The 111,383-nt window shown below is 47.1% G+C and overlaps 6 protein-coding genes, 1 long non-coding RNA gene and 1 other non-coding gene across 11 annotated transcripts in view; 4 read left to right on the forward strand and 4 right to left on the reverse strand.

Annotated features, from left to right (window-relative positions):
* The window catches only part of LOC144325898 (uncharacterized), a 14,229-nt gene extending 12,662 nt beyond the window's left edge, over positions 1-1,567 (forward strand). Inside the window, exon 2 of the long non-coding RNA XR_013391056.1 lies at positions 670-1,567. This is a non-coding gene — a long non-coding RNA (uncharacterized LOC144325898). The remainder of the gene's footprint in view (positions 1-669) is intronic.
* Positions 1,568-18,023: 16,456 nt separating this feature from the next.
* Positions 18,024-25,571, reverse strand: POLR2G (RNA polymerase II subunit G). 2 transcript variants are annotated; one of them, XM_028710523.2, is made up of 8 exons: positions 25,415-25,571; positions 22,735-22,844; positions 20,832-20,991; positions 19,675-19,725; positions 19,438-19,503; positions 19,148-19,219; positions 18,663-18,696; positions 18,024-18,206 (listed from the first exon to the last, which is right to left on the reverse strand). In XM_028710523.2, the coding sequence occupies exons 1-8, from the start codon at positions 25,424-25,426 to the stop codon at positions 18,193-18,195; spliced, it is 519 nt and encodes a 172-aa protein (XP_028566356.1). In that variant the 5' UTR covers positions 25,427-25,571; the 3' UTR covers positions 18,024-18,192. The 2 variants fall into 2 exon arrangements, with proteins under 2 accessions (XP_028566356.1, XP_028566355.1); XM_028710522.2 differs by lacking the exon at positions 25,415-25,571 and adding an exon at positions 25,279-25,308.
* A 2,848-nt stretch (positions 25,572-28,419) lies between these two features.
* Positions 28,420-56,285, reverse strand: LOC114586363 (5'-3' exonuclease PLD3-like). 2 transcript variants are annotated; one of them, XM_028709717.2, is made up of 15 exons: positions 56,178-56,285; positions 55,510-55,767; positions 52,674-53,026; positions 46,956-47,159; positions 45,578-45,655; positions 44,563-44,829; positions 42,812-42,996; positions 41,649-41,832; positions 39,622-39,736; positions 37,159-37,286; positions 35,831-36,031; positions 34,798-34,937; positions 33,713-33,878; positions 32,678-32,777; positions 28,420-31,274 (listed from the first exon to the last, which is right to left on the reverse strand). In XM_028709717.2, the coding sequence occupies exons 3-15, from the start codon at positions 52,761-52,763 to the stop codon at positions 31,084-31,086; spliced, it is 2,049 nt and encodes a 682-aa protein (XP_028565550.2). In that variant the 5' UTR covers positions 52,764-53,026; positions 55,510-55,767; positions 56,178-56,285; the 3' UTR covers positions 28,420-31,083. The 2 variants fall into 2 exon arrangements, with proteins under 2 accessions (XP_028565550.2, XP_028565551.2); XM_028709718.2 differs by lacking the exon at positions 45,578-45,655 and having other exon boundaries at positions 56,178-56,283.
* On the forward strand, positions 40,536-40,726 carry LOC114587245 (U2 spliceosomal RNA). Its single transcript, XR_003704252.2, has one exon. It is a non-coding gene; the product is annotated as a U2 spliceosomal RNA (small nuclear RNA).
* A 281-nt stretch (positions 56,286-56,566) lies between the features above and the next one.
* ZBTB3 (zinc finger and BTB domain containing 3) lies at positions 56,567-61,853 on the forward strand. 2 transcript variants are annotated; one of them, XM_028709721.2, is made up of 2 exons: positions 56,567-56,720; positions 58,998-61,853. In XM_028709721.2, exon 2 carries the CDS (start codon positions 59,051-59,053, stop codon positions 60,419-60,421), a length of 1,371 nt encoding a protein of 456 aa, XP_028565554.2. In that variant the 5' UTR covers positions 56,567-56,720; positions 58,998-59,050; the 3' UTR covers positions 60,422-61,853. The 2 variants fall into 2 exon arrangements, with proteins under 2 accessions (XP_028565554.2, XP_028565555.2); XM_028709722.2 differs by having other exon boundaries at positions 56,567-56,716.
* Positions 61,854-62,789: 936 nt separating this feature from the next.
* On the reverse strand, positions 62,790-68,384 carry LOC114586927 (microtubule-associated protein 1 light chain 3 gamma-like). The gene is made up of 4 exons (XM_028710791.2): positions 67,799-68,384; positions 67,475-67,530; positions 64,337-64,443; positions 62,790-63,867 (listed from the first exon to the last, which is right to left on the reverse strand). The coding sequence occupies exons 1-4, from the start codon at positions 67,836-67,838 to the stop codon at positions 63,705-63,707; spliced, it is 366 nt and encodes a 121-aa protein (XP_028566624.2). The 5' UTR covers positions 67,839-68,384; the 3' UTR covers positions 62,790-63,704.
* A 7,454-nt stretch (positions 68,385-75,838) lies between these two features.
* On the forward strand, positions 75,839-97,622 carry LOC114586402 (uncharacterized). The gene is made up of 4 exons (XM_028709806.2): positions 75,839-76,359; positions 89,102-89,387; positions 90,596-90,838; positions 93,858-97,622. The coding sequence occupies exons 1-4, from the start codon at positions 76,180-76,182 to the stop codon at positions 95,309-95,311; spliced, it is 2,163 nt and encodes a 720-aa protein (XP_028565639.2). The 5' UTR covers positions 75,839-76,179; the 3' UTR covers positions 95,312-97,622.
* An 8,988-nt stretch (positions 97,623-106,610) lies between these two features.
* On the reverse strand, positions 106,611-110,748 carry TTC9C (tetratricopeptide repeat domain 9C). Its single transcript, XM_028710606.2, has 4 exons — positions 110,610-110,748; positions 108,674-108,929; positions 108,160-108,342; positions 106,611-107,061 (listed from the first exon to the last, which is right to left on the reverse strand). The coding sequence occupies exons 1-4, from the start codon at positions 110,628-110,630 to the stop codon at positions 106,967-106,969; spliced, it is 555 nt and encodes a 184-aa protein (XP_028566439.2). The 5' UTR covers positions 110,631-110,748; the 3' UTR covers positions 106,611-106,966.
* Between the last annotated feature and the right edge of the window lie 635 nt (positions 110,749-111,383).

The following is a 111,383-nucleotide window of genomic DNA, read 5'->3' on the forward strand; positions in this document are numbered from 1 at the left end:
TAGTGCTAAATACGTGGCTTCTGGTAAATGAGCTGCCATAGCTGCTAGACGGTCGAGGAAATTGTGTCCCAGGCTTTTTAGACAAATATACCCGTGTACTGGGGTGCGGGTGGCACTGTGGTCTAAACCACAGAGCCTAGGACTTGCCGATCAGAAGGTTGGCGGTTCGAATCCAAAAGCACGTCAAAGTGCAAGTAGATAAATAGGTACCGCTCCGGCGGGAAGGTAAACGGCGTTTGCCAGATGTTCATCCCCCCCCAGCGCAGCTCCCCCCCCCCACTTGGGAGCTTGTGATGTGGGCAGATAGTATGCCGAACTCATGACCTTTCCACCCCCCACATCGGCCTGGGGTTGCAGGGTCTCCAGGAATGGCGCTGCTTTGTCCTCTGGGGGGAAATATTGCTGGCACCAAAAGACAGATGGAATAATAATAATAATAATAATAATAATAATAATAATAATAATAATAAATTTTATTTATATCCCGCCCTCCCCAGCCGAAGCCGGGCTCAGGGCGGCTAACAACAATAAAACAGTACAAAAGTACAGCATAAACAACACCTAAAGAAGCATAAAGAAGCACCTAAAACCGTTGGGAAGTCCCAGAAAACGTCCCTCCCCAACCACAGACCCGCTTAACTAAATGTGATCTTTTCTCTCTCCTTTCAGCATTGCAGGAACCTGGCGCTGCTCCCCTTCGTCTCGCAGGAGCCCTCGCACGGCCAAGGAGGCGGCAGGAATCCAGTTCAGTCCCCTTTCAGCTGAGTTTCTCAAATGCGCACCTTCCAAAACAATTCAAAACAGCTGCTGTTGAAAACTCGAAACGGAAGCTGGGTATCCGGTAAGTCAGCCACGACTGGATTCGTTAGAACAACAGCTTTTAAAAAGTGAAAACTGAAGGATTTCTTCAACGAAGACCGTACTCGATAGAAAAGCCGCGTTTACAGAGAAAACCGAAGGATTTATTCGAGATGCAGACAGTAACACTAGATTGTGCCTCCGTCATTTTGGTCAGCAGCTCTTGTACTTGTCTCTGATCCATCCTCTTTGACCCGCAATGTTATTGTTTTATGTTGCTCTGATGTTCTCTCTTATCATAATAATATCTTATACTGCACATAACGGGAGACCAGCAGAACCTTGCAAGGGGAGGTCGGAGGGTGCCTGGCTGCTAGGAACAAGGGGAGGCCAGGTCTCCCCCCCCCCAGATGCCAGCACCCCAACCCAAACCCCAAACCCCACCCTAAATTTAGCCCTAGCCCTAACTGAAATCCTAACTTTGAAGTTAAACTTGAATCTAACTCTAAACCTCAACCTTATTTTTTAAAAAAATATTATTAAACAATTTCAACATACCAAATTATCAATCCATTTAATCACATACATTATTTCTCTCCCATTTTTCCCCACCCCCCTTCAATCCCTCCCCCCCCCCCCGGACTTCCCTCAGCTCCTCTCTCTGATTTCTCCGCACATGTTATTCTCTACATGTTAAAAATTGTACATATCATTGGCTTATCTGTCATATCTTCTACTAATAAATTTGTGGATGTTTATTCAAAACCTGTCAAGGAGTCCAATTCATTTTGTTTTTTGTTTTTTAGTTTGTAAAAAGTTTCCATTCTTCCTTGAAGTAACAGTTGTCCTTATCATGAAGTTTGTACGTCAATTTAGCCAAATCTGCATAGCGCATCCATTTTTCTTGCCACTGGTCTTTCGTTGGGGTTTTCTCATTCTTCCATCCTTCAGCAAATCTCTATATCTAGACCAATTCCCCTTTTTGCCAAGCGGTTTGAGTAACAAAGCGTCAATTGGAGATAACCACCAGGGTGTTTTTTCTTCTATTAGATCCTTCTATCTCTCCCACACTCTCATTAGTGATCTCCTGCGTATATGATTGTAAAATCCTTTGTGCACTTCCCCTTTCCTATAGCGTAAGTATGCATGCCATCCAAATCTGGTATCGTGACCGTCCAAATCTAATGCTTCTTCCTTTTCCAGTTTTATCCAGTCCCTAATCCACACTAATCTAACTCTAACCGTAAACCTAGCCCTAAACCTACACGCATCCTAAGGCAAGGAAATCCTAATGGCAGACTTCAGCATTCCCTTTGAGAACAGAAAAACAGCCCAAGGAAGCCGAGAAGGTAAGCTCTGCAGGTTTGGGACGCAATTAAACAAGCAAAGATAGGAAAATCACCAGGACCCCGTGGCCTAACAGCAGAATATTATAAAAATTAAAGGAGTTTGAAGAAGTTAGAGAAAAGGTTACAGACTGGTTTCAATATTTTCAGCTAGATGAAACTTTTAAAAGTGACAAAATGAAAGGATTTAGTCATGAAGCATCAAGATTTCAAAGAGTGATAGGAGAAGATAATACTAAATTATTGTCAAAAATGTATAATCAGCTCTTGGAATGGGACACCAAAGAGGAACAGGCCAAATTTGTTATGATAAAATGGGCAAAAGATGTGGGACACAATATCAGCCTGCCGGGGCCCGGTCTGAAACTCAGGTGCAAGTGGGGGCACAGAAACAATCTCTCCCTCCCACAACCCCCTTACAAATGATAGACTGGAAAGGAATTGGAAGACAGATCTGAAATCTATAGCATGTACTTTATTGAAATAAAATTACATCAAAAGGATGTGCCGGTGGTACTTACTTAAATAAAATAAGATAAAATAAAATGAATAATAAAATAAAATAAATAATATGAATATAATAAAACGTTAGTTGATGAATTTATTGCTAAAAGCTTTAAGGCTGAAGGAAAACATGAAAAACAGCAGCTGTTGTTTTTAAAGGGCTTGTTTCACCCTTAAAACACACATTTACAATCTTCTAAAACAAGTTATGCATAATTCTATGAAACAGGTCATTTTAGTTTATTTTTTGGAGGGAGGCAGAGGAATTGGCACACGATGTCAGGCTTTGTAAAACAACAAGAACCCTCGGACCCTTGTCGGCATAAAAGAGTCCGCGAGAAAAGTCTCCTTGCAGAGTCCTTTCTGCTTTTCTTCTTCAAAGCCTTTCTGCAAAAGCCACTGACCAACTCTACACACATCCACACTACCAGCTCTCACTAACCAACCAACCAACCCAACACCAAACTAACATTTCTCACTCTGTATATACTACCCGGTTCAGGCGGCTTTTTAAGCATTAAAGAAAGAGCGGCCAACTTTTAGCCATGACACACGAAGCCACAGAAATTGAGACCAGCGCCTCCTCTTCTAAACTGCATTTCTTAGGTTTCCTGGTTTTCATGTAAATGCCAGAACAAGGAGTGTTTTCTGAAGCAGCGCTAGAGTGCCACCCAGTGGCCACTTGGGGTTATTCCACGCGGACCATTTACAAGAACAAGGACCATTTTCAAGAAACAGCGACATGAGAAAAGTTGAAAACTCAAAACGGAAGCTGGCTTTCCGGTGAGTCAACGACGATGTACTCGTTACAACAACAGCCTTTGAAAAGTGAAAAGTGAAGGATTTATTCAACGGGGTGGAAACTGAACGATTTCTTCAACGGAGACCATAAATATTAAAAAAACCACAGTTAAAGTGAAAACTGAACGATTTCTTCAACGGAGACCATAAATATTAAAAAAACCACAGTTAAAGTGAAAACTGAACGATTTCTTCAACGGAGACCATAAATATTAAAAAAACCACAGTTAAAGTGAAAACTGAACGATTTCTTCAACGGAGACCATAAATATTAAAAAAACCACAGTTAAAGTGAAAACTGAACGATTTCTTCAACGGAGACCATAAATATTAAAAAAACCACAGTTAAAGTGAAAACTGAACGATTTCTTCAACGGAGACCATAAATATTAAAAAAACCACAGTTAAAGTGAAAACTGAACGATTTCTTCAACGGAGACCATAAATATTAAAAAAACCACAGTTAAAGTGAAAACTGAACGATTTCTTCAACGGAGACCATAAATATTAAAAAAACCACAGTTAAAGTGAAAACTGAACGATTTCTTCAACGGAGACCATAAATATTAAAAAAACCACAGTTAAAGTGAAAACTGAACGATTTCTTCAACGGAGACCATAAATATTAAAAAAACCACAGTTAAAGTGAAAACTGAACGATTTCTTCAACGGAGACCATAAATATTAAAAAAACCACAGTTAAAGTGAAAACTGAACGATTTCTTCAACGGAGACCATAAATATTTAAAAAACCACAGTTAAAGTGAAAACTGAACGATTTCTTCAACGGAGACCATAAATATTAAAAAAACCACAGTTAAAGTGAAAACTGAACGATTTCTTCAACGGAGACCGTAGTCGATAGAAAAGCCGTGTTTACAGTGAAAACCGAAGAATTTAGTCGAGACGCAGACAGCAACACCATATTGTGCCTCCGCCATTTTGGTCAGCGGCTCTTGTACTTGTCTCTGATCCATCCTCTTTGACCTGCAATGTTACTGTTTTATGTTGCTCTGTTGTTCTCTCTTATTATACTATCTGATACACCACATATTGGGATGCCTGCAGAACCTTGCAAGGGGAAGTCGGAGGATGCCTGGCTGCTAGGAACAAGGGGAGGCAACGTCTCGCTTCCAGATGCCAGAACGCCAACCCCAACCCTCACACCAACCGCCATCCTAACCCTAAACTTAGTTCTATACCTAGCCCGAGCCTTAGCCCGAGCCTTAACCCGAGCCTTAGCTCAAGCCTTAGCCCAAGCCCAAGCCCCAACACTAACCCTATCCCGAACCCTAACTCTATCCCCAACCCCAACCCTAACCCTAACCCTTACGCCAACCGTCACTCTCACCCTAAACCCCGCCCTAACCCTAAAGTTAGCCCTAGCCCTAGCCCTATCCCCAACACTAACACTAACCCTATCAGTAACCCTAACCCTTACCACAACCCCCACTCTCACCCTAAACCCCACAATAACTCTAGATTTAGCCCTAGAACAAACTGTACTCCTCAGAATAAAGTTTATCTAACGCAATACCTAACCCTAACCCTAAACCTACACGCATCCTAACGCAAGGAAATCCTAATGGCAGACTTCAGCATTCCCTTTGAGAACAGAAAAACAGCCCAAGGAAGCCAAGAAGATAAGCTCTGCAGGTTTTGGACGCAATTAAAAAAGCAAATATAAGAAAATCACCAGGACCCCGTGGCCTAACAGCAGAATATTATAAAAATTAAAGGAGTTTGAAGGATTTAGAGAAAAGGTTGTAGACTGGTTACAATATTTTCAACTAAATGAAACTTTTAAAAGTGACAAAAAGAAAGGATTTAGTCATAAAGCATCAAGATTTCAAAGAGAGATATGAGAAGACAATACTAAATTATTGTCAAAAATGTATACTCTGCCAAAGAAGACTGGCAGACCAAGTTAATGGACGATCCTGAAATGGCATAATCAACGCAGAAGCTCAGAAGTCAAGATGACAAGATATTTGAAGCAGAATGGAAAATGTTCATTATGTATTTACAAAAGTATTGTAAGCAGATTGAAACATTGGCAGGATTTTAAGAACACTTGTATTTTTAGAGATTGTATAAATAATTTAGGAAAAGAAATTTTGGAGAAGTAATGATATGCAGCTGAAAATTGATGGGACCCAGGGAGGCTGTGGAGGGAAGTCCGGGCATCAGAGAATCCCATTTTACAGATTTGATATTGTTTTTGTGTAAATCCTTTTTCTTTTTTGCTTTCGCTTTATCATTTATCTTATGTTTGTTGAAAACCAAATAAAAATATATTATAAAAAAAGACGACCAGCTCTGCAAAAGTCCTTTGCCAGCAAATGCACTCAGGGAAAGAGGCTGAGTCCTGACTGCGATGTCCACAATGCCGACATGCTGCCCTTTCCACTATAGATGGCCATGTGCCCAACTGAGGAAGTGACTCCTGCTCCGTTCTCAACTGTTCTTTGGCAATAAAGATACTTCTCTGCTAAGCATCCCTTTTTGGCCTGGCTTCTTCTCTGAAATAACCACACCCTAAGAAAGAGTGCTGAATATAATGCCAGGGGATTTCACGTCTGGCAACCAATGCACCCCTTTGGTTTCAGATAGTACATGCGCAGGCAAGTCTAAGAAACTTGGGACGCCCATTTCCACAGCCCTCTAGCAGCTACAGTGGCTCTTTTACCAGAAGGAATGTATTTCACATTAACTCTGGAAGTGGAGACTCAATTGTGACCAAACTAAGCCTCCTAAAGCGAAATGTCTACATCAGGCTGAGTTGGGTCAGAATCAAGTCTACACTTCCAGAGTTAGTGCTAAATACATGACTTCTGGTAAATGAGCTGCCATAGCTGCTAGACGGTCGAGGAAATTGTGTCCCAGGCTTTTTAGACAAATATACCCGTGTACTGGGACGCGGGTGGCACTGTGGTCTAAACCACAGAGCCTAGGACTTGCCGATCAGAAGGTTGGCGGTTCGAATCCAAAAGCACGTCAAAGTGCAAGTAGATAAATAGGTACCGCTCTAATAAAATTGTGGATGTTTATTCAAAACCTGTCAAGGAGTCCAATTCATTTTGTGGGGGTTTTTTTAGTTTGTAAAAGTTCCCATTTTTTGGAAGTAACAGTTGTCCTTATCATGCAGTTTGTACGTCAATTTATGCCAACTCTGCATAGCTCATCCATTTTTCTTGCCACTGTTCTTTCATTGGGATTTCCTCATTCTTCCATCCTTCAGCAAATCTCTGTATGTAGGCCACTTCCACTTTTTGCCAAGCGGTTTGAGTAGCGAAGCTTCAGTTGGAGATAACCACAGGGTGTTTTTTCTTCTGTTAGATCCTTCTATCTCTCCCACACTCTCATTAGTGATCTCCTGCGTATATGATTGCAAAATCCTTTGTGCACTTCCCCTTTCCCGTACCATAAGTATGCATGCCATCCAAATCTGGTATTGTGACCGTCCAAATCTAATGCTTCTTCCTTTTCCAGTTTTACCCAGTCCCTAATCCACACTAATCTAACTCTAACCCTAAACCTACACGCATTCTAAGGCAAGGAAATCCTAATGGCAGACTTCAGCATTCCCTTTGAGAACAGAAAAACAGCCCAAGGAAGCCAAGAAGATAAGCTCTGCAGGTTTCAGACGCAATTAAACAAGCAAAGATAGGAAAATCACCAGGACCCCGTGGCCTAACAGCAGAATATTATAAAAATTAAAGGAGTTTGAAGAAGTTAGAGAAAAGCTTAAAGACTGGTTACAATATTTTCAGCTAAATGAAATTTTTAAGAATGACAAAAAGAAAGGATTTAGCCATGAAGCATCAAGATTTCAAAGAGAGATCTTAAAAGATAATACTAAAGTATTGTCAAAAACGTATAATCAGCTCTTGGAATGGGACACCAAAGAGGAACAGGCCAAATCTGTTATGATAAAATGGGCAAAAGATGTGGGACACAATATCAGCCTGCCGGGGCCCGGTCTGAAACTCAGGTGAAAGTGGGGGCACAAAAAAATCTCTCCCTCCCACAACCACCTGGCAAACCCCATTACAAATGATAGACTGGAAAGGAATTGGAAGACAGATCTGAAATTTACAGCATGTACTTTATTGAAATAAAATTGCATGAAAAGGATGTGCCGGTGGTACTTACTTAAATAAAATAAGATAAAATAAAATGAATAATAAAATAAAATAAATAATATGAATATAATAAAACGTTAGTTGATGAATTTATTGCTAAAAGCTTAAAGGCTGAAGGAAAACATGAAAAACAGCAGCTGTTGTTTTTAAAGGGCTTGTTTCACCCTTAAAACACACACTTACAATCTTCTAAAACAAGTTATGCATAATTCTATGAAACAAGTCATTTTAGTTTATTTTTTGGAGGGAGGCAGAGGAATTGGCACACGATGTCAGGCTTTGTAAAACAACAACAAGAAAGGTTCTGACCTCCCTTTGTCGCCTCAGCCTGGTCCTCGGACCCTTGTTGGCATCAAAGAGTCCGCGAGAAAAGTCTCCTTGCAGAGTCCTTCCTGCTTTTCTTCTTCAAAGCCTTTCTGCAAAAGCCACTGACCAACTCTACACACATCCACACTACCAGCTCTCACTAACCAACCAACCAACCCAACACCAAACTAACATTTCTCACTCTGTATATACTACCCGCTCCAGGCGGCTTTTTAAGCATTAAAGAAAGAGCGGCCAACTTTTAGCCATGACACACGAAGCCACAGAAATTGAGACCAGCGCCTCCTCTTCTAAACAGCATTTCTTAGGTTTCCTGGTTTTCATGTAAATGCCAGAACAAGGAGTGTTTTCTGAAGCAGCGCTAGAGTGCCACCCAGTGGCCACTTGGGGTTATTCCACGCGGACCATTTACAAGAACAAGGAGCATTTACAAGAAAGAGCGACATGAGAAAAGTTGAAAACTCAAAACAGAAACTGGTTTTCCGGTGAGTCAACGACGATGTACTCGTTACAACAACAGCCTTTAAAAATTGAAAACTGAAGGATTTCTTCAACAGAGACCGTACTCGATAGAAAAGCCACGTTTACAGTGAAAACCGAAGGATTTATTCGAGACGCAGACAGTAACACTAGATTGTGCCTCCGTCATTGTGGTCAGCAGCTCTTGTACTTGTCTCTGATCCATCCTCTTTGACCTGCAATGTTATTGTTTTATGTTGCTCTGATCTTCTCTCTTATAATAATAATAATATCTGATACAGCACATAATGGGATCCCAGCAGAATCTTGCAAGGGAGGTCGGAGGGTGCCTGGCTGCTAAGAACAAGGGGAGGCAAGGTCTCCCCCCCAGATGCCAGCACCCCAACCCCCACCCCACCCTCTCACCCCACCCCACCCTCTCACCCCAACACCAACCCCCATCCTAATCCTAACCCTCACCCTCTCCCTAAATTTAGCCCTAGCCCTAACTGTAATCCTAACTTTAAAGTTAAACTTGAATCTAACTCTAAACCTAAACTTTTTTCAAAAAAATATTTTTATTAAACAATTCCAACATACCAAATTATCAATCCATTTAATCACATACATTATTTCTCTCCCATTTCCCCCCCCTTCAATCCCCCCCCCCGGACTTCCCTCAGCTCCTCTCTCTGATTTCTCTGCGCATGTTATTCTCTGCATGTTAAAAATTTAACATATCATTGGCTTATCTGTCATATCTTCTACTAATAAAATTGTGGATGTTTATTCAAAACCTGTCAAGGAGTCCAATTCATTTTGTGGGGGTTTTTTTAGTTTGTAAAAAGTTCCCATTTTTTTGAAGTAACAGTTGTCCTTATCATGCAGTTTGTACGTCAATTTATGCCAACTCTGCATAGCTCATCCATTTTTCTTGCCACTGGTCTTTCGTTGTGATTACCTCATTCTTCCATCCTTCAGCAAATCTCTGTATGTAGGCCACTTCCACTTTTTGCCAAGCGGTTTGAGTAACGAAGCTTCAGTTGGAGATAACCACCAGGGTGTTTTTTCTTCTATTAGATCCTTCTATTACTCCCACACTCCAATTATTAATGATCTCCTGCGTATATGATTGCAAATATAAGAAAATCACCAGGACCCCGTGGCCTAACAGCAGAATATTATAAAAATTAAAGGAGTTTGAAGAAGTTAGAGAAAAGGTTACAGACTGGTTTCAATATTTTCAGCTAAATGAAACTTTTAGAATTGACAAAATGAAAGGATTTAGTCATGAAGCATCAAGATTTCAAAGAGTGATAGGAGAAGATAATACTAAATTATTGTCAAAAATGTATAATCTGCTCCTGGAATGGGACACCAAAGAGGAACAGGCCAAATTTGTTATGATAAAATGCGCAAAAGATGTGGGACACAATATCAGCCTGCCGGGGCCCGGTCTGAAACTCAGGTGAAAGTGGGGGCACAGAAAAAATCTCTCCCTCCCACAACCCCCTTACAAATGATAGACTGGAAAGGAATTGGAAGACAGATCTGAAATTTACAGCATGTACTTTATTGAAATAAAATTGCATGAAAAGGATGTGCCGGTGGTACTTACTTAAATAAAATAAGATAAAATAAAATGAATAATAAAATAAAATAAAATAAATGATATGAATATAATAAAACGTTAGTTGATGAATTTATTGCTAAAAGCTTAAAGGCTGAAGGAAAACATGAAAAACAGCAGCTGTTGTTTTTAAAGGGCTTGTTTCACCCTTAAAACACACATTTACAATCTTCTAAAACAAGTTATACATTATTCTATGAAACAGGTCATTTTAGTTTATTCTTTGGAGGGAGGCAGAGGAATTGGCACACGATGTCAGGCTTTGTAAAACAACAACAAGAAAGGTTCTGACCTCCCTTTGTCGCCTCAGCCTGGTCCTCGGACCCTTGTTGGCATAAAAGAGTCCGCGAGAAAAGTCTCCTTGCAGAGTCCTTCCTGCTTTTCTTCTTCAAAGCCTTTCTGCAAAAGCCACTGACCAACTCTACACACATCCACACTACCAGCTCTCACTAACCAACCAACCAACCCAACACCAAACTAACATTTCTCACTCTGTATATACTACCCGCTTCAGGCGGCTTTTTAAGCATTAAAGAAAGAGCGGCCAACTTTTAGCCACGACACACGAAGCCACAGAAATTGAGACCAGCGCCTCCTCTTCTAAACAGCATTTCTTAGGTTTACTGGTTTTCATGTAAATGCCAGAACAAGGAGTGTTTCCTGAAGCAGCGCTAGAGTGCCACCCAGTGGCCACTTGGGGTTATTCCACGCGGACCATTTACAAGAACAAGGAGCATTTACAAGAAACAGCGATATGAGAAAAGTTGAAAAATCAAAACAGAAACTGGGTTTCCGGTGAGTCAACGACGACAGTACTCGATGTACTCCTTATAACAACAGCCTTTAAAAATTGAAAACTGAAAGATTTCTTCACGCTCCCCTTCTAAACAGCCAATCATCCATTCCCACATCCCTTCTGAGTAATACCCGGCTCCATCCTCTCACTATATATAGAAGGGTCTGGTGACTTTTGTTTCAGTGTATCTGAAGAAGTGTGCGTGCACAAGAAAGCTTATACCATTAGCAAACTTAGTTGGTGGAAACTGAAAAAATTCTTGAACATTGTAAATATTACAAAAACCACATTTTAAAAGTTTTTTTAAACCAAATTTTTAAAGTGAAAACCGAAGGATTTCTTCAACATAGACCATAAATATTAAAATAAAAAAAATTTTAAAGTGAAAACTGAAGGATTTCTTCAACATAGACAGTAAATATTAAAATATCCACATTTTTAAAGTGAAAACCGAAGGATTTCTTCAACGGAGACCGTAGTCGATAGAAAAGCCGCGTTTACAGTGAAAACCGAAGAATTTAGTCGAGACGCAGACAGCAACACCATATTGTGCCTCCGCCATTTTGGTCAGCGGCTCTTGTACTTGTCTCTGATCCATCCACTTTGACCCGCAATGTTATTGTTTTATGTTGCTCTGTTGTTCTCTCTTATTATACTATCTGATACACCACAAATTGGGATGCCAGCAGAACCTTGCAATGGGAAGTCGGAGGATGCCTGGCTGCTAGGAACAAGGGGAGGCAACGTCTCCCTTCCAGATGCCAGCACCCCAACCCCAATCCTCACACTAACCACCATCCTAACCCTAAACTTAGACCTAGCCCTAGACCTAGCCCAAGCCTTAGCCAGAGCCCCAACCCTATCCCGAACCCTAACTCTATCCCGAACCCTAACTCTATCCCCAACACTAACACTAACACCAACACTAACCCTTATCCCAACCTTAACACTTACCCCAACCCCCACTCTCACCCTAAACCCCACAATAACTCTAGACTTAGCCCAAGAACAAACTGTACTCCTCAGAATAAAGTTTATCTAACGCTATACCTAAACCCATACCTAGCCCTAAACCTACACACATTCTAATACAAGGAAATCCTAATGGCAGATTTCAGCATTCCCTTTGAGAACAGAAAGACAGCCCAAGTCATGAAGCATCAAGATTTCAGAGAGAGATATTAGAAGATAATACTAAATTATTCTCAAAAATGTATAATCTGCTCCTGGAATGGGACACCAAAGAGGAACAGGTCAAATTTGTTATGATAAAATGGGCAAAAGATGTGGGACACAATATCAGCCTGCCGGGGCCCAGTCTGAAACTCAGGTCAAAGTGGGGGCACAAAAAAATCTCTCCCTCCCACAACCACCTGACAAACCCCCTTACAAATGATAGACTGGAAAGGAATTGGAAGACAGATGTGAAATTTACAGCATGTACTTTATTGAAATAATATTTCATGAAAATGATGTGTTGTGGTACTTAACCCCGGTTAAATTAGCAAAAATGTACAGAACAAGAACTAATAATTGTTGGAAATGTAAAGAAACAGAAGGTACTTTTTATCGTATGTGGCCGTCCTCCGGGTGCTGCGAGGCCTCTTTGTAACGCATGGGTGTCCTGATGTCCTCGTCTCCGCCAACAGACTGCAGTTCACCTCAGGCACTTTTGAGCAATACCTATTCGGACTGGGCATCCGCCATGCCCTCACGGCACCATTTCATCCATCCAGCAATGGGCAAGCGGAGAGAATGGTGCACTCGGCAAAAGAGGCACTGGCGCGCCTGGACCAGTTAGACTGGCATGAGCGGATTGCTGAATACTTGTTCGTGCAACACATCACCCCTCATGCGGCCACAGGGCGAAGTCCTGCCGAACTGCTTACGGGCCGCCGCCTCAGGTCTCCGCTTGACTGGCTGCACCCGGACTTTGCCGTGGCCGAACCCCCAGGCTGTGCCAACGTCATTTGTTCCAGGAAACCAGGTCTTTGCCCAGAACTTTGTAGGGGACATTCCTTGGGTACCCGCCACAGTAGTGGGAGTCACTGGACCTCTCTCATACCAGGTGGCACTCGAAGACGGATGTTTGTGGCGCCGGCACATAGACCAGCTTAGGCGCAGGGTTGGGGACTTGGACACTACCGCAGTGCCCCCAACTGCGCTCATGGCTCCGGAACAGACGCTTACAGATGACGAGGCTCCACCTACACCTCTCTCACAAACTGCAGGCGTGGAGCTGAACCAAGCCGCTTCAGAGGGTCTGCCGGACTTCCCACAGAATCAGGCCACTGCCATGCCTGACATTCCGCCAACTCCACTTGCGGATGTTCCACCCACAGCTGCGGATCCAGGGGACTTGGTTTCAACGCCACCTAGGGTCGCGCCACAGCCTCAGCAAGAATCGGGCAGCCCGCCGGACCTGGGTACCACTCCCCGGCAGTCTGGCAGTTTCCAAGCACCCAACTTATTTAAAGGACTATGTTGTTGGACTTAATTTTTTTTTTTTTATTTGATATCCCGCCTTTCACTCCCTTTAAGGAGTCTCAAAGCGGCTAACAATCTCCTTTCCCTTCCTCCCCCACAACAAACACTCTGTGAGGTGAGTGGGGCTGAGAGACTTCAGAGAAGTGTGACTGGCCCAAGGTCACCCAGCAGCTGCAGGTGGAGGAGCGGAGACACGAACCCGGTTCCCCAGATTACGAGACTACCGCTCTTAACCACTACACCACACTGGCTCTCATGTAATACTGCCATGTAATACTGTTGGTCCAATGGAAGCATGTGAAATGTAACCAATATGCTTTTGTGCCTAATTGAACCATTATGTGTAGTGCTGTATATAAGGAAACCATTACGATTGTAACTATCCCCTTATCTCAGTGGGGAGGGGTGTTATGTACTGAAGTTCTCACCCTGCGGCAGCAGGGGGATACTGTAGGTAGTTATGCAAATAAGGGATCGAAAGTGACATTCAGTGATTGGATAGTTTTAGAAAGTTGTTACAATTATGTGTACTGGAGCTCTATATAAGCAGGCTGGCTGAACCCTTCAGTTCAGTTCTGTTCTGGCCTGTGAATAAACAAGAGCTGTTTGAAGAATCGCTGTGTCGTCTGATGTGTTCACCCACAACTTAACAGAATGTATTTCACATTAACTCTGGAAGTGGAGACTCAGTTGTGACCAAACTAAGCCCCCTATAGCAAAATGTGTACATCAGGCTGAGTTGGGTTAGAATCATGCCTACACTGCCAGAGTGACTTCTGGAAAATGAGCTGCCATAGGTGCTACAGGGTGGAGGAAATTGTGTCCCAGACTTTTAGACAAATATACCCGTGTACTATCTGCAACCAAAGAGGTGCATGAATTGCCAGCTGTTCATTCCACACACCCCAGCTTGTGGTGTGGGCACATAGTCTGCCCAACTCATGACCTTTCCACCCCACACATCGGCCTGGGGTTGCAGGGTCTCCAGGAATGGCGCTGCTTTTTCCTCTGGGGGGAAATATTGCTGGCACCAAAAGACAGATAGAAGCACCTGAAACCTGCCACCAAGTGAGGTTTAGAGGCCATGGTGTTGGGAAGTCCCAGAAAACGTCCCTCCCCAGCCACAGACACGCTTCACTAAAATGTGATGTTTTCTCTCTCCGTTCAGCACTGCAGGAACCTGCCGCTGCTCCCCTTCGTCTTGCAGGAGCCCTCACATGGCGAAGGACTCGCCACCAAGGAGGCGGGAGGAATCCAGTTCAGTCCCCTTTCAAGCTGCGTTTCTCAACTGTGCACCTTCCAAAACAATTCAAAACACAGCCGCTCTAACAAATTCTCACTGGTCCGAAATGGGCCATGCAGTTTCTCCAACCAGCCAGTGATTGTGCATTTGAGGGGAAAGCGTGAGTGGAAGTGAACATAGTGGTGAAAATGAGAAACAAAAGTGCATTGTGTTAGGATAAAATTCTGGCCAAACTGCATACAAAAAGGGGTTTCTTAGGAGCGGCTGGCAATAAAGTGCTGGTGAATGTTCTTCCTATGGTAAAAATAACAGTGACACCCAGTGGCCTCTTGGGGCTAATCCACGCGGACCGTTTACAAGAACAGGGAGGCAGAGGAATTGGCACACGAAGCCACAGAAATTAGGACCAGCACCTCCGCTTCGAAACAGCATTTATTTTGACCAAATTTTGCTATTGCTTTTCATGTAAATGCCAAAACAAGGATTGTTTTCTGAAGCAGCGCTAAAGTGACACCCAGTGGCCACTTGGGGTTATTCCACGCGGACCATTTACAAGAACAAGGAGCATTTACAAGAAACAGCGACATGAGAAAAGTTGAAAACTCAAAACGGAAGCTGGGTTTCCGGTGAGTCAACGACGACAGTACTCGATGTACTCCTTAGAACATTGAAATTGAAAACTGAAAGATTTCTTCAACGGAGACCGATGTCGATAGAAAAGCCACGTTTACAGTGAAAACCGAAGGATTTATTTGAGACGCAGACAGTAACACCATACTGTGCCTCCGTCATTTTGGTCAGCAGCTCTTGTACATGTTTCTGATATATCCTCTTTGACCTGCAATGTTATTGTTTTATGTTGCTCTGATCTTCTCTCTAATAATAATAATAATAATAATAATAATAATAATAATAATAATAATATCATCTGATACAGCACATAATGGGAGGCCAGCAGAATCTTGCAATGGGAAGTCGGAGGGTGCCTGGCTGCGAAGAACAAGGGGAGGCAAGGTCTCCCCCCCCCCCAGATGCCAGCACCCCAACCCCACCTCACCCCCACCCCAACCCCCACTCTAACCCTAGCCCTAAACCTACACGCATCCTAAGGCAAGGAAATCCAAATGGCAGACTTCAGCATTCCCTTTGAGAACAGAAAAACAGCCCAAGGAAGCCAAGAAGATAAGCTCTGCAGGTTTTGGACGCACTTAAAGAAGCAAAGATAGGAAAATCACCAGGACCCCGTGGCCTAACAGCAGAATATTATAAAAATTAAAGGAGTTTGAAGAAGTTAGAGAAAAGGTTACAGACTGGGTTACAATATTTTCAATTAAACTGAACTTTAAAAAATGACAAAAAGAAAGGATGAAGCATCAAGATTTCAAAGTGTGATAGGAGAAGATAATACTAAATTCTTGTCAAAAATGTATAATCAGCTCTTGGAATGGGACACCAAAGAGGAACAAGTCAAATCTGTTATGATAAAATGGGCAAAAGATGTGGGACACAATATCAGCCTGCCGGGGCCTGGTCTGAAACTCAGGTGAAAGTGGGGGCACAAAAAAATCTCTCCCTCCCACAACCACCTGGCAAACCCCATTACAAATGATAGACTGGAAAGGAATTGGAAGACAGATCTGAAATCTATAGCATGTACTTTATTGAAATAAAATTACATGAAAAGGATGTGCCGGTGGTACTTACTTAAATAAAATAAAATAAGATAAAATAAAATGAATAATAAAATAAAATAAATAATATGAATATAATAAAACGTTAGTTGATTAATCTACTGCTAAAAGCTTAAAGGCTTAAAGAAAACATGAAAAACAGCTGCTGTTGTTTTTAAAGGTTTTGTTTCACCCTTAAAACACACTCTTACAATTTTGTAAAACAAGTTATACATTATTCTATGAAACAGGTCATTTAGTTTATTTTTGGGGGGGAGGCAGAGGAATTGGCCCAGGAAGCCACAGAAATTAGGACCAGCACCTCCCCTTCTAAACAGCATTTCTTTTGTCCAAATAATTTTATTGGTTTTCATGTAAATACCAGAACAACAAGGATTGTTTTCTGAAGCAGCGCTACAGTGACCCCCGGTGGCCACTTGGGGTTTTTCCATACGTACCATTTACAAGAACAGCGACATGGGAAAACTGGAAAACTCAAAACGGAAGCTGGGTTTCCAGTGAGTCAACCACGACCGGACTCGTTACAACAACCACCTTTAAAAATTGAAAACTGAATGATTTCTTCAATGGGGTGGAAACGGAAGGATTTTTTCAACGGAGACCGTACTCAATAGAAAAGCCGCGTTTACAGTGAAAACCGAAGGATTTCGTCCACCTGGCAAGCCCCATTACAAATGATAGACTGGAAAGGCTTTGGAAGATAGATCTGAAATTTCCAGCATGTACTTTATTGAAATAAAATTACATGGAAATGATGTACCGGGGGTACTTAACCCCTCTTTAATTCGCAAAAATGTACAGAACAAGAACAAAAAATTGTTGGAAATGTAAAGAAACAGAAGGTACTTTTTATCGTATGTGGTGGAAATGTAAGGTGGTAAAAAAGCTTTTGGGAAATGATTTACAATGAAATGGGGGAAAAAATGTTTAAAGCTACTTTTACTAAAAATCAGAAGCTTTTTTACTAGGAATTGTAGGTAAAGAGATATCAAAAGATCAGAGAAATTTGTTTACGTATGCTGCGTCGGCTGCCCAGATATTGTTAGCCCAAAGATGGAATGAAGAAACAGTCCCAACCAAAGAAGAATGGCAGACCAAGTTAATGGACTATCCTGAAATGGCATAATCAACTGGGAAGCTCAGAAGTCCAGATGACAAGACGTTTAAAGCAGAATGGGAAATGTTCATTATGTATTTACAAAAGTATTGTGAGCAGATTCAAACATTGGCAGGATTTTAAGAACTCTCGTAGTTTTAGAGATTGTACAAATAACTTAGGAAACGAAATTTTGGAGTAGTAATGATGGTAAACAAAAATAAACAAATGGAGTAAATATACTAGGAAAATAGACAGGAAAAGTTGTAAAACAAACTGCGATAAAATTAAGACAATAGGAAAAGTGCAATGAGAATAAGTGGAAGTTTCTTTCAGAAGACTTTATTAGAAAAGACAGGATGTTATAGTCAATGCTCATCTCTTATTGTTAACTCTTCTTTGCTTTTTATCCTTATTTACAGTATTTCTGTCGTTTATATTTTTGTGTTATTTGTAAGGTATATGTAAGATGATATTTTAAATCAATAAAGGTGAATTAAAAAATAAAAAGGGAAAGACTCCCTGCTTGAAACCCTAGAGACCGGCTGCCGGTCAGTGTAGGCCGTATGGAGCTAGGTCTGGCTCAGGGTGAAGCAGTTTCCTGTGTTCCTATCCTGCCCCATGTGGAAAGGGTGGGAGCAAAAGGAGGTTGGAGGGGATGGGCAGGGAAGAGGAAGGAAAAAACACAGAAGAGGCAGACTTGAACACAGAACAAGAAACTTTTAATGAGAAGGGAGGGGGTCATATCCATCCAGCCTTCGTCACCCAGCTGCCGGCAGTCCTGGATAAATGGCGTTCGTGTGTTATAAATACAACTCCTAGAAGCCACAGGCCAGGATCTTCCTCACAGAGCCGAGGGACGGGTTACTTCAGCTAACAAGGCCTGTGGGGAAAAGCAGGAGGGGGAGACATGAGCCCACCGACCCCAAAGTGCAACTGCAGTGAACTCCCATTGTGGTTTAAACCTACATGATGTCCAAAAAAAGCACAAGTCACCCAAGGGTGCGGGTGGGCATGCGCTCAGAAACTAGCCTGCCATAAAGTGAAATTCACACCCATTGCTCCACCCATTTTCGCCTCCCACCCCACCTGCCGCAGGCAATGCAGCCCCCAGAAAATTACCCAGAGGGAATGTGGCCCCCCAAGCTGAAATAGCCCCCCCCCCACCTCTGTAGTGGTAAGATAATCCCACCCCACGGCCTGGCTATACTTTAACCCTTAGTGATTGTTCAAGCTCCCCCTTCCCCTTTTAAAGTCCGCCCCCCCCCGCAAATAATTCAATTATTTTTAAAACAGCAGCTTTTGCAATCCACCATGCTGGGAAAAGACGGAAACTTACCAAGGTAATCATCCATGAGGGACCCAATAGCAAACTGCGAAATAATTTTTTAAAAAATTATTCTTCATTTACTTATAACTCACACTTTCATAAAAATATACCAAGGCGGTATAGAACACATAAGAATAAAATCAACAAAGAGTATCTGTTAAAAATATCAATCAAAATGGAATACCCTCTTTCCCTCCTCTTCATGCTCTCCTCACAACAGCCCTGAGAGGTAGGCGAGGTTAGGCTGAGAGGCAGTGACTGGCCCAAGGGAAGCTCCATGGCCCAGTGAGAATTTGAACCCTGGTCCCCCAGGTCCCAGTCCAGCACTCTAACCGCTACTCCACACTGCCTCTGAGCCAGGAGGGTGGTGGGTGTCTGTGTGTGAACTGCTGTTTTTGTTTTGTATTATTGTTTTGTATTGTTACCTGTAAGCTGCTTTCAAAAATCATTTGGTTGAAAAAGTCAGGGTGCAAATAAATACTCTTACAACTCACAATATCGTTTTTGTCCACACGGGTACCCACAATCTTCAGCCTGATCTCATCGTCTTGCTGGATGACAATATCCTGCGTTGGGGGGGGAAAGAGACAGCGAAGGGCTGTGCTCAATGGCTGGCTGGTGCCCACTGGGGAATGGTAGGGCAGAGGGCAGGGAGCCAGTCAGTAGGTGGCGCCAGAGCCAACAAATGTGAGTTTTGTCCCCATCCTCAACAGAGAGACTGTGGAGGAGGAAGATGATAGGCAAAGCCACTCTCTGAACTGGTTCGAAGGACAGGATGACTTACCTCATCTACAGTTTTGTAGCACGGAGGATTGGAGTTGGGGTCAAACTCCATTTCAGAGGGAATGGACTGCAAAGAGAATTAAGAGGGGATATGAGCAGCTGAAGGGGAGGCGAAAGGGAAGGTGGGCTGATGGTTCTGTGGTAGAGGATGGACAGCCTTCTCTGACACCCTCACAGCCCTTCTGGAAGCCGCTGAGACATTGCCCCTCATCCCCCCCGCCAAGCCCAGGGCACTTACATGTCGCGAGATGAAGCAAGACATGGGCCCAATTTCAGTGAAGAGTCCGACCTGGTGAGAGAACAACAAAGGACATCATTTTCAGGCAACCCCCATCTTGAAAGTATGTCGGCATTCGCACAAGGAACGGCAGGCCAGGACTTTGGGACAGACGTTGGCAAAGCGAGTCAGAGGGACCCACCAGTGCAAAAGGACTTCTTCTTAACCGGCATGGCTTCCCCCCAAAGAATCCTGGGAGTTGTGGTTTGTCAAGGGTGCAGAGAGTTGTTAGGCGGCCATTTTCCCCTCACAGATACAGTTCCCAGAATTCTCTGGGAATGAGGATTGAGAATAATAATAATAATGTGATGGCCTGGGATTCGGACTCAGATGCTGAACCTGAGGAATCCCAGCCTGCACAGGAGTCCCCGCCTCCAGAACCAGCTGAGCCGGGGCTGGGGATTGAGCCTGTAGGGTCCTCACCTGTGCTGGATCCTCAGGTGCAGGCACCAGCTGAATCTGCTCTGGCTCCTGAGGTGATGGAGGACCCATTGCCTGCAGGTGCTCCACTCTCAGCCCTGTCAGAGGAAGCTGAGGTTGCCTCTGGGTCCGGTAACCCTCCAGCCTCTCCTGAGCTGCAGAGGCTCAGGGCAGAGAGGCAGAGGGAAATAAGTTCCCGCAGGAGGAGTGCTCGCCTCCAGGCCAGGAGAGGCGAGTCACCTGTGGACCGGAGCCGCCCTGTGCCTCGGGGCAGATAAAAGCCAGCCAGCCCCAGTCCCAGGTTGCAGGAGCAACATTGTTGGTAGCCTGTTCCTGCTTGAACCCTGTCCTGTTCTTCTGCCAGAGTTCCTGACCTCACCCGGCTCCCTGTCTTGGACGCAGCTTCAGCTTTGAAGGACAGCCTCCATACCACACCATCGACCTCGGACTGGACTCGGACCTCGCCGCACGGTTAACCCTCGGGACCAGCACAAATTATTATTATTATTATCAATGATTGTTAAACTACTCTGGGAACTCTGTGAGGATAATAAAGACCTCCTAAAAACTCTCAGCTCTCAGCACCTTTAACAAATTCCATTTCCCAGGAATCTGTGGGGAAAGCCACGACTGTATAAAGTGGTGCTATAGCGCTTTAAATGTATGGTGCGGATGTGGCCCAAGACATTTCACCTCACCTTGTTCACCTGAGTCACAACAGCATCCACCACTTCGCCCTTGAAAGGCCGGAAGACGATGGCCTTGTATTTGACCGGGTAAAGGACAAAGCCGCGCCCAGGCTGGATCACACCCGCCCCAATGTTGTCAATGGTAGTGACAGCGATTACAAAACCATATCTGGGAAGGAGGAGAAATAATTAACAATCGTTTTATTATTTATATGCCACCCACCTGACTGGGCTTCCCCAGCCACTCTGGGCGGCTCCCAACAGAATATTAGGTAAAGGTAAAGGTAAAGGTACCCCTGCCCGTACGGGCCAGTCTTGACAGACTCTAGGGTTGTGCGCCCATCTCACTCAAGAGGCCGGGGGCCAGCGCTGTCCGGAGACACTTCCGGGTCACGTGGCCAGCGTGACAAAGCTGCTCTGGTGAGCCAGAGCCGCACATGGAAACGCCATTTACCTTCCCGCTAGTAAGCGGTCCCTGTTTATCTACTTGTACCCGGGAGTGCTTTCGAACTGCTAGGTTGGCAGGCGCTGGGACCGAGCAACGGGAGCGCACCCCGCCACGGGGATTCGAACCGCCGACCTTTCGATCGGCAAGCCCTAGGCGCTGAGGCTTTTACCCACAGCGCCACCCGTGTCCCTTAACAGAATATTAAAAATATGATAAAACAGTAAAAACTTCCCAATACAGGGCTGCCTTCAGATGTCCTCTAAAAGTCAGATAGTTGTTTATTTCCTTGACATCTGATGGGAGGGCATTCCACAGGGCAGGTGCCACTACCAAGAAGGCCCTCTGCCTGCTTCCCTGTAACTTCCGCTTCTTGCAGTGAAGAAACTGCCAGAAGGCCCTCAGAGCTGGACCTCAGTGACTAAGCGATGGGGGTGGAGTAAGTAAGCTAACTTTTTTCCATCCCTTTGCTTTTAGGCATCTGATTTATTTATTTTTAAGCTGTTGGTCACAGTTGCACAAGTTAAACCTGGCTCAGGCTGCAATTATTATTATTATTATTATTATTATTATTATTATTATTATTATTAACAACAACAACAACAATAATAACAATAATAATATTTATACCCCACCCAACAGAATATTAAAAACACTTATAAAAGGTCAAACATTAAAACCTTCCCTAAACGGGGTTGCCTTCAGATGTCCTCTAAAACTCAGATAGTTGTTTATTTCCTTGACATCTGATGAGAGGGTGTTCCACAGGGCGGGCGCCATTACCGAGAAGGCCCTCTCCCTGGTTCCCTGTAACATCACTTCTTGCAATGAGGGAACCACCAGAAGGCCCTCAGCGCTGGGCCTCAGTGTCCGGGCAGAACAGTGGGGGTGGAGATGCTCCTTCAGGTATACTGGACCGAGGCCATTTAGGGTTTTAAAGGTGAGCACCAACACTTTGAATTGTGCTTGGAAAAGCACTGGGAGCCTATGATGATCCTTTAGGACCAGTGTTATATGGTCCCAGTGGCCATTCCCAGTGGCTAGTCTAGCTGCCGCATTCTGGATTAGTTATAGTTTCCGAGTCACCTTCAAAGGTAGCCCGGTGTAGAGCGCATTGCAGAAATCCAATCCTGCTTCTCAGGGGGCAGTGGTGCAACAATGTGGGATGGGGGGGGGGTCAAAGACCCATTACTATTTCTGCAGCAGAGTCCTCGTTTCCAGAACCTTACAGCTGCCAAAATGCTCGCCCACTGAGTAATGAACCTTCACCTAAAAACGAAGTAAGATATCAGTCCTCATTGTTCCACATAAAGATTTAAGCTACAGTTCCCAGGATTTTTGGAGGGAAAACCAGGGGTGACACTGGTTTAAATATGCAGTGCTTTATGGGCGCTCATCCAGGCCATTGCTGATCTACACCGCCAAGTATCACGGGGAAAGAGGATCCCACTCTGCTCTTGCACTTACTTCCCCGTGCAGGTCCCCTCCACCTCGGTAAAGAGCTTCTGCTTAACAGTGTTGAGAAGGTTGGGCCCAAAGTAACGAGGGTGCAGCAGGATTTCGTGTTCCAATGAGATCTGGAGGCAAAACAGGTGTGAAGCAGCAGAGACATTAGTGCAGGGGTCCCCAAACTAAGGCCCATGGGCAGGATAAGGCCCAAGGGACTTATTTATCCAGCCCACGGCGACCCCCGCTGCCACCGCCCGCTCTTACCGGTGCTGCACTGCACCATTTCCGGGTTGGAGGAGCACTGGAAATAGCTTGTGCGCATGCGCAAGTGTTGTGCACATGTGCAATCATTATTTCCGGTGCACATCCGGGTCAGAGGCCCGTGCACATGCGCACAAGCTATTTCCGGTGCTCCTCCGACCCGGAAGTGCACCGGAAATATCGTGTGCACACGCGTATGGGCACGCGCTCCCTTCACGCGATCGGTACTGGAGACACCGGCCCAAGGCACGATACGTTTGCTGACCCCTGCATTAGTGCAACAGCCACTAAGCAGATAGCAACATTAGATCTTATTCCCACTGCACTGTGACAGCTGGTCTACACAGCCAAAGGAAGGCAAGTGGAGGGAGAAGGCCCTGTTGCAGAATGGGGACTCATTGCAGCACCTAGTCACAAGCTTAATTCCAGAAACACACTTGGCTACTTTTTAAAAAGTACTAGCTTACTACTGGGACGCGGGTGGCGCTGTGGGTTAAACCACAGAGCCTAGGGCTTGCCGATCAGAAGGTCGGTGGTTTGAATCCCCGCGACGGGGTGAGCTCCCGTTGCTTGGTCCCTGCTCCTGCCAACCTAGCAGTTTGAAAGCACATCAAAGTGCAAGTAGATAAATAGGTACCGCTCCGGCGGGAAGCTAAATGGCGTTTCCGTGCGCTGCTCTGGTTTGCCAGAAGCAGCCTAGTCATGTTGGCCACATGACCCGGAAGCTGTACGCCGGCTCCCTCGGCCAATAAAGTGAGATGAGCGCCACAACTCCAGAGTCGGTCACGAATGGACCTAATGGTCAGGAGTCCCTTTACCTTACTACTGATTGGCTGCCTGTTATGTCCCACTTTTCATATCCCAGAGGCTCACGGTGCTGCACATGGTTCTCCCCCTCATTTAATCCCCGCAACAGCCCTGCTGCAAAGTAGGCAGAGAAACAATGGTTGGCCCAAGGTCACGCGGTGAGTGACATGGCTGAGTGGGGAGATTCGAACCCAGGTCTCCCAGGTCCAACAATTAACCACTGCACTACACTGGCTTCTCAAGGAAGCTCCATCACCTGGTGATGCCAGGGGCTGAGCATGGGAGCTTCTGCATGCAATGCTCTGAGCTGTGACCCTTCCCCAGTATTTTCAATGAGGTCTACTAACAGGTAAGCAAGTTTAGGATTGCAGTAGAGAACTGCTGGGCCACCCAAAGATCTGACTCTAGCCCAGCATCCAGATGTCAACAGGGAGCCAGCCAGATGCAACTGCCACCTGATGTGTGTCCACAGCAACTGCTTCAGAGATATAACGTCTGTGGACAAGGGAGACTCCATTTGCCATCATAGTCAATAGAGTGACAGAGCCATTTCTGATGATCCAGGATGATATGAGAGCTAGAGTGGTGTTGTGGTTAGACTGTCAGATCACTACCTGGGAGACCAGGGGTTAAATCCCTACTTGGCCACGGACCTCATTGCTTCTCAGCCTAAGGGAATTAAATGAGATGGGGGAGAGTCACGTATGCCACCTTGTTCTGGAGGGGATATAATAATAATAATAATAATAATAATAATAATAATAATAATAATAATAATACCACCTCACCCATCTGGCTGGGTCTCCCCAGCCACTCTGGGCGGCTCTAATAATAATAATAATAATAATAATAATAAGCGATAAAACATCAAACATTAAAAACTTCTCTAAACAGGGCTGCCTTCAGATGTCTTCTAAAGGTTGTTTATTTTCTTGACATCTGTAGTGAGGGAACCACCAGAAGGCCCTTGGAGCTGGACCTCAATGTCCGGGCTGAACGACGGGGGTGGGATATAACTGCAATAAATAAATAAAATCCTATACATTTTCAAAAAACCCTCTAATGCTAATAGTCACAAAACAGTGCTGGGCTGCTGTGGGGTAGTCAAGGTTCTGTTCAGGGCAGACTTGCTGAAATCCGGGAACAAGACTAGGTTAGGGCCATTCATTTCAACAGGTCTACCCTAAGTAGAACTCGGCTGCATAGCACCTGCAAGTAGCAGCGCTGCGTTTGATCTCCCTTGTCCAAGATCTCTTCCTCTTCCAACTGGGTGCCACCGACATTTGAGAGAACTCCTCAGATTGCAACAAACATAGAATCCTAGAGCTGGAAAGCGGGAAAGGGACCACGGGGATCATCTAGTCCAACCCCCTGCGATGCAGGAATCTTTTGCCCAAGTGGTGCTCGAACCTACAGCCCTGCGATTAGGAGTCTCCTGCTCTACCGACTGAGTTATTCCAAGACTACATGACGACGGAAGGGCCAGAATACCACCTTGATGTTGCACATCATTCATTTGCCCCCGCGACCACATCTTTCACGTCCCACGTGGGGTGCCTGGGTACCACTCGAGCAGGAAAGGAGCTAAACCCTAAGACTCCCCAGTAATAATAATAAAAAAAATACTCACATGGTAAAACATCCTGGTGCCCGCCTGCGCGCACGCGCGCGTCCGCACCTCTCTTTTCTTTTCGAGACCGGAAGGAACGCAGAGGCACCGCGCGTTCTAAATGTTGCAAGGCAGCTTCGTCCTGATTGGCTGCGCGGCGACAGGATTCCATTGCCGCCTAACGAAGCAAACAGGAAGCTGCCGGGACACGGGAGGGGAACGTTGCTCGGCTGCGCGTGCGCCTCAGCGGTCGAAGCCAGTGCCTATAGTGTCATGGCAGGTGTACAGGGCTCTCCCATAGTGGGATGTGTATAGGCATACGGGGAGGGGGCGGCTCTTTCCATAGACATTTGCTAGACATTAGAACATAAGAAGGGTCTTACAGCTGGATCAGGCCAGTGGCCCAGCTAGCCTGGTATTCAGAGACATATGCTGCCTCTAGCCCTGGAGGGAGAACATAGCCAGTACTGTATGGTTAGTTGCTGTTTAGTCGTTTAGTCGTGTCCGACTCTTCGTGACCCCCTGGACCAGAGCACGCCAGGCACTCCTGTCTTCCACTGCCTCCCGCAGTTTGGTCAAACTCATGCTGGTAGCTTCGAGAACACTGTCCAACCATCTCGTCCTCTGTCGTCCCCTTCTCCTTCTGCCCTCCATCTTTCCCAACATCAAGGTCTTTTCCAGGGAGTCTTCTCTTCTCATAAGGTGGCCAAAGTACTGGAGCCTCAGCTTCATGATCTGTCCTTCCAGTGAGCACTCAGGGCTGATTTCCTTCAGAATGGATAGGTTTGATCTTCTTGCAGTCCACGGGACTCTCAAGAGTCTCCTCCAGCACCATAATTCAAAAGCATCCATTCTTCGGCGATCAGCCTTCTTTATGGTCCAGCTCTCACTTCCATACATCACTACTGGGAAAACCATAGCTTTAACTATACGGACCTTTGTTGGCAAGGCGATGTCTCTGTTTTTTAAGATGCTGTCTAGGTTTGCCATCGCCTTTCTCCCAAGGAGCAGGCGTCTTTTAATTTTGTGACTGCTGTCACCATCTGCAGTGCTCATGGAGCCCAAGAAAGTAAAATCTCTCACTGCCTCCATTTCTTCCCCTTCTATTTGCCAGGAGGTGATGGGCGCAGTGGCCATGATCTTCATTTTTTTGATGTTGCGCTTCAGACCATATTTTGCGCTCTCCTCTTTCACCCTCATTAAAAGGTTCTTTAATTCCTCCTCACTTTCTGCCATCAAGGTTGTGTCATCTGCATATCTGAGGTTGTTGATATGTCTTCCGGCAATCTTAATTCCGGCTAGGCATTCATCCAGCCCTGCCTTTCGCATGATGAATTCTGCATATAAGTTAAATAAGCAGGAAGACAATATACAGCCTTGTCGTACTCCTTTCCCAATTTTGAACCAATCAGTTGTTCCATATCCAGTTCTAACTGTAGCTTCTTGTCCCACATAGCGATTTCTCAGGAGCCACTCACAGTCCCCATCATCTCTTGCCTTGAGTCATGCTTACTGGGGTTGATGGGAGAGCCATAGGTTCCCCATCCCTTGCTTAGGGGATGGTGGGCTATGGCTCAGCGACAGAGCACCTGCTTTTCATACAGAGGGTCCCAGGTTCAAATCCTGCCATCTCTAGGTAGGGCTGGGAGAGATTCCTTGTCTGAAACCCTGGAAGGCTGCTGCCAGTCAGTGCTTGTAACACTGAACACCTAGGTGGAGCAGTCATCTGACTCAGCAGCGTCCTATGAGAGCTACCTGTAATTTCCCTGTGCTTCGAGGGAGGCTGTCTGCCCGTTACCAGAGCTATGTATCCAAGGGTGTTTTTTTTTTTAATGGATTGCTTTTAACTTGTTGGAAACAATGAGCAACAAACTGGTTTTAGCAGCTGCTTTTACTCACTTTTTATTTTGTGTGTGTATTTTTATTTGTCATAGAATTGTAGAGTCGGAAAGGACCATGAGGGTCATCTAAGCCAACCCCTTGCAATGAAATAATCTTTTGCCCAACATGGGGCTCAAACCCACAACCCGGAGATTTAGAGTGTCTTGCTCTACTAAGCTATGTCACCATACTGTTGTTTTCATATTATCGCTGTTCATCTATACATCTATATTCCGCTTTTCCTCCACGAAGCTCAAGACAGCATAGATACTTTCCTCCTGTCCCTGTTCTATCCTCACAACCACCCTGTGAGGTAGTTTAAACCCGGAGATTATTACCATTTGGAAGTGCTCTTTTCTCCGTATGTCTGACACTCCCCAAATGCCCATGAGATACCTCCTGTATTATTATTATTATTATTATTATTATTATTATTATTATTACCCGCCCTTCATCGTACCATCCCAGGGCAGGTCAGAACAATTTAAAACAAAATGTTAAACACAGTTTAAAACAAATTGCAATCCTACAAGAATACGGTGGGTCCTAGCAATATACATCTCAGCTGGCAAAGACCAAAGCACGTCCTTCAAATTCCTCCTCAAAACCCACCTTTTCTATGAAGCCTTGGCACAATCCCCTAAACTCCCCGTGCCCTGCTGTAAACCACCTTCTGTCAGCAAATCAGAATGAACATTGTCTAGCCTCCTTGCAAATGCATCAGGATGAATGTTCAATAAACAGGTCACTGCATATTATTTATTACATTTGTATCCTGCCCTTCCTCCCAAAGGAGTCCAGGGCAGCAGGTACAGTATCAGAAACTCTGGACCTCCAGATGTTGCTAGACTACAACTCCCATCATCTCTGGCCATTGGCCATGCTTGCTGAGGCTGATGGGAGCTGTAGTTCAGTGATGCCTGGAGGGCCCAAATGTTCGCCACACCCAGCATACTGCTTCCCTATTTATTCCTGCCTCCACTTCCGTCCCTTACCTCTGCCTCACATTTTATACTGTAAGCTCCCCAGCGCAGATACCTGTCTTCTTGTACTCCATAAAGAACCAGAAGCATGGCTTGCACTCTTTAGATTATATTGAGAATTTAAAAACTGGTTGGGTGTGCAGTCAATGAAAAGACACAAACAAAATTTGACTTCTTTATTAAAAACACTTGTAATATCAAAAATAAATTCTGCTAAGAATGCAACTCCAGCCCCACCCAACCCAAGCCCAAGCATTTCCCTAACCCCAAAGAGGGTGAACTGTCTCACTCACTGCTTAAAGCTCATATACATTTAGGCTGCAATTCCACAGCAATTTTCATGGGAGTTCTATTGAACTCAGTGGGACTTACTTCTGAGTAGACATAACAAGATTGCAGCTTAAGGCACATAACTCCCCAACTCAAACATGCTCCCTGAGTTAATTTCCCCCCAAAATAAACCTACCTGAGGACCCTTTCCCTGTCATACTGATTTCTAATTTCCAGCTGATTTCCCTGCATCATCTTTTATTTCCAGCTGATATCTGACTTCTGGATGATTAACCCATTTTCTGATTTTTAGTTGATTTCCCTGCATCGATTCCCTGCTGATCCTCTTCCCTTATAGGGGATATACAACGTAAAAAAAGCAACATCATTATCCCTTTAGCAAACCTGTACATAGCTGCACTGCTAAGATATATCTTTAAAAGATGCACACACATACATATACACACAGCCATGCCCCTAGAATAAAAACACCTGCAGGAAGGCAGCTAATCTTCTTACTTGAGTCCCAGCAGCCCCCTCCCTTCAGAGCTTATCTACACCCATTTCAAATGCTCCAGCACATTCCAGGGTACTCTCATACCGCTTTAACAGGTATGCCTCCCACAAAGAATATTGGGAAGTGTAGTTCATAAAGTGTTCTAAGAGCTGATAAGCGAAACCTAATAAACCACAGTTTCCAGGATTCTGTGGGGGAAGCCACGACTAAGAGAATGCTTTAAGACCAGGCATAGGCAAACTCAGCCCTCCAGATGTTTTGGGACTACAACTCCCATCATCCCTAGCTAACAGGACCAGTGGTCAGGGATGATGGGAGTTGTAGTCCCAAAACATCTGGAGGGCCGAGTTTGCCTATGCCTGCTTTAGACGGAGGGTACAGATGTGACCTTGTTCGGGTCAAGCAGCAAGGAGAGAGCAAGGCAGAAGGCAGCGCCATTCTCTGCCAACTGGGCAACTGGAAAACTTTGGCAAGCTAGCAAGCAAACGAAAAGAAATATTGGAATGTAAACATCCATCTCTGTAAAGGCAGGCTGGTGGGGCAGGATTACACGTTGCCTTCTCGGGGCCACGGGCCAGTGGTGAATGGGGGGGGGCTGTAAAAAAAGTGGTTGGAGAGACAGATGTGGCTCTTAGCTTTGTCCACAGCGGTGGCTGGTGCCCATTGGGACTGGGGAGGTGGAAGGCAAAGGAGCCCAACAGTGAAGCCAGACCAATGTCACAGCTTGAACCCACCATTCCAGTTTAGTCACATCCTCGTCTTCCTCCCTGCTGAATTCTACAACACTGAGGCTACACAGGAGGAAGATGATAGGCAGGGCTGTTCCCTGGACTGGCTGTAAGTAAGAAGGCAGGCAGGAAGGTGAGGGCAAGTTGAGGTTGCCCCATTTGCCCTAATGGGCCAGCCTCTGATATTTGTACCGTATTTTTCGCTCCACAAGATCCACCCGACGATAAGACGCACCTAGTTTTTAGACGGGGAATGCAAGAAGAAAAATATTCTTTAAAGGGAGCACTGAGCAGAGCCTGTATGACTTCTGGGATAGCTGCGCAGCCTGCATTCGCTCCATAAGATGCACACACATTTCCCCTTACTTTTTAGGAGGGAAAAGGTGCGTCGTATAGAGCGAAAAATACGGTAACTAGGCTGTGTTCCAGGCACATGTCTCTCCATCCTCCACCCAGGCCAGCAAGATGCATTATAACCATGGAGCCACAATTCCTGGGGAAAAGGCCTGAGAGCAGGGCCAGGGAGGGATGCCACCTGGGGAGCAGGTGGGCCCAACAGAGATGTCCAGAGGGTTGTATTTAGCTCCCAGGACCAAGGGCTCCCCCATTCCTCCTGTAAAGCAAGGGTGGCCAACTGGTGGCCCTCCACATTTTGCTGGACTCCAACTCCCATCGGCGCGGCCAATGGTCAGGGGTGATGGGTGGTGAAGTCTATCAACATGGGAGGTGGGCAGCTGCAGGCTCCCCCATCCTTGGTGTAAACAGGGAGCTGGGAGGCGGCTACAACCCTCTTCCTGCCCTACTCCTCTCACCCCAAGTTCACATTTCTGCTGTTAGCTGCAGCTCGTCCCACCCTAGTGGGGAAGTGAGGAACCTGTCAAGATGTTACTGGACTCCAACTCCCATCATCCCTTGCAGTGAGTTGGGTGTGCTGAGGCTGATGGGAGTTAAGCAACATATGGAAGGCTGCAGGTTCCCTAGGCATGCGCAAGAGCGCTCCAGCTCTGGTGGCCAAGCAGCTGTAGCTGTTCCTCACTTGCACCAACTGAATGAGCAGCTGCTTAGGAGTTTCAGAAGCAGCTGCTCTGGGTCGGACGGATGACCCAAAGAGTTCAGCTTCCTTTCCCCCCACCCCCAACGACGCCTGCTGGCCAGATTCCTCCGGGACGCAAGCGCAGGAGCAGGGGCACCAAGGCAAGAGCTTCTAAACTGCAGGATGTTGAAAGGAGTGCTTCCAGGTCGAGGGGTCAGAGCAAGGCTGAGCCCTGAACCTGTTTCCAGGCAGGGAGTGGAATGGTCCACCCTCCGCCCTCACTTCCTCGAACATTCCCAGTGTTTGCTGAGCGGCTGAACGTAGGGAGAGTCCCAGTCCTGGATAAACACTTTCTCCAGCTGCTGGCGCAGGGTTTGTCCCGGGGTTCCTGCAGAGGCCTCGCTCTGGTTGACGACCAGACCCACGCCTGCAGTGCGGGTGAAGTAATCTTCAGACCAGTTGGAGGTACCTGGCGAAGAGGGAAACACACACAAATGCACAGCACATTAGGGACTTCCTGGGCGCTTGGGTGGCTGAAAAATCCAAAGGGGAGGAATCGGGCTAGGAGGTGGCTTTGGGGACATTCATGGGCTGGGTCAAGTTGCCTTTGGCTGATTGACATCCAATGTCCTTTTGAAATGTATTAGGGGGGCATGATTATTGGGTTGTTTGTGTTTTTATTATGTACAGTGGTGCCTCGCAAGACGGAATTAATTCGTTCCGCGAGTTTTGTTGCCTTGCGATTTTTTTCGTCTTGCGAAGCACGGTGTCGGAAAAGTTTCGGAAAAGCTTCAAAAATCACCAAAGTCTTCAAAAACCTCAAAAAAGGCTACCACACCGCGTGCTATGAGTTGCTCCTCGAAGTCAAGTCGCAACTGTATTAACGGTGTTAAGAAAAAGGAAACAAACTTGCAAGACGTTTCCGTCTTGCGAAGCAAGCCCATAGGGAAAATCGTCTTGCGAAGCAGCTCAAAAAACGAAAAAACCCTTTCGTCTTGCGGGTTTTTTGTCTTGCGAGGCATTCGTCTTGCGAGGTACCACTGTATTTTGTGATTTTATATTGTGATTTTATCACAATATAAGAGACCTGCAAGTATAGGGTGGTATACAAATTTAATAAACAACAATAATGGTAATGATTAGAGACCCTTGGGGAGAAGTAACTAATAAATCTAATTCATAATAACTGTGGACATTGGGGTCCACAGATCTGAACTTCTACAGCCTTGAGGTACAGCAACAGTTTGCCACCAAAGGCACCTTTAAACTCTCTGACAAGGAAGTGGGCCTTCTAAAACTGCCCCTTTGACTTCCTCCTACTCAGGGAAGCAGAGAAGAGCAAGGATGGGGGTCCAGAGAGGCAGAACAGCAGAGCAAGGCGAGCAACCCGGTCTATGCCACAGAAGGAGGATCAAACTTCACATTATGCCAAATGCATCTTTGCATTTCATGGCGCTAAGGTGAGATTCTCCAGCCCCTCCCTGCCCTGCCCCCAAAGCAAAATAGATACAGTGGCACCTCGGTTCTTGAACGTAATCCATTCCGGAAGACCGTTTTGAGTTCCGAAACATTTGAAAACCAAGGTGCAAAGGGCGGTCTGCAAATTTCATTGAGGAAATTGAGAAACACGCAGCAGAAGTCGTTCAACTTCTGAGGCATGTTCGAAAATGGAAGCATTCATTTCCAGGTTTTTGCTGTTCGATTTCTGAAATGTTTGTCAACAGAGACGTTTGAAAACCGAGGTACCACTGTGGTAGCTTAGAATCATCGCAGGTGGAAGGGACTTCAAAGGACATCTAAGCGGAAACCATGGCCGCCCCATCATGGAACTGTTAGGGACAGAGCCATAAAACGCAGACAAGGTCTACATACCAATGTAGGCGATTCTGTCGGTCACCATGTACTTGTTGTGGTTGACGTGCGCATAAGGGATCGGTGGCTGCTCTCCCTCCGAGGGAACGACAAAGAGTTTCTGAAAGGAGAAAAAAGTTGCCTACTGCTACCACTAGTGGGAGATGCCTCCTCTGGTTCTGCACCCCACTAGGAGCCAGAGGTAAGGCCTGTTCGCTTCTTTGCAAACTGGCCTAATTGGGTAGGTCCTGTTTGGTGCAATGAGCCTTCTGAGTCTCTGCATGCTGCTGAACTACAACACCCATCAGTTCCAGCAAACAATGATGGGAGTTGTAGTTCAGCAGCATCCGGAGGGCCAAAGGTTCCTCACACCTAGTGTGGAGGTTAGAGCGTTGGGCTAAGCCCAAGAGCATGGGTAGGCAGACTAAGGCCCGGGGGCCGGATCCAGCCCAATGGCCTTCTAAATCCGGCCCATGGACGGTCCGGGAATCAGCGTATTTTTACATGAGTAGAATGTGTGCTTTTATTTAAAATGCATCTCTGGGTTATTTGTGGGGCATAGGAATTCTGGCACTCCAGATTCTGAATTGGATTCCTGCAGCTTTCTGAACCTGACTAACACCGTTAAGAGAGTGGAGCCCATTGCGGTGTAGCGGTTAGAACAGAATTTCCACAAACTTGAGGCTCCAGCTGTTGCTGGACTACAACTCCCATCATCTCTAGCTAGCAGGACCAGTGGTCTGGGATGATGGGAACTGTAGTCCAAAAACAGCTGGAAACCCAGCTGTTTGGGAAACTCTGGGTTAGAGCTTCGGACTAGGACCTTCCCCAGGGCTCCTCCAGGCAACCTTTTTATTCTCACAGCGGCCAACCAGATGCCTGCAGGAATCCCACAAGCAAGATCTGAGCCAAACAGTAATTCTCCCCTCCTGCAGTTCCCAGTCACTGTCATTTGCAAGCTTGCCATCTCTGACAGTGGAGGAAGCACCTAAGGGCGCCAAACAGCTTGCATCCAAGCAGGCCTGTCTGCTTGTTCTCTCTGGTTCCCAGACTCACCACTTCAATGGGGCAATGCAGAGGTTCGTAGCTGAGCACTCTGAGCGAATCCAGGAAGACGAACATGGCGGGATGCGAGTGTTTCCAGCAGCTGATGAGGAGACGCACCTTCACCCGCCTTTCGCAGGCCGCAGTGCGCAGAGCGTCATCAATGACCGGCCAGAACCTGGGAGTGCCAAGCCAAGTGCAACAGCATTATTATATAGGGAACGGGGAGTCCTTTAGTCCCTGGAAACCCAAAGCTGGTGGTGGCCCTACAAAGCGGCTAAGGCTGCATACGCACCATACATTGAAAGCCCATGATCCCCCCCCAAAGAATTCATTGTAAACTATAGTTTACCCCACAGAGAGCTACAATTCCCAGCACCCTTAACAATCTACAGTTCCCAGGATTCTTGGGGGACAGAGAATGGGCTTTAGATGTATGATGTGTGAACACAGTCCTAACGGTCCATTTTCCATTGACATCTGAATTCCAGAGCAGATATATGCCACTCTAAAGCATAATAATAATAATAATAATAATAATAATTTATTTATACCCCGCCCATCTGGCTGGGTTTCCCCAGCCACTCTGGACGGCTTCCAACAAAATACTAAAATACAATAAGCTTGTGTCCAGGGCAAGTTCCACTCAGGGTAGACACATTGAAGGGAATAGGCATGACGAACTTTAGCTTTAGGAAAACAGGAAGATGCCTTATAAGGGGTCAGATCATCTGGTCCATCTAGCTCAGTATTGTCTACACTGACTGGTAGCAGCTCTGTAGGTTTTCAGGCAGGGGGTGCTCCCAGCCTGCCTGGAGATATTATCAACTGGATCGCTCATTTCGTTACAGAACGGCGCTGAAAATGCCAATGATGCAGGTTCGATCCCCATATAGGGCAGCTGCGTATTCCTGCATTGCAGGGGGTTGGACTAGATGATCCTCAGGGTCCCTTCCAAGTTGACCGTTCTATGAATCTGTGGCATTCCGCATTAAAAGCAGTTGCTCCACCGCTGAGCTGTGGCCCCTTCCCCTTATGCCTTTATCACTTATTGGGTTCAGATTTTTATGTGCCTTTTCGGTCCCTTTTCGCCCTACCTCTTTGGTTTGCAGAATGTGCACTGGGGCTCATAGTCCATCACAGCAATGTAGACAAAGTCTTCAGCATCCTCGATGGTGCTCAAAATGGCGGTGAGATCAGAGGTTCTGCCTGAGGAGCAGAGGGCCGGTGGAGAGCTCTGGAAGCACAAAATCAGAGAGCTTCGAAGGGGGCAGAAGAGGAGGAGGGGGCAAATCAAGGGGCCTGAGCAACATACAGCATTTGAGGCTGTTTAGTTTCGGAAAAATCAGGAAAGGGACAGTAGAACCTGGCAGAAGTGTTAAAATGATACGTGGTGTGAAGAAAATGGATAGGGAGTTGTTCTCGTAATACTCCCGCCTGGTGGTGTGGTGTAATGGTTAGAGTTGTCGGACTAGGACCCGGGAGACTTGGGTTCAAATCTAACCCTCAGCCATGAAGCTCACTGGATTAACTTGGGCCAGTCAATGCCCCTTGGCCTAACTTTACCTCACAGGGAAATTGTGAGGATAAAACCATGCATGCCGCCTCGGGCTCCTTGGTGGAGTATAAATGCAATAATATAAGTAATTCTAACCTCTGACTGACTTTTAACTGTAAAAAGAGGCAGTTGGAGAAGGGAGGTATGGAAGTAATTGGCTGGCGTGGAGGAACAGGAAATTTTGTTTGAGGGAAAAAGCCACCTGGAGGTTTGTGTTAGTAGCAGAGGCTCTCAAGTCTACAGAAACTGCCAACCGCCACCTCTGAGTGCCCTGTATGTGGGTCAGTTTTAATAATAAACCCAGTTCAAGTTCATCCTGTCTCTGACGGCTCCAAGACTAACGTTACTAGGAAGTTTCAAAGCATTTGGGGATAACTGGTGGCAGAAAAAGAAGAAAGAAATAGAGACACAGCTACTTTGTGGGTGTAGGCCAGTGAGGCTGAGGGTCCTGGGATCCCCGATAGGCCGGAATGTAGCCTACCGTGCAAAGGGAAGAGCCACATCTGTCATCCACCCAGTGTGGAAATTCAGCCTGCGGGCCAAAAAATATTCTCCACCCCGACCCAACTTACAGAAAGATACAGCTGACCGCCGGTGTCATTCAGCTGCAGCTTCAGGGGATGAGTCAGGCCAGACTTGGCAGCCAGGTCTGCCGGCCACTTGGGCGGGATGGAGGCCCCATCTTTCCCCAGGATGTGATATATGGCAAAGATTCGGTGTAGGTCCCTAGCTAGGCAGCTGCAGTTGTACAGTACAGCGCCCAGCTCCTTAACCTGTAAGATAGAAGGAACCAGGTGAGCAGGACCTTAGGAGATTTGTCTGTCTGTCTAGGCTAAGCCCCAAGGTATGGGGAGACTTGGGCTTAAGGACAAAACACAGCCCCTCTGTCTGGCCCTCAGGGTACACCCCTCACCGGCCCCACATTGCACCTGGAACATTTTCTCAAGTTGCATCGACCTGCACCTGTTTGGCAAAAATGCTCTATGAACTGTAGAGCCAGCATCAGCACCAGAAATCAGGTGGGGCTCTTCGCAGAAACCTGCCCTCTTTAAATTGCCCCCTCTGTGGACTGATGCTCTGAGAAGTCCCAAGCAGCTGAATCCAGCGGCCATTTTAATTACCCACTATGCCCCTGGTGCAGTATTGCTCTGGGGCATTGTAGCAATTTAAAATATTAATCATGGTTGTTATATTTCAATTATTTATGTACTATATGACATCGTATATGACAAAGAGCCTGTTAAACTTAACCATAAAGCAGGCACCTTTACTGTGGCCTTTTTGGCACTTGCTAAAATATATTTTCATTTAGGCAAGCCTATCCAGACAGTTAGAATGTTAATTTTCCTTTTCTAAATGTTTCTAATTGTTATTATTAGCTGTTTTGTACTGACAATTTTATTCTTTTCTTATTTTTGTTAATGGCTTTGAGGTTTTATTATAATCGAGTGGTACAGTATATAAATTTGTGAAATGGATACAATAAAAAATAAAATCAGATTATGTATTTCAAATGCCTGCAGAGAGGGTTTAAAAAAAAAAAAAAGTCTTCTGACCAAGCGCCTGAAGTTCAACAGGGAGAAAGCACCTACCTGATCTCAGCCAGGAGAGAGTTGCACAGAACTGAGTCCATAGCTCCCGGGGGTCTTGAAGCACCCCTAGCGTTGCTCAGAAACTGTTGATGGCTGCTGCTCCTTCTAGCAAGAAAGCCCCCCCCCCCCCGGTCCGATGGGCAAAAGCGTGGGCCCAACAGAGTGCCTGACCCTGACAATTGTTTTGTGGGTTGTAAGAGTCTCCACCCCATTGACAATCCCCAGAGCACATCCTCAGATGCTTCTAATGCGCAGCCATCCCCTGCCCATGCTCTTGAACTTGTTCCACCCATGACGCCCAGAGGTACCTGAGTGAGGGAGCGCCAGTCCATGTTGGCGCTGCCCACAAAGATGTGCTTCTGATCCACCACCCATAGCTTGGTGTGCAAGATGCCTCCCGTCAGGTTCTTCATGTCCACGTACCGCACATCTGCACCTGCGGGAGGAAGGGGCAAGAATTTAACGCCTTCCATTTCCCCATTGGAATGATCCTAATGATGTTAAGAGGTCTTTGTGTCGCCATCGCTTATATGGTGCGTCACGTGCATTCAGCTTTTTGTAATCCTTACGACAGCCCTGCGAGGTTGCATTATTGAAACACAGGAATGGCGCATTACACCATATCATGACACTGGTCCACCTAACTCAGCAGTGTGTACACCAGGGGTCGGCAAGGTTTACCGGCCATGGGCTGGATCGCTTCCACGGAGATTGTCCGTGGGCCAGACTGGCGCAGCACGACGCCGGAAATTGCGTCTGCGCATGTCTGCGGTGCCAGAAATCACTTCTGTGCATGCCCAGATGCTGAAAATCGCACCTGCGCAGAAGCGATTTCTGGCACCTGGACATGCGCAGACATGATTTCCGGTATCTGCGCATGCGCAGACGCGATTTCCGGTGTCGCTTGGCAAGTCCCCGCAGCATGCTGCGCCGGTTTAGTGCAGTGTGCAGGAGACTCGCTAAGCGGGTGGCTTGGTTCAGGGGCGGCTCGTGGGCCGGTAAAACGGTCTTCGTGGGCCGCTTCTGGCCCATGGTCCGCACGTTGCCGACCCCTGGTGTACACTGACCAGCTTACTGGGATTTCAGGCAGGGAGACTCTCCCAGTCACCTCCATACCTGGGGATGCTGAGGATTGAACCTAGGACCTTCTGCATGCAAAGCAGAAGCTCTACCACTGAGCCTTTGGAATTATCCCCCCTGGATTTGCCTTTGCCCCCTTCATTGCAACCCCAGTATTACTCCCGTACTGGAGATACAAGGCTGAAGATGAGGGAGAATGGCTCATTTAAGTCTACGTAGCCTCACTATGAAGTGAGATTCGAATGAAGGACTATTTGACTTGTAGCTCAGTCCCTGTGCTACTCCAGTTACCAAAAGCAAAAGCCGATGCCATTACAGACCACATGCATCCTAAGTCTATGTATATTCTGCCACCAAGGGCAGAACTGAGTGTTCAGAATTCAGCAAGCTTCTAGCCTTCACGCTTGTGAATACAGATTCTCTCCCTTTCAGATTTAGCAAAGTGTTAAAACACAGGCCCCGCCAGCTTCCTGTGTTCAGGAAATCACCTGGGAGATCAGCCATTAACCAAAGACAAAGGGAAGTCAGTGCTTTTTTTCTGGGGGTACTCAAGAATATGAAGTATTGGCACCCCCCCCCCCCGAAGAAAAGCATTGGGGAAGATAATGGGCTATCAGGAAGGCCAGAGAGAAAGAGGACTCTGCCAGATGGCCCTCCAGAGGGACCCTTCTTACAGCTCTGAATATATACACTATATGCACACCTACACACCTAACTCCAACATAAAACATATTCAAAGTACAGTAAGCCCACAATTTACATGGGGGTTCTGGGGATTGCACCAAAAGCCAAAATTGCATATACAGTGGTACCTTGGGTTAAGTACTTAATTCGTTCCAGAGTTCTGTTCTTAACCTGAAACTGTTCTTAACCTGAAGCACCACTTTAGCTAATGGGCTGCCGTGCCGCCAGAGCAAGATTTCTGTTCTCATCCTGAAATAAAGTTCTTAACCTGAGGTACTATTTCTGGGTTAGCAGAGTCTGTAACCTGAAGCATCTGTAACCTGAAGCGTATGTAACCCGAGGTACCACTGTAGTAAAAACACACTTGTTCAATGGTGGGTGGGATTGCCAAAATCTTTTCTCCTGGATGCCTGTCTGCCTTATTTTTTTATTATTATTATTATTATTATTATTATTATTATTATTATTATTTTGGTCAAGAGCATAAAGCTGAATGTGCCCAAGTTAAATGAGCAGAAGTTGTGGGCTTACTGAACATTCTGTGTGCCAGTGTGGTGTAGTGGTTAAGAGCGGTAGTCTCGTAATCTGGGGAACCGGGTTCGCGTCTCCGCTCCTCCACATGCAGCTGCTGGGTGACCTTGGGCTAGTCACACTTCTTTGAAGTCTCTCAGCCCCACTCACCTCACAGAGTGTTTGTTGTGGGGGAGGAAGGGAAAGGAGAATGTTAGCCGCTTTGAGACTCCTTAAAGGGAGTGAAAGGCGGGATATCAAATCCAAACTCTTCTTCTTCTTCTCCTTCTCGCCCTCAAAGAATTCTGGGCACTCTACTTTTCTCCTCACAAGAATTACAATCCCCACTGACCCTTAACAACTTGCCCAGAATTCTTTGAGGGAATGAGTGTGCTTTAATGGTATAATAATGCATACAACAGCCTTAGCTGGCTAACAGTTGAATGTTGAAAGGTTTCCAGGTAGTACAAAAAACTCTGCTCTATGTGACACCTTACCGTGGTGGGCCAATTCATCTGTGTCGTACTGGGAAAACTGGGGGCTGTTCACAGCGATGCTGAGCTTCACCCCGCGAGAAGGCAAGGACCGCAGAGACTCAAACACCGCCTTGCCCTGCAAGAACGACAAGCACAACGCTTACTACAGTATTGCTATGCATGGAACCTAGAGATGCTCACATCTCCATCTCAAATAGATTTGCGGGTTCGTTTCTATGTGCATGAAGAAAAAGGGAATTAATTTGGGGGGCAGAGATACCTGCAATTTATTTAATTAAGGAAAGTCAGTAAAAGGATGGTATGAAACACTCATGACAAAGTTGTATGTGCATTTCGTGCTCAAATGAAAGTTGAAAGAGCAGAAGGAAGTAAATCTTCAGGTAAACTCAAAGGATTTGGCTCTGCTAGGAAATAGCATCTGCAGAACCAGATAGATTTTCTCCAGTCATTACACGCCAAGAATTCCTTTTACAGCATTTTAATGTTTTAAGGGGAAAATTTATTCTGCAGCACTGCTTTGCTCGGCTTGCACAGCTGTTTTTGCAGGATGCTCTAGAATCAACAGCAAGCTATGAAAGGGAAACCTTTGTGACCTCTGCTGGTTAACAGTTATGCAGCACCTAACAGGTAAGTGGGCGGGTTTATGCAGATTGCACACCAATGGCCATCAAGCAACCTGGCAGACGGCTGAGAAATTGACAAGATCGAAATAATGATCTAGTTTTGGGGTTAAATTGTCCATGAAGAGGCTGCTGAGTTGGAAAACAGGTAGAAATGTTGTCCGAGTGTATTTTGTGGAATTGGAAATGGTGCTGATTCTGATGGGGCGGTGAGAGCTTTGCTGCGCCAAGTACCCACCATCACCTCAAAAGCCATCGTAAAAGGAGACCCGCGTAATTTTGGCTCACTTTGGTATCGCTTCTCGGCCTTTTGGCTAAGATCAAGTGTAGTATCTGTTCTTATCAGTTTAATATCTGATATGTCCTCTATTTGAGTACTATATATTAAATGGATTTTTGGAGCTGGGAGATGGAATAGGGGCTTGCTCTGTCCACTCCATGCATCGACCTGGTATTGCAGTACCTCCAGGAACGGTGCACCTCCCTCTGGGGGGAATATTACTGGTGCAAAAAATAGATGAAAACTTTCACTTCCCTACAATGTTATGTCTTGAAACAATGGGATTGTATACTCCCACCACAGACCCCCTCATGATGGCCTGGGCTCTGTATGTCTCTGCTTCCCAAAAGATTGCACAGCTGTCTATTGCAGCAGTCCTGGCTATAAGAGCTGCAGGTGAATGGTGAAGGGAAGCTCAGAGACCAGGGGCTGCTGCCCAGAGGACTCCCAAGGAGAGAGAGAGGAGAGGAGGCTGAGGGAACTGTTCACAGGGGAGGGTGTTAAAAAAAAAGGATGAGAGGCTGCCAGCTCTGCAGGCAAGGAGTGACATAACTGGGCTCCTGAGACCCACAGGGGTGTCAAGAAATAATGTAGCTGGTCAAGGGAACCGTGGACTCAAAAAAAAGGTTGAAAACTTCTGCCCTACCTAATTTAGTAAAGATGCACAATTTTCTCTGTAAAGATTGTATGCATCCTTGCATTGTTCTACCTCTCAAGCACTAGCTGCCCAGGACTAACACATGAGGGATAAATTGGATTCACCTTGCTTTTAAAGGCATATCCAGCTAATTCACACAAACTGCATTACACAAACACACAGCTCTCCAAATTTTGCGATGCAGTTTTCCAATCAAGTAATACGTGCACAAAACAATGTTCTGGGGTAAAGGGTGCATAACAATGCACCTATAAGAGAAAATAACATACAAAATGCATTCTGTTGGGAGAAACTGATTTGCAAAAATGTGTCCATTAGGCAAAACTGCATACAGTAAAATGCTGGTTGATTTTCACATGGCTTTTTTTTAAAAAAAATGCAAACAGATATGGAAATGTACAGGACTGAAGCTTGGAAAAAGGAGAAACAGAAAAACTGGAACAGAGATTGTCCCATCCTAGCGACTGACCTGCTTCGAAGAGGGATCCTCCACGTGAACATCGGAGTCTCGTAGGGTGAAGTAGAAAGCTGCTATCTCCACACTGCTGTTGGCGCCATCCAAGAGGTCCATCCAAGCCTGGTAGATGCTTGGGTGGTGAGGAGTCAGCGTTTCGTAATCCAAAGTGGACGGGATGCTCTCCACCAACACCAGGCTAAAGCCAGGAAGAAGAGAGGGGAGCAGGTGAAGGCTAAAGAAATGCAGTGGTGCTGTTTTCTATGTTGGGACAGGTTGGCAACCCCATGGATTTCTGGGTTTCTTTTCAGAAGCTCTTCCATCCCACATGCCGTGCTATGGTGAGAGGGGTGCGGCCTGAGAAAGGTGTCAAGGGCCAGACCAAGAGGCTTGGAGGGCGAGGCTCTGCCCTGGTTCCCCCCACCCCTGGACTACAACACCCCCAGCTGAAAGCCCCCCCCCTTTTTTTCCAGTGTTTCCTTTTTAAATATAGTTTTACTGATTTCTAATACATAACAATTAAGGGACGCAGGTGGCGCTGTGGGTTAAACCACAGAGCCTAGGACTTGCCAATCAGAAGGTCGGCCAACCTAGCAGTTCAAAAGCACATCAAAGTGCAAGTAGATAAATAGGTACCGCTCTGGCGGGAAGGTAAACAGCTTTTCCATGCACTGCTTTGGTTCGCCAGAAGCGGCTTAGTCATGCTGGCCACATGACCCAGAAGCTGTATGCCGGCTCCCTCGGCCAATTAAGCGAGATGAGCGCCACAACCCCAGAGTCGGCCACGACTGGACCTAATGGTCAGGGGTACCTTTACCTTTAATACATAACAATTACAAAAGAGAGAAAGAGAAGGATACAAAAACAACCTGCCCTGCTCCTCTCTCCAGGACAGATCAATCTAGTTAAGTTTGCCAAAGTCCAGCCTGTGATTTCGGTAGTTGCCGTTCTCCAGGATTATCAGTAAAGTGTTTTATAAAAGGCTGTCATGTTTCAACAAAATTGTCTACAACATTTGTGTTATGCAGTGCGTGTACTCTCTTTGTTAATTGTTCTGCAGTGTGTTTTTAAATCTGTACACCGAACCCTGGGATCTTCTGATAAAAGCGGTACCTAAATTGAATTAATAATAAAAAATAATAGCTGGTAGCCCTTACATGCACATGCCCCTTACTTGCCTGCACTGACTACTGCACTCCTCCACCGCATTCCACAGTTTCGGGAAGCTGCTCCATCTCCATGCTTCGTATCCCACCAGCCCCAGGAAGGAGCCGGGGTTTCCGTGTTCCCATGCGAACCAGCAAACAAAGCCCAGGATAAGCAAGAAGAGAAGGAAATAGAGAACGGACCGATACAGGAGACGCTGAGAAGACAAAAGGGGTTGAGAGGAAGAAGGACATTATTTAGTGCCATCTCCAGACTAAGCCCAATGTACATTTTGCTCTAGGAGGCTTAGTTTGGTCAGAATCGAGTATACACTTTTGGAGTTAATGCTAAATAAATTACTTTTGGTAAATGAGCCGTCATAGCTGCTGGAGGGCCATGAAAATTTGTGTCCTGGGCTTTTTAGACCCGTCTACCTATGCACTATCTGAAATCAAAGGGCACATGGGTTGCCGGATGTGAAATAAATATATTGGCATTTTTTCCAGCTCTCCTACCCCACTATCAGCGTTTCAGACAGGGAATGTCTTCCTGCCCATCTGCCTGGGTTTCCCTGCCCATCAAATATTAAAAACTTTCCTAAATAGGGCTGCCTTCAGATGTCTTCTAAAAGTCGTTTAGTTGTTTATTACCTTGACATCTGATGGGAGGGCGTTCCACAGGGAGGGTGCCACTACTGAGAAGGCCCTCTGCCTGGTTCGCTGTAGCTTCACTTCTCGCAGTGAGGGAACCGCCAGAAGGCCCTCAGAGCTATACTTCAGTGTCCGGGCTGAACAAAGTGGGTGGAGGTGCTCCTTCAGATATACTGGGCTGAGGCTCTACCACCGAGTCATTTATGCACCTTCATAGAATGAGCATTCATTCTGATTTGTTTGCGGAGAGGTTTGATAGCGTGTCAAAGTAAATGTAATCCCACACACTTCCACTATTGCTTTCCTTGTCGCCAAAAGTCAGATCTTTTGAGGAAGTGGGTTTGTTGCACAAGCGCTCCAAAACAACTAGAATTGCACAGCCAGAATTTGCCAATAGGTGACTGAATTTCACTCAAAAATAGTGAGTCTGGGGGGTGCCCTCTTGTCACCCCACTGAGAAAGCAACTATCTCATACATTTCAAACGCTGTGTGTTTTTGCCTCCATGTTAATTTTTTCATTTAACCGGATTTATATACCGCTTAATCAGCAAGAAGCCCTAAGTGGTTGGCACAAAACAATATGAAATATTTAGAAGAAAATATCAACACAATCACACTTTAAAAAGTAGTAGACTTAAAATTTACCAAAATATAGATAAAACCCATAAGTTTCAAAACAAATGTGTGTAACAGTTTCTGGCAACCTTGCAATGATCAGCTGTGGGAGCTTGTAACTGTTCTGCACATTTTTAGATTTTGCTAAAGACCGCTTTGTAGATGTTTCTAAACCTGTTTCAGTTTTACCATATTTTGAATTGCATTGCCTCACCATTGTGGCAGTTCTTGCCCTGTCTTTGTGTGGAACGCTGGGCTTGTCTTTGTGCGGAATGACGTACCCAAACAACAATAAAAAGTTTTAAGAAGCACCAAAAACAATACAACGAAGATGCTTGCCAATCAGCAGGGAGTTCCAGAGAGTAAGTAAGCGCTGCCACACTAAAAGGATTATTTCCTTGCCAGGGTAGAATAAACATTACATGGCACTTGTGAAAGTACCTGTTCCGCAGATTAAAGCAGTTTAGTGAGAATATATGGGGTATGATGGAGCATGCTTTGGGATTCTCTAATATACCTTGGCCCACTTTTGGGGGCCTCCTGCCTGTGACTTAGAGGAGTCAGCTTTCTTCATGGTTGGCGCCTTGGACCTGGCAGTGATTCCTGCCCTGCTCTGCTGCCCAAGGGCAAACGTCTCGTTTTCCACCCTGCCTTGTGAGCTGGCCGTTGTCCTCCTCTCCATCTGGGGCCTGGCCTTGGTGCTTCGCGGCTGAGAGGTCTCCAGAACCTGCAGCCGGGCCCTCTTGTCTTTCACCACTTCCCACTCGATGTTTGGTTGAGGCAGCTGGCAAGAGAGGAAAAAGCTCATGTTGTGAAAATCGTATCTCGGCTTCATGTGCCGAGATCCGAATGAGTCTTTTGATCACATACACGCTGTCCCTCTGAGCAAGAGAGCTACCAAACAAGGAAGTCTTCCATTTTTCAGACCAAGGGCCGATTTCATTTCTAAGTAACTTTCCAGAGGCCACATGCCAGTGGTAGGCAGAAGAAGTGGGTGGGGCTACAAATGTAAATATTAACTCCACGGCATGGAGAGAGGGTGTGTGTGGCTGGGGAGAGTTCCAAGGGCCTGACAGAGGGGACTGGAGGGCCGCATCCGGTCCCAAGGTTCTCCACTCAACCTGTAGTTTCACATTTTATTCAAATAGGAAAACAAGAAGTAACAGGCTGGAAACAAGCCAGGATATTAAGCCATAAGCCATGGTTGTAAGCTGGTTTAACATTCTCCCCCCCCCCCCGGTTCAGACAAAATTGGAAACACGGTTAAATGGAAGAATTTCTGGTTTGCTTGCTCCTGCGGTACAAGATGCTGACAGTCCCCTGTCCAGGTATGGCTGGGAGAGATTCCCTGCCTGAAATCCTGGAGAGCTGCTGCCGGTCAGTGCAGACGATACTGAGCTAAGTGGATCAGAGGTCTCAGTATAAGGCAGCTTCCAATGTCCCTACTGGGATATGGAGGAAGATGGCAGCCACTTCCTCAGATGGCTCTGCTTAAAAAAAGACCCCTGTTCTTGTTACGCCTCCCTTGTTACCTCCTTTGCCCCGTTTTGGGGTGGGGAAGGCTCCTCTTCCTGTGGCACATCCAGTCTCCTCAGCCTGACAAAGGGGGACTGAAAAGGAAAATGGAGGGATGTCTTTTTATGTTCAGTGAGCCCAGCTGTGGCAGCCATCTTGGTTGTCGTCGTCCTCTTACTATTAATGGACTCTGCCTGTGAACCAAATCCTGACTGACAGAAGAAACAAGGCAGCTCACCTTCCGAACGGTACTTTCCCCGTTTATTTATTTATTTGAGCAGTGAATGCCCCCACCCCACCCTGGACTCCAGCTCCCATCATCTCTGACTGTTGGCAATGCTGGCTGAGGCTGATGGGAGCTGGAGTCTAACAACAGCTTGAGGTCTGACAAAGAGTTCCTGTATCCCTGCGCCTATTATTCTAGCCCTTTCAACACTCCCTGTTTCACATTGCCACCTGACTTGGCAATCGTGCGCTTCCTTACACAGAAGTAAGTCACGCCGGATTCAAGGAAGGCCGCATCCACGCCACACATTTAATTCACATGACTTCCCCATGACTGTAGTCCATCCCTCAAAGAGCTACAATGCCCAATTGTAAAACCACATTTGCCAGGATTATTTGGGGGAAGCAATGTGCTACAAATAAATGATGCGCCTGTGTGACCTAGGTCAGTTTTGGCGTGTGGCCCTCGAAATGCTGCCTAGAAAGAAAGCGGCCCTCGGACCGGAAAAAATTTCCCACTCCTGCAATAGATAGTAAGTATATCTCCCTGTGGTACATTTAGTTTGGTTCTGAATTTGGAGAGGAAAGAGAAAGGTTTGGATTGTACACCCCCAGCCCTGAGAGTGACCCTGTCTTTGTTGCACAGCTATGGCCAAAGTCCATAGCTGTCAACTTACAGATTTGAAAATACGGGACTAGCAGCCTCGAAAATAAGGGATCAGCAGCCAAAATAAGGGATTTTGGACAACCATTAGCCAAACGAAGCCTCAAGCGGTGGTTCCCTCAGCGCAGCAACCCAGCAACGGGGATGCAGCAAGGAAAACCACTGTCACCTCTCCGCTGGGAAGCGCTGAGCAAAGGCGAGTCCCCAGGTAATGCGGCCGATTTGATCAGCACAAAGCATGGAAGCTCCACCCCCCAGTCGTTCTTAGACTCCTTATTGGGTGAGCAATGCAGCCAAGCAACACAGTTGGAGCCTCCCTCCTCCCTGGCCGGCAGGGAGGGAGGGAGAGGAGCTGCTTCCTTTGAAACCCGGGAAATTTAAGGGACATCATCAATAAGGGGCAGCAGCGGGACACAGTGCTGGGATAAGGGACTTTCCCGCCAAATAAGGGATGGTTGACAGCTATGCCAAAGTCCAGCTGCCTCAACTAGCTGAAATGGACTCACCAAGGTGGTGTCTCTTTCCAACACGGTTTGCCCGCTCTCTTCATGAGCTTCTGCTTCTTCCGACGATTGCGAAGAACCTCTGGGGGGACTGGGCGATGGGTCCTTGGCTGGCTCGGCCTGCTTCCTGTGAGCTCTGATGCTCTCCCTGGGCGAAAGGATGTCAGTGACATGACTTCCTCTGAAGCTTTGCGGTTCCCTTGAAACCTGCGTTTGAGAAACAGTGCAGAGTCGTGTTGATTGGCAGCTGGTGCCTTACAGTATAGTGGGGCACTTCCTCTTAGCAGGGGTTTTTTGTTTTGTTACTATACAGAAAGAAGGTTGATGAGGACTGCGTATGCACTATACACCTAACACACTTTTAAAGCACATCCTCTCTGCCCCCCAACAATCGTGGGAATAATCCTGGTGCCTTCCGAAATTAAAAAGATGTTTCAAGGAGCCATCAGAACTGATCACCCTTGATGTTTTTAATCAGAGAAAAACCATTGTCAACATTTACTAAAGGTTGGAAACCCCTTATAGACATTTTGCACGAAAAAGAAAATGAACATGACACAGTGTTCAAATGGCTTGGCTCCCAAACACCGCAAACCCGGAAGTAAGTGTTCCAGTTTTGTTATGTACTAAGTTGAATAGGATCCAAAATGCAGCAGTCTGATTGGTCCTAGAACAATAGGATCCAAAATGCAGCAGTCTGATTGGTCCTAGAACAATAGGATCCAAAATGCAGCAGTCTGATTGGTCCTAGAACAATAGGATTCAGAATGCAGTAGTCTGATTGGTCCTAGAACAATGCAGCAGTATGATTAGTCCGCAGGAGCCACCTAATCCAGCTCCAGGTGGAAGTGAATCCACAACCTGATTGGCCTACAGGAGAATCCCGGAATTAGCCAATCACGTGCAGCCCACTGTTTAAATAATGTATATAAAGAAGATATTGTGGGGGAACTTCCATTCCTCCTCACCACTATGAGCTGAATAAAGAGCATGAAATCCACTCTCGACTCCGAGTATATTTCAGGTTTGCAAACGTTTTTCAGAAGCCGAACATCCGACGTGGCTTCCGCTTGAGTGCAGGAAGCTCCTGCAGCCAATCAGAAGCCGCGCCTTGGCTTTCAAACGGTTTCGTGAGTCAAACGGATTAAGTTCGAGAACCAAGGTATCACTGTATCTGGGTTTGAGGACTGAAGGTAATATTAGTTTATAGAAAGTGGATTTGTTGGGGGTTATCTTGGAGTGGCTGTGTTGAATAATTTTCTACATATAGCTGACAGATGAGGAATTGGAATTTTTTCTTTCTTAGTTTTTTTTATCCTTGATGAAAAGCTCTCTGATATTAACCTTCAAATTATTTTTCAAACTTTAATAAAATCTATTTAAAAAATAAAGGAAAAGAACTGATCACCCTGTCATCATCCAAAAGCGACTTGAGGGAATATTGGCGCTCTGACGGATTGTGCGAGAGAAAGCGCACGTGTGTGCAAAGGCTCCGACCAAAGGGTTGCCTTCCGCAACCGTTACTTGCAGTTAGCACAAGGCAGCTCCCCTGTGAGTTTCCTCTTGCTGCACAGATGTTTTTACAGTCACAAAGAGATAGGAGCTCTCTGCCCGCCTCCTCTGCCCGCCACTCACACAGAAAACCTCCTGCCCTTTCAAAGGAGCCTGCGCTGCAACAGCTGCCTTTGCCCAAGTCAGGCTTCTGAGTGATCTAACCCCAGCATTGCTGTCAAGGCTGCCATCTGGCTTTCTGGTTTCTCAGCTGGAGAGTCTTTCACAGCCCAGCAGCCTGTGATCTTTTTGAAGAAGAAGAAGAAGAAGAAGAAGAAGAAGAAGAAGAAGAGGAGTTTGGATTTGATATCCTGCTTTATCACTACCCTAAGGAGTCTCAAAGTGGCTAACAATCTCCTTTCCATTCCTCCCCCACAACAAACACTCTGTGAGGTGAGTGGGGCTGAGAGACTTCAGAGAAGTGTGACTAGCCCAAGGTCACCCAGCAGCTGCATGTGGAGGAGCAGGGAAGCGAACCCAGTTCACCAGATTACGAGTCCACCGCTCTGAACCACTACACCACACTGGCTCTCTGAAGAGAGAGGTGCCACGAATTGCAACTTTAATCTCCTGCATGCTCTGCCACTGCCTCCCTATTGGACCAGCCGCTGATGATGGGTAAACCTGCAGCCATACAAAAGTTACTGGACTCCAGCTCCCACAGCCAGTATGACCAGTGCCCGTTCCGGTTTGTGGGGGCAGGATGGGCTTTGGGAATGCCCTTAGTGTACCCAACCTCTCTGAGATCTCCCCTTCTCCTCCTCACTCAGACACCAAAGCCCACTTCTCTGCAAGGGTGAGTGCATGGTCAATGGAGGGTGCTGCTGTAAACTTTCATTTGTGTCACTCCTTGCAAGCTCAGGGGCTTCAGAAGACATCTGAAGGCAGCCCTATATAGGGAAGTTTAATGTTTACTGCTTTATTATGTTTTTGTATATGCTGGAAGCTGCCCAGTGTGGCTGGGGCAACACAGTCAGATGGGTAGGATGCAAATAAAATCGTCATCATCATCATCATCCAAGAGTTCCTTTTAAACTGGAGGTGTCAAGATAATAATAATAATAATAATAATAATAATAATAATAATAATAATAATAATTTATTATTTATACCGTGCCCATCTGGCTGGGTTTCCCCAGCCACTCTGGGCGGCTTCCAAAAAATATATTAAAATACTGTCATACATCAAACATTAAAAGCTTCCCTAAACAGGGCTGCCTTCAGATGTCTTCTAAAAGTCTGGTAGTTGTTGTTCTCTTTGACATCTGGTGGGAGGGCGTTCCACAGGGAGGGCGCCACTACCGAGAAGGCCCTCTGCCTGGTTCCCTGTAACTTGGCTTCTCGCAGTGAGGGAACCACCAGAAGGCCCTCGGTGCTGGACCTCAGTGTCCGGGCTGGATGATGGGGGTGGAGACGCTCCTTCAGATATACTGGACCGAGGCCGTTTAGGGCTTTAAAGGTCAGCACCAACACTTTGAACTGTGCTCGGAAATGTACTGGGAGCCAATGTAGGTGAAGCAAAGAGGTGAAGCAGGAACCTTCTACAGAGCAAAGTCTGTGCTCTGCTATTGAATTGTGGCTCCCCTTCCAAAAGCGGTGTTCAAAATCCAGCTATCGATTCAAGATTCACTCCTCCATCAAATATGAAGTTTAAAGGCCAGTTTAGGGAACCTGTGGCCTTCCAGATGTTGCCAGGCTCCGGGTTCCATCATTCCCAGCCAATGGTCATATGCTGGCTGATGGGACTTGTAGTCCAACAACCTGTGGAGGACCAGATATTTCCCATTCCTGGTTCAAGCATTTGACACATTAGTGTGGCACAGAGGCAATTTCCTTCAGCACCAGAGGGAGGGAGGCAGACCCCTCAGGAATGTTTCAGGCCCCTTTCCCGAATTATCAGCTTTTTAAGATGATCTAAGGGGAAATTTTGTTGCTGTCCTGCAAGTATTCTGGCCAAAGAGAGCAAATACTCTGAAACCACTTAGGAACCTGCCTGTTAATTAGATGTAGAGATACAGATATACATATAGATATATTTTTAAAAATTAAGCTTTACTTTAATTAAAATGTATCAATTGACTATAAAGGCCATGAAATGAGACATATTAGACATCTTACATTGACACTTTTGCTGTTTCACCTTGGCTTAGAATCATACACAGACATATACTGAAAATATCATTTTAAGTCCAGCAATTTTTTGCTGCTGGGGATGGTTGCTCACCTGTTCAATCAACTCACACCACACCAAATGATAGATATTTATGCATGATTTCAGCTTTTACTGTGGTGGTTGTCTTTTAGTTTTGATTTAACCGTCTTGGCAAAGTCACCTTGAGACTTTTGGTATAATGCAACCAAGTAATGCTACTAACAACAGCCATAGGATTCCCTATTGCTGTGGGCTGACAAAATCCATCAGCGTTATTGCCAGTTCTGGGACGGAGTCGGGAGAAACATTGTCAATTGCACCCAGGTATCTGAATTTTGCTTCATTAACAATCTGCAATAATAGTTGCTTTGCTGGTAACTAGAAATCAGGAGAAGTATTGTTCTAGCCCGGAGATTCCCAAATTGTGTCTGTGAGTCATCTGTGAGATTCGTTTAGGTGCCTTGTGGTAGGTCTGTGGATTAGTGGTTGAAGATCAGAAACAGCACATCCATCACATTAAGCATTCATGGATCATTAAGCATGCTGGATCAAGTCAATGGCTCATCTAGTCCAGCACCCTGTTCTCACAGCGGCCAGCCCGATCCTTGTTGGAAACCCACAAGCATGGCATGAGTGCAAGAGCAACTCTTCCCACTTGTGATTCCCAGCAACTGGTATTCACAGAGTCATAGAGCTGGAAGGGACCCCAAGGGTCATCTAGTCCAACCCCCTGCAATGAAGGAATCTCAGCTGAAGCATCCCTGACAGATGGCCATCCAACCTCTGCATAAAAACCTCCAAGGAAGGAGAGTCCACAATCTCTCATGAAAGTCAGTTCCACGGTCGAACAGCTCGTACGGTCAGAACATTCTTCCTGATGTTTAATCGGAATCTCCTTTCTTGTAAGCTGAAGCCATTGGTTCAAGTCCTACCCCCCGAAGCAGGAGAAAACAAGCTTGCTCCACCTTCCATGTGGCAGCCCTTTAGATATTTGAAGAGGGCTATTCAGAGGCATACTACCTCTGAAAAGGGAGGTACAGCGTCTTTTGTTATATTGCATTTTACTGCATTACAATTTGCATTCTGTGCTGTTGAAACAGTAATACAGTCGTACCTTGGAAGTCAAACTGAATCCATTTCGCAAGTCGGTTCAACTTCCAAAACGTTCAGAAACCAAAGCTCCTGCAGGCAATCAGAAGCTGCAGAAGCTGGACATTCAGCTTCCAAAAATCTTTCAAAAACCGGAGCATTCATGTCCGACTCTGGGGCTGCGCGCTCATCTCGCTCTATAGGCCGAGGGAGCCGGCGTTTGTCCACAGACAGCTTCCAGGTCATGTTGCCAGCATGACTAAGCTGCTTCTGGCGAACCAGAGCAGCGCACGGAAACACCGTTTACCTTCCCGCTGGAGCGGTACCTATTTATCTACTTGCACTTTGACGTGCTTTTGAACTGCTAGGTGAGCCAAGGTACGACTGTACAATTAAATACAATATGTAAGAAATAAAAGCAGCAACAAGAGTACAGTTAGAAATTATGCATCGTTTAGCACAGGCATAGGCAAATTCGGCCCTCCAGATGTTTTTGAGACTACAATTCCCATCATCCCTGACCACTGGTCCTGTTAGCTAGGGATGACGGGAGTTGTAGTCCCAAACATCTGGAGGGCTGAGTTTGCCTATGCCTGGTCTAGCACAGCACCGCACAACTGCTACAGCAGACAGAAAAAAAAAATAATTCAGTGGTGCGCCGAGACCCTCAGCAATTTTCAAGTGGTGCAAGAAGTGGTGGAAATAAGGGAACCACTATTTTAGATTTCTTCACTGTTGGAAAGGCAGGTTGTTCCCACTGAGGAGCTGTCCAGCTGGTACAGGAAGCAGCTTGGTGCTCGGACAGATTGGTCCATCTAGCTGCCTAACTCTGGCAGCGCAAGGGTCTTCCCCAGCCCTGGAACCTAACTCCCTTTCAATGGATATGCTGGGATCTGAGCATGCATCCTGCAAACTTTTCCACGCCTCACCTGCTCTCCAACTCTGTCCGGTTGCAAGCGACTCGACCTTCTCACCGGGGTGTCCCTGGACCTGCCCGATGTGGGTTCTTTCCTCCTCATGTCGTGTCAGGTCAGAGAAGGAAGGGATCTTCAGCTGGTAGGAAGGATCTCCCACCACCACCAGCCCCCTCCGAAGATTTCCACCGCCGGGTGCCCTGTTCGAAAGCGCAAGCGATCTGTCAGGAAGGCTCTGACTCACAGAGACGTTAACAATTCAAAAAGAAACCCACTGGACGGATTTGAAATGACAGGAGGCGGCAATTGGCTGGCGGGTTGTTTACATATACAGGCTTCGCCTTCTGACAGCTGACTCCTAGTGGCCGCTGTGGAAAGGAGAGAAAGAGGAACATCAGCCGGTGCAACAGCAGGCGAGCAGCCAAAGACACAAAAACAAAGCAGAAGACATTGTTGTATCTGTTTTTCCAGCCTAGGCGAAGGATGTTTGATTGGCCTTCTAAGCCTGCTGGCGCCACCAGGTGTAGGGCTTTGGCAAAGATGTTTGGGGCAGAGCTAGTTTATCATGGATTACCATGCTTTGAAGTGGTACAGTGGTACCTCGGGTTAAGTACTTAATTTGTTCCAGAGGTCCATTCTTAACCTGAAACTGTTCTTAACCTGAAGCACCACTTTAGCTAATGGGGCCTCCTGTTGCTGCTGTGCCGCCGGAGCACAATTTCTGTTCTCATCCTGAAGCAAAGTTCTGAACCTGAAGCACTATTTCTGGGTTAGCAGAGTCTGTAACCTGAAGCGTATGTAACCCGAGGTACCACTGTACACACAGTGAAGGATCATCCATTAGGGAAAATGAGACGCTGCCCCAACAGCCTCTGTCTGCCCTAAGCCAGCACTTACCCCTGCCACCCACTCCTCCATCCCTCTAACAGTGGAGGCAGAACATATCCATCTATTTTCACATCTATGAGTCTACCTACACCTGATTTCAGAGGTTTTTGAACACTGTTAATTTTTTGCATTTCCCTTCTTTCATCATTTGTTGCTAGCTATCTACAGTAGGGCTATTGAATGGTTTAAAGTAGAAAAGCAGGATATAAATATGCCTAATATATTAAATAATGTTACATATAATTATAAATATGATATATTCTAAATATTTAAAATGCAATTGATCTATACAGTTATACCTTGGATCCCGAATGCCCTGGAACTCGGATGTTTTGGCTCCTGAATGCCACAAACTCAGAAGTGATTGTTTGCGAATGTTCTTTTGGAACCTGAATGTCCGATGTGGCTTCCGCGGCTTCTGATTGGCTGCAGGAGCTTCAGAAGCCGCAAATTGGTTTTCAAATGTATTGGAAGTCAAACGGACTTCCTGAACAGATTCCATTCGACTTCCAAGGTACGACTGTACTACTGGAAATATCCTTCCCATGAATAAGGAAGTGAACTACATTATACATTCCACCTGGTCAATAATAATTAAAAACCCATACCCAACTAAATTATATTCATAGACCCGCTGAAATTAAAGGACCTAAGACTTGCCTATTAATTTAAATGGGCCTACTCTAAGCAGGAGTAATGTTGGATAAAGCCCAATACAGTCATACCTCGGGTTGAAGTCACTTCAGGTTAAGCCTTTTCGGGTTGCGCTCTGCGGCGACCCGGAAGTAACGGAGCGTGTTACTTCCGGGTTTTGCCGCTCATGCATGCGCAGACGCTCAAAATGATGTCACACGCATGCGCGGAAGTGGCAAATCACTACACGCGCAGACACGCGGACACAGGTTGTGTTTGCTTCAGGATGCGAACGGGGCTCCGGAACAGATCCCGGTCGCATCCAGAGGTACCACTGTACTATAATAATAATTTTGTAGCATCCAAGTAAAACTTAAGTCAGGTAAAAGTGACAAATAAGTGTGCAATGTCTTATTGATTGTGAGAATGGAAGGTGCCAGGTGAGGGTTGCCAATGGGTTTCAAACTCTTGGTGAGTTAGGGATTTCCCCTGAATGCAAAGACAGGCTCTGGCAGATTGAGCGGATGAGACCAATAGTGGGTCCAACGCTCAAGAAGGTGGTTATTGTAAGTGCTGTAGAGGGAAATGAGGGGCAGATGGGGCTCGTCTACCTGGGAAGGTAGCCCATCCACTATACTCTTTCATGAGAATGTCCTCAGGAGTAAACCCTAAGGCAGGTATGTCCAAAGTCTGTTTTGGGGGCCTAATACGGCCCACCAGCCAGTTTAATCTGGCCCCTGTGGTAGTTTATTTCATGAGGTAAAATCCTAAGAAAAGCTCAAGAAGATTGGAAGAAATTTATAGACTACCTACAGAAATATTGTAAAATTAATGAATGTTAGAATGATGTTGGATAAAAGTTATGAGGTTATTAGCTATAACGCTATAAGGGATATGAAAAAATGGATTATTAATAGGTAAAAAATTAATGTTACAATATTTTAAGATTAAAGACTAGGATAAACAAAGAGGGAATGGATTTGCTGAACTAACAAATTGAACTGGAATACAAAAAGGGAGGTGTGAGGAGGTCCGGGAAACAAGCAAATGAAAGATAAGTGATGGAAAGATGGAATTGTTTTTTAAATATTTTTATTTTGTATTTTTCTTTTTTCATTTTGTAATATTTTGAAAATTTTAATAAATATCTTTTAAAAAAAAATAAACACACATGTCTGTACCAAAAATAATAATTAAAAAAAAATATAAAATCCTAATAAAAGCTCAACAACTTTGGTCGGCCCTTACGCATGTTCACTTCATCAAATCTGGCCCTCTTTAAAAATAGTATGGACACCCCGCTAAGGAAAAATCCATATACTGTACTCACTGCCTTGAAGAACATCTTCGGGAGAACAAAAGGCTAAGGAGTGAACCCTAATCCAGAGAAGAGTCCTTAAGGTGGTTGGATGGTGTCTTGTATGCCTCCTTCCGGCAACTCCTGCAGCCAAGCTGGTGTCATATGTATTGTTCTGCTTTCCTTTGGACCACATCAGTGAGGATGAGAGAAGGGTCTTGTCTTCTGGGCAGCTCAGGACCTCCATACACCCTGCTCAGCCTTGCGCCCCAGAGAGCTCACTTCAGTACTCTGCAAACACAGCAAAAACAACATAGGAGGCAGCAGTTACAAGTTCTCTGCAGGTACTGCAATTCGCCAGCGGTTTGGCTTCACCCCCAGAGGCACACTCCATTCCCAGACAGACGAATCCTGACAATATACTTTTCTTTGCTACTGTTTGGGATGGTTCACAATCGACCATTACAGCTATAAGCATCCATTTGAAAAAAAAAAAGGGGGGGGGAGACAATAAATGGTTTTTTATTTTTTTGTTGCAAAGCACCTGATATATGGAAAAGCACTTTACTCATACTAATTATTAATAATAAATATAATAATATAAAATATAGTTACTCTTGTTATAATTATTATGATTATTGTGAAAATAATAAAAGTTTGTCTTTTATTTAGTATTTGTGAGCAATGAATAATAAGGTAACCTGCATATATTAGCAAAATGTATGCAAAACAATATTTGCATAAGCAGCAACAGCGACGCGGTCCCCTTCCATCGCCTCGCAACTCCCTAGTAACTATGGAAACCGAAGCTCTCCCTCCTCCGGTTCAGTTCTAGGACCATCCCACCAATCGGCGATAAGGGCCAAGGGTGGGGTTGACCACTCAGGCTCCAGAAAGCGCGGCGGCTCCTCGCCTCCTCCAATCACCGGGCCGAAAGCGGACCGCGGTCGTCGCGGCTGACGGAGCTGGGCTGAGCCAATCGGAAGAAACAGCAGGCGGAGAGAGGCCCGCCCTTGCCTTCCCCCTCAGCCTCCCTTCGGCGCGACGCACTCAAAGACAGTTGGCCGAGAAAGGCGACGGGCGAGGAGGAGCCCCAATGAGCGCTGCTGGGGAGGCGGGCGGAGCGGGAGCCATTCAGGAGGCGAGGAGGCAAGAGAGTGACTAGAGGGAGCCCCGCCTCCCTAGCGAGCGCAGCCAATCAGGCAGAAGGGGGCGGGTCCCTCGAGGCCTCCGCTTTGTGGTGGGTAAGTGGGGGAAAGAAGGCGCTCTTCCACCACCCAACGCACCCCCTGTTGGGGGGGAGGAAGAAGGGCGCTTTCCCTTATAGATATATGTCTGTAGTGCATTGTAGGTTATCTCCCCCTGAGGGTGGGACCTGGGGAGGGGGGGCAACTTGGGGAGGGGGTCACGCAGTGGGGGAGGGGCAAACTGAGGAGCATTTGTGGGGTTCCCCTGCTTTTATTATGAGGGTCACAGAGGCCAAGGCGGGGCAGAAGGAAATAAAGGGGGGTATTCATTATAAGGGGGTCTCCATCATATTTCCAGGCTTCATTGGGGGGGGGGCAGGGGGGTGGAAATGCTGAGGTCAGTTGAGGGGGAGCCACCAATGAGCCTTCGACCTTATGGGAAAGGAGATTATTATATGATTATTGGGGGGGGGGGGTTGGGATCAAATAACGGGGAGAAGTCCCAGGAGTTGGGGTACAGGGTAAGGAGGGTGCAGGAGTGGGGAACACAGACTTGGTTCTCAGTTATGGAGAGTGTGCGCTGCCATCATAGGAATACATCAATGGGCACGCAGTTGACATAGGGAATTTGTGGCCCTCCCAACTTCCATCAAGGGACGCGGGTGGCGCTGTGGGTAAAAGCCTCAGCGCCTAGGGCTTGCCGATCGAAAGGTTGGCGGTTTGAATCCCCGCGGCGGGGTGCGCTCCCGCTGCTCGGTCCCAGCGCCTGCCAACCTAGCAGTTCGAAAGCACCCCCGGGTGCAAGTAGATAAATAGGGACCGCTTACTGGTGGGAAGGTAAACGGCGTTCCGTGTGCTGCGCTGGCTCGCCAGAGCAGCTTTGTCACGCTGGCCACGTGACCCGGAAGTGTCTCCGGACAGCGCTGGCCCCCGGTCTCTTGAGTGAGATGGGCGCACAACCCCAGAGTCTGTCAAGACTGGCCCGTACGGGCAGGGGTACCTTTACCTTTTACAACTTCCATTGGCCCCCCAGTCAGTGTGGTCGGGGGTGCTGGGAGTTGTAGTTCAGTGACATTTGGAGGGCCGTGCTGCTGTGGGTTAAACCACAGAGCCTAGGGCTTGCCAATCAGAAGGTTGGCGCTTCAAATCCCCCCAGCTTCTGCCAACCTAGCAGTTCAAAAGCACGTCAAAGTGCAAGTAGATAAATAGGTACCACTCTGGCGGGAAGTTAAACGGCGTTTCCGTGCGCTGCTCTGGTTCGCCAGAAGCGGCTTAAGTCATGCTGGCCACATGACCCGGAAGCTGTACGCCGGCTCCCTCGGCCAGTAAAGCAAGATGAGCGCCGCAACCCCAGAGTCGGCCACGACTGGACCTAATGGTCAGGGGTCTCTTTACCTTTACCTCTGGTTTAGGGAATTAGAAGGTGCAAACTGAGGTATTTGATGGTGGGGTTGTGGGTTCAGAACGGGGGAAATTGGGAAATTCTGGGTTGGCATTAGTAATCTGGGCAGGGAACTGGTTGGCAGCCGGTGAAATATTTGCAAACAGTGGAGCACAGTAACGGGGGGGGGGGGGGGGGGGCTGTAGAACAGGAGTTGGGGTGGGGGTTGTAGGAGACCTTAAGTCAACATGCCATTGCTTTGCAGCCTCCAGATGAGAAAAGCTGGATGCTTGGGAGATGGAGTTTCAGGCGGCAGAGTTGGCAGTGCACTCTCTCTCTTTTTTTAAAAACTTTTACATCTGGCAGTTCCCATGTTTAGTCTGCAGCCTCTCCAGTTTAGAAGGCTGTTAGGTAGAATGACTAAGAAAAACATCCACCTGAGACCTTGTGGAGTCTTTCCCAGGCAAAACAGGCAACACAGAGCTAGATTGAGATCAGTGTTCCAGCCAGCATAAGGCAGCTTTTAATGTTTATTATTCATTACTATTTACTCAGATTAATATCCTGCATTGCCTAGGGCACATATCATTAATATTTTTAAGCATTCTGAGAGCAGGCAGAAACATTCTAAAATTACAGTCAACAACTGATTTCAAGACTGATCTTACGGTCAGCCCTTAAATGCCACATTCCTCTTGAAAGTCAATAATGAAGGAGGCAGACACACCTCATTGTAGAATCTGAGATAGCTGATCTTGGGTTAGGTGCCCTTTTGGGTACTTTGCTCCCAAGTCATTTAGGGCTAGTACTAACCCCTTGAATGTATTTCTAGAAAAATGTTTTCTGCATAAATAAAGGGAGAAGGGGTCAACGTCCTAAAATCCATTTCTTACAAGTTTCCCCCCCTCTCTCTCGCTCATTCCCCCTCTTCCCCCCTCCCCTGCTGTCTCAAGGAGTCTGGACTATGCTGTTGGTCAACCCCTCATCGTGAAAGAGCTGTCCCAGCATGGAGTTCCCAAACCACAGCAAGAACTTGCTGCAGAGCCTCTGGGAGCAGCAACACGAGGGCTTCCTTTGTGACTGCACGGTCCTCGTGGGCAGCACCCAGTTCCTGGCCCACCGGGCAGTGCTGGCCTCCTGCAGTGCCTTTTTCCACATGTTCTATAAGGAGCGGCTGGACAAGAGAGACTTGGTCTCCATTAACAATGAGATCGTCACAGCGCCCGCCTTCGGGCTGCTGCTGGAATTCATGTACAAAGGCAGCCTCTCCTTCAACGACATGCCGGTGGAAGACATCCTGGCGGCCGCCAGCTACTTGCACATGAACGACATTGTCAAGGTGTGCAAGAAGAAGCTGCAGGCCCGCGCCTTGGCGGAAGCCGACAGCACCAAGAAGGAAGAGGATCCCCTGGGCAGCTCAGAGCTTCTGCCCAGCACCTCCAAGTGCCAACTTCAAACGTCCGGAGCCCAGCCGCTGCCGCCCCCTCAGCCAAGCGAAGCAGGGAAGAGCAAGAAACAGGAGTGGAAAGGTGGAGAGAAAATGGTTTCCGAGGAGCCATTGGCCTCCACTTTGGACATGGCGGACACCACGCAGCCAGGGATGGAAGCTCCTCCTCCTCCTGTGAGGCCTCTTCCACCCCCCGTCATTGACATCTCCCTCTCCAGCCCTAGCAGCTCCACCGAAACCATATCACACAGCTGCTCGCCACCGAGGAACGCAGCTGAGGGTCATGCCGGCCCTTCGGAGAGGTATGGGGAACAACAGACAGGTGGTCTCGGTGTGTTTTGCCAGAAGGAGCCAAGCAGGTCCTCCGTCAAGGTCAAGGTGGAAGCCATCGTGATCTCCGATGAGGAGCCGGACATGATGGATCAACTGGAGGGGCAGAGCGCAGATTTGAGGCTGGAGACAATATTCCAGAGGTCCGCTGTAGAGGCAGGGCCTGCCGGAGGCTGTGGGCGCCACCCCGACAGCTTTGAAGAGCCAGGTGGGATGGAAGAGGTCTCTTCCGAGAGCGGCTTCCTGCCTCAAGAGCACGTCCCGTTCCACATGATCCCTGTGCCTGCCGGACAAAGCTTCTCCAACATGGTGACTCCGCCCTTGCACGAACAGATGTACTTGCAGGACTACGAGTCCCACTCCAACTTTGGCATCTTCACGGAAGACGTCCCCACCTGCAAGACTTGCGGGAAGACCTTCTCGTGCTCCTACACCCTGCGGCGCCACGCCACCGTCCACACGCGGGAACGCCCCTACGAGTGCCGCTACTGCATGCGGAGTTACACGCAGTCCGGAGACCTTTACCGGCACATCCGCAAGGCCCACAACGAGGACCTGGCAGCCAAGCGTTGCAAACAGGATGTTGAGAACCCTTCGTAGGGGGCCTATACCCCCGCCCAGTTTGGGCCATGGGGCAGGTGGTTCATGACCGAGCAGACGGACGGTTCCCAACATGCAAGGACAAAAAACCCATCCCTTTTGTGAAACATTGTGCAGAAGCCAGGAAGCAGAGAGACAGAGCCCTAACTGTCCGAGCCAATGATGTGGGGCTCATCCTATCAGGTTCAACCTTCCCTCCTGGCTTCCAAATCATTTCCCCACCTTGCCCTTGAGAATTTCTTGTTTGTTTTTCCACGAGGTGAATTGTTGGGAAGTTGGGTTTGCACCCGGGTCACCCTTGTGCATCGTTTGGAAGAAGCCGCACCAAACGTAAAATGAACTGGGGAAGGGGTTCGTCCTCCCACTCCAGTATTTATTTATGTACAAACTCGTGGCGGCAGGTTTAATATGAAGTTGGAGCGGTATTTAAGCTTGAGCTCTAGGTATAGCTGCCTAGAGGACATTCTGTTTTGTGGGAGGAAAGGTCTGAAAGGTTCCTGACAGTTGTTGCAAATCAGAATTTCACTTGAGAGGACAGCAGGGGGGATGGGAACAGGCTTCTAGCCCTCCTGGATGCACAGAAAAAGATTGCATAGGGGGAGAAGCGCCCGGGAGGAAGACTATGTTGAAAGGCATGGTTCTGACTCTATCCCATCATGCAGTGCAGGTGGGACTCATTGGGAGAAGTGGGCAGAGTATTCCTTTTCAAAACAGCCCCCCTGCCCCCCTCTTTGTGACACGTTGGATGTCATGACAGTCTAAAACAGTGGAGGCTGATGCGAGGGAAAGTAGGGCACAGTCCCGCCAACCTCATGCCTGACTTTAGCGCGCCCCCATGGCTCTGCCTTCTGCTTACCATCAGACCAGGGGTTGCTCTGTCTGTCATTGGCTCTGGCGCCACCTACTGTTGGTCTCCCTGCCTTCCATCCTACAAGGCAGCCCTGTATCCGGAAGTTTTCCATGTTTGACTTTTTTTGTGTGTGTTTATTATGCTGTAAGCTGCCCAGAGTGGCTGGGGCAACCCCGTCAGGTGGGTGGGGTAGAAGGAATAAATTATATTATAGTCCAGATAGGCACTAGCCCTGTCTAAAGCAGGCAGTGCACAGACCCCCACCAAGCTGCATCCCTGTTTTGACATGCTCCCATTTTGCAGACAAAGATCAACGGCCGAGAGATGGGGGCCTGCCAGGGTCATGCACAGCGCAGGTGAGATTTTAACTTTTCTCACTTCCGAGCCACGTCCGACGCTCTTTCCCGTTTTCAAGCCTGCTCACTTCAGAGCAGCCACTGCCAGCCTCAACCTTCCTCCCAGAACTTGCCAACCCTCCCACTGTGAAATGTGTTTCTCCAACCTGTTTGTTCTTATAAGCAGCTACAAAGCAGCCTCACTGCCAAGGATACCCATTTAACAGTAAAAAAAACCAGGCATCAAGTGCTCCAGTATTCTCTCTTCTGTGATTTTGGGGTGTGGATGGGTGTGGGGGTTTGTGGGTAGGGGGTTTTCTCTCCTCTAAGGCTAGGGATTCCCAAATTGTGGTCTGTGGCATAGCTACAGTGGTGCCTCGCAAGACGAAAAGAATCCGTTCCGCGGTTCTCTTCGTCTAGTGGTTTTTTCGTCTTGCGAAGCAACCCCATTAGCGGCTAAGCAGATTAGCGCTATTAGCGATTTAGCGGCTATTAAAGGCTTAGCGGATAAGCTGTTAAAAGGCTATTAACGGCTTAGCGGCTTTGAAAAAGGGGGGGGAAGCGGGGGGGGGAAATGGCGAGACTCGCAAGACGTTTTTGTCTTGCGAAGCAAGCCCATAGGGAAATTCGTCTTGCGAAGCGCCTCCGCAACGGAAAACCCTTTCGTCTAGCGGGTTTTTCGTCTTGCGAGGCATTCGTCTTGCAGGGCACCACTGTACATTAAATACCAACATTCATTTTAAGTAGTATTTTTATTACTTCTTTAACTTCTTACATTGCATTTTACTGAAGTGCAGTTTGACGTCTACAGGATGCAAACTAATACAGTGTAAGAAATAAAAGACGCAATAACCGTACAATTAAAAATCACACGGTATCTAGATTGACACATTGCCAATGCTACAATAGGCAGAAAAATCATGCAAGGAGTCCACCAAGACTAACCAGCGATTTCCAGTTGGATGGCAGGGAAGGGGGCAAGGGTCAGGACGCAGCTGGGGTTCTGCAGAGCTGATCTTAAGCAAAGAGTCCTTTGCTTTCATCCATCTTCTTGAGATCTCCAAGAGTCTGAATCAGGCTTGACGCAGAATACCTTGATGCCAATTATGTCATTTAGGAAACCGAGGTGCATGGGGAAGAGAAGAGTGCCATCCCCCACAAAAGCAGATTTTGGCAGGCAAAACATGTTTTCAAACTGTATTTTCTACTCAGGAGTGGTAGATTTAACATGCAAGGTACAAAGTAATTGAAGTGTTGAACAAAGTGACATTTCCCCCCGTTACAGTAAACCGTAATTTTACATTTTAAACCCAGTTGTTCCACTGTTCCCTTTTTCAGAAGTCTTAATACTTGCAATTAAATAGAAAAACCAGATCCCCATCACCTCTGCACATGAAACCTTGTGGTTGGGCCATGAAAAAGAAGGCTGCACTGGCCCATCTGCCACAGGAGATCCAAGAGACGATCTCATTCCAGCGGGCAAAACCCTCACCACACAGGCTACCCCTGGAGCCATCATCCCTGGATGTCAAAAGAAAGAGTATCGGAGGCCATCTCCGTTTATGGACTTGGTAATGGGGAGTATGGGAGGGGGAGCAATAATATAACCAGCCACCACCTCCGAATTGAAGGATAGGGAACCAACAACCTTCCTGGTGTTGCTGAACTACATCTCCTGCCATCCTGACCGTTGAGCCAGGCTGATGAGAGTTGGGAGCCCAACATTGGGAAGGTCACTGGTTCATGCCCATCCCTGACCATCAAAGCAGTCTCCTACTGTATCAACCTGGGAGCAGAAGCGAAGGCCGGGAAGGACTTTGACGTAGTGCGTGCTTAGGAAGGCCATGCCTTGGCGATACTAAGAAAGGTGCGGTTTGTGGGGTACCTCTTTCTCAAGGAGGTAGAGATACCGGGGCAACTGCAAGGAGGTGGGGGTGAGTTTCACCTCGGTAGATCAAAACCTACGTTCCAAGAAAACCATCATCTGGTGGGGTGGGGAGAAAGAAGAGGTAGTTGGTGTCCAAAATGCAGGTGATCACATCTCCCAGACAAAATAAACAAGGAACTCGGGATCCAAAGGAAGGCGACCCATTTGCCATCAGCCGAACATCTCCTGAGAGGCATAGGTCATATAGAGGAAGCCATCTTCATCTTTGTACGTCATGTACACTTCAGACATGGTGGAAGACATGCTGACGAGGCTGCGGTTGCCATCGACCAGGAAGTAGAATGCCTGAGTGGACCCGATGCACATTCGGTTGCTGAGGGAGAAAACGGGCACGAGTCAAAACATGGCTTCCAGGTGGCCTAAACAAATTCTGCATCCTTACCTCCCCCAAAACAGTGGAGTCTGGTCCATTAGGGTGCATGGCGCGCTGCCCTGAGTTTGCCCACACCTGCCCAACTTCTGACTTCCAACCAATTGGAAGCTGGCTCCGCCTACGATTGGCTCCAGCCCTGGCTGTCATTGGCTATAGCTCCGCCTCCATGCCTCCCGCCCCACCAGCCCCAGCTGCTACTGCCCCTCCAAGCCTATTTCCCTGTGTGCCAATATAACAATATTTCTCCCCCACTCACACACACCAAGCCAGAGCATTAAAAATCCAATTAACATAGTCGCTGCTTAAATCCAGCCCAACATATGGTTGTAGAAGGATGAACGACCCAGCCAGATGCTTAGTAAGCCTCCCATTTTTACAGGCTGCCCAATCTCCTCGGAGGCTCATTCACCGGATGATTGTGATGAACTGGCCCATGGTGAGGTCTTCGGGAACCAGAAACTTGGTCTTGTCCAAGGCTGGCAACATTTTCTCCTTGGGGTAGCGCTCCAGGATTATCTGCAAAGGAAGAAGAGCCACGTCTGAGATTGATCTTCAATAGCAGACGGCCAGATTCCCCGGGAAGCTTAAGCAAAATGGTTACAAGCGAAGACAGCCGTTTCCAATTTGTCTAAGGACTCAGATAGACCGTCTCTGTACAGGAAGGCTCTACTTGTCACCATTATGGCCAATAGCCACTGGTTTATCAGCCTGCTGCTGATTTACCTGACTCATCTGTTCATTGCTGGACCAGTGTCTTGCCTCGGGAATGGACTGGATGAGAGCCAACAAACTGAGACTCAGTCCAGATAAGGCAGAGGCATTGCTTGTGGGTGGTTCCCTAGACCAGATGTGGGGGGAGATTGATGGGGTGACACTTCCTCTGAAGGAGCAGGTTTGTAGCCTGGGGGTACTCCTGGATCTTTTGCTGTCACTCAAGGCTCAGGTGGCCTCAGTGGCCTGGAGTGCCTTCCATCAGCCTCGGCTGGTGGCCCAGGTATGCCCCTATGTGGACAGGGATAGCCTAACTCATGGGTAGGCAAACTACGGCCCAGGGGCCAGATCCGGCCCAATTGCCTTCTAAATCTGGCCCGCAGACGGTCCAGGAATCAGCGTGTTTTCACATGAGTAGAACGTGTCCTTTTATTTAAAATGCATCTCGGGGTTATTTGTGGGGCATAGGAATTTGTTCCTTTCCCCCCTTCAAAATATAGTCCGGCTCCCCACAAGGTCTGAGGGACAGTGGACCAGCCCCCTGCTGAAAAAGTTTGCTGACCCCTGACTGACTACTGTGGTCTATGCTCTGGTAACCTCAAGGTTAGGTAAAGGTAAAGGGACCCCTGACCATTAGGTCCAGTAGTGACCGACTCTGGGGTTGCGGCGCTCATGTCGCTTTATTGGCTGAGGGAGCCGGCGTACAGCTTCTGGGTCATATGGCCAGCATGACTAAGCCGCTTCTGGCGAACCAGAGCAGCGCACGGAAACAACGTTTACCTTCCCGCCGGAGCGGTACCTATTTATCTACTTCCACTTTGACGTGCTTTTGAACTGCTAGGTTGGCAGGAGCAGGGACCGAACAACGGGAACTCATCCCATCGCTGGGATTCGAACCGCCGACCTTCTGATTGGCAAGTCCTAGGCTCTGTGGTTTAACCCACAGCACCACCCGCGTCACTAACCTCAAGGTTAGATTACTGCAACACATTATACGTAGGGCTGCCTCTGAAGACAATTTGGAAACTTCAGCTGGTGCAGAATTCAGCGGCCAGATTGCTCACTGGAGCAAGATAGTCTGAGCATATTACACCGATCCTGGTCAGACTGTACTGGCTACCAATTATTTTTCGGGCCCAATTCAAAGTGCTGGTTTTGACCTATAAAGCCTTAAACGGCTCAAGACCGCAATACCTCAAGGACCACCTCTTTCCACATGGACCCTGAGATGTCCATATGGATCTTTGGAGGCCCTTCTTTGTGTGCCTCCTCCTCGAAAGGTCCAGAAGGTGGCAACACGAGAACGGGGCCTTCTCTGCAGTGGCCCCCCATCCATGGAAGAAGAAGAAGAAGAAGAAGAAGAGAAGAGATTGGATTTGATATCCCGCCTTTCACTTCCTTTAAGGAGTCTCAAAGCGGCTCACATTCTCCTTTCCCTTCCTCCCCCACAACAAACACTCTGTGAGGTGAGTGGGGCTGAGAGACTTCAAAGAAGTGTGACTGGCCCAAGGTCACCCAGCAGCTGCATGTGGAGGAGCAGAGACGCGAACCCGGTTCCCCAGATTGCAAGACTACTGCTCTTAACCACTATACCACACTGGCTCTCCCCAGGGAAGTTCGCCTGGCACCTTCATTATACATCCTTCGGCGCCAGGCAAAAACGTTCCTTTTTAACCAGGCTTTTAGTTGATCTGATTTACATCTTATGCCCTTTTAAAATGTGTGTGTTTTGGGGGGGGCATTGGGTGGTTGTTTTTAGTATTATGTATTTTGTGGTTTTATATCTTGATTTTAATCTTTGAACAAAATTCAATTAATAATAAATTCAATCAATAATAATAATTTGCAGGGGTGCAACATCTTATTTTAGGAGCATGGATGTGATTTTATTGGTGAGGGTTCTGGGTGGGGGTTTTTTGGTTGCAATATGGGGCTAAATAATAGTTTTAAGATTTCCCGATAACCATCTATTTTTTGGGAAACTGCATCAGCTGGGAGTCAGGAATGTTTCACTTAAGCTCAGTTACCATCCTATAAAGAAGAAAAATATTTGTTGCATGGACAGGAGGATTGAGGGAGGGTTATATATGGAGAAAATAAACAAAATGAGAACTGAATTTCTCTCAGTTACATTGATATATTACTTGACTTAATTGATTTAGCAATGGCAAGCAAGCGTGCAGGCAGCCAAACCACCAATTACAGCCTCTTTGGTCCTCCTGCGCTACTAGGTAAACCATGGTTTGGCTTAGCACTATGTGTGAACCCAAAGTTCATGGTTTGTCTTCCCCGAACAAAATAGTGAACCAAGAACAACAAATCATGATTAGAATTACTGGTTGTTGGGAGCCAAACAAACTACAAGCCTAGGAACACGTAAGGAATCTTAATTATTTTTAAATTAACTAAGCATAAATATAACAACATGATGGGTTGGGTATCAAGCACAGAACCAGGAGCAAAACAGCCCCCGCTTTTACTCTAAATACAGTGCTTTTTTTCTGGGGGTACGCATACCTCTAAACATTTTGTAAATCTTTGTACTTTTGTCCATCTCCTGTATTTATTTTTCCTGATTTGAACAATAAAACGGTGGTTTTCCTGAGTCAAAATGAGAGTACCCCTAAACATTTTTTTAGGGGGGGGAAAGCACTGCCCATAACTGCCTTACTTAATTTCTCTGAACCATGGTTTGTCTAGCATTATACAGAAACAGTCGCTGAACCATAGCCCAGCTTACTTTTAACATGCAAAACAGTCCAGTACGACAAAGCAAGCCCAAATAAACATGCCCCCATACCTATTAACCCAGCAAGATAAGGAGAAGCCTACATACCGGCAGTTTGCCAGGAAACTTCATCCGGATCGTGGCCACTTCACTTTTCCTGGAGGCTAAAGTGGAAAATTACAGAACTGGGTCAATTAAGGCAATAGGGGAAAAACACCTCTCCCTCGGCCTCCCCTCCCAAAATTAGCTCTCCCCAAAGCAGGACAGCCCAAAGTCTAGCCCCCCACCCCAGTTTACCGAATTAATCTCAGCCCCTTGGGCCAGCAGGGGGCGCTAGCAGCCAAACAGGAGCAACTCCGAATCGCGAAATCGAGCGTTTACACGAGAAGGGGGGTGGGGGGAATAAGTGGGGAGAAAGAAAATAAGTCTTACCGAAGGTTTTTCGGTGCTTGAATGGGGGGAAAGAATCCATCTTGGAAGGAACCACACCTTTTTCTTAAAAAGGGAAGGGGGAAAATAAAGCTGGGGCGGGAAGGGGAATTGAAGAAGAATCGTCCCCAGCGATAGCTCTGACTTGACTCCTTTGGAGCCGCTTAAATAGTGCGAGAGTCACGCCTCAAATTTTCCCAATTTGCTTCCAGGATCAGGACCTCCAAGGTCCGGGGAAGGACGTGGAGAGGTGGAGGGTGGGGAGAGCCCACCCTGAGACTCGCCCACATTCAGATTCAGGGGCGGGTCTCCCTAGAGGAAGCGCATTTGGCCACAATGGTGGAGTTGGCCGGCGGAACGCACCGCCACGGGACGCAGTCTTGACTACTCGCGTGGAAGGAAGGAAGGAGTTGGGCATAGTTTGTAGCGGAGGTGTCGCCTACCCATGTCAGCTGGGACAGGTGAGTGCAATTTCCCAACACCGAGGAAGGACTTTTCTGCGTAATAGATGGGTAGGTGTTGGTTTAGGGTTGAGCTGTGTACTCGGGAAATCTCAATTATTCGATGGCATTAGGTCAAGCTGCTTTCTTAAGCTCCCCCTCCTCCAACCATCTGAAATGTTTTTCTGTTTCTTTTTTGTCTTTCTAACTCACCTTTCCACCCAGCAGCTCAAGGTGAGGTATATACTGAGTTAAAGAAAATATTTAAAGAAAATCGTTAAAAAAACAGAAGCCTTTTTATTGTGTATGGTGGGTGAAGAGATACGAAGGGAAGATAAAAACTGTTTATGTATGCAACAACTGCGGCAAGAATTCTTTCAGCCCAAAAATGGACACAAAAAGGAGCACCAAGGAAAGAAGAGTGGCAGATGAAGATGATGGACTTTGCAGAACTGGCAAAGCTGACAGGAAAAATCCGAAACCAGCACGATCAATTATTCCAAAAGGACTGCAGTAAATTTATACGATATCTGAAAGATTATTGTAAGCAATTAACATCACTAGCAGGGTTATCTTAAGACTTGTAAGGAGATGTTTTCTACCTTTCTATATTTTTTTTTAATTTTGAGTTATTTTGTAATGGGTGTAATTAGAATTGGAAAACTTACAAAATGCAATGATATAAAGGTTAATTATGAAAGCCATGAGCTGGAGGGAAGGAAGTTGATAGGCTCTAAAGAGCCAGGGAGGTAAAGTGGATAATAATGATGTGAATGTATATTATTAAATGGAAAATAAATAAAAAGTATTTTAAAAAGGGTGAGGTATATACATTAGGTAGGTTAATGAGAGAGTGAGTCTGGTCCAAAGTCACTTTGTGGCAGAGCGGAGATTTGAATTCTGGTCTCCCAGGCTGCAGTGGTACCTCGGGTTAAGTTCCGGTACTTAATTCGTTCCGGAGGTCCGTTCTTAACCTGAAACTGTTCTTAACCTGAAGCACCACTTTAGCTAATGGGGCCTCCTGCTGCTGCTGCGCCACCAGAGCCCAATTTCTGTTCTTATCCTGAAGCAAAGTTCTTAACCTGAAGCACTGTTTCTGGTTAGCGGAGTCTGTAACCTGAAGCGTATGTAACCAGAGGTACCACTGTACTCTTAACTGCTGCACTGTGCTACCTCTAAGGCCCATTTGCATTACACACTCAAAGTAGCGCCATGCCACTTTAAATAGCATTCCCCCCCAAACAAAAAAAATATGGGAACTGTAGTTCCTCAAGGGTGTTGAGAGTTATTAGGTGACTCCATGTTCCCCTCACAGAGCTACCGTTCTCCCAGGGAACTTTGCGAAGTGCAGTTCATGCCAACCCTGGTGTGTGTCTGTTTTCGTAATTGCCGTTTTCATCATTTCTATTCTAGATCATCACATCAACAAGAAGGGGACGCGGGTGGCGCTATGGTCTAAACCACTGAGCCTAGGGCTTGCTGATCAGAAGGTCGGCGGTTCGAATCCCTGTGACGGGGTGAGCTCCCGTTGCTCGGTCCCTGCTCCTGCCAACCTAGCAGTTCGAAAGCCTGTCAAAGTGCAAGTAGATAAATAGGTACCAGTGGCGTAGCGTGGGTTGTCAGCACCCAGGGCAAGGCAAGTAATTTGCGCCCCCTAACCCGTGGATTTTAGCAGGGTGCAGAGAGCTGCGAGTGCGAACGCGCCCCCCCCAGATGTTGCACCCGGTGCGGCCGGCCCCCCCTGCACCCCCCACGCTACGCCACTGATAGATACCGCTCTGGCGGAAAGGTAAACGGTGTTTCCGTGCGCTGCTCTGGTTCACCAGAACCTTAGTCATGCTCGCCACATGACCCGGAAGCTGTACGCCAATAAAGCGAGATGAGCGCCGCAACCCCAGAGTCGTCCTTGACTGGACCTAACGGTCAGGGGTCCCTTTACCTTTATCAACAAGAAAGAGCCAACAAAAAAAAAGCTAACTACATACTGCGATAACATTAAAATAGGCTGATGACATTACAATAAATTAAAGACTTACAAAGTTATATGTTGTCACTGAATTTATTATTCCAGGACATTGGAGAAGGGGAATCGCTCCATAAACTTAACCAGTTGATTTAAATGTAGGTTGTTTTATTGTAGATTTGCAGTAGGTTATTTGATCACCATCACAATGAACCAGATCTTTTCCATCCATTCACACTCAGTAGGAGGTACGTTGTTTTCCTAATTCTTTACAATCATTACCTTTGCATCCCCATAAGGTTAATTAACACTTCTTGATCACTTTCTGAGATAACATCTTTGAAATAACTTAGTTGGTTCCAAAGGTATATGGCTTCCTAGCATATCCAATATAATACTATGTACCATTTGTTTTCACTTTAATTAATTGGGAGCAATTCCAGAAGTTAGGTATAAAGTCTACTTTAGCTGCACCACAGCTACAGCAACCATGAAATCGAAGCCAAATCCACTGTATATTAAATTACAGTGGTTGTTGTTGTTGTTTAGTCGTTTAGTCGTGTCCGACTCTTCGTGACCCCATGGACCAGAGCACGCCAGGCACCTCTGTCCTCCACTACCTCCCGCAGTTTGGTCAAACTCATAAATTACAGTGGTACCTCAGGTTAAATACTTAATTTGTTTGTGGGGTCCGTTCTTAACCTGAAACCGTTCTTCACCTGAAGCACCACTTTAGCTAATGGGGCCTCCTGCTGCCGCCACGCCGCCGGAGCACGATTTCTGTTCTCATCCTGAGGTAAAGTTCTTAACCAGAGGTATTATTTCTGGGTTAGCAGAGTCTGTAACCTGAAGCATATGTAACCTGAAGCATATGTAACCTAAGGTACCACTGTAAATCTTACAGGGGATCTGCTGATATAAATTTAGATGGGGCATTACCCTAAGCTGGGCTTTTTGTTTAAACATGGGACCCATTTTGTAGTTTATGCTCAGAGGCACAGCTAATATCCTCTATTGCTGAGCCAGATCAATATGGGGAATGAGGTCAGGTCTCAAACCCAGTTCGAGTTAAGCCCTTTTTCCTGGGCCCAAACATGAATGGGGATGATGATTGCCGTCTTTCTCTCTGGTCCTGGGCCTTTTTTATTTTTGTAATTTATTTTATTTCAATACAGTACAAGCCTTCGTTGGCAGTTCCCCTCCAATTTGCAGTTAGAAATTCAGGAATCACGTTGTTGTTGTTCTAGGAACCCCTCTTGTGGGTCAGATGAATGTGTCCTTTGGACAAGAGATGGGAAGGAATTTATACAATCCTAGCTGCTGACTTCACTCTCAGTAAATAGCTCCAGGCTGTTACTATTATTCAGCACAGTCCCATTATTCCTGTGCATGTTCTTGCTTAACAAAGAATTCACAGCCATCGGAGGATACCAGCTTCACATTTAATGCATAAAGCTCCAACTATCTGTATTATCCAGAGAAGGGGGTGGGAGGTGAGAGAATCGCTGCCTTTTTTTTTTACCCTATTTTTGCCCTTTGTTGAAATTTGGGGAAGATGCTTTGTTGAAATTTGGGGAAGAGCCATAGTTTAGTAGTAGAACATCTGTTTTGCATCCAGGAGGTCACAAGCCCAGTCTCCACATAGGGCTGTCTGAAATCCGGGAGAGCTGCTGCCAATCAGTGTAGACCATACCAAGCTAGGTGGGCAGACAGGTACAAGGCAGCTTCTTGTATTCCTTTTTGGGACAGAGCTGTAGCTCAGTCATCAAACATCTGCTTTGCATGCAGAAGATCTCAAGTCGAGTCTCCCATCTCCAGGCAGGACAAGGAGAAACTCCTCTACCTGCTGCTAGACAAAGCGGTGGTGCTGTGTGGGGTACTGCTGCTCCAAAAAAGTGGGGGGGGGGAGCTCTGTGCTAGGGTCATCAGCACCTGTTGTATAACAGGTGAATGCAAAGTGTTGGGGTTTTGAGGTAAAGGCAGCAAAAGCAACTGTGCATCAAGTGAATGTGCTGTATTATTATGTTAGCATTTATTTATTGCAGGCATAGGCAAACTCTGCCCTCCAGATGTTTTGGGACTACAATTCCCATCATCCCTGACCACTGGTCCTGTTAGCTAGGGATGATGGGAGTTGTAGTCCCAAAACAGCTGGAGGGCCAAGTTTGCCTATGCCTGATTTATTGCAATTATTTCCTACTCCCCCCCCCCAAGGTGGCATACATGGTTATTCTGCTCAACCAATCCCTGTAACAACCCTGTGAAGTCGGTTAGGCTTAGAGGCAGTGACTGGCCCAAGGTCACCCAGCGAGCGTCACGGCCCAGTGGGGATTCAAACCCTGGTCTCAGTCTGATACTCTAACCACTACACTACAGTGACGTGGCACAAGCCAGTGGTGGCCACAAGGATCCAGGAATGTGTGGCGACAATAGTCCCAAAGTGCGGGCACAGCAACCAAGCATAGTTTTTAAGTCAAGGGTGCATGCTCCTTTTTTGCTATTATGCTAGGGGGGTTAGTGGCAAGTATGACTTCCACTTGCCACGCTGCCCATGGGTGGGCAGATGGAGTTCTGGTGGAAGGTCTTTTCACTGGCGTGGGCTCCCCTCCACTAAGAGCCCCTGGTTGTCCTATCGTCCATAGCCCAGCAGATCCATCCAAAGTTATACTATGAAATCCATTTTTATTTGCATCACTCTGTGTTGAGTATTACGTGATGGATCATTGAGAAACCGTGCTTCAGTCTTCTCAAATTCTCAACCCTGATTTTGGATTAATATCTTTCCGGCCTCTTCCTTTAAACTTCAAAAACAAGACTTCTCATGTTGGCTCATCACTGAAGCCCATTTCTTTAGTTTCTTGGGTCAGCACGGTCCTCATCTGAGCAGGATGTTGTGTGTTCTCCTGAGCTTAAGCAGACAAAAGCTGGGCTTTGTTTGCTCCTTAGGTTAACAATGGCAGGTTAACAGGTCGGAGGTGAGTACCGGGAACTTCGGATGAAGCTGAATGAGTTGGACGATTCAGGAAAGACAAAAGCAAGGCCTGCTTCACACAGCATGCAGCTAAATGGCGGAATTTTCTCCCTTAGGAGGTAGTGATGGCCACCGACTGAGATGGCTTTAAAAGAGGATTAGACAAATAAATGGAGGCGAAAGCCATCAATGGCTACTAGCCAGGATGGCGATGTTCTTGCTCCACTGTCAGAGGCAAGATGTCTGAATACCAGTTGCTTGGAATCACAAGTGGGGAGAGTGTCTAGCTGGAATGGCAGTTATTGCTTTGGGATGGAAAGAAAAGGCCAAATGGAATATGGAAAAATGGAATGATTATGTTTTTGAATACGTACAATCAGAAATATTCGCACAGATAGTGGCAGAGGATAGATGGGAAAATAAATGCCAAAGAATCACAAATAAATGGGCATTTTACAGGAACTAGATAGAAAGAGGGGAAGCCAACCCTAACATACAAGCTTGAATGAACAGACTGTGTACATGGATAAAAATATGAAGAAGGAAGGCCTGACCGGGGGCGGGGAGGGCTGGAGTGGGGGGGGGGAGTAAACCGGACGGTATTTTGAATTTTGTTATGTAAGCCTTTTTTTCAGAAACCAATATATTAATGTTATGTAGTTAGGCATTGTAGTATGAATGAATTTTGTTCTGTATTCTTTGTTTTATAGAATATATATAATAATGTTATGTTACTAAGCAAATTTAATAAAATAGAGGGGAGAAACAAAAAAAAAAAACAAGTGGGGAGAGTGGTTTTGCACTCGGATCCTGCTTGGACAGGATACTGGACTAAATGGGCCATTGGTCTGATCCTGCTGGGCTCTTCTTATGTTCTTCCAGTAAAAGCATGAGTCAAGCAGTGAAGTCATCTGGTAGGATCACAACAATTTCAGATTATTTTTTTCATTCATTTATGACATTAGCAGGCAATACAACACTCCACTAGCTATTCAGCTAGCCTTTTATTGAAGTCCTTATCTGTACCATGCAATTTTTGCCCCTGGGTTTAGGAATGCGCTACAAGGCCAAGGTTTTATGACTCTCAAACTGTGACTTTGCAGAAATAACTCCTAGCTAAATACAAGTGACAAGTGTGTGTGGGGGGGATAATGAGACTGAATCTAGCTTAAGGGGGAAATAGAAATCTATCACATCTTAATTAAGTATGCAAAGTAATTTTGCAGGAAGAGGCAAGAGGCTGTTTTAAAGGGTCTTACAAGATTTAGGGAATCAAATGTTATTACTTCAATGAGCAACCACCAAAAGCTATGTTTAAAGATCTTATAGCTTTTCTCCTTATAGCAAGTGCAACGAGTTATTGTGAAAAACTGGAAATCTCATTCAACAAACCTTTTTCATCAAGAGACAGCATTGATGGAGAAACTGACACGTCAACTTACAAAATGAAACAGGAGCAGATGAATTAAAAAAACACCTGGTGTACTTTCGTCTCTCTTGCAGTTAAGGAAAAGGACACTTGAACTCTTCCAGCCACAAATGGGCAGCTATGGCTCAGCACACTTGGCTGATCCGTGTATGGACTTAAGTGAATTTATTTTTATTTTCTTTTTAAATGTACTGAATCTGATCAGAACCTATAGTGAAGTGGCTGGTCCCCATTGCTGTTGATCTCCATTGCTATTGTTACAAGAAGGCTACCCAGCAAGACTGGAGAGGCTGTTGGGATGAAAATAAACATATTTATCTGTAATATCCACTCCAGTTTTCCCTGTCTCCCCAACCCTGCGGTTGATTGTTTAGGAATTGAAGTTCCTATGGGCAGGGGCCTCTTTGTATTCTGCAAAACATCAGGCACAGTGAACTAATGATCATTAATCATGACCGTTTAGTTGTTAATAATGACACCGATTAATAATTATTGCAAAAAATAAAACCAATAATTAATATTTATTACCAACAGATAATATAAAGCACATTATTGGTATATTGTTGTTTAGTCGTGTCCGACTCTTCGTGACCCCATGGACCAGAGCACGCCAGGCACTCCTGTCTTCCACTGCCTCCCGCAGTTTGGTCAAACTCATGTTAGTAGCTTCGAAGAACACTGTCCAACCATCTCGTCCTCTGTCGTCCCCTTCTCCTTGTGCCCTCCATCTTTCCCAACATCAGGGTCTTTTCCAGGGAGTCTTCTCTTCTCATGAGGTGGCCAAAGTATTGAAGCTTCAGCTTCAGGATCTGTCCTTCCAGTGAGCACTCAGGGCTGATTCCCTTAAGAATGGATAGGCAGTGATCCATGAAGGGGATTATCTGTATATACTATTAATAAATCTTATTTGGGGAGGGAGAGAGGCGGTAAAACCACCTCGGTAAGCGGGCCCTTTTTTTCATCCTCGTGCCTTCTAAAAGAAGCAAGCGCTACTGAATTCCATGGGCCTCCTGCTCCCGGGCTGAAGCGTGCATAGCATTGCAGCTGAGTTGGGGGCCATCTGGCGTCCCTTTCAAATCCGAGCCAGAAACTTTCCGAACTTTTCGCTCTTTGGAAATGTTGGCGTCCAGCGTGGGCGCGCGGGTCCCCTCCCCTCCTGCCTCTCGCTCGGGCCAATCGGAAGCCGGCAAGTTGATTGGGAGGGAAAGGGGGAGGAGAGAGAGAAGAGAGAGAGAAGGCAACCTGTCTCCACGTGACACTTTCAAAACCTTCCCCTTTGTCTGAACTGCGGGTCGCTCCTTTGCGATCGTCCGAGTCCGGCGGCGTCTTGCGCGCCCTGGAGTTGGTGGCGCGTGCGAAGCCGGTGCTTCCCTCCCCCACGACACGCTTCTGGCGCTGCTTTGCTTGCGATCCCCCCCCCCTTCCTCGACCACCCCAAATTGCGGTGGCCCCTCCGATCCTTGCCTCTAGTAGGGATCTACCGCTCCTCGTTCCCTCCCCCAAAGCTGCGGGCGCATGAGAGGCGATCTCTCCAAAAGGGACAGGAGCCCGGGGATTTAGAAAGCCGCGCCTCGGGGGGCCATGGCCGGCCGCAGAGCAGTGCCCCCGTCGCTGTGGTCCGGGAACGAGCGGCTGAGGATCGGGGAGCGCCTCCAAGCCAGCCTGGCCGGGATCTTCGAGCTGGATCTCCTGCGGGAGACACAAAGGGAGACGGTGGAACGCGCTCTGGAAGGGAGCCGGAGAGATGGCGAGACGCAACAGGTGTGTGTGTGTGAAAGAGGGAGAGAGATCTGAAGGGAGGGGGGAGGAAATGGGGGGGAAAGTTTGCTTAAAATGCCCTTTAACTGCCTTTTGCACCAAAGAGTTCAGGGCGGTCTACAAAAATGAGAATCCACTAATTCACATAACTTGCGATTCAAAGCCAGCCGATGGGTACAACAAAGTGCAACATTAAAAAAATATATATATGCCAAAACTTTAAAAAAGGAAGAAAGAATAGGGTGCATATCTTAGAACAAAAGGAAAGCTATGCCAGACTCCTAAATGCTCGCTGCTAGGCATGCTTACTCAGGAGTAAACTTACAGGCTGGGGTAGATAAGGCCAGGAGGGGCTTAGCTTGCTAGGTTTCCAGTGCAGGCTTTTAAACTGATCTACCCTAAGCCAGTGTGCAAAGGATTGCAATCAGATAGCCCCATCCCAGGCTATCCATTATATATAATTATACTGTATGCATTATATATAATTATACCACATGTGCCTCAAGGTATGTAATCTGTTGTAGTTGACCCGTTGCAGAGCTACAATTCCCAGCCCAGCACCCTTAAACTACAATTCCAAGTATTCTGGGGGGGAGGACTGCTGTAAAGGTATGATGTGTTTGCAGCCAGAGTCCCACTCAGTTCAAAGGCATTTCTGTATCTGATTGCAATGCTGCAGTCCTGCGCACACTTAACTTAGGGGGAAATGTACCAAGTTGGAGCGTTAGTCTGCATTGTAAACACTGTCAAGCAGCGGCTTAGGGTGTGTGTGTTCAAATGGGGAGTGAAGGCGCAGGATAGCTCAGTCAGTAGAGCATGAGTCTCTTAGTTTGAGGGTTGTGGGTTTGAGCTTCGTGTTGGGCAAAAGATTCGTGCATTACGACCCTTGCAGCCCCTTCCAACTCTGATTCTGCATACAAGGCAAGATGCTCTTATGGCTGAACTACGACATTTCCCCCACTAAACAGGGCTTTACAGGGTTTGTTTTGAAAGGCTGTTTACGACGAGCTCAGTGCCAGACTTGCTTTTTTATTATATTTTGTCTGTTTTGACACATGTGGTAAGGCAGTTTTAGGTATTTTCTGGAAAGGCAAAGTGTAAATGATAAATTGCACACAGTGAGACTTGCGTCTGAGTAGACAAAATGTGGGCCTTTGGTGTGATCCAGGGAGGCACTTCTGTGATGGGTTGTGCCTTGACTCTTCAGCCATTCACAGCGGGTAAAATGGGGTAAAATGCATTCGAGTAAAGTTGGCTTTCTAGTTTTAAGGTGGGGGGAGTAGCTTGCTTGCTGGTTGCTGGGCAGTGATACCTTTCGGGGGAAGACTTTGGGGTGGGGTGAGCAGGAGGGGCCCCAAACAAAGTAGAGCACCCCCATTTTTAAAATTAGCTTTTATATAACAACAACCAATAACAGAATGAATGTATAAAAACACACACACACACACAACTTATAAACAAGTAAAGAACCCGAAGTATTCCACACATTTCTAAACAATGTACCGGTAAATAACACAAGTGAAAATACTGAAATTATCCTCTCTCCAGAACTAGCCATGTGCGTGAGGAGGTTTCCTTGCTTGATTGGAACATATTGAATATAGGGAAATCAATCAATAAATTGATAAAGGATCCTTTTTTGATCGACCTCGAGGCTTCTCAACCACACTGGTAAATTTTTCAGAAATGTAGCCCATTTTGAAGAAAGTGAAATCATCAGACCTAAAGAAGCCCTGTATCCATTATGTTTAGAGCATGCATCCCCAACCTGCGGCCCTCCAGATGTTTTGGCCTACAACTCCCATGATCCCTAGCTAACAGGACCAGCGGTCAGGGATGATGGGAATTGTAGTCCAAAACATCTGGAGGGCCGAAGGTTGGGGATGCCTGGTTTAGAGTCTAAAGCTGCTTGGCCGCACTATTGTTCTAAGGATTTTTAGAAAGAGCTTTGGGCCTAGGGGGGTCTGATACAGAAATGAACTTCTGTGTGTTGTTGCTTAAAGGACACACTTGAGACCACTTCAGGAAAAGTAACTTATGCCTTAATTTGGGGGTGGGTCAGCAACCTGCTGGGGGCTACTTGTGAGGTGTGGGTGGGGCTACAGGAAAGTCAGAGGTTTCTGCATCCAGCTCCTCTTCAGGTAAGCAGGAGGCATTATCACAGTTGGGAGACCCATTCCAGTCAGGCACAGATGCTCAAGGAGCATTCAGGCCAGGGCTTTTGAAGGACATGGAAGAGTCCCAAGGGCCAGACAGAGAGGCCTAGAGGGCCGGGCCCCCCATGCATCAAGTTCCCAACCCTTAGCTGAAAGAGATCCAAAGTGTGCCTTGCTGGTTTCATTTGAAAACCTGTCAGTTGACTACAAGAAATCTAGTTTTTTTACTAAAAAAATGTTAGCCTGTTTAAGAACCCTGGGATAGCTCAGCTGATAGAGCATGAGACCCTTAATCTCAGAGTCATGGGTTTGAGCCTCATGTTGGGCAAAATATTCCTGCATTTCAGGGGGTTGGACTAGTTGACTCTCACGGTCTACAATTCTATGATTCTGGGCATAGAGATGTGGTTGTTCTTTATAAAGAAAAGAACAGTCTAACTTCAGCTGGCAACACCTGTTCATTGCTTGGAGCTTTTTGCAGGGAAACATATTCCAAATATGATTTAGAGATTTATGGTACTTTGCCGAGTTAAAAAACAAAACCTGAGGAAGAGTGGTCCCTGCCCTGAGGAGTTTGGGATGTCAGCAGTTGGGGTAGGGTGTGTGTCTTGGGGGATAACGGGAGTGGGGTTGATTTGGAGACAGAAAGATTTGGTTTGTACCGTCCAGGTGCCCTGACCTCAGGGAAGCCTGGATTCTGAAGGGCTGTGGCAGAAACTAGGAAGATCAGGCAGGTGTGTGAGCTTGGGGAAATAAATAAGTAAGGCTTGCTGACGTGGCAGATGTTTAATGAATGTAGGAGAGGAGCTCTTGAATAGAGGAACAAGAAGAGAGGGTGGAAGTCTGGGAAGGTTGAAGGAATGGGAACTATAGAAGGGAGCAATGTGTTCAAATGACGAGAAGGGGAGAGTCTGTGTCGACGTTTCGGGGAAATGGCGTGATTCTGGCAGGACCCCATGTCTTGTGTGCTGAATCTTTCTTGCACAGGGCAGAATGTTTACACCAAATATGTGCAAGGTCACACTCTTGCATGTTTGTCTGGAATAGCGCCCAGGTTCTGTTGTTGCAACCACACACGTGTTTTGGAATCCACCTGTAATGGTGGCGTCGGCAGCAAGGAATCCACTGTTTGGATCCTGAATGGCTAAGCAGGTGGGGGGGGGTATTTTTGCTTTTCTGCGATTCATCCTTCCTTGTTCTGAAAGAATTTGCTAGCGGGGGGGGGGGGGGCGGGAGTTGCTGCATCGAAACTCGGACAGCCGGGCCACTGAGGAAGCAGTTGTTATTAACTGCCCAACAAAGGCCGGCGTGTTGCTTGAAAGATTGCATGCTCCTCTTCTGGATTTTCCCTGTATGGAGTTGCCCTACCAGTTTTGCATCAAAGACGTACCCAGTAACTAGCTTCCCGTTTTATATTGCGTACAAAAAGGTTTCTGCCAAATTGTTGCTCTGCTTTTTCTCTTTGGTCTGAGCAAGGTGTTTCGGGAAGCTTTTGGCAATTTTGGAAAATTAATGAATTTTGGTAAATTAGCAGCTGGGCTCATTGCAGAGAAGAATATGCCAGCACAGAACACCTTGACATTGGTCTGATGAAGCGTTCTGCCTCTTCTGAAAGCTTGCACAAGCTGAGACTACAGCCTGTTGATGAGGCATCTGTATCTATAAATATGCCAGGAAATGTCACTTTCATTTTCTGACTGTTCTCTCTCTCTTGAATCATCCTTGCTATTCATCCTTGTTCGCATTCGACATAATGTTTTGGTGACTACCATAGTCTGTGAACTGGGATCCTTGATCAGCATTGCCAACTGTAAGTGCAAAATGAGGAAGCTGGTGCTCCTTCTGGGATGAATTAAATTGGATAACACAGGAAGCTGTGATAGACCAGGAGATAGGTTTTTTTCCATCTAGTCCAGTGTTTTCCCAAACTTGGGTCTCCAGTTGTTTTTGGACTACAACTCCCTTCATTCCTAGTTAGCAGGACCGGTGGTCAGGGATGATGGGAATTGTAGTTCAAAACCAGATGGAGGCCCAAGTTTGGGAAACACTGCTCTAGTAATTTTATTTTATTTATTATTTATTTTATATACCACCCTTCATCGTAAGATCTTGGTGTGGTTCACAAGATAAAAATATAGGATAAAGGCACAAATAAATAGACAAAAGCATATCAATGCAATAACCCTCTCTCCCACAATAGACTACACTTGCCTGCTCTGATTGATGGCAGCTCAAGAGTACGAGGACAAGAGTGTCATCTTGCAGACAGAGTAGGAGACTGTTGGTACCGAGGTCACATCCTCACCATGAATTCAAAGCAGCCTTATACCACTTTAACAGCTATGGTTTCCACCAAGAATCCTGAGGAATGTAATTTAAGGGTGCTGGGAAATGTAGTTCTGCAGGGGATTTCCTAATGCAGACATGGCCAAACTTGGCCCTCCAGCTGTTTTGGGACTACAACTCCCATCATCCCTAGCTAACAGGACCAGTGGTCAGGGATGATGGGAATTGTAGTCCCCAAACAGCTGGAGGGCCAAGTTTGGCCATGCCTGTCCTAATGACTCTCACCATCCCTAACAAACTACACTTCCCAGAATTCTTGGGGTGGGAGGGGGACAATGACTGTTAAAGTGGTACTGTATTAGAATTTGTATGTGGTGTGGATTTGCCCCTACGATAGTGCATATTGCAAGTCTCACCAAGAGGGTCATTTGTTATTAAAATTAAAAAACAAGCTGACTTCTGGGTGGTCAGAGCCTGCTTGCGTCTGGAGTGGAGTGTCTCCTTTGTAAATGAGATCTTCTCTTTTACTGCAGTCTCAGAATAAAATAAAATAATTCAGGGAATCTGGGCTAGAAACAGCACCGGCGAACCCCTTCCAGGCTCCTCTTTGTCTCACGCCGGTAGCAGCTGTTGCTGCAGAGGTCCTCCCCGTGCTGGGAGTCCTGGCAGGTGGGGTTTGCCTTGTGGTTTGGCTCGCCAGCTGTGGGCGTAGGCCGGCCATTCCCCCTGCATGCGTAGGGTGGGGTGAGAGAGCACAGCAAAACAAAGCACCTGCTGTTCACCGCGGTGACTTCCTGCTTGGCACATCTGCCACCTGGAGGGAACAGTGTCTGTCCCTCTCCTCCAGCTTCCTTGTTTTTGCTCAGATTTGTAGACCTGAACTACCTGACGAGAGTCTCGCTGATGCACAATTCTTCTTCCCGTCGCTCTGAGTTTCCATTCTTCTCCGGCGTTCAGGAAGACCCTTAAAATGTGTTGTCTCGCCCTCTGCAGAACCCCTTGTGTGTCTCTCAGGGGATTCTGGGAAGAGCATGCGAAATGCATTCTGGGAAAGGGCGCACATGGTTCAAGCAAGGTGCTTGTGCTACAATGAGCTTGCACTAAAGCAATACCACTTTATTGAAAATCTAATTGTCAGGAGTCAGCAGTGCCTCCTCTGAGGGGCAGAAGCCCTTTCCCAATCCAGCTTCCTGGGGCTCTTCTAAGTGGAAAAGCCGGGAATTGAACCTGGAAACTTCTGGATGCAGGCGCCCTCTTCATTGAGCTGTGGCTCCTCCTAAGCAGCCCATGTAGAGCTGACTCATGTGAGAAACAAAATTGCACAGCTTTTAGACTATAGGTGGAGGGGTGTTGCCTGTTTAAATTGGCACCTATTACTATTTTTTAATTTCTTTTTAAAAAAACTCCAGCTCCCTGAAGAGAAAACATTTGGCATATCAGTACTGAGGCTGCTTCTTCCTGACATGCTATTTTATTTAAATTTTAATATCGGAGTCAGTTTTTTTAAAATATGGAGGACCTATTATTATTATTATTATTATTATTATTATTATTATTATTATCATTATTATTATTTTATTTTCATTCCTGTATTAAGAAAAAATCATAAAGCAGTTTGCAACCTACATTAAAACATCAAATAAAACAATCCAGAATTAAGTATTAGAGAACAATTAGTCAACAATTAAGTATTAGTATACAATCAGAGTAACACGATGAACAGGAAACTAAAATATTATCTTTTTCAAAATGAAACGTTACCAAAAAGGTCAACTACAGAATGCACATTTAATGTGGCAGAGTTAACTTTTTTAATGTTATTATCAGGAGCTGTTCGTACCCCCTCCCCAGGACCTGTTTGCTCAGTATCATGGTTCCAGCTTTATGGAACTCCATTGCACAGACAAGTGCCCTTCCCTGTTGAATTTCCGGCTGCTGCTGCTGAAGACTTTAAAAAATAATAATAATCAGCAGGCATAATAACTGAATTCTGTGATTTTATAGCTCAAACTGATTTTTCTCTTGTTCAGAAACTTTTTACTAAGAGACATTTGAAATTCAGGGGTGTATAAATGACCAGTAATAAGTGATTGCTTTCCACATAGGTTCCAAGGCAGGGTAGAAAATAAGAGTGAAAACAGTTACCAAACAGCAGGGGAAGAAATAACAGGAGATGAGTTTAAAAGCGATACAAAATGGGATGCCCATGGCAGAGACTTCTTCACCCAGCTGGGAAAGCTGCAGGCATGTGTACACACGATGCTGCTTTTTTTCTACTGACATACCCCCCAACATTTCTCCGATGAAAATAGAGACATCCTGAGGAGAAGCAGGACATTCTGGGATCGAATCAGAAACCGGGACGGCGTCTGTAAATCCATGCCTGTCCCTAGAAAATAGGGAACGTGATGTTCTGTGCACTTAGCTCTTCCATAGACACAGGTTCTATCTTTGCTCAATGGTGTTGTGTGAAGAAGCCTTCTGTTTTTGTTTTATTGTTGGGGGGGAATGCTAATGGCTTGAAAGTTGATTTGTCTTTCGAGCCCTCTTCTTTCTCCCTCCTGCATGCCGACACACCCCTCTTAAACAGCTCGCTTTATTTTATGGGAGAACGAGCTCTTGGTCAAATGGACAGATGGCAGCCGCCTGCGGGGAGCTCCACCCGTGGCAGGGAGGGGCCGCCGTGTACACCCAGTGACCTAATCGTGGGCAAACAGCGTTATCTTCCAGGCTAGGAGAGGAAGGGTGGCATATCAGCCGAGGGTGGCATGAGATCGGGCCTTTGGTCCGTTTAGCTCAGGAATGTCTGCACTGGTTGGCAGAGGCTCTCCCCTGGGTTTGAGGCTGGGAGTCCTGGCCCCTCCATCCTACCTGGGGATAACTAAGGATTGAGCCTGGGCCTGCCGTGTTTCGCAAACTTAGGCCTCCATCATTCCTGCCCAGAATCGAGGGCTGCAGTGAAGTCTGATCAGAACTTTGCATTTATTTATGTTTTACTTAAAGGTAAAGGTAAAGGTACCCCTGCCCGTACGGGCCAGTCTTGACAGACTCTAGGGTTGTGTGCCCATCTCACTCAAGAGGCCGGGGGCCAGCGCTCTCCGGAGACACTTCCGGGTCACGTGGCCAGCGTGACATCGCTGCTCTGGCGAACCAGAGCCGCACACGGAAACACTGTTTACCTTCCCGCCAGTAAGCGGTCCCTATTTATCTACTTGCACCCGGGGGTGCTTTCGAACTGCTAGGTTGGCAGGCGCTGGGACCGAGCAACGGGAGCGCATCCCGCCGCGGGGATTCGAACCGCCGACCTTTCAATCGGCAAGCCCTAGGCGCTGAGGCTTTTACCCACAGCGCCATTTAAATTTTATTAAATGTTACCAAAAAAATGAATAGAGAAAAGAAATAGAAACAATACATAACCATACATAGAAACATTTATCTATACAATTTTTCAGAATGCAGACTAGAAAAGAAGAAAGACAAAAGATAAAAGAAAGAAACAAGAAAAAAATACTTTTCATAACCAATTATTCCAAATTCATACTTCAAACATTACAATATATAAATCCTAGTTAAAATATTACAAAAGACTTCCACCACATTCGCCACACGTCTCTTGGTTAACCAACAGAACTTTGCATTTATTTATTATTGCATGTCTGTCCCACTTTTTTCTCCAAGGAGTTCTCCATCTCATTTAATCCTCACAACAACCCTGTGAGGTAGGTTTTAGCTGACAGGTGCAAGGTCACCCAGCATGCTTCGTGGCTGAATGGGGATTTGAACCCTGGTCTCTTTCTCCCAAGCCCTGACGCTCTAACCAGTATGCCACACAGTAGTTTTTAAAATACTGTTCTGGCTCTCATCTGTCGGCCTCGGCTCTCCTTATCTCTAAAGTGAGAACAACATCGATCCAGTTCACAAAGTTCTCATGAAGGTAAACAAAAGACTTAAAAAAAAAAACACAGTATAAGGCAGGTTTGCCTGTTTTAAGTCATGCACAAAAAAAGGCTGGCATTTGCTCAATGTGCAAAGAAGCGTTTTGTCCGCACAGCACGTTCTTAATTTATGGAATGTGTTGCCGGAACATGTGGTGGTAGATACTGGCTTAGCTGGCTTTGAAATCAAAATAAAAGGATTAGAAAACCAGAAAACCAGCGAAGGGCTCCGTCTGCCATTGTCCATTAGCCGGCAAAGACTGGAACCTCCAAGTGCAGGGGGAATATATCTCGGATTACCTAATGGCAGGGAGAGACAGCAAGGGAATGTATTGGCCTTCTTGCCTTGCTTGTGAGCTTCCCACAGAAGCACCTGGCTGGCAACTATAGAATTAGGATTTGCTGGTTTAGATGAACCTTGGGTCTGATCGAACACTTTTTCTTACTATTTTAATTTTTTTATTGCATTTATATCCCGCTGCCTTCTCCAAGGAGCTCAAAGTGGCCTCCATGGTTTTTTCCCTTCGCCCCAGACTGCATGACCAGTGGATGAGGTTCATGGGAGTTGTAGTCCAACAGCACCAGGCGTGCCACAGGTTTCTCCTCATCCCTGCGCTATGTGTAATGATAATAGTGTGGCATTGGTGTTAATGAGACTATCATAATTTCACAAAATTTTATGCTTTCGGAAACAGAGGTTTTTATGGGCAGCTGTAGCTCTGACTCTTTTGGGGGGCTGCTAAATTCTTAGTGAGATATTTCTTTATAAAGAGCGGATAATCTTCTCCAGCACTTGAAATTTGCCAGGTGAATTTTGCACCCGGCTACTGGCCACTTTTGACCAAGCGAAGATGCCTGGGCACCACCGGCGCCTGACGTCTTCACCATCTGGAGATTCCTGCATGGGGATCCTTGAATCTGGACTGTTTTCACACACTAATACCTCATCTTGTAGAATTCTATCCATTATATTTTCTCTGCACAATGTTGTATTGAAAAATACGACTTTTGAGCCATCTGGTCCAAAAATGGCAACTAGACACTTTGGTGACTGTAACTCTGGTTTAAGGAGCCATTTGACGCCTAGTTTATACATCTCTGAGTTTCTAACACTGATCTTATATCCCCACCTGAGCCCATCTTCTCAGCAGCCTTTTTGGAATAATAAATACAATTCTATAATTGGTTATTATTCCTGGGTGAACTGTATAATCAAAATGTTATAGCAGTCTCAAAACAAGCATTCGGGTTGTTTCTTTATTAGTGAATGTAAAATTTCAATTAAAAAATGATGTAAACACACAAAAGAGAGTTGTCTTTGCAACAGTTTCCTTCTTGAGAAGTACAAGCGTGTCTGGCCTTCACAGAGGTGTCAGGGCTGTCATCATCTGAGGCCTTTCTCTGCGTGCCTACTCCAAGGGAGGTCCAGAGGGTGGCAAAACCAAAGTGGGTCTTTTTAGTGGTGGCTCCCCACTTGTGGAATGCTCGCCCTGGGGAGGCTTGCCTGGTGCCATCTTTACATATCTTTTTCGCCAGGTTTTTGGCTTCTAATCACTTGCAACCTCCTTGAGCTGGCAGGATGTTTTAAACCCACCTTCTGAAACCAGGACTGCCGTTTGGATTAGTCTTTGTTTTCTCTTACGCTGGTTTCAATGTGCGCATTTGTATAATGTCACATTAACTTGATTTTTTGGGGGGAGAGAGGCAACCAATAGATTTGATGCAGAGAACAAAACATTGCATCTTGCTCCATCGACGGGGTGGATTTGGGGGTGGTAATGAATTAATGTGGACAAAATGGCAGCCCCAACCTGGGCCCTGTTAGCTTTGGGGACCCAAGCCCAGAGGAACTGCTGCTTCCCTCTGCCAGCCACACACGCCATGCACCCGCCACATGGCACGTGCGTCGGGCCGTCTCGCTTGCCATTTCAATAGGTAGCCAGGAGGCCCCAAGACAATGGCGACAGCTGCCTGGCTTTAGGAGAAGAAAGAGGAGGAGGATAGACCATCCCCCTTCTCCTGTTCATGTTTCATTCCTGCTGGCTCAGCAAATGGGACTCTTTCCCGCTCCCCCTTTCCTTGCGTGAAGCAGCTGTCTTAACTGTTGTGGGGTGGGGAGGGGGGAAACTCCATAGGCATGTTGCAACTTTTACCCCTCCAACGCCCCACGGAGATCAATAAATCTTGGAATCTGGCCCAGGTGCAGTCTGGAGGGACAGGCAGGGTGGGTTAGGAGATAAGCCGCAGCATGTTTGCTTCCTCTTGGCTTTCCGCACCGGTTAATACCTTCGGTTTTGGAGTCGGGCCTTGCTGTCAGCCTGCCTTAGGAACCTAAGATTTGGAAGGGACACCCCCCAAGGGGTCATCTGGTCCGATTCCCTGCAGCGCAGGAGTTGCAGATGAAGAATCCCTGACAGGTGGCCATCCAAATGTGCACACTGTAAATACAACGTCTTAAGGGTTTACAGAGAACTGTGTAGGGTGCCAGCCAGCCGGCCATGCCCTGTTTCAGGATACTCCATTCCATTGTTTGCCCTGCCCAGGTCCACCCAGTGAGCTTTGTTGCTGAGTGGGGACTCTGTGTCCAGCTGAGCATTCTCAGCTGCCGTTTGAGCTACTTTGGGGTTTCCCCCTTCCCCTAGGGTGCTTTTTTTATCTAAAGATTTGTTTGTACTTCTAAAAACCTTGGGGTTTCCCCAAGCCTGCTGCTATCTGTCTCTCCCCCCCCCCTTTTGTTTTTGCAAAATTCACACTTTTTTGACTACGTAAGCATTAGCGGATAGCGAATGAGTTTACTCTAAGTATAGTATAGGGTTCAGTCCCTGCCATAGATGGGCCCATAGTCTGATTTGCTGTAGGACAGCTTCTTATACAGGTGGCAGCCATTTTGTGTGCGGGTTCTGTACCTGGCCCCTGAACGTGTTAGCGGCGCGCGCATAAGCCCACCATGTTCTCCCCTCCTCCAGATCCAAAACAACCCATTTGTCGGCAGTCGCGCGTCAATCGGACACGCACAAAATGGTTGCCGCCTGTATTCCTATGAGACCGCTTTAAACAGTCATGGCTTCTCCCCAAAGAATCCTGGGAACTGGAGCTGGTTGAGAGTGCTGGGAGTTGTTAAAAGCCCCCCAATTCTCCTCACTGAGCTCTGATTTGATCCTGGGAAGACTGTGAGAGGAACAGGGGCTTCCTGTCAACTCTCAGCACCCTTAACAAACGGCACTTCCCAGAATTATTTGGGGGAAGCCATGATTCTCTCAAGCGGTAGCATAGAGGTTGACTGGCGAGGAAGATTGGCCTCTGTTATCGCAGGCCTGCTGTCGTGTGGTGGTGGTGGGAGACGTTCCAGCGTGGGGCTTAGCGAGGGGCCCCCGAAAAGCCTGAGGGTGGTTAGCTGGCTTTTGCAAAATGGGATTAGACAAATCCAATGAAGGGACACATCTGTCAGTCGCAAGATAAAAGCATTAGAAACCTCTGTGTACAAAGCGTGGGGCTCCTTCCTTCTATTTCCACTCTCTGGGAGAAGAGTTCCATTCCTTCCATAGCAAAAAATTACCACCGCACAAAAGAGAAGGATCAACCTTGAGGTTTACAAATGCTTAAAAATATTGAAGGGAGAGATGTGGGGGGAACAGGCAAAGATAGACCCTCGAGGGCTCGACTGGAGGGGGGCAGGACTAAAACCCAGGTGGACAAGAGAATGGGATGGCTGAAGGAAGTGGCGCGAAGAATGAGGTTCCGTTCTGCATTTTTCGTATTTATCTGAATAGGTCGTGTCCTGGCTCACACCTGCAGACAGAAGCGGGTGTTGCTCATAGACATCGGTGGAGAAATCCAAAAGCCCAGTGTGGCCTAGTGGTTAGAGTGTCGGACTAGGATTTTGGAGAGAGACCAGAGTTCGAATCCCCACTCAGCCATGAAGCTCACTGGGTGACCTTGAGCCAGGGCCTAACCCAACCTCACAGGAGAAAATGTGGAGGATTGTACCGCCAACCTTCTGATGGCAAGCCCAAGAGGCTCAGTGGTTTAGACCACAGCGCCACCCGTGTCCCTCACCTATCTGGGTGGGCCTGCCTGAATTAAAAAAATACAGTACAACAAAGATGTCTGCCTAATTTCAATGGGCAGGGAGTTCCAGGTTGCAGGTGCTGCCATGCTGGAAGATTGATACCTTATGAGTGTGGAATGGAGATCATGTGGCACTTGCGAAAGAGCCAGCTGCGCAAATCGAAGTAGTCAAGTGGGCATATATGATAATAGCAAAACTGAGTTTGGCCTGATAAAAAAATCAGCAGCCGTTTCCTTTTTCCTCTGCTGTTCTGTCTCACAAAACCCTTGCTTGTTCCCCCCCCCCCCTGCAAAAAACAGGAGGACCAAAGCAGCCTGGGCGATAACCGACTGCCCACCACCACTAAGCTGGACCGGAGCAAATCTGAGGACCTGCTGGGGACCCCAAAGGAGCCTCGCACCTACAGCTCATCAGAGAACATTGAGGCAGACCCCGGGGTGCTCCATGCTCACATGGGAGACGGATCAGAGAAGGGATGCCTTGGGTTGCGGATGGTCAGCGAGCAACTCCTTTCTTCCAAGAAAGCTGGAGTCAATGGGGGAGATACCCAAGAAATCTTGGAGGCAGACTCCAGGCCCAGCTCAGGTATGCCTGCTCCAGGTTCAGCGGGGAGGAATTTACCTGCCTGGTGAATTGTTTGATTTATTTGTATTGTAAATTTAACAGAAAAAAAGAAAGAAAATGCAGGCAGCTGTCTCACATCAGCAATAAGAATTGTCCATCAGTTCTGATTTAAATGTTTATATTAATATAGGCAGTTCACGTGTCCAAATAGATATCCAAACAAGACTGACGAATGTAATATATATGTTCAAATGTAGAAAGGGCAGTTGATTAGAGCATGGTGCTTATAATAATCTATGAACCTTTTAGTCTTGAGGTATAAAGGTTATATTCAGTTAGTAGGCCCATTGAATTTAATGAACATGTTAATCATGTCTGTTAACTTCTGTAGTTCTGCTCTGAGTAGAAATAGTATTTGGACACAACCCAAGAAGGGTTTGCAGGGTCCACTTCCATTGTCCATCTGTTAAGTCCTTGCACCAGAGCAATGGAATGGAAAAGTAGGTGAATGTCTGAAAATATTAAGGATTTTTCCGAAACAAAGCTAACGCAAACAATATTTTCTGACCAAAAAGAAGAAACCCTCCACTAGACACAGCCACAACATGCACCTCAAAGATTCATTTATGAGCATTGCATCCCTATATCTCCACATATACTTTGCTTCCTGGTCTCACAGGTCGCAATCCCTACGACACACTGGTCCTTCTCCCAGAAAACATCTGATCCCTTTTCTTTAAATCCAATTAAACTTCCGTCCAGAGTGCTGCACTATCTAATTTTTATTGAAAACGTAAAAGACAAGGCTGCAAACAATAAATAACAAACACATAAGAGAAAAGCCCAGAATTGCAGCAAAGGTAAGTAAAAATAAATAAAATATAGAACAATAATCAGGGGTTAGTCTGATTTATTCTGCCTCTCTTCCCAAGTTTCATAGTGTGCAGCATAGAGTTCCCAAGATACCAGTCACTGATCTTGAGTGTCAAAACTTTTAGCTATTAAGAGATCCATAAATGTGTATTTCTGGCTGGCGTATTTGAGCCCTCTGCTCCCACATGTATATATTTAATAACATCAAACTTGACTGGATAAACTTTGGTTTTTCTTGATTTCCCTCTGTGTAAACAAGACTTTTAATTTTTGCTTTTTTGACGTGGCCAGATTTTTGCCACCTCAAATTTCCACCACGGCCAGAGCACTGCATCTTCCTTCTCTGTGTTTTCCAGGGTTTTACGAGACGAGTGAGATGGGCTCCCTGTCTGATTCCTGCGCCTCCGTCCACAGCGATGGGCCTGGGGGTTCCCGCTGCAGCATTGGCTCCCTCTCCCACTTGCCAGGCCTGCGGGAGGCCACCTTCTCCCGCCCGCGCTCTACCGACGAGGCTGCTGTCCGCCTCCTAGACCTCCAGCTGCAGCGTCTCACCTTGGCAAACGCCTCTGGCGCGGACGGCAGGAGGCCTGTGTCGACAGGTGAGACGCGCTTGCATGAACAGGGACTCTCAGACTTTGCAGATCGGCTGTGTGCTTGAGCCTGTCTCCTCTGCTCCAACCAAGAGAGGAGTTAAAAGGGAGGAATGAGGGAGAGTACAACAAAGAACACAGACTGGGCTGCATATGTCTGGGGCAAGAGCGTAGCTCAGTTGTAGGGCACCTGTTTTGCATGTGGAAGGTCCCAGATTCAATCCCTGGCATCTCCAGGTAGGGCTAGAACAGTGTTTCCCAACCACTGTTCCGCGGCACACTAGTGTGCCGCGAGATGTTGCCTGGTGTGCCGCGGGAAAAATTAAAAAATTGAAAGATTTTTTTTTTTTAAGTCAAATTTTTGATTGGGGCGCCGTCACTAGATGACCCCTGGGGTTCCCTCCCTCCCTCCCGCTCTGCGCCTCCCTCCTCCTCCTCCGGGGAGGCCCTTCCTGGCTCTCGGCCAAGGCTTGGCGGCTGCCACTCACTCACTCGCTCGCCCACCCGTCCCTCCATCCCTGCACCCGGCCTCTCCCCCTCCGTCCCCGGCGCGGGGGCTGCCGGGATCCGTAGTCCCCTCGCCCTTGGGCTCCGTGCCCACGCGGGGTGCGCAAACTACGTTTTCCAGCGTGGCCTGGCGGGCCGGGCGTTTTGTTTGAAGCGCTCTTCTCCCGGCCATGGAATGAGCGCGGCGGCGGCCGGGCGGGCAGGGGCTCTTCCGCGCAGACCCCGCGCAGCCTGCCTGCGCCCCCGCGGAGATCGGGTGGCAGGATGGAGGCCGGGGATCCCCGCGGAGGCGGAGCGGCGGAGGCGGAGGCTGCCCCCCAGGTAGGGCTGTGTCGGGGGTTTTTTATTTTTGCAATGCTGCATCCGCGCCGGAGGGGACGCATCGGACCGCGGGGAGACCCCTTGGCGGGCGTGCAAGGCAATGCATGCGTGCAGGCGTTGCATGGAGTGCAGTGCAATGCAATGGCAACGCGGCGCCCTGCATGCATGCATGCAACTTCCACCGACGCTCCGGACTTGGCAGGTGAGGGGGGTCCCCAGTGGGCGGCAGAGAGAGCCGGGAGGGCGAAGGGGAGCCGGGGGGGAGCAGCGCTGCTCCCCGAGCCGAGCCCGGTGGGAAACTTCGGCGTCGTTGCGCCGGGTGTTGGAAGCGGAGGCTGGCGGGGGCCCCTCACCTGCAAAACCTGGTCGCCTCTCATATATTTCGTGCATTGCATTCATCGCCCGCTTTCTCCTCCAAGGAGCTCCCAGGGGCACGCGTGGTTCTCCCCGTGTTATCCTCGCAACAACAGCCCTGCGAGGTGGGTCAGGCGAGTGGCCCAAGGGAGCACCCAGGGATTGTCCTGGCCAGGTGGGGTGATTTGAACCCTGCTCTCTGCCCGGTCTTCGTCCTCATTTAGCCCCCACATGTGCATGACTGAGGTTTTCCCCCCTCGTCTTGGCTATGGTGTGAGTCTGTGCTGTTAATTAATGGGGTTCTGCCTTCGGAGAAGATGAGCCAGCCCTCAAGGAGGTGATTATGTAATTTGCTAGCAATTCATGTCCCTCCCGGCGTGACGCTGCGTGCTGACGTCACGGGGCTGTAATGGTGGTGTGCCTCGAGATTTTTTTCATGAAACAAGTGTGCCTTTGCCCAAAAAAGGTTGGGAAACACTGGGCTAGAATAAACTCAGACCACGTTTACACTGTACAGATAGAGCAATTTGATACACAGTCCTTTGGGGGAATAGCTTGGCTTTCCCCCAAAGAATTCTGGGAGCTGAAGTTTGTGAAGGGTGTAGAGAGTTGTTAGGAGGTCCCTGTTCCCCACACAGAGCTCCCTTGGAAGATTGTTAAACCATTCTGGGGATTGTGGCTCTGTGAAGGGAAAAGGGATGCGGGTGGCGCTGTGGGTTATACCACAGAGCCAAGGACTTGCTGATCAGAAGGTCGGCAGTTTGAATCCCCGTGATGGGGTGAGCTCCCGTTGCTCGGTCCCTGCTCCTGCCAACCTAGCAGTTCGAAAGCACGTCAAAGTGCAAGTAGATAAATAGGTACCACTCCGGTGGGAAGGTAAACGGCGTTTCCGTGCGCTGCTCTGGTTCGCCAGAAGCGGCTTAGTCATGCTGGCCACATGACCCAGAAGCTGTATGCCGGCTCCCTCAGCCAATAAAGCGAGATGAGCGCCGCAACCCCAGAGTCGGCCATGACTGGACCTAATGGTCAGGGGTTCCTTTACCTTTACCTTAAGAACTCTTTTTAAAAAAGACACCTCCTAGGAACTCATGACTGTTAAAGTGGTATAATGGTGCTTAAAGTGTATAGTGTGGATGTTGTCCATAAGACAGCTTTCCTATGACCCGCCCAGTTCCATGAGGTGATCCTGACTTCTATGTTCAGCTTCCTGAGAACCTTCTTCCTCCCTTTCAGTTTGAATTGATAAACGGGAAGTTTTTCTCTTTATTATTACTTCCTTTTTGAAGCATCCTTACCTTTAGTGGTTTATGAAGATCAGTAATAAGGCAGACCCTGTTCTCAGTCTTATAATAACTGAAAAGACATGACACACAAGGAAAAAGGAGAGGAGGAAGAAAGCAAACTCAACTCAGGTGTTAGGTTTTAGTTACGAGATGGCACCCGTCCCCCAGGGCAACTGGACTCTGCTGCCACGGGCTGCAGAAACAGCTTTGTGCCCCCCCCCATATCATCTTTTAAATTTGTTTTACTCCATCAGCCCCAGCCAGCAATTCAGATGTTGCTGATCGACTACAGATTGCTCATCTCTGTATTATGCCCATGTGAGTTTAAGGAATGATTGAACATGGGCAATACCCAATACTAGGTCTTCTTGAAATTGATAGGTATGACTACGCCAAGAACATTAATAGCAATGGGTCTGCAGTGAGTCTAACTTAGGTGGCTACAACCAGGTAGCTTCTGCCTGCCTTGAATCCCTGTTAAAGAGACAGTCCATCTTCTACCTTGCCCACCTACGGTCGTTGGTTCCTGTTACCCATAAGTCTCTTGTGTTCCCTTGCTTCAGGTGACCTTGAATTCCTCTTGGGCCTTGGAGACTTGTCCCTCCCACTCCCAAAGAACCCGAGTCTCCAGCTGCTGCAGTACAAGTCGGACCTTGTCTCCCGGAACACCAACGAGATCTACCACTACCCGAGCCCCTTGCATGCCGTAGCTCTCCAGAGCCCCCTCTTCACCAGCAGCCTCTCCCAGAGCTCGTCTCAGGAGGATCTGGATGAGGGACCCCTGGAGCAGCCTGGCACCAGCTCCCCAAAGAGAGCGGCTGCGTGCTCCAAGGAGCAGCAGAGAGCCCGGTTGGACCAGTACGTGGCCAAATTGGTGCTGCGTTACAAGTGCCGCTCAGCAGCCAGCAGGCCGGAGTCCGGATACCTGGCGGGGAATCAGAAGAGCTTGTCAATGTCCTCCGTCTGCAGTTCTGTCCTGGGTGCCAGCCAGCTCCTTGCACCGGCGCCCGGGTGGAAGATCCGGCGGCGCATCTCTACCTGCTCGCATCTGCGTTCTCCAGAAGGTTCCGAAGGGGCACGGGACTCGCGGGTTTTGGACAGCCAAGGGGATTTCACTCCGTTTCTGGAGATCGCCTCAGTCCAGTCCAGCACCACCAACCTCGTGAAGGCTACCGAGCCGTCGGTGGTGTCTCTGCCTGATCCTCTCCCATCGTATCCGGAACCTTCCGTCATCCCCTACCCAACTAAGCAACATGGCGGATCGGAGAGAGAGGTCCTGGGCTGGGTCAACGTGGCCCGTTGTCATGTTGTCCAGGCCGAGGCTCCCTTCAGAAAGGAGGCCTCGTTGTCGCAGGCCGCTATAAACTTTGACAGGCTGTACAAAGGCAAACATGCCTCGCGGGAGTTGGTGAAAGCAGCCGAGAGGCCGGAGAAGCCGGCCGAGAGGAGCTGGCTGAGCCCCCGGGAACTGCTACGCAGGCTGAGCCTTCGCCGTAGGCCGTCTGCTCGCATGGGGAGCAGGGCCCGCGCCAGCTCGGAAATCAACGTCCACGCGGCCACAGGGCTGGGTTGCCACAGCGACCCACAAGCCAGCAGAGGCAAAGCGGTCAAGCCGAAATGGACATCGGTCTTGGAGATTTCCAGCAAAGCCCCCGGCCGGCAGCGGCTGAAAGCCGGCACCTTCCACCCACCCCAAGTGCTGAACCGCCACCTTGCCTTTTCCTCTGACTCGCCAGCGTCATTTTGCTTCCTGGGCAGCAGCCATCTTGACCTGCCGCCTCGGCAGCGGGCTGGACTTGCCGGCGGCAGCCTTGGAGAGGTGGACGCCACAAGCGCCGTCAGCCTGAACGGAGACTGGATCCTCCATCAGCTCGGGGACAGGTGGCCCCGCACTGCGGCCACGTTGGACTCTGCCGACTTGCCAGTCCGCAGCTTCAAGCTCCGGCGCAGCCGCTCCTTCAAGGAGCTCAAGAAAATGATGTCACGCTCCTTCAAGGGGTCTAGGACCACCAAGTGACTCTTTCCTCCGCCCCAAAAGGGCTGTAAGATGTGTTGGGTGGGTGAGTGGAGAAGGTAAAGGGTGAAGAAGCTTCTTAAGCATTTTTGAGGCTTCTTGATTGACCTTCCTAGACAAGCTTCCCCATCCCCTTGGACAACGGGGGTTGTCTCCCGAGTTTTTTCCGCACCCTTATTGCTACGTACATCCTTGAATTTGGACATTAACTCTTTATGCCTCAGGATTTCTCCCTGGCCTAAACAAGAACCAAAGATGGACATGGAACTCCAGGTCTCCTTTGAAAATGTTTTCCTAAGAATGGATTGAGGGGCCTTGAAGCCGCCTCACCTAACCCCGGTGGCGGCTGTTGCCCATTGGGACTGATAGGGTGGCAGGTGGGGAGCCCCACAGTAGGTGGCGCCAGAGAGCCAGTGGCAGGCAGAACCAACACATTCTAGTTTTGTCCCCATGCCCCCTGCTGAGTTGTAAAAGGGGCAGCGCAGAGACTGAGGAAAATGGCAGGCAGTGCCACCCGCTGGACTGGATGTAACAAGGCAGGCGGGTGGGGGCTGGCTAGGGGCAGACTGAGGTTAGTGGGACAGCATTGCCTCCGCCCTCATGCACCCGCTTCCACTGAAACCCTTGAGTTATGGTAGTCTCGCAGCCTAGGCAATATGAGGGTCAGAGATATGCTGAATCTTCTACCCCCAATGTCCTTTAAAAGTTTTGCCTTGCCTTGGGTTCCCAGCCACCACAAATATGGTAGGTGAAGCACGCAGATCTCCATAAGTATTTCTATTATTATTTTAGGATCCAGGCCATGCCTTATATCCCTGGGCAATTGCTGAGGTATTTGAGGAGGAGGAGGGCGCTTTTCATGGTTCCCCGTGGCTCAGACGCATGATTCGTATTGTGGTTCGACCAACCTCTCTCCCTGTTGAACTCCCAGCGCTTGGTGACAACTTTTTCTGTTTCAGCACACAGTTTGTGAGGGGGTTCCCCAGCCCCGTGATTCTGTGGTTAATTTTAACTTGCTTTATGTTCTTATCTCTCTTGTACAACGCTTAGAAAAGGCAGCATGTAAATTATTTAAATAAATAAAATGTGCAGCCTGTCCTGAGGAACCCACAGCCTGCCCAACAAAGTCATTCCCCGACCACCATCCGCCACCGTCCTGGATTTTTCTTCTTGGCAGTTCGAAGCAGGTGGTGAAAACCAAAGAGGGGTTTGGCAGGGGTCCATTGTGTGTCCCTGGTGGGGAGGGAGCTGTGGTATTAATTTGCCTTTTCTTCAAGGTTTTATATTGCCTTCCTTTTCCAGTAAGGGTATAATGCAGAGTTGTGGCACTTCGGATGCCAATGGACTACAGTTCTCATATCAATACCCAATGTGGTGTCGTGGTTAGAGTGTCGGATTAAGACCTGGGAGAGCAGGATTCGAATCCCCACTCAACCGTTGAACTCACTGGGTGATCTTGGGCCTCAGTCACTGCCTCAGTCAGCCTAACCTACCTCACAGGGTTGTTGTGGGGATTCAATGAGGAGGGAGGAGTATCTTGTACTTGAGCTCCTTGGAGAAAAAATTGATATACAGTGGTACCTCGGGTTACAGACGCTTCAGGTTACAGATGCTTCAGGTTACAGACTCCGCTAACCCAGAAATAGTACCTCGGGTTAAGAACTTTGCTTCAGGATGAGAACAGAAATTGCGGTGCTAAAGTGGTGCTTCAGGTTAAGAACAGTTTCAGGTTAAGAATGAACCTCCGGAATAAATTAAGTTCTTAACCCGAGGTACCACTGTAATGAAATAAATAAGTAAGCCTTTGGTAGTCGGGCCCAGTGGTCAGGGGCCTGATGTTCAACAACATCAGGCAGGCCACAGGGCCCCCCCCCCCATTCCTAGTGCAAGCTAACCCTTCACCCCCCAAGGCCTTCACCCCCCCAATTCTTCATTTTGGCCCCCAAAGGCTTCCAAACGTCTTCCTAGATATTTCTGTCTGGTACCGCTGCCACCTTTAAAGGGGGGGTGTGTGGCTCTGCTCCCGTCTGCCTCCCTACCCCCCCAACTTTAATTAAAATGGGTGAGTAGCCTTTGGCAGTCTGGATGTTTCTGAACTACAGCTCCCATCTGCCCTAGCAATGGCCAACGAAGATGGGGATTCAGCAACATCTGGAGGGCCAAGTCTCCCCACAGCAGACTCAAAAGGAGGTAGCTTTTTTAACGTCGTCCTTTTGTTTTTATCTGTCTTGCTCTTTGAAACTGTGAACCTTATTTCCCCAACTACATGTAAATGTTCAGATCAAGATAGAAAATAAAAACGAGCATTTTGAAATTAGGCGTCTTGCTTTGGTCTTGGGAATGTGGGATGAACGGAGTGTGTGGAGATTTAAGGATGTTTTCCTACTGAAGCATTATTACAAAGTCTTGCAGCAGCTGAGTATATATGCCAGTATGTTTTCTGTCCATATACCCTATTTTTCGCCCTATAGGGCGCACCAGCCAATAGGGCAGACCTAGTTTGAGGGGAGGGAGGGAAATAAAGGGGGAAAAAATATTTTCCCCCCAGGCACAGGGCTGGGGCGGGGGAAGCCCGAGCTTCCCCTGAACCCAGCCCCCAGAACAGGCTTGCGGAGAGCTGCCCAAAGCCCGGGGCGCGCTGCGGAGCTCCCGCCGGGCTCCCAAGGCTTGCGGATAGCTTCCTGAAGCCCGGAGAGCTAGAAGGGTTGGTGCGCACCGACCCCTCTCGCTCTCCAGGCTTCAGCAAAAGCCTGCATTCGCCCCATAGTACGCACACACATTTCCCCTTCATTTTTGGAGGGGGAAAAGTGCGTCCTATAGGGCGAAAAATACGGTATCTCTATAACTCTTTACTGACTGTGACTGTCATGAAGGAACCCTGTACACAGGATAAAAAGCTCCCCTTTCATCCTCAGGTGGTTGTAGGTTACTGGAGAGGGGTCTCTCCTGCCGAAATGATAGACTTTGACACTCTTCTGCACCATTGGAACATTGCCCCATTGATTTCCAGAGAATAATGTGCCCTTCAGACGGTGAAAGTCCCCTATCCCTGGTATTTATGATCATACCTCACTGCGTTTTCATATTTGCAATGCAACGCTTTGCAATGCACACTGGAGAGAGGTGTGTTCCCACCAAGCCCTGGGTTGTAAAATGGAGTGGGGGAAGGAGAGGAGGGATGCCAGATTATCCCTCCTATAATTAATCCCTCCCCGCTTAGTGCCTAGAAGCAGGTAGGATATAGCAAGCTGGTTTCTCCTGCCTTCCAGCCACACATTTTTGCCGCCTCGACGCCAGTGCTCCTGGTTATGCCTTGAAAAGGCTGAGCGAATTGCTGTTTACGGCATGCCTCCTGGCACCGCGCAGCTAATAATAGTAATTAAGGAGGCTGCAAGAAGGTTGGGGGATGGGTTTCGGCAAGCCGGAGCTTGTTGTCTGGTCCTGCCGCAGCCTTCCAGCCCAGAACGTGCATTTTCCAGCAACAGAAAAACCTCATCAAATAGCTTGAGCGGCTCAAAGCATTTTGCATACATTGTCTCAGTAATCCTTAACCAACACCCTGAAAGTAATATTCCCCCCATAATGCAGATACGGAAGACCGAGGCCGAGAGTGAGTGACTCTTCTATGGACACATAGTGAGTCAGTGGCAGAGGTGAAATTTGAACTGGAGCCTTTCTGAAGTTTGGGTGTATATTTAAAGTGTTATTTCCCACCCTCAGAGAACCTAAAAAAGCCAATGCAATTCTGGGCTGCATCAATAGGAGTATAGCATCTAGATCAAGGGAAGTAATAGTGCCACTGTATTCTGCTCTGGTCAGACCTCACCTGGAGTACTGTGTCCAGTTCTGGGCACCACAGTTCAAGAAGGACACTGACAAACTGGAACGTGTCCAGAGGAGGGCAACCAAAATGGTCAAAGGCCTGGAAACGATGCCTTATGAGGAACGGCTAAGGGAGCTGGGCATGTTTAGCCTGGAGAAGAGGAGGTTAAGGGGTGATATGATAGCCATGTTCAAATATATAAAGGGATGTCATATAGAGGTGGGAGAAAGGTTGTTTTCTGCTGCTCCAGAGAAGCGGACACGGAGCAATGGATCCAAACTACAAGAAAGAAGATTCCACCTAAACATTAGGAAGAACTTCCTGACAGTAAGAGCTGTTCGACAGTGGAATTTGCTGCCAAGGAGTGGGGTGGAGTCTCCTTCTTTGGAGGTCTTTAAGCAGAGGCTTGACAACCATATGTCAGGAGTGCTCTGATGGTGTTTCCTGCTTGGCAGGGGGTTGGACTCGATGGCCCTTGTGGCCTCTTCCAACTCTATGATTCTATGATTCTAACCTTGGGAGCTGTAGTTTTTGATAAGGGGGCTGGGAGTTATAGAAAGCTGCAGTCGCCAGGGTTCTTTTGTTGAGGGGGGGGGGATTACTTTAAAAGTAAGGTTGAGTATGAAGCCTTAGCCACTATATTGCATCAGGAAAGCACCAGGTAGAAACTTGCTTCCTATCAGGTGGATTATGAGGCAGAGAAGCAGTATAAAATGAGAGTGCCTTTTCAGGTTGCACCATTAGGAAGGGAGAGGCAGCCCACATGGCCTTAAAGGACAGCAAATAATAAACTACAGTTCTCCTTGGTTCTCATACGCTCTCAAACTACCTTGGTTCTCATACGCTTTGGTTCTCACACTCCGAAAACCCAGAAGTAAGTGTTCTGGTTTTCGAACAATTTTTGGAAGCTGAACGTTCAATGCGGTTGTCGGCTATTGTTTCCAGGCCGCCTACGCCAATCAAAAGCTGTGCCTTGGTTTTCGAACATTTCAGAAGTCGAACGGACTTCCGGAACTGATTAAGTTTGGCGCTTTTGTTTTTGCTATTTTGCATTTTTGTTTTTGAGGCTTTTTCGATTAATTTGTTTTTGTGACTCTGTGGAACCCAGTTCAGCTACTGATTTATTGATTGTGTGACTGCGGAAATGGATAAAAGTCCCCCATCCAAACAATGACTATCATCAGTGCAAGGAAGAAAAAGATTATTAAATTTTCATTTTTATCATCTACAATACTGTCTTATTTATTTTATAGTACAGTACATTGATAATTGCTTTTATTTTATGGCTCAATGGTCTCGTTAGATCGTAAAATTCATGTTAAACTGCTGTTTTAGGGGTTGTTTTTTAAAAGTCTGGAAGGGATTAATTCGTTTTGTGTTACTTTCTATGGGAAAGCATGTCTTGGTTTTGGAACAGACTTCCGGAACGGATTAAGTTTGAGAACCAAGGTACCACTGTACTTAGTTCAGGCACGTGGGTTCTTATTTGGTCTCTTGCCTTTTATAACTAACCCTTTTACCCCCACCCAACACTACCAGATCCACAGTTGTGGCTGGATAGTGGCAGAGGCAGACAGGGGCAGAATGGATTACTCCCTGCTGTATAAGCGATAAGCCATACACCTCGTGACCCCCAAACACAGAAAAGTCTACATCTGAGTAACTGAATTATTGCATATTTTCCTTCCACCTCAGGGTGTACAGTGTACACGGTTCTTCTCTCGCTCATTTAATCCCTGCACAACAACCCTGTGAGGTAGGTTAGGCTAAGAGACCGTGACTGGCCCAAGGCCGCGCCCCATGAGCTTCCTAGCCAAGTGGGGTCTTGAACCCTCTTCTGGTCTCAGTCCGACACTAACCACTACACCACACTGCCTTTTGACTACCCACTGACTAGTTTGGTGGTTCTAACAAGCCCAGTTTAGAAAACAAGTACACTTTTTGCTGTGTGCACACTACATTTAAATTGTACACACCCAGAGCATCCTGGGAACTATTGTATTAAGACTGTTGGGAATTGTAGTTCTGTGAGGGGTACACTACAGTTCCCAGATTTTGGGGGGTGGGGTGGGGAGACGTATGGTGTGTACACAGCCATAGTTAAACGGTTAGGAAGCAGAAACCTCTGACCAATAATCTATTAATCTCCCAGGAGATCCTGCTCAATCTTCTGCCTGCCTTCGATTTAGTTCATTGTTATATTTTTGTCACGTACTGTATATGAGGAGACAGAAGGCATTTGGTTCCGCCCCCCTGGCCTAAAATGTCATACCCAGGCCTCCTTAAGACAGCTATTTTAATCAATGGAATTTGTTAATAAGAAGCCCGTATCTGCTTAGGAATGTCTTCAGTCATTATTCAGGGTCTTAAGCAGTGTTTAATCCCCCAGGAAAAGGGATTGATTGTTAAACCACTGTGAGAATTATAGCTCTGTAAAAGGAGCAGGGGTCTTCTCACAACTCTCAGTACCCTGAACAAGCTACACCTTCCAGGTTTCATTGTGGGGTGTGTGGGTTGCCATATTTCAAAAAAGTGACAATCCGGACACAAAAGTTGTTGAGCTTTTATTGGCAAAGTGGTTGAGCTTTTCTCACTGTTCTCCCCCTTAATAAAATTTTATTTTAATAAAATTATAATCGTGGAGATCTGTGCATAACAGTTTATCTGCTGCATCTTGGCAAAAACAGCCAAATACTGCTGAGCAGTACACACCCTGAACCGATCACATACATACATACATACATACATACATACATACATACATACATACTTTTATTTACCTATATGCCGCCTTTCAAACAATGCTGAAGGTGCTTTCAACATGAAAAAATGCAGAACAATGACATAGCAAAGTAGGCATAATGCATACCCTCCACCATCCTGCTGACCATAATCTCTCATGTTTTTAAATACGTTACATGTTTTTAAATATGTTTTACAGTGGTGCCTCGCAAGACGAAATTAATTCATTCCGCGAGTTTTGTCGTCTTGCGGTTTTTGTCGTCTTGCGAAGCACGGTGTCGGAAAAGTTTTGGGAAAGCCTTCAAAACCACCAAAGTCTTCAAAAACCTCAAAAAAGGCTACCACACCGCGTGCTATGAAGTTGCTCCTCGAAGTCAAGTCGCAACTGTATTAATGGTGTTAAGAAAAAGGAAACAAACTTGCAAGACGTTTCCGTCTTGCGAAGCAAGCCCATAGGGAAAATCGTCTTGCGAAGCAGCTCAAAAAACCCTTTCGTCTTGCGGGTTTTTTGTCTTGCGAGGCATTCGTCTTGCGAGGTACCACTGTAATTACTTTGTCGCTTTTGTGTTTGCTGCCTTGGGTTTGAAGAGGAACAGGGGGTTAAATAAATAAACTTTGGGCCCTCTTCAATTACCATATTTTTCCATCTATAAGACGCCCACATGTATAAGACGACGCCTATTTTTGGGAACTCTGATTTAAGAAAATGGGGGGAGATGACCCCCGTATATAAGATGCCCCCAAATTTTTGACATTATTTTTTAGGGAGAAAAACCAGGCTTATACAGTACACAGAAAAATCAGTACCTCTCTGGGGGCACACTCAGGACTGTGTCATGCTAGTTTCCTTCCTTTCAGGAGTTAATTTCCTCTCACTTGTTTGCCTCTGACTAGGCCTTCTTTGGGTGCTGACCTGTCAGCAAATATTGCCACCGTGTGGGCTAGCACCTTTCTTTGGCGATTAAAACAACCGCCCCGAAACAGTTATCTTCTAGAAGCCAAATTTCTGTTTGGTTCAATGCTACCACACCCACAATGTACACATGCACCGCACACACATTCCGCTGCGGTTGCTACCAAGTCACAAAGGTACTATGGACACAGAGGCCCACGGGCAACCCACCCGCAGCGACCCCCACCCACAAAAAGAAAAACCTGCTGATGTCTTGTTTGCAAGAGGCAAGGTCACAAACGGCAGCTGAGAAAAGCAAACAGCCCCCTTTCCCAGCTGCTGACACACACACACACACATATTTGTTTAAGAGACCGGAGGAGACATGCATGGCAGCAATGAAGGATGTTTGCTGGGATGTCACAGCTGGAGAACAGGGAAGAAAGCAGAAATGACAAAATCGATAAAAGGCAGGAGTTCTGACTTTGTACAAGTGCCAACATGGCTCAGAATTAGAAGTCTCTCGGATTATGTCCCCACCATTTTCCTTCCCCAACCCTACTATGAACCTGTAGAGTGGGGGTCGCTTTAACCCTCACTCAGGACATCCTTTTTATCTTGTATTCACAATCATTTTGGCATTTTGTGTTGTCAGGGCAGCTACACATGACCCCACTTTCAAAAGTTTCAGGGTGGACAAACTGCTTTATTTTCCCAGTTGCTGCGGGTCCCGTAACTTCCTTCTGAAATCCTGTAACTTGCTATACCACACATATTCCTGTTTCCCCCCCCTCCCTCTTTTCTTGCATTGTGGCACAAGAGTGCCCCCTCCAGACGGCAATAATGTGGTAACCGCTGAGGATGCCTCGCAGAACTACAGTGGTGCCCCGCAAGACGAATGCCTCGCAAGACGGAAAACCCGCTAGATGGAAGGTTTTCCGTTTTTGAGTTGCTTCGCAAGACGAATTTCCCTATGGGCTTGCTTCGCAAGACGAAAATGTCTTGCAAGTCTTGCCATTTCCCCCCCCCCGCTTTCCTCCCCCTTTTTCTAAGCCGCTAAGCCGCTAATAGCCTTTTAGCAGCTCAGCCGCTAAGCCTTTAATAGCCGCTAAACCGCTAATAGCGCTAATCCGCTAAGCCGCTAATGGGGTTGCTTCACAAGACGAAAAAACCGCTAGACGAAGAGAATCGCGGAACGGATTATTTTCGTCTTGCGAGGCACCACTGTACTAATAAAACAAGTTTTTTTGCCTGTCTGGTGCAAATCCACCAGGAATGTACTATACTGAATCAGTCACATATTCAGGGCTGCCAACTTGAATAAAACGGGGGGGGGGAGTCCAGGTAAGCAATACCCATCAACTTTGTGGGGGCCCAGTCCCTTAAAATATTTTTTGGGGTGTGTGTGAAGGGACCTCAGCCTCTTGCAGGATATACAGTGGTACCTCAGGTTACATACGCTTCAGGTTACAGACTCTGCTAACCCAGAAATAGTACCTCGGGTTAAGAACTTTGCTTCAGGATGAGAACAGAAATCGTGCTCTGGCGGTGCGGCAGCAGCGGGAGGCCCCATTAGCTAAAGTGGTGCTTCAGGTTAAGAACAGTTTCAGGTTAAGAACGGACCTCCAGAACGAATTAAGTACTTAACCCAAGGTACCACTGTAGTGGCAAACACACACATACACCAGCCTGGAGGGAGGGGGCCTTAGTTACTGGGTGGGATTTTTGAGCATGGATCTCCCCTCATAGCACACTGAGCCCACAGTCACAACATACATTGAAAGTGCATCCCCCCCCCCAAAAAATATATATATCTGGGAGCTATAGTTTGTTATGGGTGCAGAGAGCTGTTAGAATACTCCATTATTCTCACAAGGTTACAATGCCCAGTTAGCAATCGATCCCCCTTCCCAGGGAACTCTGAGAATTGTAACACTGCAATGGGGATCATCTAACAACTCTCAGCAGCCGTAACAAACTACGGCTCCCAAAATTATTGTGGGTAACCATGACAGTTTAAAGTTTCTGAGCACAATTCAAAGTGTTGGTGCTGACCTTTAAAGCCCTAAATGGCCTCGGCCCAGGATACCTGAAGGAGCATCTCCACTCCCATCGTTCTGCCCCAACACTGAGGTCCAGCTCTGAGGGCCTTCTGGTGGTTCCCTCATTGCAAAAAGTGAGGTTACAGGGAGCCACTGAGAGGGCCTTCTTGGTTGTGGCACCCGCCCTGTGGAACGCCCTCCCATCAGATGTCAAGGAGATAAAGACTTTTAGAAGACATCTGAAGGCAGCCCTGTATAGGGAAGTTTTTAATGTTTGATCTTTATTATTATTAATTACTACTACTACTACTACTACAGTGGTACCTCAGGTTAAGAACTTAATTTGTTCCAGAGGTCCGTTCTTAACCTAAGGCGTGCTTTTGCTAATGGGGCCTCCCACTGGCGCGCAATTTCTGTTCTTATCCTGGGGCAAAGTTCTTAACCGGAAGCAACCACTTCCTGGTTAGCGGAGTTTGTAACTTGAAGCGTCTGTAACCCGAAGTACCACTGTATTATTATTATTATAGTCATACCTCAGGTTACGAACGCTGCAGGTTGTGTGTTTTCGGGTTGCGGACCGCACCAAACCCAGAAGTACTGGAACGGGTTACTTCCGGGTTTCGGCGCCTGCACAGAAATGCAAAATGACGTCACGCGCATGTGCAGAAGTGCCGAATCAAATCACGCGCGTGCGCAGACGTGGCACTTCAGGCTGTGAACACTACGGGTTGCAAACGTGCCTCCCGCACGGATCACATTCGCAACCCAAGGTATGACTATTATTCTGTTGAGAGCTGCCCAGAGTTGCTGGGGAAACCCAGCCAGATGGGCGGGGTATTGATAATAAATTATTACAGTGATACCTCAGGTTACAGATGCTTCAGGTTACAGACTCCGCTAACCCAGAAATAGTACCTCGGGTTAAGAACTTTGCTTCAGGATGAGAACAGAAATCGTGCTCCGGCAGTGCGGCAGCAGCAGGAGGCCCTATTAGCTAAAGTGGTGCTTCAGGTTAAGAACAGGTTCAGGTTAAGAACGGACCTCCGGAACGAATTAAGTACGTAACCCGAGGTACCACTGTATTATTATATGGTATTGCAGAGCTTTAAATGTATGGTGGGAGTGTGGCCTTGATCTTCCTCCCAGCGCCCCGATGCTCCCTTTGTGCCAGTAGCTGCCTGTGCCCTTGCAGGATTCAGAGCCAGGTGAAACCCCAGACATCTCTCTCTCTTGGAAGGGTTGGCCTCTTCTGGCATGCAACCAAGGATCACCAATAACGCACCCCAACTGCAATTTTATGTTAGAAGAAATATGAAGAAAGGGAAGCAAACCCATTTTTTTAAACACTGGATGGACTAGCAGCTCTTGAGAGCGGCAGCGGCAAAAGCTCCAACACAGGCATGTGGTAGGTGGAACATGCAGACCTCTGGCCTTCCTTTTGTATGGGCAGAGGTGTCTGGGCCCTGGGTGGGGTGGGGGGCGAGGTCACATGGAGATGCCAAGCATAGCTGACACAACAGGACGCCGTTGCCATAGGAGCAAGCCACAGGAGAGGCCTAGTGACGGTCGCTATGGCAACGAAGGGCACCGAAAAAACCAAATAACAAAGCAGTGTTGAGTCACCTGCTAGATATGTGTAATGGAAGGGTGGGAGGAGAGAAGGACTCACATTCAAAACTCAGCAATTTCCCCAAAGCCAATATATGAATAAGGGGGGGCTCAGCCTTTCTTAACTTGTTTCGGTTTCAGTTTCTCACTCTGCAGAATCAAAACGGAAAACGAGCACCACACATACACACACAGTTACATTTCCCAAAATACGTTTATGAAACAGCGAGGTGGAAGGGAAAAAACGAAACAGAGAGCAAATCTAGCCGGTAGTTTCTATTTTAGCTGCAATGGAAGGGAGGGAATCGTTTAGGGGTTGGGCAGTCCATCCCCAAGCCATTCCGCACCCAAAAACAGCAACATTGGGTAGGGAAGGAAATGTTGAAGAAGGTCTCTGTCGCTCACACTTTTCCAGGCTCAGTTGGTAATGAAACACATTTCCCAAGGCACTGTCATCTGATGCTTCTGAAGCCGATAGCCACATATGGCCCACAAAACCAGGAGTCAACACTAGGCCATATCCAGGTGTTTTCAGGGAGGACCTGCCGCCTCTAGCCGAACATCCCCATGTACAACTGCTTTTCCTTTTTGTGGTAGCTGTTCAGCTGAGACTGCGTCAGCTGCAGGTAACGCTTCACGTTGGCATCTTCAATGGAGAGATTGGAAAAGAAAAACAGGGAGAGAAAGGGTTGCAAAAACCAAAGTTAAATTCGATTGTTTTAAAAAAATGCCTCAATGAAAATTTGGAAGAAGTTGTTTTGTCGGCTGAATTCAGCTCACAAACTGTCAGGGAGGTGCTGTAAGTCAGTGCGCAGATGTGGCACTTCAGGCTGCGAATGCTGCAGGTTGCAAACGTGCCTCCCGCACAGATGCTTTGCATGCAGAAGGTCCCAGGTTCCAGTCCTCATTAACTCCAGGTAGCATTGGGAATGTCCACTGCCAGAGAACCCGAAGAGTTGCTACTGCTCAGTGCAGACAATATTGAAGATGCTGGACCAATGGTCTGACTCAGTATACACAACATGGGGTCTCTTGCATTGGAGACCACCTCTGCTAAAATGTACATCTCTGCTGTTTGTATTTTGATGATGATCAATGGTATCTAACAAAGAAATAATCTGACTGACTGACTGACTAGGGATATGTATTTACAGTCGTACCAAATGTGTTGGTACTCACGACATTTTAGCTCCCGAACGCCGCAAACCTGGAAGTGAGCATTCTGGTTTGCAAACGTTCTTTGGAACCCGAACGTCTGACAGGGCTTTGATTTCCAAATGTTTTGGAAGTCGAATGGACTTCCCGAACAGATTCCGTTCCACTTCCAAGGTACGACTGTATTATAATAATTATTATTTTAGTTATTAAATGTGTATACTGCCCTATACCTGTAGATCTCAAGGCAATCCACAACATAAAATTGCAATATAAAAAACACAAAATACATAATAAAAACAAAAACGCACCACGCCTTTAAGGAACATTCGAAGCACATTCTTCCCCTCAAAGAATTCTGGACACTGTAGTTTATTCCCTCAGGCAGCTACTATTCCAAGCATCGCTTAACAAACTACAAGGCCCAGAATTCTTTGAGGGAAAGAATGTGCTTTAAAGGTATAGTGTGTATAAGGCCTCAGTATAGGCCAGCTTCATATGTTTCAGATGCCCACATTTGCTCTAGAGATCACCAAAGTCAAAGTGACCTGTATTATGATCCTTCCAGCACCATGTTAGCACCTCTCACCTTTGGGCTGCTTGCTGGTTGCTGCCAGTAGGTGGTGCTGCGCTCTGTCGTAATCCCGCAGGTGGTAGAAAGCCACTCCAGCTCGGTATAGCGCCTTGGGGTTCTCCGGCTGCCTTTCTAGGACTTTTAGACTGTACTCTTTCACCCGCTCATAGTTCACAGGTTCCATTTGTAGGAGGCACGCTGTGGAAGAGGCACACGGCACAACACTGTTACTAGGAGGCCAGCGACAGCCTGGGATTACTCAATGGGGAGGGGTTCGGGTAGGCACTCTGTGCATGCTCAAAGGTGCTCTCACCATTAGCCAGCCTACAGCTAACAGGAGAAAAATAAATTTATGAAAACACCTTTCATTGAGAGTCAATCCAATAATAATGGCTGGAGGTCTTGGACAAGACAGACAAATGGGAGAACGTTATCACCCAGCCAATAGGATGGGATAGCCCAGTCAGTCGCTGTCATGCCATGCTTGTGGACTTCATCAGATACATGTAATAGACTTGCCCTGGCTTACCAGCAAGGTTGTTGTAGCAGTCGCTTTGGGTGCTGTGGAGTTCCTTTTCCTGTTCCGGTGTCACAAGAGGCCTCTCCGCACCAAACTCCTGCAAAGGCGAAGGCACGCTGGGATCCAGCCCTTTCACCTGCAGCAAGGCCCAGTGATAGCGGCTCACGGCAGCCCGCAAACGCCCCTCTTTGTAACAGTGGTTCCCTTCCTTCTTGAAGGCTTGGGCCTGCTGCAGCCGTTGGTCCATAGTTGCTTCCGAAGAAGCCTGGAAGGGACAGTGAGCAGAATAATATAAAAGATGGGTGCCAGGACATGGATGGACTCCAGCTCCCATCAGCCTCAGCCAGTGATCAGGCACGATGGCAGTTTTAGTCCATCAAAAATTCCACTATCCAAGGGAATGCAGCCATCATGTTCAACAACGGAATGCAGTCGACACCATGTTGTTGGTCTTAATGTTTGGAGTGATTTGACCCTCTTGACTCTGCCTTTCAACTTCCCTTGTACCAATCTCCTGGTTTCAGGGAAGTTTGGCAACTGGCTATTTATTTAATTTAATGGCACTATAGTCACTGATTCCAATTGGCTCAAAAACAACATCACACGGGGGCACCACTCAAGATTAAGTCCAGGGTCACTGCCCCTCTGGCCATTTCAATAGCCAACACTTCTGGAGCACAATTATTCAGAGTATCTAGAAATTTTCTCTCTGTGTCATCCTGAGTGAAACACATATGTAGCCAGTCTATGTGAGGGTAAGTTGAAGTCACCCATCACTACTACAATATTTCCTCTTTTGGATGTTTCCTTGAGTTCGTTTTTCAAAGCAAGATCTCCCTGAGCATTTTGATCTGGGGGATGAAAGCACGTATCCCAGTACTAATTTATTCTTGGGACCTAGCATTGCCACCCACAACATTTTTTTGGGGGGGGGAAGAGTGAGGCCGACTGAGGCTGTTGGTCCATCTAGCTCAACACTATGCAACACTGAATGCGAGTGGCTCTCCAAAGTGTCAGGCAGAGGTAGTTTCCCCAGCTCTACCAGGAGATGCTGGAAATTGAACCTGTCCTGGGACCTTCTGCATGCAAACCACATGCTCTGCTACTGAGTGATGGTCCATCCTCTCTAGATGTAAAGATAAAGGTAAAGGTACCCCTGCCCGTACGGGCCAGTCTTGACAGACTCTAGGGTTGTGCGCTCATTTCACTCTAGAGGCCGGGAGCCAGCGCTGTCCGCAGACACTTCCGGGTCACATGGCCAGTGTGACATCGCTGCTCTGGCGAGCCAGAGCCGCACACGGAAACGCCGTTTACCTTCCCACTATAAAGCGGTACCTATTTATCTACTTGCACTTTAAGGGTGCTTTCGAACTGCTAGGTGGGCAGGAGCTGGGACCAAACGACGGGAGCGCACCCCGCCGCAGGGATTCGAACCGCCGACCATGCGATCGGCAAGCCCTAGGCACTGTGGTTTTACCCACAGCACCACCCGCGTCCCTCTCTAGATGTAAATAATAATAATTATCTCTAGATGTAAATAATAATAATAATAATAATAATAATAATAATAATAATAATAATTTATACCCCGCCTATCTGGCTGGGTTTCCCCAGCCACTCTAGGCGGCTTCCAACCGAATATTAAAAACAATACAGCATCAGACATTAAAAACTTCCCTAAACAGGGCCGCCTTCAGTTGTCTTTTAAAAGTAAAATAGTTGTAAATGTAAAGATTCCAGTCCTCGTGATTCTGAATGAAGGACTGCTTTCAGCAGGAACAGGTGATGCTTCCTTACAGTTAGGCTCCAGAGAGAGTTTCAGGCAGGGGGTATTCCATGCCCTACCTGGGAATGCCAGGGATTGAACCTGGCACCTTTTCTGTGTGCATGCAAAGCAGATGCTATACAAATGAGCTACAGCAACCCCCCCCCCCCGCCAACGTACCTTTGGTGTTGCGGTGGCCATTGGGATCAAAAGGAGCGGCGGCAGCAGTTTCTGGAGCCGGCCATCACCACTTGCTGCTCTGCATGGGCTGCCACACCCCCTCCGTGACCTGGAAGCAGAGTTTAAACTGCAAAAAAAATGGGAAGCCGCTTCGGGCAGCGAAATCACGTGACCGGAGTCAGCTGATTTTGGAGGCGGCGAGCGGGGGAGCCGGGGAACAACCAGCCCCCAGGAATGCTAATAGCGCAAACTGCTGGCTTTACATTGTATATGCTCTTACCTGGGAGTAAGAACCATTGAACTCAGTGGGGTTTCCTTCTGAGTGGATGCGGACACGTGTGCGTACTGGAAAGCACGCAAGTCTCCTGTGTACGTAGGGAATGCAGCAAAAGTTTTGGGTCATAAAACTGTAAATTGTAGAGTTGGAAGAGACCCTGAGGGTCATCTAGTATAATCCCCTGCAATGCAGGAATCTCAGCTAGGTGATCCATGGCAAATGGCCATCCAACCTCTGCTTAAAAAACTTCCAAGGAAGGAAAGTCCACCACCTCTCCTGGGAGTCTGTTCCACTGTTGAACAGCTCTTACTGTCATAGAATCATAGAATCATAGAGTTGGAATAGACCACAAGGGCCATCGAGTCCAACCCCCTGCCAAGCAGGAAACACCATCAGAGCACTCCTGACATATGGTTGTCAAGCCTCTGCTTAAAGACCTCCAAACAATGAGACTCCACCACACTCCTTGGCAGCAAATTCCACTGTCGAACAGCTCT

Source organism: Podarcis muralis, chromosome 16, assembly GCF_964188315.1.
Source record: "Podarcis muralis chromosome 16, rPodMur119.hap1.1, whole genome shotgun sequence".
Classification (NCBI taxonomy): Eukaryota; Metazoa; Chordata; class Lepidosauria; order Squamata; family Lacertidae; genus Podarcis; species Podarcis muralis.

Bases quoted from the DNA above. Each gene is read 5' to 3' on its own strand.
- POLR2G (XM_028710522.2), bottom strand. The intron at 20,992-22,734 runs GTAAGTGCAAGA...CCTCCTTCCCAG, and splicing joins GAGGGGACCTGCACGGGGAA to ATATGGTTTTGTAATCGCTG. The intron at 19,220-19,437 runs GTAAGTCATCCT...CCCCCAACGCAG, and splicing joins GCTACAAAACTGTAGATGAG to GATATTGTCATCCAGCAAGA.
- LOC114586363 (XM_028709717.2), bottom strand. From the start codon at position 52,763: ATGAGGAGGAAAGAACCCACATCGGGCAGGTCCAGGGACACCCCGGTG. The intron at 41,833-42,811 runs GCAAGTAAGGGG...TCCTGGCTTTAG, and splicing joins GAGTGCAGTAGTCAGTGCAG to CCTGGTGTTGGTGGAGAGCA. The intron at 33,879-34,797 runs GTAGGGCGAAAA...TGGCACTCCCAG, and splicing joins ACATTCTGCAAACCAAAGAG to GTTCTGGCCGGTCATTGATG.
- ZBTB3 (XM_028709721.2), top strand. From the start codon at position 59,051: ATGGAGTTCCCAAACCACAGCAAGAACTTGCTGCAGAGCCTCTGGGAG.
- LOC114586927 (XM_028710791.2), bottom strand. From the start codon at position 67,838: ATGGATTCTTTCCCCCCATTCAAGCACCGAAAAACCTTCG. The intron at 67,531-67,798 runs GTAAGACTTATT...TTTCCACTTTAG, and splicing joins CAAGCACCGAAAAACCTTCG to CCTCCAGGAAAAGTGAAGTG. The intron at 63,868-64,336 runs GTGAATGAGCCT...TTTCTCCCTCAG, and splicing joins CAGTTCATCACAATCATCCG to CAACCGAATGTGCATCGGGT.
- LOC114586402 (XM_028709806.2), top strand. From the start codon at position 76,180: ATGGCCGGCCGCAGAGCAGTGCCCCCGTCGCTGTGGTCCGGGAACGAG. The intron at 76,360-89,101 runs GTGTGTGTGTGT...TGCAAAAAACAG, and splicing joins GAGATGGCGAGACGCAACAG to GAGGACCAAAGCAGCCTGGG. The intron at 89,388-90,595 runs GTATGCCTGCTC...TGTGTTTTCCAG, and splicing joins AGACTCCAGGCCCAGCTCAG to GGTTTTACGAGACGAGTGAG.
- TTC9C (XM_028710606.2), bottom strand. From the start codon at position 110,630: ATGGCCACCGCAACACCAAAG. The intron at 108,930-110,609 runs GTACGTTGGCGG...TGTCCCTTCCAG, and splicing joins TGGCCACCGCAACACCAAAG to GCTTCTTCGGAAGCAACTAT. The intron at 108,343-108,673 runs GTAAGCCAGGGC...CCTCTTCCACAG, and splicing joins CTGCTACAACAACCTTGCTG to CGTGCCTCCTACAAATGGAA.